Here is a 144,179-nt window from a genome sequence, read left to right as displayed (position 1 = left end):
GTCAGTGATCTTCATGTCGGAGCTCTAGAAAGAGGCCTGAGATAAGAGGGCACAGGAGAGGAAGGCAGACGTTTTACGTGTCCCCAAACGATTGTGGTTTTTTTCTGTTTATTTGCGTTGTTGTAACTTGTTTTTTTGCTTATTTTGTATATAATGTTGCCGCTACCATCTCTTTTGACCGAAAATAACTTCTAGGCATCAGGACTGCTCACCACGGACTAGCAAAATCCTTTTTTTCCTTTCACGACTCTGACGAGCCCGGCACGAAGGATATACTGCTTTCTCTGGAACAGGCCCAGATCCCTGTGATTTGCATGAAGAGGAGGCGGAGATAAAGGGGCCAGAGGGCGGGCTGCCTTCTGAGAATTTGTAGGCGATCGAATAAACCCCCACTTCCCTCCATTCTGCTAGCAATATTTGGAGAATAAAATCGACGAGCTAAGCGGATGATTAAACAACCAACTGGACATTAAAAACTGTAACATCTTATGCTTCACGGAGTCGTGGCTGAACAACGACACTATCAACGTAGAGCTGGCTGATTACACGCTATACCGGCAGGATAGAACAGCGGCGTCTGGAAAGACAAGGGGCGGCGGACAATGTATTTTTGTAAATAACAGCTGGTGCACGGTATCTAAGGAAGTCTCGAGCTATTGCTCGCCTGAGGTAGAGTATCTCATGATAAGCTGTAGACCACACCATCTACCTAGAGAGTTTTCATCTGTATTTTTCGTTGCTGTTTACATACACCCAGAGTCAGAGGCTGGCACTGAGCCAGCATTGAATGAGCTGTATTCCGTCTTAAGCAAACAAGAAAATGCCCAACCAGAGGTGGCGCTCCTAATAGCCGGGGACTTTAATGCAAACTTAAATCCGTTTTACCAAATTTCTATCAGCATGGTAAATGTGCAACCAGCGGGGAAAAAAACTCTAGCCCACCTTTACTCCACACACAGAGATGTATACAACGCTCTCCCTCGCCCCCCACTTGGCAAATCTGACCATAATTCTATCCTCCTGATTCCTGCTAACAAGCAGGAAGCACCAGTGACTACATCAATAAAAAAGTGGTCAGATGAAGCCAATGTATTCAGATGCTAAGTTACGGGACTGTTTTGCTAGCACAGACTAAACTATGTTCCGAGATTCCTCCGATGGCATTGAGGATTACACCACATCAGGCATTGGCTTCATCAATAAGGGCATTGATGATGTTGTCCCCACAGTGACCGTACATACATACCCCAACCAGAAGCCATGGATTACAGGCAGCATCCGCACTGAGCTAAAGGCTAGAGCTGCCGCTTTCAATGAGCGGGACTCTAACCCGGAAGCTTATAAGAAATCCCGCTATGCCCTCTGACGAGCCATCAAACAGGCAAAGCATCATTACAGAAGTCTAGGTCCAAGATGCTTCAAAACAGCTTCTACCCCCAAGCCAGAAGACTCATGAACATCTAATCAAATGGCTACCCAGACTATTTGCATTGCCCCCCAACCCCCCTCTTTACACCGTGGCTACTCTGTTGTTGTCATCTATGCATAGTCACTTCAATAACTCTACCTACAGTACATACTACCTCAACTAACCGGTGCCCCTGCACATTGATTCTTTACTGATACACCCCTGTATATAGTCTTGCTATTGCTGTTTTACTGCTGTTCTTTAATTACTTGTTACTTTTATCTCTTATTCTTGTCCGTATTTTTTGAAAATGCATTGTTGGTTGGGGGCTTGTAAGTAAGCATTTCACAGTAAGTATTCGGCGCATGTGACTAATACAATTTGATTTGCAGTTGATTCCTTCAAACCACTCATTGTTAAATTTGTGATTTCCAACTTGTTGTGTAATGTTCTTGTCCAATTGCCAATGAGCACCAATACGTTTTTATCTATAATTTCTCTTCATTATTTCTCTTCATATGAAAAGGATTGAAAAGCTTTTGCCAGGTAGATGATGACTGCTAGCTTGCTAGCTAAGATTTTGAATGTATTATGTTGACATGATCAGTCCAATCAAATCTACGGTAGATATAACGATATGTGACACATACTAATGTCAAACATGTGTAACTGTGTAACGTGTAACATGTGGAATGTGTAACATGCAAAACAGGCAACAGGTGGGGCTCAAAAAAGTATTATTATTATTATTATTTTTTAACTCAACAGGTCGAGCTCAGACATTCCTGCAGTCAGCATGCGAATTGCACACTCCCTCAACTTGAGACATCTGTGGCATTGTATTGTGTGACAAAACGTAACATTTTAGAGTGGTCTTTTATTGTCCCCAGCACAAGGTGCACCTGTGTAATGGCATGCTTTTTAATCAGCTTCTTGATATGACACACCTGTAAGGTGGATGGAATATCTTGGCAAAGAATAAATGCTCAAAAACAGGGATGTAAACAAATGTGTTCACAACATTTGAGAGAAATAAGCTTCTTGTGCTTATGGAACATTTCTGTGGTATTTTATTTCAGCTTTATTTCAGCTTGGCACCAACACTTTACAGGTTGCATTTATATTTTTGTTCAGTGCATATTTTGTTCAGAACATAAATTATGTGAAGAATTGTATAAACTGCAGACACATAAGTTCACTCCTGATTCAGTCTTTGTTTGTGCCCAGGACTGTTATTAAGATGCACGTTTGATATGAAGATCGGTGTTTCCCTTTAAGAACCAACGTAGCATTACGCATCTGCTTTCAACAATGCACTTGTCTTTCCGTGCGGCTCTCAAACGCAACTCAGGCATTCCGGTCATCCAGCGCCCGAGCAGAGGCACATCGAGTCCTTACCGGAGACGGGAATCGCGGGGTAATCAAGAAGGCAGGCGGTAAATAACGATGGAACCGTAAAAATAAATACGGAAGGGGGAACAGGTAAACCTCATTCTTTTTCGATTCAAGTCGTTGTAGCCTAATGCCATTTGGCTTTGCTGGCATTTTACTAAGGATGCTCCGGTGTAGGGCACATCAATGACTGTGAATAAGTATGAATAGAGTATCTGAGAAATGGAGACATGCAGAGAGAGCTGCAAGATGTTGCCAAGCCGAAAATAATATTGTTTATTAAAGAGCAGAGTTACGCACGCACTTATAGCATAGGCCTAATGTTATAATGGTTGGTTGGTTGTTTGTGTCGCTGTCCAGCAGCGAGCCTGCTGCTGCTAGGATGCAGCGCAGATGTGTGTTTACCTTGTCATCCTGCGCTATACGTTGGTAGTAGCGGTACTAGGCTATTCTCAGGCCAGGTGATCGCAACCCTTGCAGATTACGCGTCGGTCATTTGAGAATTGGCGTTATACATTATAGATGCAATCTATTTGGAAAGCTTTTGATAGAGATGGTTCATATAAATGGCAGGTTCAGTAAGCGTTGGGAAAAAGCACAGTAATCTCAAGCCAAACACCTGCCATTTTAGTAGCCTACTAAAGTCGTGACTGGTCTCCTGGCATGCAATTTGACCTTGCAGTAGTTTTCGATTTTCAGTAAAATAGGAAATCTCACGGAAATATAAACATCTGGCTTGTGAAAGGGCTCTGGACTTTGTGTTTGTTGGTGGGGACATTCTAGATTGTAGGTCAGGTTACTCACACTCTCTCCAAATGTCCTCTAGAAATATATGTTGTTTTCCCAGGAGTCTGCAGTGACTCAGCTTTGCATTGTGGTTGTTGGTGCATATGTTGATGACCTTAGGGGTAAAGGGCCCAGTTGTTGAGAGCACCACACATACACCCTGCATGCACCCCACATACAACCTGCATTCACCCTGCATACACCACGCATGTACCCCACATACAACCTGCATTCACCCTGCATACACCACGCATGCTCCACACATACACCCCGCATGTACCCCACATACAACCTGCATTCACCCTGCATACACCACGCATGCACCCCACATACAACCTGCATTCACCCTGCATACACCCCACATGCTCCACACATACACCCCGCATGCTCCACACATACACCCCGCATGCACCACACATACACCCCGCATGCTCCACACATACATCCCGCATGCTCCACACATACACCCCCCGCATGCTCCACACATACACCCTGCATGCACCCCACATACACCCCGCATGCTCCACACATACACCCCGCATGCTCCACACATACACCCCGCATGCTCCACACATACACCCCGCATGCTCCACACATCCACCACACATGCACCCCACATACAACCTGCATTCACCCTGCATTCCCCCCACATATAACCTCTGCCTGGTTCCAAAACAACCTCTGCTTGTTTCCAAAACAACCATAGCCTGGTCCTTTCCTGTCTAACAACATCCTCTTTAGTGTTTGCAGATTGGAGAGGACTGTCACCGGACTGATCACATCAAATCACATTTTATTTGTCACGTGTCATAAACAACAGGTGTAGACAAACAGTCAAATGCTTACTTACACGGTCATTTTTCAACAATGCAGAGACACAATATAAAAATATATATATAAAAATGTAAATAGTGACCCAATTAATAAATACACAGTGAATAATGAATAACAATGACAAGTAAAAATAACATGGCTATATACAGGAAGTAGAAAATAACATGGCTATATACAGGAAGTACCAGTAGCGAGTCGATGTGCAGGGGTACGGGGTAATTGGGCTAGATATATACATATAGGTAGGGTTAAAGTGACTAGGCAACAGGATAGATAATAGACAGTAGCAGCCATTTGATTAGCTATTTAGCAGTCTTGTTTAGCAGTCTTATGGCTTGGGGGTAGAAGCTGTCCAGTTATTGTGCCACCACCTATAGCCTTCAATGGACTCAGTGAGCCTCTGTCTTATTGCAACACTGATGCTTTCCCTTCAGATCTGAAAACACTGAAGGTGTAAGGGCTAGAGGTTGGACCAGGCCTGCAGGGTCAGGCAATTTTCTGCTGTCCAATCCCAGTGAACGAATGACCAATCCACTGCCAGTATCATATTCGCTAGCTACACACATCCTGATATTAAAAACACACCCTTGATGCAGTCTGTTACTGGGCATTGGGCAGCTCACCTTTTGGATAAGTGGCGGAATGACTGTCTCCATGGTAGCTTGGCCATCACTGTCATAGCATGCTGTTTCCTGTCAGTCTCCATTGTACATATCTCTCTCTCCAACTCCTCCTGAGGTAGAGTACCTCATGATAAGCTGTAGACCACACTATCTACCAAGTGAGTTCTCATCTATATTATTCATAGCCGTCTATTTCCCACCACAAACCAATGCTGGCACTAAGACCGCACTCAATGAGCTATATAAGTGATTCATCCAATGGCATTGAGGAGTATACCACCTCAGTCACCGGCTTCATCAATAAGTGCATTGACGATGTCATGCCCACAGTGACCTTAAGTACATATCCCAACCAGAAGCCATGGATTACAGGCAACAGCCGTACCGAGCTAAAGGCTAGAGCTGCTGCTTTCAAGTAGCGGGACACTAAACCGGACACTTATAAGAAATCCCACTATGACCTCAGATGAACCATCAAACAAGCAAAGCATCAATACAGAACTAAGATTGAATCCTACTATACAGGCTCTGATGCTCGTCAGATGTGGCAGGGCTTGCAAACTATTACGGACTACAAAGGGAAACCCAGTCGCAAGCTGCCCAGTGACACGAGCCTACCAGATGAGCTAAATGCCTTTTATGCTCGCTTTGAGGCAAGCGACACTGAAGCATGCATGAGAGCACAAGTTGTTAAGGACGACTGTGTGATCACACTCTCCGTAATCGATGTGAGCAAGACCTTTAAACAGGTCAACATTCACAAGGCCACACGGCCAGACGGATTACCAGAGCATGTACTCAGTGCATGCGCGCACCAACTGACAAGTGTCTTCACTGACATTTTCAACCCCTCCCTGACCGAGTCTGTGATACCCCTATGTTTCAATCAGACCATCATAGTCCCTGTGCCCAAGAATACTAAGGTAACCTGCTTAAATGACTACCCCCCCATATCACTCACAGTAGCCATGAAGTGTTTTGAAAGGTTGGTCATGGTTTATATCCACACCATCATCCCGGAAACCCTAGACCCACTCCAATTTGCATACCGCCCCAACAAATTCACGGATGACCAAATCACAATCGCAATCCACACTGCCCTTTCCCACCCGGACAAACTCCATTGTTCAACACCATAGTGCCCACAAAGCTCATCACTAAGCTAAGGACCCTGAGACTAAACACCTTCCTCTGCAACTGAATCCTGGACTTCCTGACGGGCCGCCCCCCAAGTGGTAAGGGTAGGAAATAACACATATACCACACTGATCCTCAACACCGGGGCCCCTCAGGGATGTGTGCTTACTCCCTGTTCACCCATGACTGCGGGGCCAAGCATGACTCCAACACCATCATTAAGTTTGCTGACGACACAACAGTGTTGGCCTGATCACCGACAACAGTGAGACAGCCTATAGGGAGGAGATCAGACACTGCCAGGACAACAACCTCTCCCTCAATGTGAGCAAGACACAGGAGCTGATCGTGGACTACAGGAAAAGGAGGGCCGAACAGGCCCCCATTAACATTGACAGGGCTGTAGTGGAGCGGGTTGAGAGTTCCAAGTTCCTTGGTGTCCACATCACAAACAAACTATCATGGTCCAAACACACCAAGACAGTTGTGAAGAGGGCATGACAACACCTTTTTCCCCTCGGGAGACTGAAAAGATTTGGCATGGGTCCTCAGATCCTCAAAAGGTTCTACAACTGCACCATCGAGAGCATCTTGTCCGGTTGCATACGACCCAATATTTCACTGGGGCCAAGCTTCCTGACATCCAGGACTATTTACTAGGTGGTGTCAGAGGAAGGCAGCAGGTAGCCTAGTGGTTCGAGTGTTGGGCCAATAATCGAAAGGTTGCAAGATCAAATCGCAGAGCTGACAAGGTAAAAATCTGTCGTTCTGCCCCTGACCAAGGCAGTTAACCCACTTTTTCCTAGGCCGTCATCAAAAATAAGAATTTGTTCTTAACTGCCTAGTTAAAAAAATGTACAAAAATGGTCAAAAACTCCAGTCACCCAAATCATAGACTGTTCTCTCTGCTACCGCACGGCAAGCGGTACCGGAGCGCCAAGTCTAGGACCAAAAGTCTCCTTAACAGCTTCTATAAGACTGCTGAACAATTAATAAAATGGCCACCCAGACTATTTACATTGACCCCCGTTTTGTTTTAAAGCTGCTGATACTTGCTGTTTATTATCTATGCATCTATGCCACTTTACCCCTACCTACATCTACATTACCTTGACTAACCTGTACCCCCTGTATATAGCCTCGTTATTGCTATGTCATTTTATTCTGTTACTTTTTATTACATTTTTTACTATAATGTATTTAGTAAATATTTTGTTAACTCCATTTCTGGAACTGCATTGTTGTTTAAGGGCTTGTAAGTAAACATTTCACGGTAAGGTCTGCACCTATTGTATTCGCTTTGATTTAATTGTGATTGACTTCTCCTCCTAGACCCACAAGCAGCTTTGTTAGTCCATTAAGCAGTTGTCTTTTCACCGGCTTTATGGTCTCAATGTGCTCCAAGCTTTCACCCGGACACTGCTCACTATATAAGTAAAGCATGTAGCACAATTAGTGCAGTGACTCCAGGCAAGGGAATTGCATTTCATGCTAAATGAAAGCAGTCCGAATGACTGATGGATAGATGGGTTGATTTAATTTGCATTATCTGACTGATTCTTTGTTCTTTGTTTCATTGGGGATTTGCATGCAGTGATATCCAACTATAACACCATCTTGTTGAAGGGCAACAGGAATGTAATCTGAGCCAGTGACCCTCTCCTATAGCACTCTAACCACTGAACCCACAGTATCTTACTCTCTGGATGTCTGCATCTATCTTTTCTCTGTTATTATATGCTGAAGGGCTACCAAAGTTCTAGTTAGAGGAGCCTTCCTCTTCAAAGCTTCTTTCTTCCTGGAAAAACCTTTTCATGTCATTATTCCTGTGAGCCGATCGCTCTCCACAGAACAAATGCTGAACTCTGGAATTCCAAGCATCTGTCAATAGTGCTGAAACAGAGATCGCCATATTACCGCTTATTCAGGGTATTCTTTTTTTTTCAACAGCGGACCTTTTTACACTTGACAAAGTCACCATAGTCCTCCAGTTTAGTTCATTTTGACAGGTTCATTTCCTGTGAACTTGTCTCTTTGGAACATCTTTTTCAATTTGTCCCAGTTTTGCATGTTTTCCCAACAAGCTACTTTTGGTTTCTTCTTTGTTAATAATGTGATGTCCCTGTACACGATGCCATCTTCATCCTGAAGGCAGTCTAATCGAAAGATTGAATGTAGAAAACATGTATTCCTGTTCCACCATGTCCCTACACTGATCATGGCTCAGAGAGAAATATTGTGCTTAGTGAGATTACGAATCCACATGTACTTCATATTTTTGTTGTTGTTGCTTTCTTGGCAATGGAGGTGAATCACGGTGGACAATGTCCTGAGCCAAGCCTGTAAATAACACTCCTAACAGCAGTATGGAGCTAACAGGGAGCGCTAATGGCCATTGGGCACATGTACAGTACACTCGCACAGTCTCTGGTTCAACAGGGTTTCTAGAGGTCCTGATAACATCACAGATAGACTGCTCAGCAAGAGGGGTCTCTGGTAGGGGCAGGATGCTGCAACGGGATGTCAGGATCTTTCTGGAGAGCGCTCAAATTGAAAAACTAACGCTGTGTTCAAATACTCATACTAACCTTACTAACCGTACTATTTGTGATGTAATTTGAGTATGTAGTATGCTTATTGGTCATAGTATGGATATAGTTAGTATGCCAAATGTTACCGGATGTCGTACTACAACGGCGAAAATACAAAGTATACAAGCGGTGGACACTATTTCCGTGCTTTTAGGGCCCATAATGCAATTCTTCAGAAAATGGGTGTGGCTTCACATCGTTTTCAGATTTGAAGAAAATGGAGGAAAATATCCAATGAGAGTGGATACATATTCATTGCTTTAACTAATTATGACAAATGTTTAGAAAATGTTCGGCAATGTAATAATGTTATGACTTTTCAAATAAGTTATGTTGGCTGAAAATGTGTTAGCTATGCTGTCCTTACGAACCACATCATTACAGCAGTATGTACTGGTATGTTAGCTAGCTACCTAATGTTAGTTGCCTACTAATACATCAAACCTGCCAGTATATTAACTATATGCTATCTAACTACCAAACGTTTATTGACATGATGAATCCTGTCATTCTTAGCTTAGCGAAGTGGTATAGTCATTGTGCGTTCTCAATGGACATTCTGGTGCTTTCATAAATTCGCTCTGGTTATCTACTCCGTTTTCAGAGCACTCTCATCTGAGTGTACCAGAGCGCAGAGTAACTGATGAATTTATGAACGTACCAGAGCGCAGAGTAACTGATGAATTTACTAACGTACCAGAGCGCAGAGTAACTGATGAATTTACTAACGTACCAGAGCGCAGAGTAACTGATGAATTTACGAACGTACCAGAGCACAGAGTAACTGATGAATTTACTAACGTACCAGAGCGCAGAGTAACTGATGAATTTACTAACGTACCAGAGCGCAGAGTAACTGATGAATTTACTAACGTACCAGAGCACAGAGTAACTGATGAATTTACTAACGTACCAGAGCACAGAGTAACTGATGAATTTTACGAACGCTGAACACTCGTTGAATATGGCTGGAGCAAAAAGAGCATAATTACATTGTTGAAAGCTGCACAGTTACAGTCACCAACGCTCTGATAACTTGAAAACTACCTAACCAGCTCTGCTAGGGCGAGTAAAAATGTCATAGTGACGTGTTCTCTAATTTGTTTCTGGAAGTAGCTAGCAAGCTAGCCTACGTTAGTACGCTCGTGTCAACCCTAATCCTCGGCCAGAGCGTTCCAGTGTGGAAACAAACGCTCCAAACGGCGAGAGCGCACGCTGAGCACCCTCTGGTACTCCAGATTGTATTTAAGAACACACACACAAAGTCGTAAAATGTCTAGCTAGTCATTTGTTATGCTAAGAAGCTAGTAAGAGGTTGCATAGCAACAGCATCAACTTCCGGTCGACAGCCGAAGAGCTAGTACGCTCAACTGAAAGGATACTGTTTGTTTACAGTGTACTAAAATTAACTAATAGTATATACTCATTAAGTATGGAGTATACAGTATATTAGTATGGGTATTCAAACACATCTTAACTCCGGACCCAACAGATTAGAGCAAATCATGGTTAGCAATACAAATGTTGGCTGTGACTCATCTGCTTAGGATCTCCACTGTCCAATGGTTGGAATTTCCCTCTCCGTACCAAAGTTATTTGAGTGGTTTCAAAACACAACGTCTGGAGAGAAAAGCAACATGGTTGTAACATAGGCACTTACAGTAGTTGTATGTGTAGTAGCGATGGTGGAAAAATCCATGCAGTTACATATCGGGATATTATATTCTACGATTAATTGCAATATTATATTTGACATTATTGCAATGTTATATTTGACATTATTGCAATATTATATTTGACATTATTGCAATATTATATTTGACATTATTGCAATATTATTTTTTTGTGCTAGTCAGATGTACCTGCACCAAAACGCTGGTATTTTTCCTCCTAAAGCTTGTTCTCTATCTACTTAAAAACAAAACAAATCTGTACTTTTATTTCCCATACTGATCAAAACTCGTTTCCTAATGGATGTCTTTTGTGCCTCTGTACCATATGGTGAGCAATGTCTGGCACAGCAAATCACAGTATCGAATCGCAATACATATAGGATCGTAAGAATCGTGAGAATTACCATACATATCGTATCAGCACCTAAGTATGGTGATAATATCGTATTGTGAGGTCCCTGGGGGCAATTCCCAGTCCTAATATGTATACGTTGTTTATATATCAGGCCTGCTTGCTTAAACCACAATTCCAGGGCGAGGAGAGGTTCGTGAATATGTTAACAAAGATGGCAACACACATAAACATTGGATGTGGCAACATTTGTTATGATAATCTTTGTCACTTTAGTGGAGGGTGCTCTTGCTGTTTCTCAGAAGGGGACCGGTGCTGGCTCCTGACCTGTTATATCCAGATGTCAGCCCAACATGGCGCCCCTCTCCACCTCGCTTCTCCTCCCCCTCGCTTCCCTCTCCCGCTCTCCTTGCCCTCTCTTCCCTCACCCCTCTTCTCCACCCCCTCTTCTCCCCTTTCCACCTCGCTTCTCCTCCTCCCCCTCTCTTCCCTCTCCCTCCCTCCCCTCTCTTCCCTCACCCCTCTTCTCCACCCCCTCTTCTCCCCCTCTCTTCCCTCACTCCTCTCCCCCTCCCTCTCCTGCTTTCCTCCCCCTCCCCTCTCGTAGCATTTTCGTGGATGGGTGTACAGAGCTCTGCTGCTGTAAGCTGCTCTGCAGTGCAGTGACTAAGCAGGATTTTTTTGAGATTCTTCGTAATGAAATGTGTTGTCCTGCCGAGTGCCGCTAGCTACTTTCCACTTGGCCTCAGAGATAACACTGTCCCTTTGGACATACAGGAGAAGCCTACCTGAAACCAGTTAGAGTTAGACTACTGCACTGGAGCTGTGTCCTGTCAGAGCTGAACCATGTTTTTAGGGTTGTAGCTGGGAGTCCTACTTAGCTGGGAGTCCTATTTAGCTGGGAGTCCTACTTAGCTGGGAGTCCTACTTAGCTGGGAGTCCTACTTAGCTGGGAGTCCTACTTAGCAGGGAGTTCTACTTAGCTGGGAGTCCTACTTAGCAGGGAGTTCTACTTAGCTGGGAGTCCTACTTAGCTGGGAGTCCTACTTAGCTGGGAGTCCTACTTAGCTGGGAGTCCTACTTAGCAGGGAGTCCTACTTAGCAGGGAGTTCTACTTAGCTGGGAGTCCTACTTAGCAGGGAGTTCTACTTAGCTGGGAGTCCTACTTAGCTGGGAGTCCTACTTAGCTGGGAGTCCTACTTAGCTGGGAGTCCTACTTAGCTGGGAGTCCTACTTAGCAGGGAGTCCTACTTAGCAGGGAGTCCTACATAGCAGGGAGTCCTACTTAGCAGGGAGTCCTACTTAGCAGGGAGTCCTACTTAGCAGAGAGTCCTACTTAGCTGGGAGTCCTACTTAACGTTGTTTGATCTTTTGGTTGTGACTGGGAGTGTACTCTCCACTCATACATTTTGTCAGTGTGATGATGTTAATATGTGTGGCATTAGGAGCTGTTCTGGGCTGGTGTTGTGAGCGGGGACAAACTCCACTATCGGCTGGCTGTGCCGGCCGTCCTGATAAGAGCGTGTGAGTTATCATCATCCAGGGAGGAGAAGTGCAGCGCTGAAAACAAACATAGATCTATTATGCTTTAGAAAAACTGTCAGATCAACCATTGGGCCTAAAGCAAATGTATGTAATTTATTCTATAGCAGCTGTTCCACCACAACTGCTCAGATATCAGATATTCAGAAACCAGCTACCAGGTTCGTAAATACTAGAGTGATGAGTGTGGGTATAGACAGACAGACAGACAGACAGACAGACAGAGACACAGAGACACAGAGACACAGAGACACAGAGACACAGAGACACAGAGAGAGAGAGAGAGAGAGAGAGAGAGGATGCTAGGTTAGGTTTCTGGTGTGACTGCTACTTTTTCTGTTATAAAAACATTACAATACATTCATTACAGAATTCACAACACTAGGTGTGTGTCCTCAGGCCCATACTGTGTGTGTGTGTGTGTGTGTGTGTGTGTGTGTGTGTGTGTGTGTGTGTGTGTGTGTGTGTGTGTGTGTGTGTGTGTGTGTGTGTGTGTGTGTGTGTGTGTGTGCGTGTGCCCAGGGACAGTGATAGAGCTGCTATGAGTCACTCTGTCTCTCTATCCAATCCGTAGGGTGTACTGTACATTGTGAGTCAGAAGCCACAGAGTTTCACTAGTCTACTGAAACACAGAAGAGGGAAATATTAACCTGCGTTGTTTCAACGTGGCACCGTCATAGGATGCCACCTTTCCAACAAGTCAATTCGTAAAATTTCTGCCCTGCTAGAGCTACCCCGGGCACCTGCAAGTGCTGTTATTGTGAAGTGGGAACGTCTAGGAGCAACAATGGCTCAGCCGCAAAGTGGTAGGCCGCACAAGTTCACAGAACGGGACCGCCGAGTGATGAAGTGCGTAGCGCATAAAAATCATCTGTCCTCGGCTGCAACACTTACTGCCGAGTTCCAAACTGCCTCTGGAAGCAAGGTCAGCACAAGAACTGTTCGTCGGGAGCTTCATGAAATGGGTTTCCATGGCCGAGCGGCCGCATACAAGCCTAAGATCACCATGCGCAATGCCAAGCGTCGGCTGGAGTGGTGTAAAGTTCACCGCCACTCGACTCTGGAGCAGTGGAGACGCATTCTCTGGAGTGATGAATCACGCTTCACCATCTGACAGTCTGATGGATGAGTCTGGGTTTGGAGGATGCCAGGAGAACGCTACCTGCCCGACTGCATAGTGCCAACTGTAAAGTTTGGTGGAGGAGGAATAATGATCTAGGGCTGTTTTTCATGGTTCAAGCTAGGCCCCTTAGTTCCAGTGAGGGGAAATCTTAACACATACAATGACATGCTAGATGATTCTCTGCTTCCAACATTGTGGCAACAGTTTGGGGAAGGCTCTTTCCTGTTTCGGCATGCAAAGCCCCCGTGCACAAAGCGAGGTCCATACAGAAATGGTTTGTTGAAATCGGTGTGGAAGAACTTCACTGGCCTGCACAGAGCCCTGGTCTAAACCCCATCGAACACCTTCGGGATGAATTGGAACGCCGACCTCGAGCCAGGCCTAATCGCCCAACATCAGTGCCCAAACTCACAAATGCTCTTGTGGCTGTGTTCCAACATCAGCAATGTTCCAACATCTAGTGGAAAGCATTCCCAGAAGAGTGGAGGCTGTTATAGCAGCAAAGGGGGGACCAACTCCATATTAATGCTCATGATTTTGGAATGAGATGTTCAACGAGCAGGTGCCATCATACTTTTGTACATCTCTGTATGTACAGCAGCACGTATATCACACGTGTCAGACTCCCACTACATGTTCATCACACGTATACTTGTGAGTGACAGGAAAAACACCCTTTCTCTTTTCCATCTCTCTCTCCCTCTCTCTTTGTCTCTTTTCCCATCTCTCTCTCTCTCTCTTCCCATCTTGCTCTCTCTTCCCATCTCTCTCTCTTCCCATCTCTCTCTCTTCCCATCTCTCTCTCTCTTCCCATCTCTCTCTCTCTCTTCCCATCTCTCTCTCTCTCTTCCCATCTCTCTCTCTCCCCCCATCTCTCTCTCTCTCTTCCCATCTCTCTCTCTCTTCCCATCTCTCCCTCTCTTCCCATCTCTCCCTCTCTTCCCATCTCTCTCTCTCTCTTCCCATCTCTCTCTCTCTCCCCATCTCTCTCTCTCTCTTCCCATCTCTCTCTCTCTTCCCATCTCTCTCTCTTCCCATCTCTCCCTCTCTTCCCATCTCTCCCTCTCTTCCCATCTCTCTCTCTCTCTTCCCATCTCTCCCTCTCTTCCCATCTCTCCCTCTCTTCCCATCTCTCTCCTTCTCTTCCCATCTCTCTCCTTCTCTTCCCATCTCTCTCCCTCTCTTCCCATCTCTCTCCCTCTCTTCCCATCTCTCTCTCTCTCTCCATCTCTTCCCATCTCTCTCTCTCTCTTCCCATCTCTCTCTCTCTCTTCCCATCTCTCTCTCTCTCTTCCCATCTCTCTCTCTCTCTTCCCATCTCTCTCTCTCTCTTCCCATCTCTCCCTCTCTTCCCATCTCTCTCCTTCTCTTCCCATCTCTCTCCTTCTCTTCCCATCTCTCCCTCTCTTCCCATCTCTCTCCCTCTCTTCCCATCTCTCTCCCTCTCTTCCCATCTCTCTCTCTCTCTTCCCATCTCTCTCTCTTCCCATCTCTCCCTCTCTTCCCATCTCTCCCTCTCTTCCCATCTCTCTCTCTCTCTTCCCATCTCTCTCTCTCTCCCCATCTCTCTCTCTCTCTTCCCATCTCTCTCTCTCTTCCCATCTCTCTCTCTCTTCCCATCTCTCTCTCTTCCCATCTCTCCCTCTCTTCCCATCTCTCCCTCTCTTCCCATCTCTCCCTCTCTTCCCATCTCTCCCTCTCTTCCCATCTCTCTCCTTCTCTTCCCATCTCTCTCCTTCTCTTCCCATCTCTCTCCCTCTCTTCCCATCTCTCTCCCTCTCTTCCCATCTCTCTCCCTCTCTTCCCATCTCTCTCCTTCTCTTCCCATCTCTCTCTCTCTTCCCATCTCTCTCTCTCTCTTCCCACCTCTCTCTCTTTCTTCCATCTCTCTCTCTCTCTTCCCATCTCTCTCTCTCTCTCCCTCTCTCTCCCTCTCTTCCCATCTCTCCCTCTCTTCCCATCTCTCTCCTCTCTTCCCATCTCTCTCCCTCTCTTCCCATCTCTCTCCCTCTCTTCCCATCTCTCTCCTCTTCCCATCTCTCTCTCTCTTCCCATCTCTCTCCCTCTCTTCCCATCTCTCTCTCTCTCTTCCCACCTCTCTCTCTTTCTTCCATCTCTCTCTCTCTCTTCCCATCTCTCTCTCTCTTCCCACCTCTCTCTCTCTTCCCACCTCTCTCTCTTTCTTCCCATCTCTCTCTCTCTCTTCCCACCTCTCTCTCTTTCTTCCCATCTCTCTCTCTCTCTTCCCACCTCTCTCTCTTTCTTCCCATCTCTCTCTCTCTCTTCCCACCTCTCTCTCTTTCTTCCCATCTCTCTCTCTTTCTTCCCATCTCTCTCTCTTTCTTCCCATCTCTCTCTCTTTCTTCCCATCTCTCTCTCTTTCTTCCCATCTCTCTCTCTTTCTTCCCATCTCTCTTTCTTCCCATCTCTCTCTCTTTCTTCCCATCTCTCTCTCTCTCTTCCCACCTCTCTCTCTTTCTTCCCATCTCTCTCTCTCTCTTCCCACCTCTCTCTCTCTCTTCCCATCTCTCTCTCTCTTCCCACCTCTCTCTCTTTCTTCCCATCTCTCTCTCTCTCTTCCCACCTCTCTCTCTTTCTTCCCATCTCTCTCCCTCTCTTCCCATCTCTCTCTCTCTCTTCCCATCTCTCTCTCTCTCTTCCCATCTCTCTCTCTCTCTTTCTTCCCATCTCTCTCTCTCTCTTCCCACCTCTCTCTCTCTCTTCCCATCTCTCTCTCTCTTCCCATCTCTCTCTCTTTCTTCCCATCTCTCTCTCTCTTTCCCACCTCTCTCTCTTTCTTCCCATCTCTCTCCCTCTCTTCCCATCTCTCTCCCTCTCTTCCCATCTCTCTCTCTCTCTTCCCACCTCTCTCTCTTTCTTCCATCTCTCTCTCTCTCTTCCCATCTCTCTCTCTCTTCCCACCTCTCTCTCTCTCTTCCCATCTCTCTCCCTCTCTTCCCATCTCTCTCCCTCTCTTCCCATCTCTCTCTCTCTCTTCCCACCTCTCTCTCTTTCTTCCCATCTCTCTCTCTCTCTTCCCACCTCTCTCTCTTTCTTCCATCTCTCTCTCTCTCTTCCCACCTCTCTCCCTCTCTTCCCATCTCTCTCTCTTTCTTCCATCTCTCTCTCTCTTCCCATCTCTCTCTCTCTCTCCCTCTCTCTTTGTCTCTTTTCCCATCTCTCTCTCCCTCTATCTATTATCTTTCTTCCTCAAACACATGCGCGCTGCAGCGTCCTGTACAGGAAGTTATTGGTTGTGTATGAGATTAGTCGAGGTCACCTTTCCCCGGGAGAACATGAACATTCTCTCTATTTCTTTCTCTCTCTAATATATGAAGACTCTCCATCGATCTCTGGCCTCCTTCCCTCTCTTCTCTCTCTGTCCACATGTCTCTGTCATCAGCGTTGAAGCTTCTTGCATGCTGCTGGACCTTTCTGATGCTACCAGTGGTTCTGGCTGGGGATGCTGTTACATAAGAGAGCTTAATAAATCCTGTATGAATGCCTTATGATGTAAGTAGTAGGAAATAATGCCTGCCTGCTCCTGTCAACCAGGGATATTGGTGCTGTAGGCTGGAGCAGAGAAGAAGAGGATCGGAAAGTCTAGTGCTGAGTGATTAACACAGATGTCGTTTTTTTCCCGCTTATTAAACAACTAATTGTCCGATGTCGGTTCAATTACTTGAATTCCATTTCTGTTTTTTTTTTTGTGTGAGCCCAACGCAGCAATAATCTAGAGAGAAATCAAATCATTCACGAGAGAAATTAAATCAAGAATGATGTTTGACACTGGGCTTAAGGGAGTTGTAGTTTTCATTAAGCAAATATACATTCTAGTTCAGCGCAGAAACGTGGTAATTAACTACGCTGACCATAATCCATTGAGGCTGACGAATGCACTTTTACGCACAGATCGCATGAGAGAGGAATGTAGGCTACACAACACAACAATGAGAGGGATAGAGAGTGACAGTTCGTGAAACTATGCCATATCTACTTTGAAGAACTAGTCAAATGATTTCGTCAGACAGCTGTGCGGCATACTTTGGCAGCCTAGATAAATATGATGACTACAGACGGTACAGTATGGGGAGCACAGAGATAACGTTGTCTAGCTGGCTGCTACTGTCTGAGCAGAGATGATGACTTTGAGAAGAGACAAATAATAAAGTAATCAAATAAAAACTATGTAATATATACATATTTTATTATTTCATAGTCATTTATTATTTTTATATCGATGTCTACCCAATGTAGAGCTGACAGAGACAATGGAATATTTTCTATGTTTTGGCAATTGAATGTCCACTATTTTTGGCTTTGGAATTTCCATTAAAAAGATCTACAATTATTTTAATGCCATTATTTCATAATGCATTTAACGTGTCAAAAAAATTATTGTAACCAATATTTTAAAACATTATTTTTTAATAATCGAACCTAAACAAAACTGACCTCAAAAAGCACTAATTGCTCAGCACGACAGGAAACATCCCAGAGAGTTCAGCTCCTATCGATCTGATCTTCTTTACTCTGTTTACTACTACTTTATGGGAGTGTGTGTGTGTGTGTGTGCGTGTGTGTGTGCGTGTAAGAGGGATTGTTTATTTTTGTATTTAATCATGTTACACTTTTTTCCGAATCAAAAGGCTTTGATTGGTGCAGAGGATTTGACGTTGCTAAGTGACAGCCAATAACAGGAAAGCCATCATGGCTTCCTCCTCCTAGCTCATGCCCTGTGGCTGTAGAGATCCCGGAGGGCGTTATGAGTGATGAGATAAGGTGACAACCAGCTGGGTCTCTCTGTCAAAGGGTGATTCAGCACAGTTACTCTACACTGCAGGGTTGGAACAAACAGTACATTACTGCTCAATCCTGCCAGGCAAGGAAAGTGGAACAACATAAACTACAGTGTAGCATTGTCTTTGAGAGTCTAATGGACTGGCTGTGTTCACATAAGAGTAGGGCCCTTTCATGATCAAAAACACTGTATAGATATATATATATATAATTTAGGAGACACTCTAATCTAGTAGTGAGTGCATACATTTTCAAATTGGCCCCCCGTGGGAATCTAACCCACAACCCTGGCTTTGCATGTACCATGCTCTTCCAACTTAGCCACACGGGACCACAGATGGATGGATGGATGGATAGAGTAGACCCCACATCCACATTAGATCCCGCCTACTAGCCAAACTATGGTTCCACATACAACACATAACTGATAACAGAGGGAAGGAAGATGGACAAGAAAGGAATAACTATATTGGAGAGTATTTTCAGAAGACGGGAGGAGAGGAAGAGAGGGGATGAGGTGGAGGAGAGGGGATGAGGAGGAGAGGAGGAGGTCAAGACCAGTCGTGAGAGAGTAAGGAGGGTTGGGAGACTGAGAAGGCCTCTTGAAGTCAGAACAGGGAGCAAAAGGAGGCCATCTCTAGCTCTGAGCCCACACAGACAGAAGGGTGGGTGGGTTTATGGAGAAGCCTGAGGGAGGTTTAGGGCGCATCCTTAGGGTGGACACTTGGCTCCTGAGCTCACTAAATCCTGTGTTCTATTATTGATGGGTTTAATCCCCTCTTTCCCTGCATGTACTCTCCCCCCTCTCTCTCCTCTCATTATGCCTGCTGATCACTCTATCGCTCCCCTCTCTCTCTCCTCTCTCTCCCCCTCTCTCCCCCTCTCTCCCCTCTCTCTCCTCTCATTATGCCTGCTGATCGCTCTATCGCTCCCTTCTCTCCTCTCTCTCCCCCTCCCTCCTCTCTCTCCCCCTCTCTCTCTCTCTCCTCTCATTATGCCTGCTGATCACTACCTATCCCCCTCTCTCTCTCTCTCTCCTCTCATTATGCCTGCTGATCACTCTACCTCTCCCCCTCATCTCTCTCCCCTCTCCTCTCATTATGCCTGCTGATCGCTCTATCGCTCCCCTCTCTCCTCTCTCTCCCTCTCTCCCCCTCTCTCCTCTCTCTCCCCCTCTCTCTCTCTCTCCTCTCATTATGCCTGCTGATCACTCTACCTCTCCCCCTCTCCCCCATCTCTCTCCCCTCTCTCTCCTCTCATTATGCCTGCTGATCGCTCTATCGCTCCCCTCTCTCCTCTCTCTCCCCCTCTCTCCTCTCTCTCCCCCTCTCTCTCTCCCTCTCTCCTCTCATTATGCCTGCTGATCACTACCTCTCCCCCTCTCTCTCCTCTTTCTCTCCTCTCATTATGCCACTGCTGATCACTCTACCTCTCCCCCTCTCTCTCCTCATTATGCCTGCTGATCACCCTACCTCTCCCCCTCTCTCTCTCTCCTCTCATTATGCCTGCTGATCACTCTACCTCTCCCCCTCTCTCTCCTCTCATTATGCCTGCTGATCACTCTACCTCTCCCCCTCTCTCTCTCTCTCTCTCTCCCCTCTCTCTCTCTCTCTCTCCTCTCTCTCTCCTCTCATTATGCCTGCTGATCACTCTACCTCTCCCCCTCTCTCTCTCCTCTCTCTCTCCCCTCTCTCTCCCCCCTCTCTCCCCTCTCTCTCCTCTCATTATGCCTGCTGATCGCTCTATCGCTCCCTTCTCTCCTCTCTCTCCCCCTCTCTCCTCTCTCTCCCCCTCTCTCTCTCTCTCTCCTCTCATTATGCCTGCTGATCACTACCTATCCCCCTCTCTCTCTCTCTCCTCTCATTATGCCTGCTGATCACTCTACCTCTCCCCCTCTCTCCCCATCTCTCTCCCCTCTCTCTCCTCTCATTATGCCTGCTGATCGCTCTATCGCTCCCCTCTCTCCTCTCTCTCCCCCTCTCTCCTCTCTCTCCCCCTCTCTCTCTCTCTCTCTCTCTCCTCTCATTATGCCTGCTGATCACTCTACCTCTCCCCCTCTCCCCCCATCTCTCTCCCCTCTCTCTCCTCTCATTATGCCTGCTGATCGCTCTATCGCTCCCCTCTCTCCTCTCTCTCCCCCTCTCTCCTCTCTCTCCCCCTCTCTCTCTCTCTCCTCTCTCCTCTCATTATGCCTGCTGATCACTACCTCTCCCCCTCTCTCTCTCTCCTCTTTCTCTCCTCTCATTATGCCTGCTGATCACTCTACCTCTCCCCCTCTCTCTCCTCTCATTATGCCTGCTGATCACTCTACCTCTCCCCCTCTCTCTCTCTCTCTCTCTCTCCTCTCTCTCTCTCCCTCTCTCTCCTCTCTCTCTCCTCTCATTATGCCTGCTGATCACCCTACCTCTCCCCCTCTCTCTCCTCCCCTCTCTCTCCCTCTCTCTCTCTCTCTCATTATGCCTGCTGATCACTCTACCTCTCCCCCTCTCTCCCCCTCTCCCTCTCTCTCTCCCTCTCTCTCCCCTCTCTCTCTCTCCCTCTCTCTCTCCTCTCATTATGCCTGCTGATCAATCTATCTCTCCCTTTCTACCTCCCCAATCAGGTCTGTCTCTCTCAATCCATCACTGATTGTCTCCCCAGACTGTGTACCTTGATCACTAGACAGACTGTATACCTTGATCACTAGACAGACTGTGTACCTTGATCACTAGACAGACTGTGTACCTTGATCACTAGACAGACTGTGTACCTTGATCACTAGACAGACTGTGTACCTTGATCACTAGACAGACTGTGTACCTTCAGACCCATATCTTATAATTGGCCTTCACCCAACATTGCGATGAATTTCAACCTGAGCTTTGACAGCATGTTTATTAGGTCGTATTGAAAGATCAAAACAACTGTCAGACTTTATTTATATTTTGTTTATTATCACTAAATCAAATACAGAATTGTTTTCTGTTGAAGCACAAACACTGTCAGACGAATGAGTGGTGATTGGCTGCTTCTCCCTGATGTTCTGTCTGGCTGGGCTGATCCCAGATCTGTGCCATCCCTGGCTCCTGCCATCTTGTGTTAGCTCTCAGCACAATGCTGAGACATCCATAGTTCTCACCAACGAAGCCTGCGCGCGCGCGTGTGTGTGTGACCTCACTGTCTTCTTCGTACTTGAATATAATAGCTTGTTTTGTTGGTTTAAAACAGTATGTGATGTCATGTCCTGCCTCGTCCACAGAGTCAGTACCTGTTTGTGTGTCGTTTGTTTTCCTCTCAGGCTGGCTGTCACTGCAGAGTGATAGAGAGACACGGAGAAAGACGAGGAGAGAGGAGTCTGCCTCCATGTCTGCTCCTGTCCCTTCCAGTCGGAGATCTGCGTCTGGCTCACGCAGGTACAGCACTGCAGACACACCTACCTACCTATCTAAAACTCATACTCTCTCTGTCTGTCGTCATTTCTCTAAATCTTCCGCAATCTTTCTCCTTTCACTTTCTTTTTAGATTAACTTAACTCTTATGTAGTCAACCTCTCAGTCAACATTCCTCAATCAACCCCCTCAGTCAACCTCTCAGTCAACCCCCTAGGTCAACCCCTGTCAACCTTTCTCAGTCAACATCTTAGTCAATCTATTAGTCAACCTTCCTCAGTCAACCTCTCAGTTAACCTCTCAGTCAACCTCTTTGTCAACCTCTTAGTCAACCTCTTAGTCAACCTCTTAGTCAACCTCTTAGTCAACCTCTTTGTCAACCCCTTAGTCAACCCCTTAGTCAACCTCTTAGTCAACCTCTTAGTCAACGTCTTAGTCAACCTCTTAGTCAACCTCTTTGCCAACCTCTTAGTCAACCTCTTAGTTAACTTCTCAGTCAAACTCTTTTCCAAACCCTTAGTTAACCTCTTAGTCAACCTCTTAGTCAACCTCTTAGTTAACCTTTTAGTCAACCTCTTAGTCAACCTCTTAATCTGCGTCTGGCTCACGCAGGTACAGCACTGCAGACACACCTACCTACCTATCTAAAACTCATACTCTCTCTGTCTGTCGTCATTTCTCTAAATCTTCCGCAATCTTTCTCCTTTCACTTTCTTTTTAGATTAACTTAACTCTTATGTAGTCAACCTCTCAGTCAACATTCCTCAATCAACCCCCTCAGTCAACCTCTCAGTCAACCCCCTAGGTCAACCTCTGTCAACCTTTCTCAGTCAACATCTTAGTCAATCTATTAGTCAACCTTCCTCAGTCAACCTCTTAGTCAACCCCCTCAGTCAACCACCTCAGTCAACCCTTCTCAGTCAACCTCTTAGTCAATTCCCTCAGTCAACCTTCCTTAGTCAACCTCTCAGTCAACCTCTCAGTCAACCTCTCAGTCAACCTCTCAGTTAACCTCTCAGTCAACCTCTTTGCCAACCTCTTAGTCAACCTCTTAGTCAACCTCTTAGTTAACCTCTTAGTCAACCTCTTAGTCAACCTCTTTGTCAACTCCTTAGTCAACCCCTTAGTCAACCTCTTAGTCAACATCTTAGTCAACCTCTTTGTCAACCCCTTAGTCAACCCCTTAGTCAACCCCTTAGTCAACCTCTTAGTCAACGTCTTAGTCAACCTCTTAGTCAACCTCTTTGCCAACCTCTTAGTCAACCTCTTTTCCAAACCCTTAAACTCTCAGTCAAACTCTTTTCCAAACCCTTAGTTAACCTCTTAGTTAACCTTTTAGTCAACCTCTTAGTCAACCTCTTAGTCAACCTCTTAGTTAACCCCTCTCTCTCTTGCATCTCTCTGTTGTTCTCCATACCTCCTATTTTGTCATCTTATTATCACCCACAAGAAATAGTCAGTGGTGAAGATAATGGTTCTGTCCCACCCAGGGACCATTTCTAATGATGGGGAGTCTCCTTGAATAGGAAATGTTGTGTGTGAACTAGAGGTCGACCGATTATGATTTTCCAACGCCGATACCGATTCTTGGAGGACCAAAAAGCCTCAGCCAATTTTTTTTGTTTTGTTTGTTTTTAATAATGACAATTACAACAATACTGAATTAACCCTTATTTTAACTTAATATAAAACATCAATAAAATCAATTTAGCCTCAAATAAATAATGAAGCATGTTCAATTTGGTTTAAATAATGTAAAAACAAAGTGTTGGAGAAGAAAGTAATATATGCCATGTAAAAAAGCTAACGTTTAAGTTCCTTGCTCAGAACATGAGAACATATGAAAGCTGGTGGTTCCTTTTAACATGAGACTTCAATATTCCCAGGTAAGAGGTTTTAGGTTGTAGTTATTATAGTAAAAGCCGCAGCCCTTGCAGCGCAAGGGGAATAACTACTCCAAATCTAAAAGCGAGTGACGCTTGAAACAGTATTAGCGCACACCAAGCTAACTAGCTAGCCATTTCACATCGGTTACACCAGCCATTAGGCTGATAGGCTTGAAGTCATAAACAGCGCTGTGCTTGCAAAGAACTGCTGGCAAAACGCACGAAAGTGCTGTTTGAATGAATGATTACGGGCCTGCTGCTGCTCAGTCAGACTGCTCTATCAAATCAGACTTAATTATAACATAATAACACACAGAAATACGAGCCTTTGGTCATTAATATGGTCGAATCCGGAAACTATCATTTCGAAAACAAAACGTTTATTATTTCAGTGAAATACGGAACCGTTATGTATTTTATCTAACGGAGGCATCCATAAGTCTAAATATTACTGTTACATTGCGCAACCTTCAATGTTATGTCATAATTACATAAAATTCTGGCAAATTAGTTATCAATGAGCCAGGCGGCCCAAACTGTTGCATATACCCTGACTCTGCGTGCAATGAACGCAAGAGAAATGACACAATTTCACCTGGTTAATATTGCCTGCTAAACTGGATCAGTAGTTGTAACTAGTGATTATGATTGATTGTTTTTTATAAGATAAGTTTAATGCTAGCTAGCAATTTACCTTGGCTTCTACTACATTCGCGTAACAGGCAGGCTACTCGTGGAGTGCAATGGTGAGAGCCTTGGACTAGTTAACTGTGCGGTTGCAAGATTGGAACCCCTGCGCTGACAAGGTGAAAATCTGTCGTTCTGCCCCTGAACGAGGCAGTTAACCCACAGTTCCTAGACAGTCATTGAAAATAAGAATGTGTTCTTAACTGACTTTCCTAGTTAAATAAATAAATAATCGGAAATCGGCGCCCAAAAATACCGATTTCCGATTGTTATGTAAACTTGAATTCGGCCCTAATTAATCGGCCATTCCGATTAATCGGTCGACCTCTAGTGTGAACGTGTGTTTGTCTATACTGCTACAGTACAGGGGCTCATAATCTCCTGAGAGAGCTGAGGCTCAGCGTTTGCTTCTGTCCCATCAGCTGCTGAGCTCCATAAATGGTTACAGGCCAATGCTTCTCTCTCTCTCTTCTGTTCCCTCCCTCTCTCTCACTCTCTCTCTTTTTCTCACTATCTCTCTCTCTCACTGTCTATCTCTCTCTGTCTATCTCTCTCTCCCTCTCTCTCTCTGTCCCTCTCTGTTTCTCTCTCACTGTCTCTGTCCCTCTCTCTCTCTCTCTCTCTCTGTCTGTCTGTCTGTCTGTCTGTCTGTCTGTCTGTCTGTCTGTCTGTCTGTCTGTCTGTCTGTCTGTCTGTCTGTCTGTCTGTCTGTCTGTCTGTCTGTCTGTCTGTCTGTCTGTCTGTCTGTCTGTCTGTCTGTCTGTCTGTCTGTCTGTCTGTCTGTCTGTCTGTCTGTCTGTCTGTCTGTCTGTCTCTCTCTCTCTCTCTCTCTCTCTCTCTCTCTCTCTCTCTCTCTCTCTCTCTCTCTCTCTCTCTCTCCCTCTGTCTGTCTCTCTCTCTCCCTCTCTCTGTCTCTCTCTCTCTCTCCCTCTGTCTCTCTCTCTCTCTCTCCCTCTGTCTGTCTCTCTCTCTGTCCCTCTCTGTCTCTCTCTCCCTCTCTCATTTCTCTCTCTCTCTCTGTGTCTCTCTCTCTCTCTCTCGGTCCCTCCCTCCCTCTGCAGTCATGATTGTGTCAGCACTTGAGAGATTTGCTTTTATTTGCTTTTCTCTCTTTTTATCTGACAGTGATTGGACCATGAATTTGTTTTGTTAGCTAAAGTGAATGTGGTGGTGTGTAGAGTTTCTATAAATGGAGTGAATATCTGGTCAGTAGTTAATTTATTCAACATAAGTGTTACTGTACTGTCACCTTGCACTCCATGCCTTTATGTCTTTACATTGATCTTTCACCTAAATGAATAACTAATGTGCAATGTCCTAGCTACAGAGCAGCGGTAGCATGAAATCTGTCTCTCGTCTCTCTTCCCAGATTCAACCCTCTGAATCCTCTGCAGCCCAAACGCCGCTTGCAGCAAACGCTGTCGTCGTCCTCCTCGCCCGTACCCGTACCCCTACCCACGCGCCCTGCGTGAGACACAATTCTGTTATACTGTCCCAGAGAGCATGCTCTGTAGCTGTAGCTGCAGAACCACTAGAATGTACTGTACACGGAGAGGAGGAGATGTGCTGTAGTCATAGCTGGACAGACAGACAGAGATCAATGGATCTCTGATATTCACTGATAAACCCTCAGATGCACCAAACAGATTGGGTGGTACACTGACATCGCCAATATTATATTGTCTTATACCACCCGGCCTTCTCTTATACCACCCGGCCTTGTCTTATACCATCCAGCCTTCTCTTATACCACCCGGCCTTCTCTTATACCACACAGCCTTCTCTTATACCACACAGCCTTCTCTTATACCACCCAGCCTTCTCTTATACCACACAGCCTTCTCTTATACCACACGGCCTTCTCTTATACCACACAGCCTTCTCTTATACCACACAGCCTTCTCTTATACCACACGGCCTTCTCTTATACCACCCGGCCTTTATACCACACGGCCTTCTACTTATACCACACGGCCTTCTCTTATACCACACGGCCTTCTCTTATACCACACGGCCTTCTCTTATACCACACGGCCTTATCTTATACCTTATACACGGCCTTCTCTTATACCACACGGCCTTCTCTTATACCACCGGCCTTCTCTTATACCACCCGGCCTTCTCTTATACCACACGGCCTTCTCTTATACCACACGGCCTTCTCTTATACCACCCGGCCTTCTCTTATACCACCCGGCCTTCTCTTATATACCACCCGGCCTTCTCTTATACCACACGGCCTTCTCTTATACCACACAGCCTTCTCTTATACCACACGGCCTTCTCTTATACCACACGGCCTTCTCTTATACCACACAGGCCTTCTCTTATACCACACGGCCTTCTCTTATACCACACAGCCTTCTCTTATACCACACAGCCTTCTCTTATACCACACGGCCTTCTCTTATACCACACGGCCTTCTCTTATACCACCCGGCCTTCTCTTATACCACCCGGCCTTCTCTTATACCACACAGCCTTCTCTTATACCACACAGCCTTCTCTTATACCACACAGCCTTCTCTTATACCACCCGGCCTTCTCTTATACCACACGGCCTTCTCTTATACCACACGGCCTTCTCTTATACCACACGGCCTTCTCTTATACCACCCGGCCTTCTCTTATACCACCCGGCCTTCTCTTATACCACCCGGCCTTCTCTTATACCACCCGGCCTTCTCTTATACCACCCGGCCTTCTCTTATACCACCCGGCCTTCTCTTATACCACCCGGCCTTCTTATACCACCGGCCTCTTATACCACACGGCCTTCTCTTATACCACCCGGCCTTCTCTTATACCACCCGGCCTTCTCTTATACCACACGGCCTTCTCTTATACCACACGGCCTTCTCTTATACCACACGGCCTTCTCTTATACCACCCGGCCTTCTCTTATACCACCGGCCTTCTCTATACCACCCGGCCTTCTCTTATACCACCCGGCCTTCTCTTATACCACCCGGCCTTCTCTTATACCACCCGGCCTTCTCTTATACCACACGGCCTTCTCTTATACCACACGGCCTTCTCTTATACCACCCGGCCTTCTCTTATACCACCCGGCCTTCTCTTATACCACACGGCCTTCTCTTATACCACACAGCCTTCTCTTATACCACACGGCCTTCTCTTATACCACCCAGCCTTCTCTTATACCACACGGCCTTCTCTTATACCACACGGCCTTCTCTTATACCACACGGCCTTCTCTTATACCACACGGCCTTCTCTTATACCACCCTTCTCTTCTCTTATACCACACGGCCTTCTCTTATACCACACGGCCTTCTCTTATACCACCCGGCCTTATCTTATACCACACGGCCTTCTCTTATACCACCCGGCCTTCTCTTATACCACCCGGCCTTCTCTTATACCACACAGCCTTCTCTTATACCACCCGGCCTTCCTACACATAATAACACCAGCCTTCCTCACACCACTTACCTACCAGGGTCCATCTCAAAGGAGAAGAGATGTAATCAATCAAATGTATTTATAAAGCCATTTTCATATCAGCAGATGTCACAAAATGCTATAAACATAGCTGGACATGTGATGGTGGACTCCAGTTGTGCCAAACCCTTATTTAGTCTATATATTTGACATGTTCTACCTTTCTTTCCAGGCTTGCTTCCACTGCTCTCCTCAGCTTGACCGTGTTTTCTGTTTGTATGCTGTTGGCCTTCGTCATAACCTGTCATACCCTATCCTGACCCTTCCTACAATCCCCAGGCTGCTATATCTGTCATATCTGTTTTTCTTATCTCCTCCCACCCAGTCTGGAAGCCAGTGATTGGGCAAAACCCCTGTCCTCCTAGATAACAGACAGCCTTTGATTGCTTTGTTTAATTGGCTGTCATTAGTAAAGCAACCAATTGGTCAACAGTGACAGATGAATACGGTACAGGAGTTGACCATCACAGTGCCCCTTCCCCTCACTAATAGCATTGGAAAATGACATGTAACTGCCAAAATAAAGGAAACACTTGAGTAAATGAGGGAAACAAAGTATATTTAAAGCAGGTGCTTCCAAGCAGGTGTGGTGGCTGAGTTAATAAAGCCATAAGCATCTCATCATGCTTACAAATGCTGGGCAGGCCATTATTTTGGCAATGCCCCCATCCACAGGGCACGAGTGGTCGCTGAATGGTTTGATGAAAACGATGTAAACCATATGCCGTGGCCGTCTCAGTCACCAGATCTCAACCCAATTGAACACTTATGGAAGATTCTGGAACGGCGACCGAGACGGTGTTTTCCACCACCATCAACAAAACACCAAATTATGGGAATTTCTCCTGGAAGTATGGTGTCTCATCTCTCCAATAGAGATCCAGACACTTGTAGAATCTATGCCGAGGTGCATTGAAGCTGTTCTGGCTGGTGGTGACCCAACGACCCCATTAAGACACTATGTTGGTGTTTCCTTTATTTTGGCAGTTACCTGTACATGAATATAATTTCAACAGAAGTTGATACTTCAAATGTTTTGGGGAGATTTTATTTATTTAATTTTTTAAAATTCTGATGACTTTTTAGTTCGTTGTTTTTGCTGTGTGTGTTTTTTTTCTTCTTACGGGTAAGAATTTCCCCAGATATTACAAGCATATTTTTGGTGTGACTTTGGGATGAGAATAATGCAGCCTAGGGATATTTTCAGCTCTGATGCAACTGCAGAAATAAAAGGCTCTCCTTTCGTGCTGAGAGAGGGACAGGTAGGAACAGAGTGAGAAGTGGACCAGACATATGTTTGTCATGTCAGCATGTCTTAATCATGGTTTGATTACCATTAATCATGGTTTAATCATGTCTTCGTTAAGGAGAATAATGTTGAGGTGAAGTCCTCTTCAGATGCCCTGTTGGCCTATAGCAGACCTCGACTGGGCAAGTTCATCGTTAGTAGTTGTTTCTCTGCCTTCGATCTTTCTCATAAAATAACAAAGCAGATGTATGTACACTTAACCAGAGTGAAGGTATCTCCCAGGCCTAAAGAATACATTATAATGAGCCAGTTTTAAAGGAGCGGTAATACTTGAATCCACTATTAGCCAGTGCTTCTGCTCTGAACAACCCAGGCCACAGTCTTTAATGACTTTAAAGATTCTCCCTATCAGACTAGAGGTGTTCCCTTTACTTATACCATGATGACCATGGTCAACATGTTTGGCCAACACAGGGTATAAGTCCTAAGTACTATTGATGTTGGTCACTTGGTTCTAGCCTGCATCTCAGTCTCACAGACACCACTATCAACACCACCTCACCGTATCAGCCTGTTGTCTTTGGTCAGGTTTGACTACTGCAGGTTTATAGAGCTAGACTACATTCCAATGGAGACAGGCTTTATGGTTTCAATGCGCCCAACGGATCGAGGATATCTCACTACCAAGTCTCCGGAGCGGCACTGTCGGTCAGCACAACTCTTCCTCTCTCTCTCTATATATATATACACCTCTCTCTATCTCTCTCTCTCTCTCTATATATATATATATACACCTCTCTCTATCTCTCTCTATATATATACACCTCTCTCTATCTCTCTCTCTCTATATATATATATATATATATATACCTCTCTCTCTATATATATACACCTCTCTCTCTCTCTATATATATATATATATATATATACACCTCTCTCTCTATATATACACCTCTCTCTATCTCTCTCTCTATATATATATATATATATATATACCTCTCTCTCTCTATATATATATATATATATATCTCTCTCTCTCTCTCTCTCTCTATATATATATATATATATATACCTCTCTCTATCTCTCTCTCTCTCTATATATATATATACCTCTCTCTCTCTATATATATATATATATATATATATACCTCTCTCTCTATATATATACACCTCTCTCTCTCTCTATATATATATATATCTCTCTCTCTATATATACTCTCTCTCTATATATATATATACCTCTCTCTATATATATATATATATATATACACTCTTTCTCTATATATATATACACTCTCTATATCTATATATATATATATACACCTCTCTCTCTCTATATATATATACATCTCTCTCTATATATACACCTCTCTCTCTATATATATACACCTCTCTCTCTATATATATATATATACACCTCTCTCTCTATATATATATATATATATATATATACACCTCTCTCTCTATATATATACCTCTCGCTCTCTCTATATATATATACACCTCTCTCTCTCTATATATATATATATATATACACCTCTCTTTCTCTCTCTATATATATATACCTCTATATATATACACCTCTCTATATATATATATACACCTCTCTCTCTCTATATATATATATATATATACACCTCTCTCTCTCTATATATATATATATACACCTCTCTCTCTATATATATATATATACCTCTCTCTCTATATATATATACTCTCTCTCTATATATATATATATATATACCTCTCTCGCTCTCTCTATATATATATATACACCTCTCTCTCTCTATATATATATATATACCTCTCTCTCTCTCTCTATATATATATATACTCTCTATATATATATATACACCTCTCTCTCTATATATATATATACACCTCTCTCTCTATATATATATATACCTCTCTCTTTCTCTATCTCTATATATATATACACCTCTCTCTCTATATATATATATATATATATACACCTACTCTCTCTCTATTCTATATCCCTCTCTCTATATATATATATACACCTCTCTCTTTCTCTATATATATATATACACCTCTCTCTCTTTCTATCCCTCTCTATATATATATATATACACCTCTTTTCTATATATCATATACACCTCTCTCTTTTCTCTCTATATATATATATACCTACACTCTCTCTCTATATATATATATACCTCTCTCTCTATATATATATATACACCTCTCTCTCTCTCTATATATATATACACCTCTCTCTCTACATATATATATATAATACTCTCTCTTTCTCTATCCCTTTCTCTCTATATATACACCTCTCTCTCTTTCTCTATCCCTCTCTCTCTCTATATATATATATACCTCTCTCTTTCTCTATCCCTCACTCTCTTTCTCTATCCCTCTCTATATATATACACCTCTCTCTCTATATATATATATATATATATATACCTCTCTCTCTTTCTCTATCCCTCTCTCTATATATACACCTCTCTCTCTTTCTCTATCCCTCTCTCTCTCTATATATACACCTCTCTCTTTCTCTATCCCTCTCTCTATATATACACCTCTCTCTATATATATATATATATACCTCTCTCTTTCTCTATCCCTCTCTCTCTATATATACACCTCTCTCTCTCTACATATATATATATATATATATACTCTCTCTTTCTCTATCCCTCTCTCTCTATATATACACCTCTCTCTTTCTCTATCCCTCTCTCTATATATACACCTCTCTCTCTCTATATATATATATACTTCTCTCTCTCTTTCTCTATCCCTCTATATATATATATATATATATATATATATACCCTCTCTCTCTCTTTCTCTATCCCTCTCTCTCTATATACACCTCTCTCTATATATATATATACCTCTCTCTTTCTCTATCCCTCTCTCTCTATATATATACACCTCTCTCTCTTTCTCTATCCCTCTCTCTCTATATATACACCTCTCTCTTTCTTTGTCTCCCTCCCTCTCGCTCTCTCTCTCTCACTCTCTCCATATGCCTTTCTCTCCCTTTCTCTCTATCCCTCTCTCCATATGCCTTTCTATCCCTCTCTCTAGCCCTCTCTCTAGCCCTCTCTTTCTAGCCCTCTCTCTCTAGCCCTCTCTCTCTATCCTTCTCTCTCTATCCTTCTCTCTCTAGCCCTCTCTCTCTAGCCCTCTCTCTAGCCCTCTCTCTATATCCCTCTCCCTCTCTCTCTAGCCCTCTCTCTCTCTATCCTTCTCTCTATCCTTCTCTCTCTACCCCTCTCTCTCTAGCCCTCTCTCTAGCCCTCTCTCTAGCCCTCTCCCCTCTCTCTCTAGCCCTCTCCTCTCTCCCTCTCTCTCTAGCCCTCTCTCTCTCTCTCTCTCTCTCTCCCTCTCTCTCTCCCTCTCTCTCTAGCCCTCTCTCTAGCCCTCTCTCTCTACCCCTCTCTCTCTCTAGCCCTCTCTCTACCCCTCTCTCTCTAGCCCTCTCTCTCTAGCCCTCTCTCTACCCCTCTCTCTCTAGCCCTCTCTCTCTAGCCCTCTCTCTACCCCTCTCTCTCTAGCCCTCTCTCTCTACCCCTCTCTCTCTAGCCCTCTCTCTCTAGCCCTCTCTCTCTACCCCTCTCTCTCTAGCCCTCTCTCTCTGGCCCTCTCTCTCTACCCCTCTCTCTCTACCCCTCTCTCTCTACCCTCTCTCTCTAGCCCTCTCTCTCTAGCCCTCTCTCTACCCTCTCTCTCTAGCCCTCTCTCTCTCTAGCCCTCTCTCTCTAGCCCTCTCTCTACCCCTCTCTCTCTACCCCTCTCTCTCTACCCCTCTCTCTCTACCCCTCTCTCTCTACCCCTCTCTCTCTCTACCCTCTCTCTCTCTAGCCCTCTCTCTCTAGCCCTCTCTCTCTACCCTCTCTCTAGCCCTCTCTCTACCCCTCTCTCTCTAGCCCTCTCTCTAGCCCTCTCTCTAGCCCTCTCTCTCTCTCTAGCCCCTCTCTCTCTACCCCTCTCTCTCTAGCCCTCTCTCTCTAGCCCTCTCTCTCTCTCTATCCCACTCTCTCTCTCCCTCTCTCTCTAGCCCTCTCTCTACCCCTCTCTCTCTACCCCTCTCTCTCTAGCCCTCTCTCTATATGCCTTTCTCTCTCTATCACTCCCTCTATCCCTCCTCTCTCATTGTCTCTTTGTTATCGCTCTCTGTTCCCTAGGCGTGGATTTGGTCTTAATGCCAAGATGCTTTGTTGTTGAATATACATTTTTTCAATATTAATTGGAACTTCTGATTTACTTAAAAAAATATATATATAATTGAATATCACTAGACATGTTAGTATGTTAGAACAACGGAACATTATGCTACGAAGTCCATGGCATGTAGGTTGAATCCAGGTATTTTCTAAAACCATCACACGCAAGCTGATCTGTTGTTGGCTGGATGACAACCTTTCACCTTTCTTATTTGTTATCGATGACATTGTTGACGTCCTGCTTTGTTTTTGCTTTCATCCATTCAGAAAGTCAAATTTAATGGTCTGTGTTACAGAACATAATTTACAGTTGAAGTCCGAGGTTATCATACACTTATGTTGGAGTCATTAAAACTAGGTTTTCAACCACTGCACAAATTTCTTGTTAACAAACTATAGTTTTGGCAAGTCGGCTAGGACTTCTACTTTGTGCATGGCACAAGTAGTTTTTCCAACAATTGTTTACAGGCAGATTATTTCACTTATAATTCACTGTATCACAATTCCAGTGGGTCAGAAGTTTACATACACAAAGTTGACTGTGCCTTTTAAACAGCTTGGAAAATTCCAGAAAATTATGTTGAAGCTTCTGATAGCCTAATTGACATCATTTGAGTCAATTGGAGGTGTACCTGTGGATGTATTTCAAGGCCTACCATCAAATTCAGTGCCTCTTTGCTTGACATCATGGGAAAATCAAAAGAAATCAGCCAAGACCTCAGAAAAAACATTGTAGACCTCCACAAGTCTGGTTCATCCTTGGGAGCAATTTCAAACGCCTGAAGGTACCACGTTTATCTGTACAAACAATAGTACGCAAGTATAAACACCATGGAACCACGCAGCCGTCATACCGCGCAGGAAGGAAACGCGTCCTATATCGACATAAACCTGAAACCGCTCAGCAAGGAAGAAGCCACTGCTCCAAAACCCCATAAAAAAGCCAGACTACGGTTTGCAACTGCACACGGGGACAAAGATTGTACTTTTTGGAGAAATGTCCTCTGGTCTGATGAAACAAAAATAGAACTGTTTGGTCATAATGACCATCGTTATGTTTGGAGGAAAAAGGGTGAAGCTTGCAAGCTGAAGAACACCATCCCAACCGTGAAGCACGGGGGTGGCAGCATCATGTTGTGGGGGTGCTTTTCTGCAGGAGGGACTGATGCACTTCACAAAATGAATGGCATCATGAAGGAGGAAAATTATGTGGATATATTGAAGCAACATCTCAAGACATCAGTCAGGAAGTGAAAGCTTGGTCGCAAATGGGTGTTCCAAATGGACAATGACCCCAAGCATACTTCCAAAGTTGTGGCAAAATGGTTTAAGGACAACTAAGCCAATGTACTGGATTGGCAATCACAAAGCCCCAACCTCAATCCTATAGAAAATTTGTGGGCAGAACTGAAAAAGTGTGTGCGAGCAAGGAGGCCTACAAACCTGACTCAGTTACACCAGCTCTGTCAGGAGGAATGGGCCAAAATTCACCCAACTTATTATTATTATTGGAAGCTTGTGGAAGGCTACCTAAAACGATTGACCCAAGTTAAACAATTTAAAGGCAATGCTACCAAATACTAATTGAGTGTATGTAAACTTCTGACCCACTGGGAATGTGATGAAAGAAATAAAAGCTGAAATACATCATTCTCTCTACTATTATTCTGACATTTCACATTCTTAAAATAATGTGGTGATCCTAAATGACCTAAGACAGGGATTTTTTATTAGGATTAAATGTCAGGAATTGTGACAAACTTGAGTTTAAATGTATTTGGCTAAGTTGTATGTAAACTTCTGACTTCAACTGTATGTCTTCCTCCATAATGGCCTTTTATGTCTTGGCAAGTTCTGTCTCGTGTTTTTTTTGTGGGCATGATTACGTTTTGGCCGTGATTACTGTTGGTTTAAGCGGATCATTGGTGTCTGTGTTGTATGATGTAGTAACTATGTCCCTCTCATTCTGGAACAGACGGACAGCTGCCCCAGTCAGCAACAGAGATCCCCATGGCAATGCCTCTCTCAGCAGCAGCAGCACTAACTCTGGCTCCTGCAAGGGCAGTGACTGCAGCCCCACCAAGGGGTAAGATTCAAAATGGCCTCCGCATCAATCTTTAAGACAGGGCTCGATGCCCGTGATAGGTCAGCGTTATAACGACATACAGTGGGGCAAAAAAGTATTTAGTCAGCCACCAATTGTGCAAGTTCTCCCACTTAAAAAGATGAGAGAGGCCTGTAATTTTCATCATAGGTACACTTCAACTATGACAGACAAAATTTGAAAAAAAATCCAGAAAATCACATTGTAGGATTTTTTTATGAATTTATTTGCAAATTATGGTGGAAAATAAGTATTTGGTCACCTACAAACTAGCAAGATTTCTGGCTCTCACAGACCTGTAACTAGATCGAATCCCCGAGCTGACAAGGTAAAAATCTGCCGTTCTGCTCCTGAACAAGGCAGTTAACCCACTGTTCCTAGGCCGTCATTGTAAATAAGAATTTGTTCTTAACTGACTTGCCTAGTTAAATAAAAAATAAAAAAATGTGTAATAATAAAATGTGCTGTACAGCGAATCTTCAGTGATACGTATTGAATGGAGCCCTAAGCCAAAGACGTTATGCCTCATGTTGGTATCGTGCTTCTACATGGGAGAATGAGTGCCTAGTGAAAAGTAGCCTATGATCATGTTGTATTTTGAACGATGAGGACATGTTATTCTAAGGCCTTATAACTTGTTATAAGAATGTATTGACCTTTAAAAGCTCTAATCCTTGGTGAAACGTCCGTTTTGGGATGTCACAACAACAAAGACGTGACAACTCTCCCCGCTGACATCATCACAGGCATCATAAAACAGCAGAATGTGTACTGCCCTTTTTCATGGATTTACCCAACGCTGCCTGCAGGCTTACAGGAGGTAATGGGTTCTATACCTGTCCTCTGTTTCCTCTCTCTCTCTCTCTCTCCAAGGCGTCATATGAAGGCATACACCTCGTGTAAAGATAACCATGGCATCCGCCCCCCTCCCCCAGAGCAGTACCTCACACCCCTGCAGCAGAAAGAGGTGTGTATCAGACACCTGCGGGCCCGCCTCAAGGAAACTGTCGACAGGCTGCAGGACAGGTGAGACGCAGGGACACACACTGATAATACATCTCAAGACAAATAGACATTTTCCCAGAGTAACAATGGGCTCATTAAACTGGTTCTCTTTCTGAACGCACATTATGTAAATTACATTTAGATTTTAGCATTTTATGTTTTGGAAATGTTATGGTCTTTGAAGTTGTAATCAGTAAGAATTTGTGTCAACTGCTACCCCATTTCCATCAAATGACCATAATAATTATTTAATTTTGTAATTTTGTTGATATATAAATGTTTCAACATTTTTGCCAAATACATTAATTTGACAATTGCCCCCCCATCTCTCTCTGTCTCTCTCTCTGTCTCTCTGTCTCTCTCTCTCTCTCTCTGTGTCTCTGTGTCTCTCTGTCTCTCTCTCTCTCTCTGTGTCTCTGTGTCTCTCTGTCTCTCTGTCTCTCTGTGTCTCTGTGTCTCTGTGCCTCTGTGTCTCTCTCTCTCTCTCTGTGTCTCTGTGTCTCTGTGTCTCTGTGTCTCTGTCTCTCTCTCTCTCTCTCTCTCTCTCTCTCTCACACACAACCATCCTTGTTTACTCTCTGCATGTCTGTCTCAGGGACTCTGAGATCGATGAGTTGAGGACCCAGTTGTCTCGTATGCAGGAGGACTGGGTTGAAGAGGAGTGTCACCGCGTGGAGGCCCAGCTGGCTCTGAAGGAAGCACGCAGGGAGATCCAGCAGCTCAAGGAAGTGGTGGACGTGGTGCGCACCAACCTCAGCTCCAGCGACTCCACCGACACCGGCGTCCAGAAATACTTCCAGGACATCAACGTCCAGAACCACAAGCTGGAGACCCTGCTGCTCAGCATGGAGCTGGCTCAGAACGGGGTGGCCAAGGAGCAGGAGGCTGCTGCTGCAGCACGAGGAGCGGCAGGGTGGGCTGGGAGGCCTGGGACTGCTGGGTCATGGCCTGGAAGTAGTCCCGCTGCATCAGGGACTGGATGGGGTGGTTCCAAGAGTCTGTGTGGGTCTTGTGACGGCTCCCCCGCCCGCTCTCTGCCCCGTAGCTTCACCTACACCAAGCTGAGCGACCATGCGCTGGCGGATAAGAACGGGAACAGCGTTTTAGGGGAGGAGAACCATGACAGTGGCTTTGTGTGCTGTGGGGAGAGTCGCAGTGCAGCCGGCAGTCATAGTCACAGTCGCAGTGCAGCCAGCAGTCACAGGGCAGATCTGCTTCTGGAGGCAGCCTTCCTGTCTGAGGAGACAGCCTCTCTGCTCAGCACCTACTCCCTCCTGCCACACTTCTCCAACTACGACAAGCTGTGCCCCGGGAAGGACAGGGTGGCGCCCCTTCGCTGTGCCATGGGTGAGGCGGGCAGCGCCAGCCACCCCTGTCTGTCCCACCATCTTTACCTGCACCACCCCAGGGAGCAGGCCGTCCAGACAGAGAGCTGCCCTGTCCCCGGGGGGGTGGGCTACGCCTCTGACCTGGACACCATTGCAGAGCGCACATTCCGCTCTCAGGCCTGCAGCCCCACCTCCACCTGGGTCTCAGACGAGGGAGACGACCTGGATTCGGTTACCCCAACAACCCTCACAGCTACAACAGAGCCCGGTCCTGGCCCTCCGTTACCCAGCTCTTCCTGCCTCTCAGTTGATATGCCCTCCCTCTCAGTGGAGGAGGATGGGGAGGCGGTGGGGGAGTTGGAGAGGCAGACAGCGGTAGTGGGGGAGAGTGCCGGGGTGATGGTAGAGGCAGGCAAGCAGGAGGAGGATGGGCGATTGGTACAATTGTGTGAGCATGAGGAGGTAAAGAGCCTGGGGTTGCTGGGAGAAGGAAAGCAGGAGGAGGTAAAGGGCCTGGGGTTGCTGGGGGAAGGAAAGCAGGAGGAGGTAAAGGGCATGGGGTTGCTGGGGGAAGGAAAGCAGGAGGAGGTAAAGGGCCTGGGGTTGCTGGGGGAAGGAAAGCAGGAGGAGGTAAAGGGCCTGGGGTTGCTGGGAGAAGGAAAGCAGGAGGAGGTAAAAGGCCTGGGGTTGCTGGGGGAAGGAAAGCAGGAGGAGGTAAAGGGCCTGGGGTTGCTAGGAGAAGGAAAGCAGGAGGAGGTAAAAGGCCTGGGGTTGCTGGGGGAAGGAAAGCAGGAGGAGGTAAAGGGCCTGGGGTTGCTGGGAGAAGGAAAGCAGGAGGAGGTAAAGGGCCTGGGGTTGCTGGGGGAAGGAAAGCAGGAGGAGGTAAAGGGCCTGGGGTTGCTGGGGGAAGGAAAGCAGGAGGAGGTAAAGGAGTTAGATGTAGATAGTCAGAGGGAGGAAGTGGAGGTGAGGAATCAGGGAGAGTTGGAGGAGGTGTGGTCAGTGGAGGAGGTGTGGTTGGTGGAGGAGGTGAGGTCAGGGGAGGTGAGGTCAGTGGAGGTGGAGGAGGTGAGGTCAGTAGAGGTGGAGGAGGTGAGGTCAGTGAAGGAGGTGAGGTCAGTGGAGGAGGTGAGGTCAGTGGAGGGGGAGGAGGTGAGGTCAGTAGAGGTGGAGGAGGTGAGGTCAGTGGAGGAGGTGAGGTCAGTGGAGGAGGTGAGGTCAGTGGAGGGGGAGGAGGTGAGCTCAGTAGAGATGGAGGAGGTGAGGTCAATGGAGGAACGGCCCCACACCTCCCAGCCCAGGAGAAGTTTGTTACAACAGGAGGAGATCGCTGGGGTGACGGTGGTAGAGGTTGATGATGATGATGATGATGATGAAGATCAGGCTCAGGGAGCAGTAGGGGGAGAAGAGGAGTCTACCTCGTCTGGGTCTGGACCAGCAGTGAAGAGCTACTGGAGCCGCCACTTCCTGGTTGACCTGCTGGCGGTGGCGGTACCCGTGGTGCCCACGGTGGCATGGCTGTGCCGGGGGCCGCGGGGCGATGCCCTGCCCATTTACCACTTCGGCTCCCTGCTACGTGGCTGCTGCACCGTGGCCCTCAGCTCCCTGCGCAGGGCCGGAGGCGTTAGGCACTACCCCGCAGGCACAGGTGGGGGAGCCATGGGAGGCACAGAGATCTGAGACAGGCCCCATGACACCCTGGGAGCTGCACACACACAACCCTGCCCTCTCTGGTCCTGGGTCGTCCTCCACCTGATGTACTGGGTAAAGGAATGAGTGGAGGAATGATTCTGAAGACAGGACAGCCTCCTAGCAAACCGTATAACTCTCTCCTTTGAGCCTTGCTCCTGGTGACCTCTTCCACCTCCTCTGCTGGACTGAGAAGAGACACCAGGATGTGTTGAACTGAATGGTAGAACTGAATGATTGAATGGACACTGAATGACCTGAGGGTGTGATTGATGCTGATTGTAACTCCTCTCTCTAGTGTGCAGGGAGACTGAACGGTCTGTCAGTCTCTGTGAGTCTCTTCATTTGGTCCAGTTCAATTTTGACTCGTGGTGTGTAAGTATATGTGCACACAAGGTGTGTGTGAGTGTGTTGCGTGTGTGTTCTTCTCTGTTGTGTCGATGTGTAGCCAAAGCACCTGGATGTCTGAAGGCAATCACAGCTATAGCTGTGCAGTAGTTGGTCTGCTCATTTTGGAGTGAATAATGGGACATATGGCCTTTCCCGCCTAAAGGTACCAGGCAAGCTGCTGCTGTACATTTCTGCTTCCTGTCACCGGTGTCCTAGATTAACAATCACTCTTGTAGCATTCAGTCCATGTCCACGGTCCAAGAGTTAAGTCATTCCAGACCCATGAACCGGAAACATCTCAAGAAGGAATCATTTATAGAGATAAAAGAATTCAAAACAAAGTTTATTGTTCTGTTAAAAATGGGGGGGGTATTATGGACTTGGTGTGATGATTGTCACGGTAATCTGTTGTTATTTGAATGTTTGCATTGAAATCAAATTATGACTGAGTTGGCAGGATTTTAGTGTCTTGTTATTTTGGGCTGTAATGAATGTAAAGTCATTGAGATGTAAAATAATTGAAAGGCTGAGCAAGCAGGCGCTGTACTGTAATGTTTTGGTATTAGTCTTTGCTAGGGACTAATGAGCTAACTGATGTCCTATAAGATTGTGATGCAACCAGCAAGAACAGTCCTTTGAGTTGAAGTTTATTGAGTAGTTCAGAGAGGAAACAGGAACAAATGTTGTCATTTCTTTAGTCATCCATTCGCCATTTTGTTCTGCACTATTATTCACTTTATGAAGTTAAGCAATTCCCTTTTCCCCAATTGCTTGAAGTCAAGTTTGTGTTTCCAAAGTCTAATACGTCTACGGTTTCCATGGTATCCAAATTGGTAGTTACAGTCTTGTCTCATCGCTGCAACTCCCGTACGGACTCAGAAGAGGCGAAGGTTGAGAGCCGTGTGTCCTCGGAAACACAACCCAACCGAGCCGCACTGCTTCTTGACACAATGCCCACTTAAACCGGACTTAAACCAAATGGGTCAGCGTGCGCTGCACCCGACCCACCACAGGAGTCGCTAGTGCGCGATGGGACAAGGACATCCCTGCCGGCCAAACCCTCACCTAACCCAGACCAATTGTAAGCCACCCCGTGGGTCTCCCGGGTCGCGAACCCAGAATCTCTAGCCTTAGACACCTTATGTCTGCAGTTTTCCATCAGAGTTTTTTGTTGTTGTTGTGTGCAATATCATTTTGATATTCCATAACTATTCAATACCTTTATTATGGGATACGTTTCCAAAGCTAAAGTGAAATAATCAACTGTAACCAAGAAACAGTGAATTTGAATTTAGATTGTAGCATAGTTGAAGATCCTGACCATTACAGGCCATTTACCTTTGAATGCTGAAAAACATTTGCCTTCCATGACTTTCTTTCTTGTACACAATAGTGTTTTACTGCTTTCTGTAAGGTGTGCTGGATGTGCGTTTATGTTGTTGCTCTGTAATTCCTGTTCATTTTCTTCTGCTTGACAATCCCTCCTCTGCGTGGTTTTGCTTATTGAACCTCTTCGCTATGACTTCTGGCACCTATATGAGTAGTAAAATCACAAACAGCAATGACACAATAGATTGGCTGATGAATGGATGAACTGCTTGAAGGCCTCTTTACACACGTTTCACTGTTGTCGTGTGCTTTTACAGCAGGTATGTACAACTTCCACAGCCCTGTTGGGATTTAGAGTATCACTCGATATTCTGCATTTGCTATAATTTCTCCCCCTTCATGTATCATCATCATCATCATTACCTATGAATCCCCCCCGCCCCTACGTCATTTGTGAGGCCTGCTTGGTAAGGCCTCTAAATGTTTCAGTAAAAGCCATAGGTGTTTGAGAATATCTCTAGCAGAATCCCAATCATGAAAGTATAGTGTGAGTGATAATCATATCGATATGCATTTTATAGACTGACTCAGCTGAAGTCTCCCCTGACAGAACATGACGTGCAGGGCCAACCTCACTCAGGCTGGGAGTTATTGATCCATCGCGAGTTCCTGCCCGACCTAGACTAGGATGCGCTGGCGTTGCGTGCCACTTCATCACACTGTGCAGTCTTGGCATCAGATTGCTACATCATATGATGTGGTTAGCTGATATTATGTTATAGACGTATCCAGACATTGTATGATCTGGTATGATCTGCAATGTAGTCGGGCGGGAACTCAATTATTTTGTACATTTCTTGAGCAATTCACTGGTGTTTTTAAAGGGAAAAAATCCCCTCGTAACTGTATATTTTGTTATTTGTTTTCATTAGTCCACTGTTGATACGGTCCCAAAATGTTTTACATGTCAGCAGTCAAGTTTACAAGATATTGGACTTTCAAGAAGCAATGTGTCACAGTAATGTCTCTCAGTAATGTGGCATGTGACACATTGCTTCTTGAAAGTCCAATATCTTGTAAACTTGACTGCTGACATGTAAAACATGTTGGGACCGTATCAACAGTGGACTAATAAAATATATACATTTGAGGGGATTTTTTCTCTCTCCCTTTTAACAGTGAAACACCAGCCCTGCACAAAATAAGCTTAATGAACTGTATTGTTTGTGTGTAGGGTGTTCCGTTAATTAAAAGGCTTTTACAGGTAGTGCTTATGTTAGAATCACAGTCTGCTAATTGCTTGTTATTACCCAACAGCTTTGTATTTTTCTGGGTTTTGAAGCATCGTGTGATTTCTGATGTTCTGGCGTTGCCAGCGTAGCACTTTAACGAGCCCAGTTCGTTCCATGTACACTGTTCCACCCGCTGCTCTGAAGCATCATTTCATTTGGTAATGCACTGCTATGATGTTAAGTGTTATCTGTCCTGTGACTTCTTTTTATTTGGGAATAATTCCCAGTCTCCAGTGTACCTGTTTTTGTGTGAAAAGCTTTTAGCATCAACATAGACGATCAGGCTTATATTGGTGGCTCGAAAATAACGACCCAAATCACATTTAGAGTCATCGGAGCTTGCATTAGTACATAGTTCATGTAGTGTCATCGCTATATATAGCACTAAACACTGTCAAAATGTTTTAGGATTTTTTTTTTTTTTTCAATTGTTGTGACATTGCTAAAGGGGTAGACTAGTCTTTTGCACTGGAAACTAAAGAAAATTGTCTTTTTAACAGGTTTTCCTACTCTGTTACTGTATCCTACATCCATTTCACTCATCTTATTTCACAATAGGATTGAAAGATATATTACCTCAGAAATTGTCTGTGTCACATACGTTCACTCCAAGTAGACCTGGTGCACTTTACTGTTAAGTCTCAGACTGGCTGGGTCATTAGCATTGGAAGAGTGAGGCTATAGTCAGATCTGAGATTGTGTGTTTCTCTGAGATATACAGTACAATCTTTGGGGGAAATCATTTGAAGTTCTCCTTATGAGCTATTGTATTGAATGTGCACTCTTTTTTGTTTGTTTTTCCTTTAATTGTCCAATTATTTGTTCGACGTGTTATGGGATCTATACCCAAGATGGTTGAGTTCTATAATATCTGTACCTGAAAGGTATTTTCCCTCTTAAATGCCTTGTATGGGGATAAAACAGCAATCAATATTAATAGCTGTAGCTAGTTAGATCAATTATCTTTAATGGCAATAGTAGCGACATCACTGTTCTTCAGTAAAGATCCATTTTCACTCCCACCATACTGAATAAAAACCAAATGACTCTATGTTAAAACAGCATGGAGAACAACTGACAGTCGTCTCTTTTTCATCCCTTTCTCTGTTCAGTTACACACCCAGTTTTCACCTAAATGGAGGTCATTTAAAATAGCTGTGGAAAGGGAATGTAATCAAGTTTTGTTGTGGGATTCAAGTTTCAGTTTTTTGGGGGGCTTCCTCCCTTCCTGTGTTCTGTGGAGGAAGTCTATTAAATGATAACGTCACCTGTTTGATAAAGTATGAAATTGGATGTGCCGAAATGTGGCCTCCGAGTCCAGCCCTGCTTTAGAGCAATACCAGCCATAGTGCTTAGCTGATCAAGACTGTCTTTGTACATTTTATTGAATCATTTTTTGATGAATTATTCCCTCCAGTTGGGAGACCCATGAAGTGGCGCACAATTGGCCCAGCGTCGTTCAGGTTAGGGGTGGATTTGGCCGGCTGGGATGTCCTTGTCGTCCAGGTTAGGGGAGGATTTGGCCGGCTGGGATGTCCTTGTCGTCCAGGTTAGGGGAGGATTTGGCCGGCTGGGATGTCCTTGTCGTCCAGGTTAGGGAGGATTTGGCCGGCTGGGATGTCCTTGTCGTCCAGGTTAGGGGAGGATTTGGCCGGCTGGGATGTCCTTGTCGTCCAGGTTAGAAGAGGATTTGGCCGTCTGGGATGTCCTTGTCATCCATCGCGCTCTAGCAACTCCTTGTGGTGGGCCAGGTGCACGCTGACTTCTGTCGACCAGCTGTACAGTGTTTCCTCAGACACATTGGTGCAGCTGGCTTCTGTCGACCAGCTGTACGGTGTTTCCTCAGACACATTGGTGCAGCTGGCTTCTGTCGACCAGCTGTACGGTGTTTCCTCAGACACATTGGTGCAGCTGGCTTCTGTCGACCAGCTGTACGGTGTTTCCTCAGACACATTGGTGCAGCTGGCTTCTGTCGACCAGCTGTACGGTGTTTCCTCAGACACATTGGTGGAAGCAGTGCGGCTTGGCGGGATTGTGTTTCAGAGGACGCATGGCTCTCGACCCCCGTCCCGTCCCGTCTGGGAGTTGTGGCGATTGGACAAGACAATAACTACCAATTGAGAAGAACAGTAATAGAATCCAAAGTGTCTAGCTACTTCCTCCTCCAGGCAGGAAATGGGTGTTCTAAACTAGGGTACACATGTCGAAGGATATATCTTCTGTGAACAAAGGGGAGGGGACACTGATATAGCAGAATTTAAAATATGAACAAAATGATTATTTATTTGTTTTTACATTAATTACAAAGGGGTTGTGTTAAATGCGTTCAGTTGTACAACTGACTAGGTGTCTCCCTTCCCCCTTTACATTCGTATAGAAACATTTAGATTCTAGCATTTACAGAATGATGGCTGTGTGTTGTTTATTAAAGATGATATAAAAATGCAATACAAAACACGCTTCCAAACAAGAACAACATTCTAATATTAAAAAGAAACTCACCGATCAGGGCCCAGATTCACAAAACCTTAAGAAGAAATTTCTTCTTAACTGACATTTTTTTCTTCCCTTAACTATAGACTTATGAAGAAATTTAATGCAAATTTGCAATTCCTCAAAAAGGTTACTGGAAATGTTAATGCTTTTGTTTCTTAAGTTTTTGCGTGAGAAATGTTTTGCGATTCTGAGCCCAGGTCACGTTTTCTGTCTTCCCGTGCACATCAATCAACAAGTAGAGGGAATGATTGATTGAACCCCTAGATAACGTACATATTAATAACTTCAGTTTCTTGATTACTTTGTGCAAACAAATCCATTCCCAGTTAATTTTGACTCGACTTGGATCAATAAAAAAAACATTTTAATGGTTACAGGAAAGTGCACTTAGTGGGTCCGCCCAGCGTAATGTCCCAGCTGCATAGGGGAACAGGCTTATGATCAACAACCATGGAGATCATTGGCTTTTACAGCATTTTGACACAAAAGGTGAAAGGTCACGAGCCAATTAACCATTTCCTTGCTCTTTATGAGGAAGCTCTAGACTCATGATAGTGCGCATGGCTTTAAAACAAAAAGGTGTACTCAATGCAATGCCACAAACATAATTATAAGTAAACAATACTGGACTACAAGAGTTATGTAAAAATAGACAAAAGGGATAGAAGTAGAAACGGAACTACATCGAATAACAATATTTGAGCCATCGGAGAAAAAAAAGGTATATTTAGATTATGCTACGATGAAAGAAGAAGGCGGTGACTGTGATACAAGAAGTTTTTCAGTACAGAGAGCGAGTTGACCCTATTGGCTGTTTGGGGGTCCAATGGGAACTCTGGAGATTGTAGACATCCTGTAGGAGACGTGGTCACGTTCCGGCCTTCACACCTCTGGCACAGAGTGGTCCATGGCTGACCGCAGCAGACCACTGGACATCCTAAAAAGACAAACACATTCTATTAATCCAAATGATCATAAGTGTTCCACCAACTGTACCAACCTGAGACCTTATAATGCGATTCCTTAAAACTCCTAACTGCTTACCTCTTGACCATGTGTTCGTAGATGAACTTGGGCATGATGGTGATGGTCATGGCTGTAGGAGAGGTGGTCAGGATGTCCTTGATCTGAGCATCCTGCACATCAACAAACAGTATTAACATATACTGAGTGGCCAGTTTATTAGGTACACCACTCTGTTCACGAAACTGGATCACTTCTACAGACAGTGAGTCACGTGGCCGGGGCTTGCTATAAAAAGCAGGCAGACAGGCATCCAGTTAGTGTTGGATTGAACGTTAGAATGGACAAAACTAGTGACATGATCGTCGGTGCCAGGCTCGCCGGATACAGTATCTCAGAAACGGCCGGCCTCCTGGGCTTTTCACGTACGACAGTGTCTAGGGCATGAGAATTCAACTCTGACCTTACAAGGTCCGGAGCCTGCTGGTTTTCTGATAATTCATTGCACACACCTGGTGTCCCAGGTCTAAAATCAGTCCCTGTTTAGGGAAGGGAACAATGAAAATACAGTGGAACTGTATAACTTCGAGGTCCAGAGTTGAGTTTGCGGGGTCGAGGTTTTATAGAGAATGGTGCAACAAAACAAACCAGTCAGCGGCAGTCCTGTGGGCGGAAACAGCTCGATAATGAGAGAGGTCGAAAGAAAATGGCAAGAAATGTGCAAGCTAACAGGCGGGCCACAAATCCCGGCACACACACACACACACACAACTCGTCGATCCTCGTCACGGATTGGCTATTGCAGCATATATCCACACCGGGTTCCACTCCTATCAGCTAAAACAAGAAGCAGCTCCAGTGGGAATGCTTTCACCAACACTGGACAACTGAGGAGTGGAAACACTGCCTGGTCCAACGAATCACAGTTCCTGTCGCGTCATGCTGAGTCAGAATTTGGTGTGAGCAGCGTGAGTCCATGGACCCATCCTGCCTGGTGTCAACGGTACAGGCTGGTGTTTGTGGTGTACTGGTGTGGGGAATGTTTTCCTGGCACACGTCGATACCAATCGAGCAACGATTGAACGCCACAGTGAATCTGAACGTTGTTGCCGACCAAACCCAATAAGAGAGTCTTTGGGATGAGATGGAATGGGCTGTTGGCAGCATGAATGTGCCACCGTCCAATCTACAGCAACTGCATGATGCCATTGCGTCAGCATGGACCAAGATCCCTGTGGAACGTTTAAGACACCTTGAAGAATCCATGCCCTGAAGAATTCAGGCTGTTCTGGAGTCAAAGCGGGGGTCAGACCCGGTAATAGACTTAATAAACTGGCCACTGAGTGTAGATTCAACTTTGGGAGACTGATTCATCGTCAGGGAGAAGTCACCATCAACACTTGAAGTCAAAGCTCACCTTGAGGCCGATAACATTCTGTCCGTTGATCTCACAGATGTAGTGGGACGTCAGCAGGCCGTTGCGAGCGGCCGAACCATCCTTGACCAGCGAGGTGATGTTGCCCGACTTGAAGATGAACCCAACGTGGCCTGAGCTGTCTTTGTGCATGGTGACAGTACGCTGGAACGGCCTGAAGTCAGAACACAAACACAAAAGACTCATGAGGTAGTTAATACTCAAGACGACCACTTAGTAGTAGTACAGTCCAAATCCTCCATTGTTTTTCATTGTGTCCTTTGCCTTTTCTCAAAATATCATACTGACCAATCAAACAACCTCTGATTAATAGTAAAACAGTGTTGTGATATGACCAGCAGGAGGAGCCAGAGCTGTAGTGTTTGTCAGGTTCACAGAGCAACTAAGAACATTTTTTTACACTCCACTTACTCAAACATTCCCTCTTAATGGCCAGACATATTGATGAACATCAACACCTCATGACATAATCCAAGGAACTACACCAAACTGATCAGACTGGACTACACTGCGGCCCTGCGTCGTCAGGGGTAGGGGAGGGTTTGGCCGGTGTAGGGGAAGGTTTGGCCGGGGTAGGGATGTCATTGTAAAATAAGAATTTGTTCTTACACTGACTTGCCTTGTTAAAAAAAAGGTTAAAAAAATAAAATTGTATCTGCATGAAATAACGGTGGTCGTCACCTCCTTACCTGTCCCGGACAATGAGCTCGATGCGGGTCTCCGCAGCAACCTTCAGGGCTTTATGGGCCTTGTCCAGGCTCCAGCCAGCACAGTTCTGCCCGTTGATCTGGAGGACCTGGTCCCCGAAGCGCAGGCCCCCCAGGGCGGCCGGGGAGTTGGCCTGAACCAGCTGGATAAACACGCCCTGAGGAGACGGATGGATAACTGTAATCTGTAGTCTGGTTTGAGGACAGATGTATAATTGTAATCTGTAGTCTGGTTTTAGGACAGATTGAGAACTGTAATCTGTAGTCTGGTTTGAGGACAGATGTAGAACTGTAATCTGTAGTCTGGTTTGAGGACAGATGGATAACCGTAATCTGTAGTCTGGTTTGAGGACCGATGGATAACTGTAATCTGTAGTCTGGTTTGAGGACAGATGATTAACCGTAATCTGTAGTCTGGTTTGAGGACAAATGGATAACTGTAATCTGTAGTCTGGTTTGAGGACAGATACAGATAGATAACCGTAATCTGAGGACAGATAGCCTAATTTACAACCAGACTACGGATTAGGGATATGATAATGACTCACATTGTCGATGGCTCTTAGCCTCAGGCCGACCTTCCTATCCTGGTCCTTACAGAGGATGATCTCACGCAGGCCGGGACGGATCTCTGCCCTCTTGATGCCCACGTCTGACCCAGTCACGGGACACACCATGCCACTGATTCCCATGCCAGACGACACCGCCACTTGCTGTGGAGAGAGGGAGGTGACATTAAGATAAGAGGGCGGAGATTGGAAAATAGATGTGGAACGTTTCCATCAATAAGCAGTTGGTAGTGGAACGTTTCCATCAATAAACAGTTGGTAGTGGAACGTTTCCATCAATAAGCAGTTGGAGATGAAACGTTTCCATCAATAAGCAGTTGGAGATGGAACGTTTCCCATCAATAAGCAGTTGGAGATGGAACGTTTCCATCAATAAGCAGTTGGAGATGGAGAGGAGCAGAGACCTCCCAGACACTCCCACTAGCCTACACACTAAAGAGGAACAGAGACCTCCCAGACACTCCCACTAGCCTACACACTAAAGAGGAACAGAGACCTCCCAGACACTCCAGGCTGTTGAAGAGTCCGTCAGTGCTGCTCTGGGAACACAGTGCTATGCTACACTGTACTCTAGTTTCTTTTTTTCTTTCTTTTTCCATGGTATCCAAATTGGTAGTTACAGTCTTGTCTCATCGCTGCAACTCCCGTACGGACTCAGGAGAGGCAAAGGTCGAGAGCCATGCGTCCTCCAAAACACAACCCAACCAAGCCGCACTGCTTCTTGACACAATGTCCGATTAACCCGGAAGCCAGCCACACCAATGTGTCAGAGGAAACACTGTACACCTGGCGACCGTGTCAATGTGCACTGCGCCATGCCCGCCACAGGAGTCGCTAGTGACTGATGGGACAAGAACATCAATGCCAGCCAAACCCTCCCCTAACCCGGACGACGCTGGGCTAATTGTGCTCTGCCCCATGGGTCTCCCGGTCGCGGCTGGTTGCGACAGAGCCTGGACTTGGGACCCAGGATCTCTAGTGGCACAGCTAGCACTGTGATGCAGTGCCTTAGACCACGGCACCACTCGGGAGGCCTGTATTCCAATTTTTAAAGAGCCTGCTAGGAGTCCGTAGGACCGGGACGACACCAGTATCGCAACACGAGTTAGTATCGTGGCAAGGAAACAAAACACAAAGCAGATTTAACTTCTTTAAGAACACAACCCTAATGTTGGAAACAAACATGTTGTCATCCAGAGTCACATGTATTTATTTCACAGGTTATAGAACACAACATTTGACATACAGCAGGTTTTTAAAAGGACCAAAGAGTTTGGTTAGCTTTGTGTTTTCATTTTTGCCATGAAGAAAAAAAAAATTGCAATAGAGATACTGGTATCGTCCCGACACTATGAGTCCACTACTGAGAGCTCATCCAAAACCACTGTCCCTCCTGCCTCACCCTAAAACCTAGGCTACATGTCTCATTCATGTACAACTCTGACAAACCAAATCAAGCTCAAGTATCTCTTGTTGAACCCTGTGGTTTGAATGTAATCTCTCTTGTTGAACCCTGTGGTTTGAATGTAATCTCTCTCGTTGAACCCTGTGGTTTGAATGTATATTTACTAACTACAGTCTGAGTCGCAGAATGTTTTTGTGAAGCAGAGAGAACTTTATCCAGGGCCGTGCGGTCTTCTCCAGAGACCTACAGGATGTGTTGTGTACTGGTGTTAGCTGGCCTGATGGCACTGGGGTCTGCTCTGCTGACGTCTGAGCATCACACAGAGGAAATATCACCCAGTAAAAATAGACCTTACATAATATGACATTCAGGCATCTTATCCCTCACTCAGCCAATGAGGAGGAAGTACCGCTGAAATGAGGTCACAACTGACATCCTTCATTACAGACACATAGGGACACCATCTGACATACATCAGCAACAAGAAGTAGGCCTAAATCCTCCACATGCACAACTTACATTGTCTGCCATGGGCACCGAGGCCATGTTCCTCTGCACCTCATCACTGTCGAGGCTCAGGCCCATGTACTCTCCCAGCTCCTCCAGGTTAGGGTACAGGGCTAGGAGATAACAACACACAGTTAATATATTTTTTAAAAATCACATGATATTTGTCACACGCACCTAGTACAAAGCAGGTGTAGACCTTACAGTGAAATGTTTACTTCCAAGCCCTTAACCAACAAGGGGGAAAAAAAGTGTTAAGAAAGTATTTACTAAAATAAACTGAAGTTTAAAAAAATCATAATTAAAGAGCAATAACAGTAAAAAGGCTTCATACAGGGGGTACCGGTACAGAGTCAACGTGCAGGGGCACCGGTTAGTCGAGGTAATATGTACATGTAGGTAGAGGTAAAGTGACGATGGATGGGTAACAAACAGAGAAGCAACAGTGTAAAACTGGGGGTGGGGGCAATGCAAATAGTCCAGGTGGCCATTTGATTAGCTGTTCAGGAGTCTTATGGCTTGGGGATAGAAGCTGTTTAGAAGCTTTTTGGACTAGTACCGCCTTCCGTGTGGTAGCAGAGAGAACAGTCTATGACTAGGGTGGCTGGAGTCTCAACTTTTTGGGGCCTTCCTCTGACACCGCCTGGTATAGAGGTGCTGGACGGCAGGAAGCTTGGCCCCAGAGATGTACTGGGCCGTACGAACTACCCTCTGTACTGCCTTGCGGTCGGAGGCCGAGCAGTTGCCAAACTAGGTGGTGATGAAACCAGTCAGGATGCTCTCGATGGTGCAGCAGTGTAACTTGAGGATCTGAGGACCCATGCCAAATCTTCTCCTGAAGGGGAATAGGCTTTGTTGTGCCCTCTTCACAATTGTCATAGTGTGTTTGGACCATGAAAGTTTGTTGGACACCAAGGAACTTGAGGCTCTCAACCTGCTCCACTACAGCCCCTTAATGATGGTGTCGGAGTCGTGCTTGGCTATGCAGTCATGGGTGAACAGGGAGCACAGGAGGGGACTGAGCATGCATCCCTGAGGGGCCCCCGTGATGAAGATCAGCGTGGCAGATGTGGTATTACCTACCCTTACCACCTGGGGGCGGCCCGTCAGGAAGTCCAGGATCCAGTTGCAGAGGGAGGCGTTTAGTCCCAGGGTCCTTAGCTCATCACTAAGCTAAGGACCCTGTAGTTCACGGTCCTCTGTAGCTCAGTTGGTAGAGCACGCACGGTCCTCTGTAGCCCAGTTGGTAGAGCATGGTCCTCTGTAGTTCAGTTACTCAGTACCTTGTTGAAGCACCTTTGGCAGCGAATACAGCCTTGAGTCTTCTTGGGTATGATGCTACAAACTTGGCACACCTGTATTTTGGGAGTTGCTCACATTCTTCTCTGCAGATCCTCTCAAGCTCTGTCAGGTTGGATGGGGAGTGTTGCTGCACAGCTATTCTCAGGTCTCTCCAGATATGTTCGATCTGGTTCAAGTCCAGGTTCTGGCTGGAACACTCAAGGACATTCAGAGACTTGTCCCGAAGCCACTTCTCCGTTGTCTTGGCTTTGTGCTTAAGAGTCGTTTCTTCTGCTGGAAGGTGAACCTTTGCCTCAGTCGGAGGTCCTGAGCGGTCTGGAGCAGGGTTTTCATCAAAGATCTCTGTACTTTGCTCCATTCATCTTTACCTGGATCCTGACTAGTCTCCCAGTCTCCCTGCCGCTGAACAACATCCCCACAGCATGATGCTGCCGCCACCATGCTTCACTAGTCTCCCAGTCTTCACAGCTTCACTGTAGGGATGGTGCCAGGTTTCCTCCAGACGTGACGCTTGGCATTCAGGCCAAAGAGTTCAATCTTGGTTTCATCAGACCAGAGAATCTTGTTTCTCATGGTCTGAGAGTACTTTAGTTGCCTTTTGGCAAACTCCAAGCGGGCTGTCATGTGCCTTTTACTGAGGAGTAGCTTCGGCCTGGCAACTCTACCATAAAGGCCTGATTGGTGGAGTGCTGCAGAGATGGTTGTCCTTCTGGAAGGTTCTCCCATCTCCAAAGAGGAACTCTGGAGCTTTTCAGAATGACCATTGGGTTCTTAGTCACCTCCCTGACCAAGGCCCTTCTCCCCCGATTGTTCAGTTTGGCAGGGCGGCCAGCTCTAAGAGTCTTGGTGGTTCCAAACTTCTTCCTTTTAAGAATGATGGCGTCCACTGTCTTTGGGGACCTTCAATGCTGCAGACATTTTTTGTTGTTCTGTGCCTCGACACAAACCTGTCTCGGAGGTCTACGGACAACTCCTTCAACCTCATGGCTTGGTTTTTGCTCCGACATGCAACCTTTCCAAATCATGTCTAATCAATTGAATTTACCACAGGTGTACCCCAATCAAGTTGTAGAAACATCTAGAATGATCAATGGAAACAGGATGCACCTGAGCTCAATTTCGAGTCTCATAGCAAAGGGTCAGAATACTTACGTAAATAAAATATTTATGTTTTTTATTTTTAATAAAAATGTTTTTTGCTTTGTCATTATAGATTGAAGACATTTTTTTGAGGAAAAAGGGAATATGTCTGAATACTTTCCAAATCCACTGTAAATCCCAAGTCTTTTACTGTGTCTTTGATATTTCACATGGACGACATTAAAGGTTAACAGTCGACGTCGACTTTACTAACGGTTTACGGGCGACTTTACTAACGGTTTACGGGCGACTTTACTAAAGGTTTACGGTCGACTTTACTAAAGGTTTACGGTCGACTTTACTAACGGTTTACGGTCGACTTTACTAACGGTTTACGGGCGACTTTACAAAAGGTTCACGGTCGACTTTACTAACGGTTTACGGGCGACTTTACTAACGGTTCACGGGCGACTTCACTAAAGGTTCACGGTCGACTTCACTAAAGGTTTACGGTCGACTTTACTAAAGGTTTACGGTCGACTTTACTAAAGGTTTACGGGCGACTTTACTAAAGGTTTATGTGCGCCTTTACTAACGGTTCACGGGCGACTTTACTAGCGGTTCACGGGCGACTTCACTAACGGTTCACGGGCGACTTTACTAACGGTTTACGTTACTAACGGTTTACGGTCGACTTTACGAAAGGTTTACGGTCGACTTTACGAAAGGTTTACGGTCTCCTTTACAAAAGGTTTACGGTCGACTTTACTAACGGTTTACGGGCGACTTTACTAACGGTTTACGGGCGACTTTACTAACGGTTTACGGGCGACTTTACTAACGGTTTACGGGCGACTTTACTAACGGTTTACGGGCGACTTTACTAACGGTTTACGGGCGACTTTACTAACGGTTTACGGGCGACTTTACTAACGGTTTACGGGCGACTTTACTAACGGTTTACGGGCGACTTTACTAACGGTTTACGGGCGACTTTACTAACGGTTTACGGGCGACTTTACTAACGGTTTACGGGCGACTTTACTAACGGTTTACGGTCAACATTACTAACGGTTTACGGTCAACATTACTAACGGTTTACGGTCAACATTACTAACGGTTTACGGTCAACATTACTAACGGTTTACGGTCAACATTACTAACGGTTTACGGTCGACTTTACTAACGGTTTACGGTCGACTTTACTAACGGTTTACGGTCGACTCTATTAACGGTTTACGGTAGACATTACTAAAGGTTTACGGTCGACAGTAACATCTGGAAGACAAGGTGCATTATGAACACTTTTTTTTTTTACAAATCAAAACAGAATATTAAAAAAAAAGAAATAATACCGACTATTACATCTGTAAATTATGTAATTATGAACTCAAATATATTGATGTGAATGTTTAATTGTATTCATGTGAACTATTTATGATCGTAAAATGTGAAAAACAATAAATATATGTTTATAGGAATAAAGTTTGGGTGGAAAGTTAAAGTACACGTGTATACCAAGGCATGTGGGAGATTGACACGATCAGCCAGACAGTCACACAGCACCCCCACAATAAACATTAAAAGGCATAGGCTATAGGACACTATTTTTGGTTCAAACTAAGGAATACACATGATTGACACAGAACATCCACCCACACGGTCCACAGATGCTGCATGGGAGACGAATTTGCTGTCAGTGATTCAACTAACCACCGCCTACACGCATCATTAGAGGATCTCTTCCTATTGGACAGGAAAACTATATATAAAAAAGACCAAGCACTGCTCAGTCTATGCATTGGTTTGGTTAACACACATACTCATTTAATAATTTAACTATTGGCCTCTCTTCTCACACACACACAACTACCACTCAGCTAATACAGGATATGAACTGACCTTGGCCTGGTGTAATCTGCAATACCATTACCTCACAGAGTTGCAGTGATCTGTAAACCCCAGGGATTAAATGATGTCTCAGTGTTAGTTTTACTCTTTCATCTAACCTCACCCCTGGCCCCTACGGAGCACCGGGGCTGAGCCTGACCTCACACCTGGCCCCTACGGATCACCGGGGCTGAGCCTGACGACAACACTGGCCCCTACGGATCACCGGGGCTGAGCCTGACGACAACACTGGCCCCTACGGATCACCGGGGCTGAGCCTGACGACAACACTGGCCCCTACGGATCACCGGGGCTGAGCCTGACGACAACACTGGCCCCTACTGATCACCGGGGCTGAGCCTGACGACAACACTGGCCCCTACGGATCACCGGGGCTGAGCCTGACGACAATACTGGCCTCTACGGATCACAGCATGGGGACATTTGCCGAGAGGAAGAATTAAGAAAAAAAAATGTTTAAGGAGAAAATTAAAATATATGAAAGATCAGTAACAGAACAGAGGAGGTGGTGATGTGTAATGACAGAACAGCGGAGGGGGTGTGTAATGACAGAACAGAGGAGGGGGTGTGTAATGACAGAACAGAGGAGGTGATGTGTAATGACAGAACAGAGGTGGTGGTGATGTGTAATGACAGAACAGAGGTGGTGGTGATGTGTAATGACAGAACAGAGGTGGTGGTGATGTGTAATGACAGAACAGAGGAGGGGGTGTGTAATGACAGAACAGTGGTGGTGATGTGTAATGACAGAACAGAGGAGGGGGTGTGTAATGACAGAACAGTGGTGGTGATGTGTAATGACAGAACAGAGGTGGTGATGTGTAATGACAGAACAGTGGTGGTGATGTGTAATGACAGAACAGTGGTGGTGATGTGTAATGACAGAACAGTGGTGGTGATGTGTAATGACAGAACAGAGGTGGTGGTGATGTGTAATGACAGAACAGTGGTGGTGATGTGTAATGACAGAACAGTGGTGGTGGTGATGTGTAATGACAGAACAGTGGTGGTGGTGGTGTGTAATGACAGAACAGTGGTGGTGATGTGTAATGACAGAACAGTGGTGGTGGTGGTGTGTAATGACAGAACAGAGGTGGTGGTGGTGTGTAATGACAGAACAGTGGTGGTGGTGATGTGTAATGACAGAACAGAGGTGGTGGTGATGTGTAATGACAGAACAGAGGTGGTGGTGGTGTGTAATGACAGAACAGAGGTGGTGATGTGTAATGACAGAACAGAGGTGGTGGTGATGTGTAATGACAGAACAGAGGTGGTGGTGATGTGTAATGACAGAACAGTGGTGGTGATGTGTAATGACAGAACAGTGGTGGTGGTGATGTGTAATGACAGAACAGTGGTGGTGATGTGTAATGACAGAACAGAGGAGGTGGTGATGTGTAATGACAGAACAGTGGAGGTGGTGATGTGTAATGACAGAACAGTGGTGGTGGTGATGTGTAATGACAGAACAGAGGAGGTGGTGATGTGTAATGACAGAACAGAGGAGGTGGTGATGTGTAATGACAGAACAGTGGTGTGTGTAATGACAGAACAGAGGAGGTGGTGATGTGTAATGACAGAACAGAGGAGGTGGTGATGTGTAATGACAGAACAGAGGTGGTGGTGATGTGTAATGACAGAACAGAGGTGGTGGTGATGTGTAATAACAGAATAGAGGAGGAGGAGATGTGTAATAACAGAACAGTGGTGGTGATGTGTAATGACAGAACAGTGGTGGTGATGTGTAATGACAGAACAGTGGTGGTGATGTGTAATGACAGAACAGTGGTGGTGATGTGTAATGACAGAACAGAGGAGGTGGTGATGTGTAATGACAGAACAGTGGAGGTGGTGATGTGTAATGACAGAACAGTGGTGGTGGTGATGTGTAATGACAGAACAGAGGAGGTGGTGATGTGTAATGACAGAACAGAGGAGGTGGTGATGTGTAATGACAGAACAGTGGTGGTGGTGTGTAATGACAGAACAGAGGAGGTGGTGATGTGTAATGACAGAACAGAGGAGGTGGTGATGTGTAATGACAGAACAGAGGAGGTGGTGATGTGTAATGACAGAACAGAGGTGGTGGTGATGTGTAATGACAGAACAGAGGTGGTGGTGATGTGTAATAACAGAATAGAGGAGGAGGAGATGTGTAATAACAGAACAGTGGTGGTGGTGTGTGAGGGAATGAAGGGAGAGCAATGAGAGGGGATGCAGAGATAAGACATGATTGGAGGAAATGAGGAAGTGGACAGCAGTGAGAGCTGTGGTTGGGCTGAGGTCCAGTGGTGATGTCATGCAGGGCCATTTCCTTCACCACCTTTCCTGTCTGTCCCCTTCAGGCCTGAGGAAGAAAACTCCCCTCCCAGTGCTGCTACCAGGCCTGCCGTCTCCATGTCAACCATTAGCTAGCTCCACTGGGAGAAAACCAAAGCCCAGAGCACATCCCATACTGAGAAAGAGAGAATGAGAGAGTGGAAGAGGGGAACAAGTGAAAAAGAGCAGAAAACCACATTTTTTCCCCTCCCTGTGTGGGCCCTGCCCACCTTCCTTTTATCTGGTAGTCCTCCCTCCCTCTCCCTATTGGAATCCCTACTCACTGTGGTCTCCCTGCCCATTTCACCCTCACTCAATGAAAGACACAGACTGAGCGGAGACCGATCCACAGAGTAGGAGCTGAGCTAAAGAACATTCCATAAGACCCCATACCCTCCAACTGCCTCTAATCCTCAGCGTGTCTTTATCTCCTCTCAACACCACACAACAGAGCCGAAAGGCCTTTCACCACTAACAACAGCCTGATTCAGAGAAGAGCCCCAAAACAGACACAAAGATGGAAAGGGAAACCAAGAGACGAAAGGGGGAGTAGAAAGAAAGTGAGAGACCAGGGACTGTATTCAAAAAGTGTTGCTCTAGGATCAGTGTTTCCTTTCAGATCATAATGAATAAGATTACATGGACACGGAAGGACCTGATCCAAAGAGCAGCAATCCTACTCTTGAGAAGTTTTGTAAATAGGAACACCCTGGTCTGGAGGAGGGCAAACCAACAGGGAAACTACAGAATATGGTCTGTGATACTCAACGTATCTCTGCGTGCAGTTTGAAGGAAGTTGCACAGTAACTTTAGTGCAATGACTGGAAGACATAACAAAATGGTATCCACGTGTTCATACGACACTGTGGAAGTCCAGAGGTATCCCTTTAACATGTGGTATAGGCCTCACAGAAGCAGGTGGACTCCCCTGATGATGGCATCCCCAGCACAGCAGCCTGCGGCTGGTAGGTCCCCTCAGCGATGGCTGGGGTAGCAGTGGTATGGGCAAATTGGGTCTGAGCCTAGGAGAAAGACAGTAAAGATGTTTATTAAGTCGCCACACAAACTAAATATATATATTTTTTTCCCACATTTATTCAACCAGGTAGGCCAAGTTGAGAACAAGTTCTCATTTACAACTGTGACCTGGCCAAGATGAAGCAAAGCAGTGCGACACAAACAACAGAGTTACACATGGGATAAACAAACGTGCAGACGATAACACAATTGAAAAATCTATGTCAATTTGATGGGCTTATGTCTGTTAAATTGTCTGTCTTGAATGGTGTGCCCCAAGGTTCTGTACTTGGTCCTCTCTTATTCACTATTTATATAAACGATTTAGACAAAAATTTCCAAAATACACAACTTCATTTTTATGCTGAATATACTGTTATTTACTGTTGTGCCTCGTCTCTTACAAAAGCTTTCCAGAACTTGCAAATTGCTTTTTATACTGTTCAACATACCTTGTGTCAATTGAAGCTTATCCTCAATACTGACAAAACTAAACTAATGGTGTTTTCTAATGCAAGAAATAGACCTCTGAACCTTTCACCCATTACTACCTGTCAGGGCAAGGAGATTGAGGTTGTAACCTCATAAATATCTTGCAATTTTAATTGATGACGGCCTCTCTTTTAAATTGCATATTCAACAACTTACAAAAAAATTGAAGCTGAAATTGGGATCTGTTTTTCTTTTGAAGCCAGAAGGAGGCTAGTATGAGCTACATTTATGCCTTTACTAGACTTTGGGGATATGTTATATATGAATGCTTCCGCTCAGTGTTTGAGATCATGGCACTTTGAGATTTATTTTAAACTGCAAAACCCTTATGCACCACTGCACATTGTATACCAGGGTTGGCTGGCCTTCTCTAGTCACTCGTAGGCTCAGGCACTGGTATATCAAATCAAATTTTATTTGTCACATACACATGGTTAGCAGATGTTAATGCGAGTGTAGCGAAATGCTTGTGCTTCTAGTTCCGACAATGCAGTAATAACCAACAAGTAATCTAGCTAACAATTCCAAAACTACTACCTTATAGACACAAGTGTAAGGGTATAAAGAATATGTACATAAAGATATATGAATGAGGTCAGGACCTCTACTTTTATTTACAAAGCCATTTTGGGTTTACTAACTTTTTATTTGTGCATTTTAAATTTTTAATTGTTCAGAAATGTGGTGGGTTCTCTCTTCGTTCGCTGGACTTTATCCTGCTAACTGTTCCAAATGTCCGAACTGAATTTGGTAAAAGGGCTTTTATGTACTCTGCGCCATCGTCTTGGAACACCTTACAAAATACTTTTAAACTGGAAGAACTTGTCCCGATTGGTGTTTTTAAATCACTGATGAAGGATTTTGAGGCTGATTCCCTGACCTGTCAATGTTTTTAATTTGCTGTTTTATACTCTTGTGAATTCAATGGTTTTTACTAGATTACTTGTAGTTTTTCATGTTGTCTGTCTGTCATTTTTTTGTAATGATTTGGTGCTGCCCATCTTGGCCAGGGCGCTCTTGAAAAAGAGATTTTAATCTCAATGAGCCCTTCCTGGTTAAATAAAGGTTAAATAAAAACATGTACAGGGTATTTTAAGATTAGATAGGGAAGGCAATAAATAGGCCATAGTGGTGAAATAATTCCAATGTAGCATTAACACTGGAGTGAAAGATGTGCAGATGATGAATGTGCAAGTAGAGATACTGGGAGCAAAAAGAGCAACAACAACAAAAAATAACATGGGGATGAGGTAGTTGGGTGGGCTATTTACAGATGGGCTGTATACAGGTGCAGTGATCTGTAAGCTGCTCTGACAGCTGATGCTTATAGTTAGTGGGGGGAGATAAGTCTCCAGCTTCAGTGATTTTTACAATTCGTTCCAGTCATTGGCAGAGAACTGGAAGTAAAGGTGGCCAAAGGAGGAGTTGGCTTTGAGGATGCCCAGTGAAATATACCTGCTGGGTAGCATGCTACGGGTGGGTGTTGCTATGGTGACCAGTTAGCTGAGATAAGGCGGGGCTTTGCCTAGCAAAAACTTATAGATGACCTGGAGCCAGTGGGTTTGGCGACGAATATGTAGCGAGGGCCATCCAACGATAATACAGGTCGCAGTGGTGGGTAGTATATGGGGCTTTGGTGACAAAACGGATGGCACTGTGATAGACTGCATCCAATATGCTGAGTAGAGTGTTGGAAGCTATTTTGTAAATGACATCGCCGAAGTCAAGGATCGGTAAGGATAGTCAGTTTTACAAGGGTATGTTAGGCAGCATGAGTGAAGGAGGCTTTGTTGCAAAATAGGAAGTCGATTCAAGATTTAATTTTGGATTGGAGATGCTTAATATGAGTCTGGAAGGAGAGTTAAATGTCTAACCAGACACCTAGGTATTTGTAGTTGTCCACATATTCTAAATCAAAACCGTCCAGAGTAGTGATGCTAGCTGGGGGGCGGGTGCGGGCAGCAATCAGTTGAAGAGCATGCATTTGGTTTTACTAGCATTTAAGAGCAGTTGGAGGCCACGGAAGGAGAGTTGTATGGCATTGAAGCTCGTTTGGAGGTTTGTTAACACAGTGTCTAAAGAAGGGCCAGATGTTTACAGAATGGTGTCGTCTGCGTAGAGGTGAATCAGAGACTCACCAGCAGCAAGAGCGACATCATTGATATATGGAGTCGGCCTGAGAATTGAACCCTGTGGCACCCCCCATAGAGTCTGCTAGAGGTCCGGAAAACAGGCCGTCCGATTTGACACACTGAACCCTGTCTGAGAAGTAGTTGGTGAACCAGGCAAGGCAGTCATTTGAGAAGCCAAGGCTTTTGAGTCTGCCGATAAGAATGCTGTGATTGACAGAGTCGAAAGCCTGGGCCAGGTCGATGAAGACGGCAGCACAGTACTGTCTTTTATCGATGCCGGTTATGATATTGTTTAGGACCTTAAGCATGGCTGAGGTGCACCCATGACCAGCTCGGAAACCAGATTGCATTGTGGAGAAAGTACAGTGGGATTCGAAATGTTCGGTAATCTGTTTGTTAACTTGGCTTTCGAAGACCTTAGAAAGGCAGGATAGGATAGATATAGGTCTGTAACAGTTTGGGTCTAGAGTGTCTCCCCCTTTGAAGAGGTGGATAACCGCAGCAGCTCTCCAATCTTTAGGGATATCAGATGGTACGAAAGAGGTTGAACAGGCTAGTAACAGGTAATGGGGGTTGCAACAACTTCGGAAGAACATTTTAGAAAGAAAGGGTCCAGATTGTCTAGCCCGGCTGATTTGTAGGGGTCCAGATTGTCTAGCCCGGCTGATTTGTAGGGGTCCAGATTGTCTAGCCCGGCTGATTTGTAGGGGATTGTCCTGATTTTGCAGCACTTTCAGAACATGGGTGAAAGAGAAGTGGGGGTGAAAGAGGGGGGGAGGGGCAAGTTGCTGTGGGGGGTGCAGAGCTGTTGACTGGGGTAGTGGGAGCCAGGTGGAAAGCATGGCCAGCTGTAAAAAAAAAAAAATGTTTTTCCATGGACTTTACAGTCTCCCAGAACTTTTTGGAATTAGTGCACAGTCCTAACTCACTGTGTATACAACTCTTACAGTATGATGGTACCCCCACACACTGAAACTCAATACAACTCTTACAGTATGATGGTACCCCCACACACTGAAACTCAATACAACTCTTACAGTGGACCTAGAGGGACACCCACACCCCCTAGACAGAGTAACGGACACTGAAACTCAATACAACTCTGGAGCCTACAGTATGATGGTACCCCACCTGGACACACTGAAACTCAATACAACTCTTACAGTAACGACACTAGAACACCTGGTACCCACTAGAACACCTGGAGCCTAACACCTGAACACCTGCCTAGACAGAGTAACGGACACTAGAACACCTGGAGCCTAGAACACCTGAGCCTAGACAGAGTAACGGACACTAAACACCTGGAGCCTACAGAGTAACGAACACACCTGCAGCCTAGACAGAGTAACAGACACTAGAACACCTGGAGCCTAGACAGAGTAACGGACACTAGAACACCTGGAGCCTAGACAGAGTAACGGACACTAGAACACCTGGAGCCTAGACAGAGTAACGGACACTAGAACACCTGGCCTAGCCTAGACAGAGTAACGGACACTAGAACACCTGGAGCCTAGACAGAGGAACGGACACTAGAACACCTGGAGCCTAGCCTAGACAGAGCCTAACGGACACTAGAACACCTGGAGCCTAGACAGAGTAACGGACACTAGAACACCTGGAGCCTAGACAGAGTAACGGACACTAGAACACCTGGAGCCTAGACAGTAACGGACACTAGAACACCTGGAGCCTAGACAGTAACGGACACCAGAACACTGACATTTGGAAAATAAAATGTCACTAAACATTACATTCTAGTCATTTAGCAGACGGTCTTATCCAGAGCAACTTACAGGAGCAATTAGGGTTAAGAGCCTTGCTTAACTTCTTGGATATAGGGGGCGCTCTTTTAATTTATGGATAAAAAAACGTGCCCGTTTTAAGTGCAATATTTTGTCACGAAAAGATGCTCGACTATGCATATAATTGACAGCTTTGGAAAGAAAACACTGACGTTTCCAAAACTGCAAAGATATTATCTGTGAGTGCCACAGAACTCATGCTACAGGCGAAACCAAGATGAAACTTCAAACAGGAAATTAGCAGAATTTTTGAGGCTCTGTTTTCCATTGTCTCCTTATATGGCTGTGAATGCGCCAGGAATGAGCCTGCCCTTTCTGTCGTTTCTCCAAGGTGTCTGCAGCATTGTGACATATTTGTAGGCATATCATTGGAAGATTGGCCATAAGAGACTACATTTACCAGGGGTCCGCCCGGTGTCCTTTGTCTAAATTGGTGCGTAATCTTCAACTGGAGGCATTTTCCCATGAGATTCAGAAGAGAACACACACTTCCACGAACGATATATCATTGAAGAGATATGTGAAAAACACCTTGAGGATTGATTCTAAACAACGTTTACCATGTTTCAGTCGATATTATGGAGTTAATTTGGAAAAAGGTTTGGCGTTTTGAAGACTGAATTTTCGGGTTTTTTTGGTAGCCAAACGTGACGCACCAAATGGAGCGATTTCTCCGAAACAAATAATCTTTCAGGAAAAACTGAACATTTGCTATCTAACTGAGAGTCTCCTCATTGAAAACATCCGAAGTTCTTCAAAGGTAAATTATTTTATTTGAATGATTTTCTGTTTTTTGTGAAAATGTTGCCTGCTGATGCTAACGCTAAATGCTACGCTAGCTATCAATACTGTTACACATATGCTTGTTTTGCTATGGTTGAGAAGCGTATTTAGAAAATCTGAGATGACAGTGTTGTTAACAAAAGGCTAAGCTTGAGAGCTAGCATATTAATTTCATTTCATTTGCGATTTTCATGAATAGTTAACGTTGTGTTATGCTAATGAGCTGCGGGGATAATTACACTCCTGGATACAGGTTTTTTTCGTAGCTAAACGTGATGAACAAAACAGAGCGATTTGTCCTAAACAAATCATCTTTTTGGAAAAACTGAACATTTGCTATCTAACTGAGAGTCTCCTCATTGAAAACATCTGAAGTTCTTCAAAGGTAAATTATTTTATTTGAATGCTTTTCTGGTTTTTGTGAAAATGTTGCCTGCTGATGCTAACGCTAAATGGTACGCTAGCTATCAATACTGTTACACAAATGCTTGTTTTGCTATGGTTGAAAAGCATATTTTGAAAATCTGAGATGAGAGTGTTGTTAACAAAAGGCTAAGCTTGAGAGCTAGCATATTAATTTCATTTCATTTGCGATTTTCATGAATAGTTAACGTTGCGTTATGGTAATGAGCTTGAGGCTGTATTCACGATCCCGGATCCGGGATGGCTAGAATCAAGAGGTTAAGGGCACAGACAGATTTTTCACTCTAGTCGGCTCGGGGATTCGAACCAGCAACCTTTTGGTTTCTGGCCCAGTGCTCTTAACCGCTAGGCTACCTGCTGCCTAGAGAAAATATAATGGACACTAGAACACTTTGGCTGAAGCTTTGTATTTTTCTTCCTCTCTTTAACAAAGAACAATGTCGATTTTCATTTGGTTTTAGCCACCCGGGAGGAGGTCAGAGTAGCCTACTTTTAAAAAAGTCCAGTATTCTGTCCGATACTGGGTTTTCCTTACCTTCATGACCTTGTCCACCTTAAGATCCTCGAGGGATGGATACAGCGACATTCTGTGGGAAGAACACAAAGGAAACTGTCAATGTTGGCATGAGAAGAGTAAATACCACAATACAAAGGAGAGATAATCTCACCCATAAACTGCTAACCTTTGATGGCAGATCACTAGCTGAGAATAATGTGGCAGAAGACAGGATCAGAGAGGGGGGGGGCTATGGACCACACAGAGAGAGGGTTGGAGAACAGAGCGGTCTGTCTGTCTGTCCATAGACCCGTGCCCATACACAGCTCTGAAAGAGTGACACACATGGCATGGGGACTCCCAGGCCATAAAGCTCATAATGAAATTCCTGTTTTTCAATTGAGGCTTAAGTTTTTCACCACTAATCCACCATGATCCATTTCTGCACTTCCAGACCTCTTCCCATCATCACTCATCCTTTCATTATTGTGAGACGGTAAAGAGAGAGAAGGGTAGCTAACTGCAACAAAGATGTGATGTAAGCTGAGAAGTGGGTGTGGTCAGAACACCCTATAAAAGACCTAACTAACAAGCAAACAAGTCAGAGATACCCTTCTTATCCACATACTGTAGGCTGGGCGAGTTCTAGAACAAACAATGTAGGCTAGAAACTGACTGTAGTAAGTTAAGGTGGTTTTGATAAGAAAAATGTGATAAAGAAGAATGTTCCTACCCTTAAAAATGCCGAAAGCTCATATTTAATGTTAAAACCTTTTTAAAAAATGGCCTCATCTGACTACTGCGTGCCTCCATCTTGATAACGTGTCATCAATGACATCACTTGAATGGTTCGTCTGACAAGCAGCCCAGATTAGATTGCATGTTTGTAGCCTCATTGAGAATGTTTGAAATTTTGACAATACAAAAATTATGAAAATGAGTGCCTTTATAGAAGGCTATCCTGTTAATTAAGAGACTAGCCAGGTAACATGGTATGAATGATAAATTGAGAAAAAAATATATATACACACACACTGTGCAAGGTGGGCTAGCTAGCCAACTAGTCCGAAACCACGGCAAGCTCAGCTACCATTGATATTTTGCTAGGTAGCCTAGCGACATTGGCAGCATCATTTGGTAACCGAAGAAGGCTGTTCTGCTCCCACTATTCCTAGGCCTTCATTGAAATTAAGAATTTGTTCATAACTGACTAGCCTATTTAAATAAAAAGGTCAAAAATAAAGTCTCACAACTACCTGCAATTGATTTAATAAAAGTGGACACTGTTAGCAACACTACATGTCTGGAGCGAACTCTTTCAGAACAGACACCTAGCTATCTAGAAGGAGGCTCCCGAGTGGCGCAGCAGTCTAAGGCACTGCATCTCAGTGCAAGAGGTGACACTACAGACCCTGATTTGATTCCAGGCTGTAACACAACCGGCCGTGATTATCAGCCGCCCTATGGGGACTCCCAGTAGTCCCAGCGTTGTACGGGGTAGGCCGTCATTGTAAATAAGTATTTGTTCTTAACTGACTTGCAAAGTTAAATAAAATAGCATTGACTGAATACTTGTTTTTCTAGCCAGGTCTTTCTAGCTCAGCTAGCTAGCTTCTCCTAGGTTTGGCACATCTGAAATCCCTCACTGCAAACCATATTGGATAAAGTTTTATGCCTAGTGTACACGATCTGCCTGCAAAAGTGACTTATTGTCGGCATTACCATGCAGTTAGCATACTAACCTTGATGTTGTTAACTATCTAGCTAACATATGCTAACACAGTATGAGCCAATGCCCATGTCAAAACTACTGTAATGTTTAACACAGCTAAACCTTGCTCGCTGAATGAACAAAAACATGTGCAAGTGGGTTGACTGGACTATACAGGGTAATTCTATGCTAGCTACCGGCAGTGTTATTGTGGACATCATGCATTCAGCTAGCTTGCTAATGTTGAGTAACAGTTGATATGATGCCACTGTCCATGTGAAAAACCACTAATGTAGCCTATAGCTGAATGAGCTCAAAAACGTTTGCAAGTGGTTTATTTTATATTTTTTTACCCCTTTTTTGTGATAGCCAATTGGTAGTTACTGTCTTGTCCTATCAATGCAATTCCCGTACGGACTCGGGAGAGGCGAAGGTCGAGAGCCATGCGTCCTCTGAAACACGACCCCACCAAGCCGCACTGCTTCTTGACACACTGCTAGCTTAACCCGGAAGCCAGCCACACCAGTGTGTCGGAGGAAACCCTGTACAGCTGGCGACCAAAGTCAGCGTGCCTGCACCCGGCCTGCCACAAGTAGTCGCTACAGCGCGATGGGACAAGGACATCCGGGCCGGCCAAACCCGGACGACGCTGGGCCAATTGTGCACCGCCTCATGCTTCTCCTGGTCGCAGCCGGCTGCGACACAGCCTGCGATCAAACACGGGTCTGTAGTGACACCGGGTCTGTAGTGTGGAAACGTCTTTCTATCCTGAGCTAGGCGCCGAGGCCACATCTTTCTATCCTGAGCTAGGCACAGAGGCCACATCTTTCTATCCTGAGCTAGGTGCTCAAAAAAATATTTTATTATGTTCTAAAAGCATTTTCATAACATCAAGGTTACCGAACCTCGACATGTAAAACAATGTAGGTTGATTTGAGCATTTCAGTTTGTAACAGTCAAAACATACAACAGGCAGAATGTGTCATTGTTCACACACAGCAATCCCCCAGGGCACGTCATCAGTTAAAAAACATGTTATGTAAGCCTCAACCTGCAGCCCGTTTGTACTGCTGCCTTGTCCCCAGTCACTGAACGAGCAACACAGCAAAACATACCTCAAGGAGCTGGGCTTTTGATCTCCGGATGTCTACTATCAAGAAGAAAACATTGACGTCATAAAGATTGTCAAGGAACATAGAAACTATTTTATCAACTAAAAACAAGAAAGTACATTACACATATTAACACTGAAACCTATTGAGGAAGCTTGTGGTGGTTTCTACCTGGTACAAGGCCTTCAGAAAGTATTCACACCCCCTAGACTTTTTCCACATTTTGTTATGTTATTGCTTGAATTTTTTTTATTTTAAATTGGTCACTGGCCTACCCACAATACCCCATAATGTCAAAATGGAATTGTGTTTTTTGAGATAAAAAAAACAAACAATTATATATGAAATGTCTTGAGTCAATAAGTATTCAGCCCCTTTGTTATGGCGAGCATAAAGTTTTTATTTTTTTATTTATTCTTTTATTGCTTAACAAGTCATTGCATGGACTCACTGTGTGCAATATTGGTGTTTAACGTGATTTCTGAACGACTACCTCTGTACCCCACACATACGATTATCTGTAAGGTCCCTCAACTGAGCAGTGGTTTTCAAACAAAGATTCAACCAGAAAAGACTAGGAAGTTTTTCCAATGCCTCGCAAAGAAGGGCACCTATTGGTAGATGGATATTTTTTTTTAAGCTGACATTGAATAGCTCTTTGAGCATGAAGTTATTCATTACACGTTGGATGGTCTATCAATACACCCAGTCACTACAAAAATACAGGCATCCTTTTCAACTCAGTTGCCGGAGAGGAAGGAAATTTCACCGTGAGGGATTTCACCATGAGGCCAATGGTGACTTAAAAACAGTTAGAGTTTAATGGCTGTGATGGGAAAAACATCAACATTGTAGTTACTCCAAATTACAATACTAACATACAGTTGAAGTCGGAAGTTTACATACACCTTAGCCAAATACATTTAAACTCGAATAAAAACTCCCTATCTTCGGTCAGTTAGGTTCACCACTTTATTTTAAGAATGTGAAATTTCAATAATAGGAGAGAATAATAATTGATTTAATATTTTATGTTTACATACACTCAATTAGTATTTGGTAGCAGTGCCTTTAAATTGCTTACCTTGGGTCAAACGTTTCAGGTAGCCTTCCACAAGCTTTCCACAATAATTTGGGTGAATTTGGCCCATTCCTCCTGACAGAGCTGGTGTAACTGAGTCAGGTTTGTAGGATCCTTGCTCGTTCTGTACACAAATGTTCTATAGGTTTGAGGTCAGTGCTTTGTGATGGCCACTCCAATACCTTGACTTTGTTGTCCTTAATTAAGCCATTTTGCCACAACTTTGTAAGTATGCTTGGGGTCATTGTCCATTTCGAAAAAACGATTTGCGACCAAGCTTTAACTTCCTGACTGATGTCTTGAGATGTTGCTTCAATACATCCACACAAGTTTCCTTTCTCTTGATGCCATCTATTTTGTGAAGTGCACCAGTCCCTCCTGCAGCAAGGCACCCCCACAACATGATGCTGCCACCCGTGCTTCACGGTTGGGATGGTCTTCTTCGGCTTGCAAGGCTCCCCTTTTTTCCTCCAAACATAACGATGGTCATTATGGCCAAACAGTTCTATTTTTGTTTCATCAGACCAGAGGACATTTCTCCAAAAAGTACGATCTTTGTCACTATGTGCAGTTGCAAACCGTAGTTTGGCTATTTTATGGCGGTTTTGGAGCAGTGGCTTCTTCCTTGTTGAGCAGCCTTTCAGGTTGTTGATATAGGACTCGTTTTTACTGTGGATATAGATACTTTTGTACCGGTTTCCACCAGCATCTTTACAAGGTCCTTTGCTGTTGTTCTGGGATTGAGTTGCACTTTTCGCACCAACGTACATTCATCTCTAGGAGACAGAACGCGTCTCCTTCCTGAGCAGTATGACGGCTGTGTGGTCCCATGGTGTTTATACTTGCGCAATATTGTTTGTACAGATGAACGTGGTACCTTCAGGCGTTTGGATATTGCTCCAAAGACGAACCAGACTTGTGGAGGTCTATAAAAAAAAAATCTGGAGTCTTGGCTGATTTCTTTTGATTTTCTAATGATGTCAAGCAAAGAGGCACTGAGTTTGAAGACAGGCCTTGAAATATATCCACAGGTACACCTCCAATTCAGTCTAATGATGTCAATTAGCCTATCAGAAGCTTCTAAAGCAATTACCTTTTGTCCTGAATACAAAGTGTCCAATACAACACATTTCTGAGTACCACTCTCCATATTTTCAAGCATAGTGGTGGCTGCATCATGTTATGGGTATGTTTGTCATCGTTAAGGACGGGGAAATTTTTCCAAGAATAAAAAAGAAATGGAACGGAGCTAAGCACAGGCAGAATTCAAGAGGAAAATCTGGTTCAGTCTACTTTCCACCAGAGACTGGGAGATAAAGTCACCTTTCAGCAGGACAATAACCAAAAACACAAGGCCAAATCTACACCGGAGTTGTTTACCAAGAAGACAGTGAATGTTCCTGCGTGGCAGATTTACTGTTTTGATTTGACAATCTATGGCAAGACATGAAAATGTTCAACCAACTTGACAGAGCTTGAAGATTTTTTTAAATAATAAATGGGCAAAGGTGTGGAAAGCTCTTAGAGACTTAGCCAGAAAGACTCACAGCTCTAATCGCTGCCAAAAGTGCTTCTACAAAGTATTGACTCAGGGGTGTGAATAATTATGTAAATTAGATATTTATGTCATTTCATTTTCAATACATTTGCAAAAATGTTTTTACTTTGTCATTATGGGGTATTGTGTGTAGAGAAAAGTATATTTAATCCATTTTGAATTCAGGCTGTAACACAATAAAATGTGGAATAAGTCATTGGGTATGAATACTTTCTGAAGGCAATGTACAGTATGTACTGGGGCTGATATGGTCTGTGTTTTGGTACTGAGCCTTCGCTCTCTCAAAGCTGGTAAACAAATACACACAAGTTATCATGGAAAACTAGCATAATTACAGGACTGAGGGTGGAGCAAGACTAATGGATCTAGGCCTAATGGAATAGCAAGAGACAAACAGGATGAGAGAGCAGTTTCCCTTTTACTGGAAGAGATAGGCCTACAGCCAGAGTTAATAAGAAACTAAAAGCTCACTTACAACCACTAGAAAGAGAGAGGGAGGGAATGAGAGGGAGGGAATGAGAGGGAGGGAATGAGAGGGAGGGAATGAGAGGGAGGGAATGAGAGGGAGGGAATGAGAGGGAGGGAATGAGAGGGAGGGAATGAGAGGGAGGGAATGAGAGGGAGGGAATGAGAGGGAGGGAATGAGAGGGAGGGAATGAGAGGGAGGGAATGAAGGGGGGAGGGAGGGAATGGGAGGGAGGGAATGGGAGGGAGGGAGGGAGGGAGGGAGGGAGGGAGGGAGGGAGGGAGGGAGGGAGGGAGGGAGGGAGGGAGGGAGGGAGGGAGGGAGGGAGGGAATGGTTAGGGAATGGGAGGGAATGAGAGAGAATGAGAGAGAGGGAGGGAAGGAGCGAATGAGAGAGGGAGGGAGCGAATGAGAGAATGAGAGAGCGAATGAGAGAGCGAATGAGAGAGCGAATGAGAGAGCGAATGAGAGAGCGAATGAGAGAGCGAATGAGAGAGCGAATGAGAGAGCGAATGAGAGAGCGAGCGAGGGAGGGAACGAGCGAGGGAGGGAGGGAGGGAACGAGCGAGGGAGGGAACGAGAGAGGGGGAATGAGAGAGGGAGGGAATGACAAGAGTGCATCACATGACAGAGTACACACTTCCAGTACAGAGTAAATAGAGATCAGCTGTACTAGGGTGTGGCAGGTGAAACTGTCCCAGAGTCTACAGTAGACACCTACCATGCCGAGGTATAAGAGCCCAGTCACTTATGAATGACTAATCATCATCCTCAACTACTCAAACATACAAGCCTTGCCTTTAAGGACCAGGCCTTTGGCTATGGTGTCCTTCTGATCAAATTGTTTCCGTAGGCCTATGCGTACATTCGTTAAGATGTCACCTGAGCCATACGGGTCATTCCAGGAAGAAGAGAAGACATGAACTGGTCTGGTCGCATTTCCGGTACGACATCAGAATCACTGTGAATGATGGTTTGTTTATAAGTTGGTGTCTCCATTGTGTTGTTGAGAATGGTGTTGAAAAGGAAAAGTACAAGAGAGATGTTCATGTCACATGCTGTTCCTTTTTATATTATACACTGTGGCATCCCACTTTGTGAATAAATCACAAGATAAGCCATGAACAGGAAACAGGAACTTTGAGGTAGTCAAAGATACACTGACTGTGGTCGACATGGTAGCAGTGTCAATGTCCAAGTTCTCTCCCACACACACACACACACACACACACACAAACACACAGCGAACTTAGAAGAAAAAAGAAAAATCCCCCACTCCTACACGTGTTCCCACAACATTGATGCAAATGATACTCACTCCTACACGTGTAGCACTGTCAAACCACACACCATGAAAATAGCCAAATCCTTGTTCCTCTACAAGAACAACATACAACACAATGGACAACACACAATTCTGAAAAGACATAACCCTACTAACAGGTGGTTGACACTACTACAAAGTTTTAAAAACAAGTGATAAAAATAAGCACATCATGTGAACATTTAACACAATCACTGAGCCAAGCTATACATGCCCAACAATCACATTAAAGTCAAGACTACTGTACACTACACATCCAATTCACAGACCAGAGAGAGAGAGAGACACTCCATTATGTCTCCCCACCCCACCACCACCACCACCACCACCACCACCACCCAGAGAAGGGGGGGGGTAGGTAGAGACTATGACAATGATTACAAAGTCCTCTACAGTAACTTACACATCTCCATAGTGTGACAGACATTTGTGTAACATGAGTCAAGAATACACATGATGTCATGGGTCAGAGGTCTCAAAAACATTGAGATTTACTTAACATTTGTAAACAAATATAGTTTAAACATTAGTTAGGTATGTAGCTGAATATGTAGTTTGCTAGCCAGTTAACTGTACTTACCTGGCCAGGCTAATAGCCTCACTGTGACACCATATGATAAAAGACAACCACATGGAAAGCACAGTGCATCTCGCTATAGCTAACTTGGCTAGTTAGCTATATAAATGCTAGCTACAGATTTTCATCAGCTAACTAACAAGAAGTTGTGGCTAAACGATGAGATACCTAGGTTAACTGGTTACCTAGTTAGCTAAATGTATCAAGACAAGATGTTACTCTTTTCTTTATTCCTCCAATCTCGGCTAACACGTCGCTGGTGAATAACTTTACTCACTTAAATTCAATCACCACCTTTGTTTCGATACATTTGCTAGCAAGCTAACAGTATTTAGCTAACCGGGAGAGCTACGCTAGCTAACGGGAAATGTTATTGGACATATGTAAACTCACCTTAAAAGTTTTTGATGGTGAATATCTCAGGGGGGAACTCCGACTTTTAGTTACTATAGTCCTTTTTCTGCTTCGTACTTGGGACGAAAGCACCGCTGTTGAGAAGTGATATTTTGAGTCACCGCTAATGTCCTGGTCGAGAAAACCCAAGTCAATCAGAGGCGGTGACACAACCAATGACCGCCCATCAGCTGTTGCCGTCTCAGGGCATACATACATAATGCATACATGCATACATACATAATGCATACATGCATACATACATAATGCATACATGCATACATACATAATGCATACATGCATACATACATAATGCATACATGCATACATACATAATGCATACATGCATACATACATAATGCATACATGCATACATACATAATGCATACATGCATACATACATAATGCATACATACATAATGCATGCAGCTATGGACAGGAATATCTTATTTTCAAGATTTTTTGCAAGTACTTGAAATTGTGCGATATGAGGTGGTTAAAGACAATCTGTGAATTTTGTTAGTTCAGTAACTGTTCATCAGTGGAAAATGGGGCATAGTGCTACTACTACTACTGTGGAGCAATTTTGCCACTCTTCTACGTCTTGCTGTGGGTGATGGCTCATATATATTCTAATCTCTATGAATATGAACGATGATCCATAAAACCCTATTCCAATCCCGAGATACCACTTCGGTTTCTATAGCAAAGCAGACACTAATTGAACACCTTGATACTTAAAAAGGTGCCACTACACCTAGAATGTCTCAGCATGTCTCCCCTATGTTGAAGCTAGGTGAATTGCAACAGCACTAAGTAGGCTGTATTAACAACACATCTCCCCCTCACCCGCAACATGGCAGAGACACGGGCTTGGCGCCTCGTATCATGTGGATATGTAAGCAACAAAAAGTTAAACATTCTCCTTCTGCTACCATTTATGTAAGCCGTATAGACATACAGTTTGATTCATACTTTCGATAAGTTCCATTTGAAATGAATGTACAGTACTTCTGGTGTACCAACATTCAAAACACTCGGTGTGATCGAGGCGTGAGCCTTTTTAGTTTCGGTTTTGGTTCACCGGTTTCAAAACAGCTGTAAAAACAAAAATGTTTTGCTATGGAAAAATACATTTCACAGGGATTTAGATGGTACAAGGATCCCCTACACGATTATTCAGTGCTTGTTTTTGAGCGAACAGTGTATTATTTTAGCAACCACGAAAATAGCCATTTCCACTAGATAACACAGGCACAAAGTTAAAGCAGCGTCTTTCGCGGCGGCCGCTCCGAGAGGAGAAAGCAACAGGCGAATATCACAGCCAATCACAATACTGGCGGGTAAATAACACTACGAAACGCTATCATTCTACTATTACTGCAGATATAATATGTCAATCTTCTAAAATTACAACGCAACATTTCAACAAAAAAAAACATTATTTAATAACCCCAACCTCATTAATGTCAGATATCCCGGTAATTTAAGAAGAAAAAAATGGACTTTCCACAAAGCAGGTAGAGAGCACTTTATTGCAACTGCAAAAACATTTATTGGTTGTGCCTGCGTATTGTAACTCAGCACACAAATACACAGTACATAGGACTGCATTTGTGCCATGCGCCTAGACAGCTGTAACATCAAGAGCAATGATGGCCAGCGTCTGAACATGTTCTATATGCATTAGATTTAACTCTATTTCAACAGACTTCGAAATGTGCCACAAAACATGGATGTCTCCATCACCTGACTACCACAGCACAGCATTTTGATTTAGGCAGTGTGGTGTCAGTCTAATGACGCTGACAAAAAAAATATTTACCATTCAATTACAGGTCAAAGTAGAAGTCATTCTTAGTTATCAAGTCAAATTGTATTGGTCGCATACACATATGTTAGAAAGATGGCATCTGAAAAATATATCATGTCAAGTTGTGAGACAAAATAAGGTGGGTGAGGTCACAATTGAATCGATTCCTCAAACCCCCCTTTTCAAAATCATCACTACTCCAATTAATGTGAGTATACGATATGGTTCCCATCACTGTTAATAACACATGTATGGCTTTCAACAGGGTTAAAGATTTGACTTGGAAAGAAACATAAGCAACAACAACAAAAATATTAAAATGCAAAGCTTTGACACGTATAGATCAGGATATCATTATGTAGGACATGCAGAACTGGCTAATTGGTTGCTCGTATGTCTCGTAATGAGAGACACGCAATATGATACCACAATTCTCTTCTGTACTGGTTTCTCTGTGCAGAATGCTCACTAGCGCCTAATAAAGTTAATCAAAATGAAAGAAAACATCACTATTTAGTCTGGGTAAATACAACATATCAAAACAATGTTCCTGTTTTATACCATTAAGACATCCCATGACTCAATATTTTACTACACTTATGCCTCTCAACATTACACTAAGCCCTACAACTCTAAAAAAAAATCTATTCATATTTGTTCTACTTTCAGCTGGGAGAGATATGGATGCAAAACATGTACTTTTCATATTCTCTTAGTTTTGTTCCTCAGGTAGGCTTCACGTCAAGCACCAGCCCTCTATGTTGTTGATAGGTTCTCTTGAAAAGAGATGAATGTCGCTGCTAATATTTCATTGGTATTTTGCATTACTCATATAACATTGCACAACCAATAATTTCACGAAACAAAGTAAAGCACAATTTAAAAATTCAAGATTTAAAAACATCAAAGGTTTGTAAGGTTTTAAGGTTATGGCCCATAGGTTTTTAAAGAAAAACAAAATAACCAAGTCATTGATAACGCAGATTTTGTATATATGGATAAAATAATGACCAAAGTGGTGGAATTATAGACTCAGGTCTCTTATAGAATCAAGTGCAGACTTTCTTAGCCTTTCTATATGTTTCCTAGGTAGAAAGCAGCCTGCAAAGACAGAGGAGGAAGAGGAGAAAGGGATTAGATTGAATCCATAGACTTGTAGATGCATTTGTGCTATTATTTAAACGACGGATAATAACAACAACAAAAGTACTTACAAAAAAAATATATTTAAAAAAATTCTTCATTCAAGGCTCAGTAGCTCAACATCAAAGATGAGGGTGGCGTTGGGTGGAATGATCCCCGGGTGGCCCTTTGCTCCGTAGGCAAAGTCAGGCGAGCAGGTCAGCTTGGCTCTCTGACCGACACTCATCTGCAAGGAAGTGAGGGGGACATAGGTTAAGTGCAGCCTCCAGTATTTATGCTGCAGTAGTTTATGTGTCGGGGGGCTGGGGTCAGTTTGTTATATCTGGAGTACTTCTCCTGTCCTATTCGGTGTCCTGTGTGAATCTAAGTGTGCGTTCTCTAATTCTCTCCTTCTCTCTTTCTTTCTCTCTCTCGGAGGACCTGAGCCCTAGGACCATGCCCCAGGACTACCTGACATGATGACTCCTTGCTGTCCCCAGTCCACCTGGCCATGCTGCTGTTCCAGTTTCAACTGACCTGAGCCCTAGGACCATGCCCCAGGACTACCTGACATGATGACTCCTTGCTGTCCCCAGTCCACCTGGCCATGCTGCTGCTCCAGTTTCAACTACCACCTGACTGTGCTGCTGCTCCAGTTTCAACTGTTCTGCCTTATTATTATTCGACCATGCTGGTCATTTATGAACATTTGAACATCTTGGCCATGTTCTGTTATAATCTCCACCCGGCACAGCCAGAAGAGGACTGGCCACCCCACATAGCCTGGTTCCTCTCTAGGTTTCTTCCTAGGTTTTGGCCTTTCTAGGGAGTTTTTCCTAGCCACCGTGCTTCTACACCTGCATTGCTTGCTGTTTGGGGTTTTAGGCTGGGTTTCTGTACAGCACTTTGAGATATCAGCTGATGTACGAAGGGCTATATAAATAAATTTGATTTGATTTGATTTAAGCACAGCCACACTGAGATAAAGCTATAGAGGAACCTCTATGCTTTATTTCAGAAAGAAGCATTTATTTTATGATACTGTTGACAACTTTTTTTTTGTTCAAATTGTGTTCATTTATGCATCACTTTTTGGTTGTACATAAAGCAGCAATCGACCCCAGACCAGACGCTTAGTGTGTGTTTGTGTAATTGGGGGAGCGGTTTGTCATGCTATAAGTGTGGAGCCTCTGATGAAAACGCTGAGGGCTCTTGTGGAGAACTGCCATTGGCTGGGAGAATGCCTCGCCAACACAACAAAGACTAATACGGGCACGTCTCTTCACCGCATCTGTCGCCCTTGATAAGAATATTATGTAATCAACCTCCTGGCAAAAGCCCAGCGAACTGCTTTGAAGTACAACACAATGCCTCACTCTCTCTCCTGTTGCACACATTTCCCTTTCAATCTGCTGCAGCTACACATCACAGAGCTGTACAACAAACAGACCGGACTGTGTGTACTGCCCTAGTAACAGTGAAACAGATGTAAAGGTTTATGCAAATACTTCAAACCGTCTTGTATAGCCCACACAAAGCATGTCATATGTTCAGAGAAATACTATGTATGAAGGTGATAGAGACGGTGGTACCTGGAACAGTTCAATTCATCGAGTAATAGAAATGTTTTTGCTCTGGATAATCTTGACCGAGGGCTCATGCACAGCAAAGAAATACACCGATGGGACAGTCTGTGCTTTGGCAAAAATGGCAACCTCTCCGTTACAAGGACATGGTAATTTCATTGTAAAAACCCTTCTCCTGTACTTCCTAGAAGTAGGGGCAGACAGACACCAGAAATGTCTGCACAGTACACCTACCTGCACGACTCCCTCTTCCCAGCCACGGATCACTTCCTGTTTTCCTATTTTAAACCTGAAGGGCTTGTCCCTGTCACGGGAGGAGTCAAACTTGCGTCCATCAGTCAGAGAGCCTGAGGAGGAGGAAATGAGAGGCAGAGAGGATTTATTTTGACAATCTGTAACAGAGATGGTGGCATGTCTTGTTACGGTTCAACGTGATCATTTCAGAACTGGACTGGGGGTGCAATTCCTGTACTAAAACCCAAACTAACTTGAGTTCCAGCAGGCAGACGAACACTTAAGGTGAAAGACGTACATCCTGTGGCTCTTGTCGGTCTACTTCCATGTCTACTGTTATGCAACACAACAAGGGACAAAACCGACAGTTAACAAAGCATTAACAATATATCTTCTGAGCTAGTGTAAAACTATATCCCTGAATGCAAATGAAGGGATTCCACCGATAGCAGAAATAGCCCCTGCAGCTGTCTCTGGTGGGCAGCAAAGTGACAGGAAAATATGGCCATAACTGGGCGTCTGCACTCGGCAATCCATCCCGAGGAGGCGTTCATTGTGTACTGTTGTTGTTACCACCAATCAGGCCAGGAGGGGACTAATCTCTGGCTGTGGGGCACATCAGGGGGCAAGATATAGATAGTAATCCCAGACGTGGCGGGGTTGGGTGGCCAGATTTTTTTTATTTTCTCTCTCTCCCTCTCTCTGCGTTGGCCAATATAATGATCTATTAGGGATGGAATTTATAATGCAAAAACTTTTTCAGTTGTAATTTCTTTGACGTCGAACATTATCGTTGTTGACAGTCTCAAAAATATCCCGTCAGGGAGCAGATTTATGCAAATAGGAGACTGATTTATCATGAGGGCAGAGGAGTGTAATCATTGATGCCAATGGAAGCCAGGCTTCCCCCAAATATTTGACCAATAAAAAAAGAAAAATGGTATAAAATAATAATAAAAATAATTTAATCTTTCATCTCTCTGTGTTTTCATACTTTCCCTTAAAATTGGCAAATGGCTGAATCTCACTGGAGAAATCATCAGAGCGAGGGAAACAGCGCCCCTCTGTGTTACTATTTGTAGCCCATGTATCTGATGCTGTCTGGACAAAAAGAGTATGACATGTTGCCGCCACAGCATTTGATTGATTGATGCCAGCAAGCATTTCACCTCTGTTAATTTAAAAAAAAGCTGAGCTCAACTGTCGGTTGTCCTGGCACATGCAAAATGTCCCCCAAAAAAGGAGGCCAGTTTGGATTTGGCTTTACACCAATCAAATCGCATCCAAAGCAAAACGGTGTCAGAAAAACTTGTCCGTCCCTGGTCTGCTTGTGTCGTTGTCCTGCAGTAGCTAGCTTGCTAAATCAGCCCTTTCCTAAACCATGGATGGAGATTTGGACTCCATGATTATGATGGTGATTCTGATCTAACCATAAATTCATATATTGAGCCACGGGCCTGAGATGATTGAAATGCAATATGTAGTCTAGTAGTCTCACGTTAACTAGCTAGTTAACTTAGCTGGTTCATTGTTGCCCATGCAAGGAAGTTAGGCTAGCAAGCATTTTAGCTAGGTAGCCTATGACAACAAAAACTAAAAGTTTACTGTATGACAAAGCCATATAATGTTTTACCAACATGAAAGAGAGGAGAATGACGTTGTCATTCAACTAGTCTACAAGTATGGCGAGTCAACTTTTTTTAAACTTGCATGCACACACACACACACACACACACAGCGAGAGAGAGAGAAAGCTGTACCATGTACAGTCACATGATAAATTAGCAACATTGATTGGACTAAATTGTCTTTGGTATCTTTCCGTTTGTTTTCACTGTATTATAGCCTAGTTGATTTGACGACGTTTTAATGTTGAAGTGTAAATGGTGCAGGAATAAGGGAGGCAGTTGCTCCCGTTGTCTTCGTGCTGACTTGCGGTAACTACGTGGATCTAAACCCAGCAGTTGTTTGGTAAACTGTAGAAAACATTCACTTGATGGACCATGCTGAAGGTCATTTAACTATTTGTTACATGCAATATTTGTTTTTGTGGACACCGGGACATGTGTTGCTTTCTGGTATTGTGATGAAACAAGTATATGTGTAGTCTAATTTATTCCACCCCTGTGACTGTTGTCTTTTTTGTTGTCTCGGCCATATTGCATATCAGAGTGGTGTATGAACTAAGGGCTATAGAGCAAACAACACAATTATCACAGGTTGTAAATATGGATTTTTTTACTGGCTTGGCTTCCACAGTGATTTAACTCAAGCACCAGCTATTGCATGGGGGTACAGTTCACACATGAATAACAGGAAAATATCATTTTCTGGCAGGAAATCAAAAAGTGGAGAAAAACAAAAACTACTGTTGCTATAGCAAACGGAGTAAAACATGTAGAATATTGCCAGTGGTGTAAATATTTTGTGTATGCATGAATCCGAGTATAATAGAAGTTACATGATAATCCAATAAGGGTGTTAGGACTACAATAGCAGCTATCCTACAACTAGATAGCTGACAATTGAATAGTCTAAATCGTATGGAGAAAATTCTAAAATATAACAACCCCTGCAACTATTACAATAACACACTAACTCATTAGTAAACAATTACAACGAAAGGGGGGGGTCCATAAAAAGACATCAGACAGCAATACTCAGTTCTATCCGACGTCACCAATCCCCTCAACTTCAACAAAGGCAGGGTATCAGACTGCGTTTAAATCCCTCGCTGTCTCGTCTGTCTCGACCTCGGATTGAACCCTGCAGCTGCCGACGTCTGAACCCTCAACACAGACACCTACCTGCATGTTATATTACCCTACTGTAATCACCTATGAAGTGTCCTGTGGCTACATTGTAACAAAGTAGTCTCGACTTCGCACGCGATGTTACAATGTTGCTCAATTTATACAATGTAGTAATAACCGCATTCCAATACGAAGAAGCCACCTGCCTCCCTTGTACAGAAAGACGTAACGCAACACACTGTTGGGTGGCCAGAGCTAAAGATGTATTTGCAATTGCATCCAAATGAAATTCCCCTGAATGAAAATATTACTATTGAAACAAAAAAATGCACTCAATCGCCAAGGTTGTGGCCTGAGATTTAAGGGAATTTGCGTTGGTGCTTGCATTCAGACAGACACTGGAAATGAATCTCCCAAACTCACCAACATAATGCACCACGCACGTCTGTCCTTTTTTAGGGAAGGTCCTTCCTGTGGGAGAAAAAGCCGTAGAAAAACAGTATAACGGGCATGAAAAGACGACGAGACGCTAAAACAGTATAACGGGCATGAAAAGACGATGCGACGCTAAAACAGTATAACGGGCATGAGAAGACTAAGATAAGCTGCATTTTTTGTGTGGAAATTAAAATGAATGTACGGAAATCCATCAGAAATCTTGAGCTAAAGATATGCATAAAAATATTTTACCATCGCCCGGGGTTATTGTCTCAATTTCTACTCCCATTTCCTTCGTTAATATCCCTCCACCCTACCAAGAGACTATCTTCCTTCAATCTGCTATTTCAGCGGCTGTTGTCGTCTGTCTCCGTGCAGCGGCGTCTACCACGTGATGTGAATGTAGCGGTTAAACCGGGAAAAGTGGGAGTGTTCGTCACATTTTGAGCGCGATTTTTTTTTTCTTTTCTGTTCATAAATAATAACAATGTAATAACAATGCACGCACCATTAAACGATCCCGTGGTGTTTTTTCTTCTTCTGTTGGATGTTAGATTTACCTTCCCCATGTATTTATTTGAATATATTTGATCTGTAATGAAGCATCAGCATCCCAGACTAGAGTAGAATTTAGGCCTACTGTATACTAGGTTAAAATACTTCAAATAAAATGTCGATCTTGATCCCTTTGAATATAAGTGGTTTATTACAAACATATTACTCTGAGGTCCTTGCATCCAGTGAACAGTACTGGACACCAGTGGTTCCCAACCAGAGCTACTAAGACCCCTGGTGGTACCTGCCCTATCCACAGGGGGTACCTGGTCTACCTACAGGGGGTACGTGAGAAGATCCATAAGACCATAGGCTTACTGGTAAAACGCACATGAGGGGGTACGTCAGGGGTACTCTGGGCAGAGAAAAATTCAGTTGGTGGTACATTAACAGAGAAAGGTTGGGAACCACTGTTGTACACAAAAGTGATTGCAATGGTTGGATAAGAACACACACACACATGCAAAGATACAATACACAGGCTGAGTCACGTGTCTGTGTTTCGGCCTGTGACCATGACAATCGTCTTCAGTGAAATAGGAAGCAGTGTCCTAGCATGGTGTCAGATGAGGTGTGAACAGTCATGCACCATGTCAGACAAAAGACACTGACAGATGGAAGTTTCCAGCTAGACAGGCTGGCTGTGTCTGAGCGGAGTCTACAATCCCACTGCCTCCATTTCTTGGTTTCCATCCACTTTCCTGTAAAGAACAAAATGGCTTTGCAAGTGAAACAATGTCATAGAATTATCAGGAAAGCTTACATGTCTTCCTAAAATAATAATAATAATAATAATTAATTATATTTTTTATAAAATCATACTGTAGATTCTATTATGTACATTATTTTCATATTACTATTTGTATTACTTTTTTTTAATCTACTTTTATTTACTACTTGTTATTTTGGTACTCTTGTATTTGTCATTGCTGAGGAGCATTAGCAAGTAAGCAAATGGCTGTACCATGTGCACGTGCCCAATAAACTTTTATTTGATTTGCGAGAAAAACAAAAACTAGACAGCTACAGTGATCTACCACTAGATGTCAGTCTAGCATACAATCAGTTCAACCAATTAATCCAAGTAATGTAGATCCACTGTAGGGTATTGGGACTATCAACAGGATGGAAACTCACTCTGCTTTCTGTAGTTCCTGTTGGATCTGGCCGCGCCGCTCCTCATTGATGGGGTAGAAATAAAACAGCCCCAGACCAATGAGGAGGAGGACGACAGGCACAGGGGCGAACAGGACCCGCAACGCTGTGATCACAGCTGGGTTCTGCCTGCAGGCCCCAGGCTTATACCCTGCAAAGCTGAAGGTGGGGAGAGGAGGGTTACACTCGGTAGACAAGCAATTACCGAAGAGGGGAAACGCTTCTGAAAGTCCCACCGCACTACAGATAGAATCCAAGCATTGGTATAAATATAGATTTTTTAAAATATTTTTTAAATCTTTATTTAACCAGGCAAGTCAGTTAAGAACACATTCTTATTTTCAATGACGGCCTGGGAACAGTGGGTTAATTGCCTGTTCAGGGGCAGAACGACATGTCAGCTCGGGGGTTTGAACTCGCAACCTTCCGGTTACTAGTCCAACGCTCTAACCACTAGGCAAATAGAATTTGAATCATGTATGGAATTATTTTACATCAACATGACTCTTCATTTGGGTGCTGTTTAGAGACATGACAACGGTCTAAACAGCACCCAAATGAAGAGTCATGTTGATGTAAAATAAATCCATACATGATTCAAATTCTATTTGTACCAATACTTAGGATTGTAGTCTCCAATCCCTGCAGGTGGAACTCACTGTAATGCCAGAGTGGAGATGCCCACAGACATCCCCCCTCCAAACTTGTTGAAGAAAACATAGCAGGAGTAAAACATGGGCTCTAGGTCTGTACTGGTGGGATTCTTCACCTTGAAGTCATCAACTACATCCGGCAACATAGACCTGCACACAGACAGGATGACAAGGTACTGTGTGAGAATACATTGTAGACTATTTCACTAAATAAATAACACATTTATTACTGTCCACTTCTTCTTCCTTCCTTCCTTCCTTCCTTTAGTAGATGATTTAATAGTTGTAGTAAAACACAGATGTTTCTCAGCTCAGAGAGCACTGCAGACCATTTCTTAACTTTCCTCATGACTCAAGTCTTTAAGAGTGTGGTCTCCAATAGCTGTGGAACAATAAGAATCTCAGAGTGTGTGGGAGGGAAGCCCCAGTCCAGAGTGTGTGGGAGGGAAGTGCCCCAGTCCAGAGTGTGTGGGAGGGAAGTGCCCCAGTCCAGAGTGTGTGGGAGAGAAGTGCCCCAGTCCAGAGTGTGTGGGAGGGAAGCCCCAGTCCAGGGAGGAAGTGCCCCAGTCCAGAGTGTGTGGGAGAGAAGTGCCCCAGTCCAGAGTGTGTGGGAGAGAAGTGCCCCAGTCCAGAGTGTGCCCCAGTCCAGAGTGTGTGGGAGGGAAGCCCCAGTCCAGAGTGTGTGGGAGGGAAGTGCCCCAGTCCAGAGTGTGTGGGAGGGAAGTGCCCCAGTCCAGAGTGTGTGGGAGAGAAGTGCCCCAGTCCAGAGTGTGTGGGAGAGAAGTGCCCCAGTCCAGAGTGTGTGGGAGGGAAGCCCCAGTCCAGAGTGTGTGGGAGGGAAGCCCCAGTCCAGAGTGTGTGGGAGGGAAGCCCCAGTCCAGAGTGTGTGGGAGGGAAGCCCCAGTCCAGAGTGTGTGGGAGGGAAGCCCCAGTCCAGAGTGTGTGGTAGGGAAGCCCCAGTCCAGAGAGTGTGGGAGGGATGCCCCAGTCCAGAGTGTGTGGGAGGGAAGCCCCAGTCCAGAGTGTGTGGGAGGGATGCCCCAGTCCAGAGTGTGTGGGAGGGAAGCCCCAGTCCAGCCCCAGTCCAGAGTGTGGGAGGGAAGCCCCAGTCCAGAGTGTGTGGGAGGGATGCCCCAGTCCAGAGTGTGTGGGAGGGAAGCCCCAGTCCAGAGTGTGTGGGAGGGATGCCCCAGTCCAGAGTGTGTGGGAGGGAAGCCCCAGTCCAGTTACCAGGGAGACAGGGCCATTATGATAGGCTATACTGACCTAACTGTTTATATAGTGGCTTTCAAGATACTCTAGAGCACTGTTTCCTGAACTCAGTCCTCGGGACCCCTAGGGGTGCACATTTTGGTTTCTGCCCTGACACTACACCACTGTTTCAAATCAACAAAGGTTAATGATGATTTGAATCAGTTGTGTAGTGCTAGGGCAGTCCTGGGCAGCTCCAGTCCTCGGGGGCCTGACTGGTGTCACAGTTTTGCCCCATCCCCAAGCTAACACACCTTACTCCAATAATCACCCAATTATGATCTTCAGTTAAAAATACAATTAGTTTTACATCAGCTGTGTTTGCTAGGGATGGGGGTAAAAGTGTGACACCAATCAGGCCCTAGGGATGGGGGTAAAAGTGTGACGCCAAATCAGGTCAAAAACCAAAACATGAACCCCTTGGAACTGAGGTAGTAGACCCTGCTCTAGAAGTTGCCTATCATTGTGATGAAATCAAGAGGTCAGAACATAGTTCTGAGGACAAATGCAAGTTGTGGCTCCTTAATGAGACAGAGAAAGTCAAAACAGTATCGTGCATATTCATATAACATGACATTATTATGGGTGAAACAGTAGGAGGGTGTTTTACTCATTTCTGGCACCAACATAATGAGGGTGGGGGGGGCGAGCCGCCAGGGTTAGTGCTATGAGTAATCAGGTGTGACCGTGTGGTGTGGTTGGAGGCCTGGACTAGTTACAGTATGCTACAACATGTCGGTGTGTTTTATTTAACCTTTATTTAACTAGGCAAGTTAGTTAAGAACTAGTTATTATTTTTTTATAGTATTTTATTTACATTTTTTTTACATTTACCCATTTTTCTCCCCAATTTTGTGGTTACAGTTATGACTCATCGCTGCAACTCCCGTACGGACTCGGGAGAGGCAAATGTCGAGAGCCATGCATCCTCCAAAACACAACCAAACCAAGCTTCTGCTTCTTGACACAATGCCCGCTTAACCCGGAAGCCAGACACACCAATGCGTCGGAGGAAACACTGTGCACCTGGCGACCGTGCCAACTTGCATTGCGCCCGGCCCGCCACAGGAGTCGCTAGGGCGCGATGAGACAAGGACATCCCTGCCGGCCAAACCCTCCCCTAACCCAGGCGACGCTGGGCCAAATGGGTCTCCGGGTCGCGGCCGGCTGCTACAGAGCTACTGGACTAGTGGCAAAGCTAGCGATGCAGTGCCTTAGACCACTGCGCCACTCGGGAGGCACCAACAAATTCTTATTTGCAATGACGGCCTTCCCCGGCCAAACCCTATGGGACTCCCAATCACGGCCGGTTGTGAAACAGCCTGGAATCGAACCAGGGTCTGTAGTAACCCCTCTAGCACAGAGATGTAGTGCCTTAGACCGCTGCACCACTCGGGAGCCCTACACCATTGAACATGTATTGGTACTGTACCTCTAATGCTTGTTAATACTATCATCACTTTAGTCATCACATTTATTGTGTTTTGACCTACATTGCATCTGGAAAGTATTCAGACCCCTTGACAAGGTTGTAGCGTCATACCCAAGAAAATTCAAGGCTGTAAATTGTTGCCAAAGGTGCTTCAACAAAGTACTGAGTAAAGGGTCTGAATACTTATGTAAATGTGATATTTCAGTTTGACATTTTTCGTAAATTTGCAAATATTTCTAAAAACCTGTTTTTGCTTTGTCATTATGGTGTATTGTGTGTAGACTGATGAGGGAAAGAGAAAAAACAAACAATTTAATCAATTTTAGAATAAGGCTGTAACGTAACAAAATGTGGAAAAAGTCAAGGGGTCTGAATACTGTCAGAAGGCATTGTATGTGTACAAACACAAACTCTCACCAGGGCAGCAGGTAGAGTGCCGATAGACTAGACCCAGATATGATGGACATAATGATGAAGACAGGCAGGTTGCTCTGTATGGACGCAATGATCACAAGGGCTGGTGCATACATCTGAAAAAAAGGAGAAACAACAGACAGAGTGATGAAGGAAGTTCAGAAATGTTAAGGATCAGGTGAAACATATACATAACCACGTTCTTGTAAAAGGGAACTTACACAGAGTCCTATGTACAGCGTCGTCTTCTTCCCCAGTCTCAAAAGCAATGTCTGCCACAGAGGGATGGACAATGTGGCAGCTGTCTAGACAAGGACACACATACAACAAAAAAAGACACTCTTGTTACCTAAATCAATGCATGAACCTGCTCTGAATGAGTGTCAAGCGTGGTTACTTTACTCACTAGCAGGATAAGGACGAGGTGTTGGAAGTAGGCCCCCAGACCTGCAGCATGGGTACAGAAAAGGGCAAAGTTTCCTTGAGCCATCTGGGTAATGTCGCCGCGACAGGAAAGAAAGAGAATAATTTAAAAGTCATTAACATCTCCATGATCATCATCATCATCATCATACACACAAAACACACAGTCCAGACCCTAGGGCGACCCTCACCTGGAAGGCAAGCGAGGCAAAGAGAAACCCGAATACGAGTTTCACGTAAGGGGTGTGTCCCACCACCATCTTCATACCTGCCAGGTAGGGCATACGGATACGGTCCAGGGTACTGAGAGGAGCTGGGGTGGAAAGTGAAACAAATCATCAATAAATAGCCTGATGTCTCTCGTACCCCAGTCAAAAAATAATAATTAATCTACATACAACAGAAGCACCTAAGAAACCATACTCACCCAACTGCTCCTTCACACCCAGGAAGAGCACAACACAACACAGGAAATAGATTCCTCCCAAAACTAAAGCAGCAAGCACGTAAGCTCTCCTCTGAAGCCAAGACAGAAAAATAACTAAATGAATATTAAATCAGCGTATCTGTACTAAGACACACAACAACAAGCTCAGGGGAAAACGTCAAAAAAATACTTGTCAGTTCAGACAAGACAAGATTATACTTCCTGTAATGACCACAAATAGGGAAGAACCTATAACTGCAATGCTATTGCTGAATTTCTACAGTACAGGCAAATTCTAGTTCACACATTTGACATATTGCAGAGAGGAAGTGATGCAAAGTTGTCTTCTCGGTTACAGAAGAGTGTGATAGTGGTTATTGTAAGAGCGAGAAGAGAAAGACGGTGGGGGTTATGGATATGATGGACCAAACCGTGTTCTGAAGGGTATCAGTGAGGGGCGAGGAGACGTTACGGAGGGAGGCCTCGCTGTAGTTCAGCTGGCTGCAGACTTGTGCACTCTTAGCATGGTACACCCCCACAATCTGACCCTGAATGGTTGCACCCGCCAGTGTTGCAAACACCTCCATCCCCATTCCTGAGGGAAAAGAACTATTGAAGAGGATGGAGACATATACAATGAAAATATTGACATGGAATTAACCAACCAGGGGTACTAGGAACCCTTGGAGTACCTGGCCTATCCACAGGGGGTACTTGAGAAGACTCATGAGACCATAGGTTAACTGGTAAAAGGCACATGAAGGGGGTACCTCAAGGGTACTCTGGGCAGAGCAAAATGTACTTGGTGGTACAGTAACAGAGAAAAGTTTGGGAAACACTGACATGGAGAACAGTGAAGAGGAAATGGAGATGAAAAACATTTGACCTCAGGTGTTTTGGGGGTTAAAACCAAAGATGCTCTTTTTAAAAACAATATTACTGTATGAGGCAACTCCACCACTTCTTTACCTATAGCACAATACCAGTGTCAACATATGTGAAAACGGTCCATTTCTACATTTTGTAGAAGAAAAAGTATATAGTTCTACCTGATAACATCAAAAGTTTAAACGTTTTAAAAACAGTGATTTTCAAATACTATTATCCCTTTCATACTGTAATGAAACAGCAGGGAGCAGGTCTCGAACCCTCGACCTTGGAGCCCGAGGTCCGGCGTGCTATCGACTGTGCCGCAAAAAGAATCCTCGTGCGACAGGGTCGATTTCCGCTTATAAACCCAGGGTCGTTACAATACTAAAACGTTTTTCCCACCAACTTCACCATACCGTCAACTATTATCCAGCATCTTCCTTATATCTGAAAGGTATTACCGGTATCAATGTCAAAACATTTATTTCTGCATAACTAATCATTTCGATAAACTTTGGCCTAAGGCTTAGCATAACATTTTGCCGCAATGCTGAGGCAGCAATCGTTGTAAAGGTATTCCCTTGTGTGGTCAAGAACATTTATGCAGCGTTTTTATTAGGACAGCGCCAGCATGCTGCTTTGAGACATTTCTGTGGGGTCTCATCCTGATAAATCAATCAACATTTTCACCGAATCTCCGTTTGTATATTGGTTAGGCTACAATTAGGCTGGGGAAATGTTAGCTAAATTGAGGTGAGTGCTGCTCATGATCATCTCGTCTAGTTGGCTCATTTATTACAACATTTTACCAGCATGTTATGTAGTTTAACAAGTGGATTATTTCGCAGTCCCTTAATAGCCTTAGCTTACTCCCGACCAAAAGCCTTCGACTTCACTGACTGTGATTTTGTTTCACCGAATCTCCGTCTGTATAGAGAGGATTTGGTTAATTGATTTCTTTCCCCAAAGCACACACATCCCTGGGTCGCTCCTCTTTTCAGTTCGCTGCAGCTAGCGACTGGAACGAGCTGCAAAAAAAAAAACAATCCAACTGGACAGTTTTATCTCCATCTCTTCATTCAGAGACTCAGTCATGAACACTCTTACTGACAGTTGTGGCTGTTTCGCGTGATGTATTGTTGTCTCTACCTCCTAGCATTTTGTGCTGTTGTCTGCGCCCCAATAATGTTTATTACATGTTTTGTGCTGCTACCATGTTGTTTTGCTACCATGTTGTGCTGCTGCCATGATGTGTTGCTACCATGCTATGTTGTTGTCTTAGGTCTCTCTTTATGTAGTGTCTCTTGTCGTGATGTGTGTTTTGTCCTATCATTTTATATCCCTGCCCCGGTCCCCGCAGGAGGCCTTTTGCCTTCTGGTAGGCCTTCATTGTAAATAAGAATTTGTTCTGAACTGACTTGCCTAGTTAAAATAAAGGTTAAATAAATCAAATTAAAGTCGCTCTAGTTTATGTATTTGCTCATCTATCACTAATCAGAAACAATTAGCATGCAATAACGCCAGTCTAAAATATGCCAGCCTAAAATGTGTAGGCATATTATTTTTGCTCGACTTCGTAAAGGCAAAAGCACGTGGTTACTAGTCCCAACGCTCGAACCACTAGGCTACCTGCCGCTCTGCCTCACAAACACACACGATCGTCCTCCCTCAAGCGTCTTAGACGATCGTGCCACCTCAAAAGCTAGCTAATGAGGTGAAGCAAGCACGAAACTTCAGGCTAAGGAGTTTCACACATCCCTATGTGCTCCATCCACCCCTCAAACATAGTCAACAGCGACCCCAGTGAGCTCAACTGTAGATCCGGGTCACGGTACCACAGCTTGACATCCTTTTATTTATTTAGTTATTATTATTATTTTAAGTAGAACCTTTCATTTAACTAGGCAAGTCAGTTAAGAACAAATTCTTATTTACAATGACGGTCTACCCCTGCCAAACCCAGATGATGCTGGGATGATTGTGCGTCGTCCTATGGGACTCCTAATCACAGCCGGATTTAATGCAGCCTGGATTTTAACCAGGTACTGTTGTGACACTGAGATGCAGTGCATTAGACCGATGCGCCACTCGGTGACATCTGCAGTCCTTGTGCCTCCTTGCAGCATGCCTAAGGCACATTCAAACAGATGAGCAGGAACCCTGGGCATCTTTCTTTTGGTGTTTTTCAGAGTCAATAGAAAGGCCTCTTTAGTGTCCGAAATCTTCATAACTTTGACCTTAATTGCCTACCGTCTGTAAGCTGTTAGTGGCTTAAAAATTTAAACCCTTTACAATGAAGATCTGTGAAGTTTTCTGGATATGTATGAATTATCGTTGAAAGACAGGGTCCTGAAAAAGGGACGTTTCTTTTTTTGCTGAATTTAGAAACACTGCTGTTTTCAGACACTGGTTTGGTGCTGGAGATAATGAATATGAGGTTGAAAAGTGGCAGAATTGCCATTCAAGGCATACTGTCCATAGACTGAAACCAAGCCAGTATTTATATTATCTCTAATGCACACAACACTTCTTAAATTAGGCATCTTTTCTTTTGTTTACACTGAAGTTCAGGAAATGTGTCTGTGTCTCTGATCCTTGACCTGTTAACTTTAGCTTGCTTTCAGCCAACACCCCATCCACAGCAAACAGAGTCAGTCACTGCCAGGAAACCAAACCCTCAACAGTCAGGCATGAAACTGACATCCTGTCTGGCCTGCCTACGTCTCTATACAAATAATAATAATAGTGATAACCACTACATAGGCTACATCACAAAAACGGAGAACATTAAGAGTTTCAGTGATGGTTGTACCATCATCATTATCATAAGAATGTGTTTACTAATAATTTAATCCGGGAAGTTCTGCTAAAATTAAATGAAATCATAGTTTCCAAGGGAAACCTGAAACAATATCTGATGAGTGATTTAACTCCAGAGGATGCCTTACTGTAGCCGGTGGCAGAGTCTCTGTCCTTCTGGTCACCCCCCAGGAACATGTTGAGTGAAGAGTAGGGGACATGATAGCACTGGAGAGGGAAGAGATGGACATTAACCACAGGAACATGTTGAGTGAAGAGTAGGGGACATGATAGCACTGGAGAGGGAAGAGATGGACTTTAACCACAGGAACATGTTGAGTGAAGAGTAGGGGACATGATAGCACTGGAGAGGGAAGAGATGGACTTTAACCACAGGAACATGTTGAGTGAAGAGTAGGGGACATGATAGCACTGGAGAGGGAAGAGATGGACTTTAACCACAGGAACATGTTGAGTGAAGAGTAGGGGACATGATAGCACTGGAGAGGGAAGAGATGGACTTTAACCACAGGAACAATGCACAAAGAACAGTAGAGTATTTGGCTGTAATCACCGCTTGTTATGGAAACTGCTTGGCACCCGACACTACAAGCTTGGCACACCTGTATTTGAGGAGTTTCACCCATTCTTCTCTGCAGATCCTCTCAAGCTCAGTCAGGTTGGTTGGGGAGTGTTGCACAGCTATTTTCAGGTCTCTCCAGAGATGTTCTATTGGGCTCAAGTCCGGGCTCTGGATGTGCCACTCAAGGACATTCAGAAACTTGTTCCGAAGCCACTCCTGCATCGTCTTGGCTGTGTGCTTCGGGTCATTTTCCTGTTGGAAGGTGAACTTTGGCCCCAGTCGGAGGTTCTGAGCAGGTTTTCATCAAGAATCGCTCTGTACATTGCTCCGTTCATCTTTGCCTCAATCCTGACTAGTCTTTCAGTCCCTGTAGCTGAAAAACATCCCCACAGCATGATGCTGCCACCACCATGCTTCACTGTAGGGAGGTGCCAGGTTTCCACCAGATGTGACACTTGGCATTCAGGCCAAAGAGTTCAATCTTGGTTTCATCAGACCAGAGAATCTTGTTTCCCATGGTCTGAGAGTCTTTAGGTGCCTTTTGGCAAACTCCAAGTGGGCTGTCATGTACCTTTCACTGAGGAGTGGCTTCCGTCTGGCCACTCTACTATAAAGGCTTGATTGGTGGAGTGCTCCAGAGATTGTTGTCCTTCTAGAAGGTTCTCCCATCTCCACAGAGGAACTGTAGAGCTCTGTCAGAGGGACCATCGGATTCTTGGTCACCTCCCTGACCAAGGCCCTTCTCCCCCGACTGCTTATTTAGGCCGGACAGCCAGCTCTAGGAAGAGTTTTGGAGGTTCCAAACTAATTCCATTTAAGAATAATGGAGGCCACCATGTTCTTGGGGCGCTTCAATGCTGCAGAAATGTTTGGTAACCTTCCCTAGATCTGTGCCTCGACACAATCCTGTCTCAGAGGTCTACGGACAATACCGTCGACCTCATGGCTTGGTTTTTGCTCCGACATGCACTGTCAACTGTGGGACCTTACAGCGCCTTGCAAAAGTTTTAATCACCTCTTGGCGTTTCTCCTATTTTGTTACATTACAATCTGTAATTTAAATGGATTTTTATTTGGATTTCAGGTAATGGACATACACAAAATAGTCCAAATTGGTGAAGTGAAAAAAATAACTTGGTCAGGGTCAGGGACAAAGTTGTGGAGTAGTACAGATCAGGGTTGGGTTATAAAAAAAATATCAGAAATTTTGAACATCCCACGGAGCACCATTAAATCCATTATTTAAAAAATAGAAAGAATATGGCACCACAACAAACCTGCCAAGAGAGGCCGTCCACCAATTCTCACGGACCAGGCAAGGAGAGCATTAATCAGAGAGGCAACAAAGAGACCAAAGATAACCCTGAAGGAGCTGCAAAGCTCAACAGCAGAGATTGGAGTATCTGTCCATAGGACCACTTTAAGCCATACACTCCACAGAGCTGGGCTTTACGGAAGTGTCCAGAAAAAAGCCATTGCTTAAAGAAAAAAATAAGCAAACACGTTTGGTGTTCGCCAAAAGGCATCTGGGAGAGTCCCCAAACATATGGAAGAAGGTACTCTGGTCAGAGGAGACTAAAATGTAGCTTTTTGGCCATCAAGGAAAACACAATGTCAGGTGCAAAACAAACACCTCTCATCACCCCAAGAACACCATCCCCACAGTAAAGCATGGCGGTGGCAGCTTCATGTTGTGGGGATGTTTTTCCATCGGCAGGGAAACTGGTCAGAATTGAAGGAATGATGGTTAGTGATAAATAAAGGGAAATTCTTGAAGGAAACCTGGTTCAGTCTTCCAGAGATTTGAGACTGGGACGGACCTTCCAGCAGGACAATGACCCTACGCATACTGCAAAAGCAATACTTGAGTGGTTTAAGGGGAAACATTTAAATGTCTTTAGAATGGCCTTGTCAAAGCCCAGACCTCAATTTAATTGAAAATATGTGGTATGACTTAAAGATTGCTGTACACCAGTGGAACCCATCCAACTTGAAGGAGCTGGACCAGTTTTGCCTTGAAGAATGGGCAAAAATCCCAGTGGCTAGATGTGCCAAGCTTATAGAGACATACCCCAAGAGACTTGCAGCTGTAATTGCTGTAAAAGGTGGCTCTACAAAGTATTGACTTTGGTGGGGGTGAATAGTTATGCAAGCTCAAGTTCTGTTTTTTTGTCTTACTTCTTGTTTGTTTCAAAATATAAAAAATATTTAGCATCTTCGAAGTGGTAGGCATGTTGTGTAAATTAAATGATACTAACCCCCCCAAAAAATCTATTTTAATTCCAGGTTGTAAGGCAACAAAATAGGAAAAATGCCAAGGGGGTGAATACTTTGCAAGCCACTGTATATAGACAGGTGTGTGCCTTTCCAAATCATGTCCAATCAAATTGAATTTACCACAAGTGGACTCCAAGTGGACTTCTCAAGGATGATCAATGGAAACAGGGTGCACCTGAGCTCATTTTCGAGTGTCATTGCAAAGGGTCTGAACACTTATGTAAATAATTTTTTTCAGTTGTTACATATAACATTTGCAAAAATCTCAAAATCTGTTTTCACTTGGTCATTATGGGGTATTTTGTGTAGATTGTAGAGGATTTTTACATTTTATTTAATCCATTTTAGAATAAGGCTATAACGTAACAAAATGTGGAAAAAGTCCAGCGGGTCTAAATACTTTCCAAATGCACTTTATATGTACATATCTACCTCAATGACCTTATACCCCTGCACATCAACTCAGTACTGGTACCCCTGCACATCAACTCAGTACTGGTACCCCTGCACATCAACTCAGTACTGGTACCCCTGCACATCAACTCAGTACTGGTACCCCTGCACATCAACTCAGTACTGGTACCCTGTGTATGTAGCTAAGTTATTGTTCCTCATTGTGTATTTATTTCTTGTGTTATATTTTTAAAAAAGTTCTATTATTTCTTTTTTTTACTCCTTTGCATCGTTGGGAAGGGCCCGTAAGTAGGCATTTCACTTAGTCTACACCTGTTGTTTACGAAGCATGTGACAAAATAACATTTCATTTGATTTGAGCTTACAGTCATGAAGGCATCAAAGAGGCAGCTCCAGATGAAGAACCAGAAGAAACTGGAGGAGGGAGACATGGACTCCTGAGGTGTGAACCACATCATGATGTAGGCCAGGACGCCCAGAGGCATGGAGAATACGATCCTGAGGGGTGGAAGGGAGGGAATATTGCACATTACTTGAATGGTGAAATCATGGGCAGTTTTATCGTGTTTTATCATCAGAATGTATCCTAAATCAGTGATGTGGTGTGCAGAGAAAGAAAGGTTACCTAGTCAGTTGTACAACTGAATGCATTCAACTGAAATGTGTCTTCCGCATTTAACACAACACCTCTGAATAAGAGGTGCGGGGGGCTGCAGATATTAAGGGCGTTGCTCTTCTGAAGTCACTAACCAGGGAATGAGTTTGCCGATGCGTGTCCTACCACTCTTGATGACCATATATCCCACCAGAGGGTCAGTGATGGCATCCCATGCCCGGCCAAGGAAGAGGATGAGAGATGCATAGAAGGCCCCCATCTAGAGGTGCAGTATAAAGAATCATTACTGGGTAGTGGTGGAGGTGGTGGGGTTGTTAAGAAATGAGCCTCTGCCTGGTGTTAATAGAACTCACTAACTAAAGTAATAGAGTTGACAGTGTTGTTAAATTACAGAGGGTGGCTGCTCTGTTGCATCATGGGATGAGGGCTGAGTGCAATACCACACCAATAAATATATATAACAAAAGCAGAATCTAAAATACACACTATGCTATTACCATCATATACGGTGCTGTTTGGTTGGTATAGTCGGCCTAAAGTAGTAGAATCTTACATTGAATTTCTAGGAGGTACTAATGAGGGGTTTATAGCCAAGGCCACACATAATGGGGAAGTTACGAAATAACTTTTGTTAAACAACTCAACAAAGTGCATTTGATGCCAATAACTAAACTTCAGCCATGATGTTCGAGGCAGAATTAGTTGATCATTTTCTGCATTATAAAAACAACTTTCTTTGGAGAAGGGATGAGAGTTACAGTAATAATACAAATATTTACATTCCCACCACACACATGTACAACTCCACCACACACATGTAAAACTCCACCACACACATGCTACAGGCATTACAAAACATGCTATAAGAATTGAACTGAGGACACTATTCCAGTCAACTTGGAATAGTCTTCAGAAGAAAAAAAAACATCAATATATTACTACCATCCTTATTGATTATACTGACATTATAATCCTCATTATTAATATGGGTGGGCGGGGGAAGTAGATATTTTCTACAAAATTCCATCTCAGATCAATAGTTGAGGTTAAACGGCAGTGTCTTCCAGGCAGACCTCATCCGACCCCCAGCACTGACCTGTACAACATCCAGCAGGAAAATCTGCAAGAAGAATCCCTTTGCGTTGGCCGTCATCTGATAGGGCATGCCACCAACTGCATAACTTATCTTCCTGGAGAAAGGAATGCCTCTGGTTTTCTGCAAGAATATTACATGGTTTATTTAGCCTGCTCAATTCACATTAGTCCGAAGTTCGGTGGATACAAATTGAGAAAGGTTACAAAATAACGGGCAAAATAATATTACCCGTGTTGCGTTTCCATCCTTCGTTGTAGCCAACTCATTTTTGTCCTCATAGGGTGACCCATCACTGATACCCGTGGTATGTGCCATTCTCTCGTTCACAACTTAAAAATAACTATAATTTTACGTGGTATGGTATTATTAGTAAGCGATTTGAACTTCAATAGAGTGAGTGGCGAATGCTCGCATCGGTTTAAAGCCGGTTCGCATTTTGCGGTGATATTCAACACAGGGTATTGATGCTTTGTCTTTCGGAATATTGTGAAACCACCAGTAACCACTCCTTGTTGAGATGACAACACCACCAGAAGGTTCCGATTACTATGGCTGGAGTACAAAAGTTGCATACAACTAAAATTAAAATAATAAACGTTTTAATGGGCTTACCCTACAGAAATAGCACTATAATGTACTGATAGACAAACATCATTCCATATTTAAGTGGCCCATATCTATTAGAAATAGAGCCCCAAAGTGGTGATGTCATAATACCCACAAAACCTAGCGGTCAAAACAGGGAAATGGTACCAATTGTTTTTTCATCATTCGTTCCAGTTTCAACTGACCTGAGCCCTAGGACCATGCCCCAGGACTACCTGACATGATGACTCCTTGCTGTCCCCAGTCCACCTGGCCATGCTGCTGCTCCAGTTTCAACTTCCACCTGACTGTGCTGCTGCTCCAGTTTCAACTGTTCTGCCTTATTATTATTCGACCATGCTGGTCATTTATGAACATTTGAACATCTTGGCCATGTTCTGTTATAATCTCCACCCGGCACAGCCAGAAGAGGACTGGCCACCCCACATAGCCTGGTTCCTCTCTAGATTTCTTCCTAGGTTTTGGCCTTTCTAGGGAGTTTTTCCTAGCCACCGTGCTTCTAATCAAATCAAATCAAATCAAATTTTATTTGTCACATACACATGGTTAGCAGATGTTAATGCGAGTGTAGCGAAATGCTTGTGCTTCTAGTTCCGACAATGCAGTAATAACGAGCAAGTAATCTAACTAACAATTCCAAAAAAAAACTACTGTCATACACAGTGTAAGGGGATAAAGAATATGTACATAAGGATATATGAATGAGTGATGGTACAGAGCAGCATAGGCAAGATACAGTAGATGATATCGAGTACAGTATATACATATGAGATAAGTATGTAAACCAAGTGGCATAGTTAAAGTGGCTAGTGATACATGTATTACATAAGGATGCAGTCGATGATATAGAGTACAGTATCAACGTATGCATATGAGATGAACAATGTAGGGTAAGTAACATTATATAAGGTAGCATTGTTTAAAGTGGCTTGTGATATATTTACATCATTTCCCATCGATTCCCATGATTAAAGTGGCTGGAGTAGAGTCAGTGTCATTGACAGTGTGTTGGCAGTAGCCACTCAATGTTAGTGGTGGCTGTTTAACAGTCTGATGGCCTTGAGATAGAAGCTGTTTTTCAGTCTCTCGGTCCCAGCTTTGATGCACCTGTACTGACCTCGCCTTCTGGATGGCAGCGGGGTGAACAGGCAGTGGCTCGGGTGGTTGATGTCCTTGATGATCTTTATGGCCTTCCTGTAGCATCGGGTGGTGTAGGTGTCCTGGAGGGCAGGTAGTTTGCCCCCGGTGATGCGTTGTGCAGACCTCACTACCCTCTGGAGAGCCTTACGGTTGAGGGCGGTGCAGTTGCCATACCAGGCGGTGATACAGCCCGCCAGGATGCTCTCGATTGTGCATCTGTAGAAGTTTGTGAGTGCTTTTGGTGACAAGCCGAATTTCTTCAGCCTCCTGAGGTTGAAGAGGCGCTGCTGCGCCTTCCTCACGATGCTGTCTGTGTGAGTGGACCAATTCAGTTTGTCTGTGATGTGTATGCCGAGGAACTTAAAACTTGCTACCCTCTCCACTACTGTTCCATCGATGTGGATGGGGGTGTTCCCTCTGCTGTTTCCTGAAGTCCACAATCATCTCCTTAGTTTTGTTGACGTTGAGTGTGAGGTTATTTTCCTGACACCACACTCCGAGGGCCCTCACCTCCTCCCTGTAGGCCGTCTCGTCGTTGTTGGTAATCAAGCCTACCACTGTTGTGTCGTCCGCAAACTTGATGATTGAGTTGGAGGCGTGCATGGCCACGCAGTCGTGGGTGAACAGGGAGTACAGGAGAGGGCTCAGAACGCACCCTTGTGGGGCCCCAGTGTTGAGGATCAGCGGGGAGGAGATGTTGTTGCCTACCCTCACCACCTGGGGGCGGCCTGTAGACCCTGCCACATACCTCTTGTGTCTGAGCCGTTGAATTGAGATTCTACTTTGTCTCTGTACTGGCGCTTAGCTTGTTTGATAGCCTTGCGGAGGGAATAGCTGCACTGTTTGTATTCAGCCATGTTACCAGACACCTTGCCCTGATTAAAAGCAGTGGTTCGTGCCTTCAGTTTCACACGAATGCTGCCATCAATCCACGGTTTCTGGTTAGGGAATGTTTTAATCGTTGCTATGGGAACGACATCTTCAACGCACGTTCTAATGAACTCGCACACCGTATCAGCGTATTCGTCAATGTTGTTGTCTGACGCAATACGAAACATCTCCCAGTCCACGTGATGGAAGCAGTCTTGGAGTGTGGAGTCAGCTTGGTCGGACCAGCGTTGGACAGACCTCAGCGTGGGAGCTTCTTGTTTTAGTTTCTGTCTGTAGGCAGGGATCAACAAAATGGAGTCGTGGTCAGCTTTTCCGAAAGGGGGCGGGGCAGGGCCTTATATGCGTCGCGGAAGTTAGAGTAACAATGATCCAAGGTCTTTCCACCCCTGGTTGCGCAATCGATATGCTGATAAAATTTAGGGAGTCTTGTTTTCAGATTAGCCTTGTTAAAATCCCCAGCTACAATGAATGCAGCCTCCGGATAAATCGTTTCCAGTTTGCAGAGAGTTAAATAAAGTTCGTTCAGAGCCATCGATGTGTCTGCTTGGGGGATATATACGGCTGTGATTATAATCGAAGAGAATTCTCTTGGTAGATAATGCGGTCTACATTTGATTGTGAGGAATTCTAAATCAGGTGAACAGAAGGATTTGAGTTCCTGTATGTTTCTTTCATCACACCATGTCACGTTGGCCATAAGACATACGCCCCGCCCCTCTTCTTACCAGAAAGATGTTTGTTTCTGTCGGCGCGATGCGTGGAGAAACCCACTGGCTGCACCGCTTCGGATTGCGTCTCTCCAGTGAGCCATGTTTCCGTGAAGCAGAGAACGTTACAGGCTCTGATGTCCCTCTGGAATGCTACCCTTGCTCGGATTTCATCAACCTTGTTGTCAAGAGACTGGACATTGGCAAGAAGAATGCTAGGGAGTGGTGCACGATGTGCCCGTCTCCGGAGTCTGACCAGAAGACCGCTTCGTTTCCCTCTTTTTCTGAGTCGTTTTTTTTTTGGTCGCTGCATGTGATCCACTCGGTTACACTGGTTGTAAGGCAGAACACAGGATCCGCGTCGCGAAAAACATATTCTTGGTCGTACTGATGGTGAGTTGACGCTGATCTTATATTCAGTAGTTCTTGTCGGCTGTATGTAAAGAAACCTAAGATGACCTGGGGTACTAGTGTAAGAAATAACACGTAAAAAAAAACAAAAAACTGCATAGTTTCCTAGGAACGCTCTCTGCCGGCGCCGGAAGTATATGCTTGCTTGCTGTTTGGGGTTTTAGGCTGGGTTTCTGTACAGCACTTTGAGATATCAGCTGATGTACGAAGGGCTATATAAATACATTTGATTTGATTTGATTTGATTTGAAATTCAGCCAACTTGTGAATTACTACATTTAGTTAACATTAGATAGATCTATCCAGATATTATTACCTTTGCTTCAATTCGTCAGCCTCGTCCAGATCTTCATGGCATTTGTAGTTCTGTATGATAGCCACATTAGCAGCTAATTAGCATGTTGGGGGGGTAAATACAGGCGAATATATTGATAAAAGTCACCTTGTCCTAGAGAGATTGACACGGTAATCGAAATGTCACACCAGGGTAAACCTACACTGAACGCAGCCCTTATTTGACATGTTTCCAAAATCCCTTATAGGAAAAATTAATGGTGGAAAAATAATTGGAACCATTTCCCTGTTTGGCCGCTAGGTTTTATGGGTATTATGACTCATACTGTGGTAATCTATAATCAGCTAAATCATACAGAATGTTCCTTGACTCTTCATAATAGGAAAAAACAAGACTAGGAATTCTGTATTACACCAAACAATAATGTAGTGAATTTGTTTTCCAGAGGTGGGCAGGTAGCCAAATCCCTGAGCTGATTGGTGAAAAATATGTTGAGCAAGGCACTTAACCCTAATTGTTCTGGATAAGAGCATCTACTAAATAACTCAAATGTAAATGTGCCCAATCGTTCCAACTGCTCCGTTCTTCTGTCCAAGACTGCGTAGTAGTGTGAGACCAACCTGCCACTAAAACCCAGTGTCTAAGAGTACAAAAGTGAGTTTTTGTTCAATCATTGGTTTGATAGGAAAACAATCTAGCTTTTAAAGGTATACAACTTTTGGATTTTTGGCAATGAATGCCCTGTATCCACTTCACCTGAGTCAGATGAACTGGTGGATACAATTGTTGTCTCTCCGTGCAGTATGAAGAAAGTTGGACAAGCGAAGGATGCATCGGGGAAAAAAATACTGAGTTTGAAGTTCTGGCCTTTTCTACACTTTGCATCCAGTATGAAGGAAGTTAAGAGGTTTGCTTTGTGAGCCAATGCTAACTAGAATTAAAGGAATGACTGGACATCTATGGTATATACTATTAGACATCTATGGTAACTGCTAGCATGCTAGTAAATACCACAGACTTCCAGTAATTGCGCTAACACTAGTTAGCATTGGCCTGCGAAGCTACCTCTTAACTTCCTTCATAGTGGATGCAAAGTGTAGAAAAGGCCAGATTTTTTAGATTTAGTATTTTTCCCATGCACCCCTAGTTTGTCCCTTTAGATAGAATGTCCGACAGCTCATCAGTCAACCACCCCTAACTTTCTATCCAGTCAGAGACATTCTCTTTAGCATACTCGTTGTAAATCCCGCCTCCAGCCAGTGAGTTTTGGTGAAGGGAGAGTTGTTTGATATCGTTAAAACTTGTTTTGCTATTGCAGAAGTGTGGTAAGAGGTTAGTGGGAAATGGCGACGATTAGTGCGGACGAAATTGAGAAAAAGTTTGTGAAGCAACAGCTGTGCTGGAATGCAAACAATATGGGTGTCACTTCTGATGGTATGGAGCGGGAGGATGAGGGTCAAGGGCTGGAATGGCCGGTAGTGGAAAGACACAGGAAGAAGAGAGATCATGATAGAGACACAGGAAGAAGAGAGATCACGATAGAGACACAGGAAGAAGAGAGATCACGATAGAGACACAGGAAGAAGAGAGATCACGATAGAGACACAGGAAGAAGAGAGATCACGATAGAGACACAGGAAGAAGAGAGATCACGATAGAGACACAGGAAGAAGAGAGATCACGATAGAGACACAGGAAGAAGAGAGATCACGATAGAGACACAGGAAGAAGAGAGATCACGATAGAGACACAGGAAGAAGAGAGATCACGATAGAGACACAGGAAGAAGAGAGAGACACAGGAAGAAGAGAGATCACGATAGAGACACAGGAAGAAGAGAGATCACGATAGAGACACAGAAAGAAGAGAGATCACGATAGAGACACAGGAAGAAGAGAGATCACGATAGAGACACAGGAAGAAGAGAGATCACGATAGAGACACAGGAAGAAGAGAGATCACGATAGAGACACAGGAAGAAGAGAGATCACGATAGAGACACAGGAAGAAGAGAGATCACGATAGAGACACAGGAAGAAGAGAGATCACGATAGAGACACAGGAAGAAGAGAGATCACGATAGAGACACAGGAAGAAGAGAGATCACGATAGAGACACAGGAAGAAGAGAGATCACGATAGAGACACAGGAAGAAGAGAGATACAGTCAAAGAGGTGAAAGGTTATCAGTGATGCTGAGGTTTGAGAACGTCTTGCTGGGAAAAGTACAGATAGGATTCCTTAGTTTCAATGTTATGTAGTATCAATGTTAGAGAGGCTCAGAGATAAAGGATCAGTCATGATGTATCATACTCAGAGGCCATAAAACAGATTGGTAGAACTACAGTGCAGACTGATGGAGCTGACATGGATGTATCTGTAGTAAGTGGCCCTGCTGTCTGACTGATGGAGCTGACATGGATGTATCTGTAGTAAGTGGACCTACTGTCTGACTGATGGAGCTGACATGGATGTACCTGTAGTAAGTGGACCTACTGTCTGACTGATGGAGCTGACATGGATGTACCTGTAGTAAGTGGACCTACTGTCTGACTGATGGAGCTGACATGTATGTACCTGTAGTAAGTGGCCCTGCTGTCAGACTGATGGAGCTGACATGGATGTATCTGTAGTAAGTGGCCCTGCTGTCTGACTGATGGAGCTGACATGGATGTATCTGTAGTAAGTGGCCCTGCTGTCAGACTGATGGAGCTGACATGGATGTATCTGTAGTAAGTGGCCCTGCTGTCTGACTGATGGAGCTGACATGGATGTATCTGTAGTAAGTGGCCCTGCTGTCTGACTGATGAAGCTGACATGGATGTATCTGTAGTAAGTGGCCCTGCTGTCTGACTGATGGAGCTGACATGGATGTATCTGTAGTAAGTGGCCCTGCTGTCAGACTGATGGAGCTGACATGGATGTATCTGTAGTAAGTAGACCTACTGTCAGACTGATGGAGCTGACATGGATGTATCTGTAGTAAGTGGACCTACTGTCAGACTGATGGAGCTGACATGGATGTATCTGTAGTAAGTGGACCTACTGTCAGACTGATGGAGCTGACATGGATGTATCTGTAGTAAGTGGACCTACTGTCAGACTGATGGAGCTGACATGGATGTATCTGTAGTAAGTGAACCTACTGTCAGACTGATGGAGCTGACATGGATGTATCTGTAGTAAGTGGCCCTGCTGTCTGACTGATGGAGCTGACATGGATGTATCTGTAGTAAGTGGCCCTGCTGTCTGACTGATGAAGCTGACATGGATGTATCTGTAGTAAGTGGCCCTGCTGTCTGACTGATGGAGCTGACATGGATGTATCTGTAGTAAGTGGCCCTGCTGTCTGACTGATGAAGCTGACATGGATGTATCTGTAGTAAGTGGACCTACTGTCAGACTGATGGAGCTGACATGGATGTACCTGTAGTAAGTGGCCCTGCTGTCTGACTGATGGAGCTGACATGGATGTATCTGTAGTAAGTGGACCTACTGTCAGACTGATGGAGCTGACATGTATGTACCTGTAGTAAGTGGCCCTGCTGTCAGACTGATGGAGCTGACATGGATGTATCTGTAGTAAGTGGCCCTGCTGTCTGACTGATGGAGCTGACATGGATGTATCTGTAGTAAGTGGCCCTGCTGTCAGACTGATGGAGCTGACATGGATGTATCTGTAGTAAGTGGCCCTGCTGTCTGACTGATGGAGCTGACATGGATGTATCTGTAGTAAGTGGCCCTGCTGTCTGACTGATGAAGCTGACATGGATGTATCTGTAGTAAGTGGCCCTGCTGTCTGACTGATGGAGCTGACATGGATGTATCTGTAGTAAGTGGCCCTGCTGTCTGACTGATGGAGCTGACATGGATGTATCTGTAGTAAGTGGCCCTGTCAGACTGATGGAGCTGACATGGATGTATCTGTAGTAAGTGGACCTACTGTCAGACTGATGGAGCTGACATGGATGTATCTGTAGTAAGTGGACCTACTGTCAGACTGATGGAGCTGACATGGATGTATCTGTAGTAAGTGGCCCTGCTGTCTGACTGATGGAGCTGACATGGATGTATCTGTAGTAAGTGGCCCTGCTGTCTGACTGATGGAGCTGACATGGATGAATCTGTAGTAAGTGGACCTACTGTCAGACTGATGGAGCTGACATGTATGTACCTGCAGTAAGTGGACCTGCTGTCAGACTGATGTACCTGTAGTAAGTGGACCTGCTGTCAGACTGATGGAGCTGATATGGATGTACCTGCAGTAAGTGGACCTGCTGTCAGACTGATGGAGCTGATATGGATGTACCTGCAGTAAGTGGACCTGCTGTCAAACTGATGAACCTGCAGTAAGTGGAGCTGCTGTCAGACTGATAAACCCGCAGTAAGTGGAGCTGCTGTCAGACTGATGAACCTGCAGTAAGTGGAGCTGCTGTCAGACTGATAAACCCGCAGTAAGTGGAGCTGCTGTCAGACTGATGAACCTGCAGTAAGTGGAGCTGCTGTCAGACTGATGAACCTGCAGTAAGTGGAGCTGCTGTCAGACTGATGAACCTGCAGTAAGTGGACCTGCTGTCGGGGCTGATGGAGCTGTAGTAAGTGGACCTGCTGTCGGGGCTGATGTACCTGCAGTAAGTGGACCTGCTGTCGGGGCTGATGCTTCTGATGGTCCTGTCATGGTTTCAAGGCCTGTTCAGAAATCTTGTTCATGAATGTGTGGTGTCAAAGAACACTTTAATAATGAATAAAGTTGACATCATAGCTTTTATTAGTAAGATTATCGATACGATTCGGGTTGTGGAAAGCATAAATACCAGGTTGAAGGTTATTGTGGAGATGGCAAAAGAGATATTGGGGTTAACAGATGTTACTGTTGAAATGGTTGTTGACATGCTGAACAATCCTAAGGGTGGAGTGTTTATGCAAAATATACAGTACCAGTCAAAAGTTTGGACACCTACTCATTCAAGGGTTTTATCTTTATTGTAGAATAATAGTGAAGACATCAAAACTATGAAATAACATTTGGAATCATGTAGTAACAGAAAGTGTTAAACAAATCAAGATATTTAAAAAAATATATAAAATAACTTGCAACAATTTCAAAGATTTTACTGAGTTTTCCCCCTCAGACGATCCTGCAGGTCAAGAAGCCAGATGTGGAGGTCCTGGGATGGCGTGGTTACACATGGTCTGTGGCTGTAATGCCGGTTGGACGTACTACCAAATTTTCTAAAACAACATTGTAGCCTGCTTATGGTAGTGAAATTAACATTCAATTCTCTGGCAACAGCTCTGGTGGACATTCCTGCATTCAGCGTTCCAATTGTGCGCTCCCTCAAAGCTTGAGACATCTGTGATGTTGTGTGACAAAACTGTGTCCCCAGTTTCAGCTCATGAAACCAACACTTAACATGTTGTATTTATATTTTTGTTCAGTGCAGAAGGAAAGCCACTGAGGATGGCAGCTGACTCTATAGCCATTCCTCACATCTGTCATATCTTTCATCTGAGCCTAGAGGAAAGTCTTTGTCCTCAGGCCTGGAGGGAAGCCAAAGTCATTCCGCTACCCAAGAGTGGTAAAGTGGCCTTTACTGGTTCTAACAGCAGACCTATCAGCTTGCTGCCATCTCTTAGCAAACTGTTGGAAACAATTGCGTTTGACAATTGCATTCGGAAACATAATGTTAACTTTCACTGCTATGCGGATGACACACAGCTGTACATTTCGATGAAACATGGTGAAGTCCCAAAATCGCCCTCCCTGGAAGCCTGTATTTCAGACATAAGGAAGTGGATGGCTGCAAATGTTCTACTTTTAAACTCGGACAAAACAGAGATGCTTGTTCTAGGTCCCAAGAAACAAAGAGATCTTCTGTTGAATCTGACAATTAATCTTGATGGTTGTACAGTCGTCTCAAATAAAACTGTGAAGGACCTCGGCGTAACTCTGGACCCTGATCTTTCTTTTGACAAACATATCATGACTGTTTCAAGGACAGCTTTTTTCCATCTACGTAACATTGCAAAAATTATGCAGAAAAATGTATCCATGCTTTTGTTACTTCTAGGTGAGACTACTGCAATGCTCTACTTTCCGGCTACCCGGATGAAGCACTAAATAAACTTCAGTTGGTGCTAAACACGGCTGCTAGAATCTTGACTGGAGCCAAAAAAATGTGATCATATTACTCAAGTGCTAGCCTCTCTACACTGGCTTCCTGTTAAAGGCAAGGGCTGATTTCAAGGTTTTACTGCTAACCTACAAAGCATTACATGGGCTTGTTCCTACCTATCCTTCCGATTTGGTCCTGCTGTACATACCTATACGTACGCTACGGTCACAAGACGCAGGCCTCCTTAATGTCCCTAGAATTTCTAAGCAAACAGCTGGAGGCAGGGCTTTCTCCTATAGAGCTCCATTTCTATGGAATAGTCTGCCTACCCATGTGAGAGACGCAGACTCGGTCTCAACTTTTAAGTCTTTATTGAAGACTAATCTCTTCAGTAGGTCCTATGATTGAGTGTATTCTGGCCCAGGAGTGTGAAGGTGAACGGAAAGGCTCTGGAGCAATGAACCGCCCTTGCTGTCTCTGCCTGTCCGGTTCCCCTTTCTCCACTGGGATTCTCTGTCTCTAACCCTATTACAGGGGCTGAGTCACTGGCTTACTGGTGCTCATTTATGCCATCCCTAGGAGGGGTGCGTCACTTGAGTGGGTTGAGTCACTGACGTGATCTTCCTGTCCGGGTTGGCACCCTCCCTTGGGTTGTGCTGTGGTGATCTTTGTGGGCTATACTCGGCTTTGTCTCAGGATGGTAAGTTGGTGGTTGAAGATATCACTCTAGTGGTGTGGGGGTTGTGCTTTGGCAAAGTGGGTGGGGTTATATCCTGCCTGTTTGGCCCTGTCCGGGGGTATTGTCGGTTGGGGCCACGGTGTCTCCCGACCCCTCCTGTCTCAGCCTCCAGTATTTATGCTGCAGTCGTTTATGTGTCGGGGGGCTGGGGTCAGTCTGTTATATCTGGAGTGTTTATCCTGTCTATCTGGTGCCCTGTGTGAATTTAAGTATGCTCTCTCTAATTCTCTTTCTTTCTCTCGGAGGACCTGAGCTCTAGGACCATGCTTCAGGACTACCTGGCTTGATGACTCCTTGCTGTCCCAGGTCCACCTGGCCGTGCTGGTGCTCCAGTTTCAACCTGTTCACCAGACGTGATACATGTCCTAGACCTGCTGTTTTCAACTCTCTAGAGACAGCAGTTGAATAATCGGCTATGAAAAGCCAACTGACATTTACTCCTGAGGTGCTGACCTGTTGCACCCTCAACAACTACTGTGATTATTATTATTTGACCCTGCTGGTCATCTCTGAACATTTGAACATCTTGGCCATGTTCTGTTCTAATCTCCACCCAGCTTAGCCAGAAAAGGACTGGCCACCCCTCATAGCTTGGTTCCTCTCAAGGATTCTTCCTAGGTTCTGGCCTTTCTAGGGAGTTTTTCCTAGCCACCGTGCTTCTACACCTGCATTGCTTGCTGTTTGGGGTTTTAGGCTGGGTTTCTGTACAGCACTATGTGACATCAGCTGATGTAAGAAGGGCTTTATAAATTAATTTGACCAATACAATGCTTCTTCTCTGTAATCAAATTAACAGCAGGCTTTCAGCATGCTTATAGAGAAGGGGACTCAATATGTACTGCACTGACACAAATGACTGATGATTGTGGGAGTTGTACTGTTAGATTTCAGTGCAGCCTTGATATTATTGACCATAACCTGTTGTTGAGAAAACTTATGTGTTCAAGCTTTTCAACCATATCGTGGATTAAGAGATATCTAATATAACATAGGGTTTTCTTTAATGGAAGCTTCTCTAATGTCAAACATGTAAATTGTGCTGTACCGCAAGGCAGCTCTCTAGGTCCTATACTTATTTCTATTTTTACCAATGACATGCCACTGGCATTAAACAAAGCATGTGTGCCCATGTATCCTGATTATTCATCGATATACGCATCAGTTGCAGTCTGTTTTAGAATGGGTGGCCAGTAATAAACTGGTCTTAAACAGCTCTAAAACTAAGAGCATTGTTGCTTCCACTTCTTTGACTGCATCTCTCTTCTTCCTGTGTATTTCTCTATCGTGATCTCTCTTCTTCCTGTGTCTTTATCATGATCTCTCTTCTTCCTGTGTCTTTATCGTGATCTCTCTTCTTCCTGTGTCTTTATCGTGATCTCTCTTCTTCCTGTGTATTTCTCTATCGTGATCTCTCTTTCGTTCTAGACCTCAGCTGAATCTGGTAATGAATGGACTGGCTGTTGAACAAGTTGAGAAAAAATTAACTTAGTTACCTTCGATTGTAAAAGGTCATGGTCAAAACATATAAATTAAATGGTTGTAAAGATGGAGGAGAGTTCTGTCCGTAATAAAGAGATGCTCTGGAAAGACTGATTGCGTCACTTCTTGTTTTTATAAGAAGCATTGTGTTGGAAAGTCAACTTACACAAAGCACTGACACACACTTCTTTTTTGTCTCCAGGTCCAGAACAAATTCAAGGAAACGTACAGTATTATACAGAGCTATGAGAGCATGGAACTCCCATCTTACATAGCACAAGTGAACAGCAAACCTGGTTTCAAAAAAGCAAATAAAGCAACACCTCACAGCACAACGCCTCTCCCCAAATGTGACCCACTTGTGTTTATGTACTGACATGTACAGTATGTGTAACTGATAGATGCACACACACATTACATGTTTATGTTTTTAAATGTATGTCAATTGTGATGTCTTTCGTCTGTCTTTTTCGTTATGTCTCGGACCCCAGTAAGACTAGCTGTCACCATTACCGTATCAAACGAGTTGTAGTAGTAGGGGCACCGGTTTGTGTCAAGAACTCTAACGCTGCAGGGTTTTTCACGCTCAACAGTTTCCCCGTGTGTATCAAGAAAGGTCCGCCACCCAAAGGACATCCAGCCAACTTGACACAACAGTAGGAAGTATTGAAGTCAACATGGGCCATCATTCCTGTGGAACGAGGAAATGAGGCTGTTCTGTTCTCAAATTAAGATCCTACATTCGGGCTCCTGAATGGTGCAGCGGTCTAAGGCACTGCATCTCAGTGCTAGAGGCATCACTACAGACCCTGGTTCAGCGGTCTAAGGCACTGCATCTCAGTGCTAGAGGCATCACTACAGACCCTGGTTCATGCATCTCAGTGCTAGTGGCATCACTACAGACCCTGGTTCAGCGGCCTAAGGCACTGCATCTCAGTGCTAGAGGCATCACTACAGACCCTGGTTCAGCGGTCTAAGGCACTGCATCTCAGTGCTAGATGCATCACTACAGACCCTGGTTCAGGCACTGCATCTCAGTGCTAGAGGCATCACTACAGACCCTCTCACTGCATCTCAGTGCTAGAGGCATCACTACAGACCCTGGTTCAGCGGTCTAAGGCACTGCATCTCAGTGCTAGATGCATCACTACAGACCCTGGTTCAGCGGTCTAAGGCACTGCATCTCAGTGCTAGAGGCATCACTACAGACCCTGGTTCAGCGGCCTAAGGCACTGCATCTCAGTGCTAGTGGCATCACTACAGACCCTGGTTCAGCGGTCTAAGGCACTGCATCTCAGTGCTAGATGCATCACTACAGACCCTGGTTCAGCGGTCTAAGGCACTGCATCTCAGTGCTAGAGGCATCACTACAGACCCTGGTTCAGCGGTCTAAGGCACTGCATCTCAGTGCTAGAGGCATCACTACAGACCCTGGTTCGATTCTAGGCTGTATCACAACCGGTTGTGATTGGGAGTCCCATAGGGCGGCGCACAATTGGCCCAGCATCGTCCAGGTTTGGGTTTGGCTGGGGTAGGCCGTCATTGTAAATAATATATTTTTTAAAATAAATAAATTAAAAAGTCCATTCCTCTATGATTTGAGGCTGTCCTGAGGGCAAAGGGGGGTTGCAACTCAATATTAGGAAGGTGTCCTTAATGTGTTATACACCCAGTTTATATTGGTAAAAGAAAGTCTCAATAAAACCATTCTGTCTTTTGTTGTTGATGGTTTGTTGTGAATTGATGGGAGCAGGCTATTGGTGTACGTCAGGGATGCAGGGGTACATTTTCAGTTGGGATGATGGAAACTTGTGTGGAAAAAGCAGGCAAGAGTTGAGCCAAAGAAGAGATGATTGGAAGATGAACAAAACAAAAAATGACAGTATTATAAACATCTAAAGCAATCTCTGAAACTGTTAAGAAAGATTTATTGTTACTGTGCATGTTCAACTGCTACTTTCTAAACAGGTTTTACCACCAGATCTGTCTTTCATCAAAAGCCTTATCCGCTCCCCACGTCCCCTCGCAAACAGCCAAAGAGGGAAAATGTATCATCACTATAGAAAGAAAAAAAAGTCCATAAGTCCATGGTGTCTCATTCCTCCAGGGGGTAAAAGAGCTGTGAACCAGCTTGGCAACCAGGGGGCTCCATCACTTTAGTCGCTGCACAATGACTGCGTTGAGCAGGTTGGCATCCTGCAGCGACTGGCTCTCGTCAGTAAGCTCCTTGTTGGGGAAGGTTGTCATGAGCACAAACTCTGTCGCCGCCATCAAAGGGCGAGCTCCCACCACAAACTGACGCACGTCTGACACCCTGAGGATGGGAAGAGAAATGACGAGGAGAAAGTAGGTAATATGGTGTTGGACATGCCCTTCATTGAGGGGGTGATGTAGAGCTTCATGGCTTCATCACTGACCTGTGAGTGTGGTTGAACTTCTGTACCAGTCTCCCCCCGTCGGCCAGTCTGATCTGGATGTTGGTCACAGGCTGGGAGGCGTCCAGGTTCACAGAGGCGATGGCCTGGGTCTCACTGGCTACCGGATCCTGGTCCCCCATACACGGAGCAGACACCAGCTCAGGGGTGGCACTGAATGGACGGGTGGGAAAGAGACATTTATTGTGATTATACTGTATTTTAAATAAACTTGAAAATATTATACGTGCACATTTTCCCAGAAGATAATATCAAGTTTTGAAAAAATCTAAATTGTAACCCAGCAATTTAACTTCAAAAGTCCATCAAATACAATATCACTTTGTGCCAAAATAGCCCTTACTGCCACCTTGTGGTAATAAGGTGTAACAGCCACCTTATTAAAGCATTGTGCTGAAAAGGGGGGACCATTTCATTCCTTTCCTCTGTGTTGAATTCTATTAAAATAGAACTCACCCACCTGCCCAGTTTCTGTCCTTCCCCACCGAATGCCTTGAAGGCAACCTTGGGTTTGGAGAAGTCCTCATCCCGATTGTCCTCCATATCCAAGTTGACCTGACCCCCTCGGGAACGCTGCCTCAACTCCAAAGGAATCTCGCTGAAAGGATGAAGGACTTCTGTTATTACAATGCTCCAGCAATAAGAAAACAGACTTCAGAGAGGGACATGTAGCCTCCAGCTGTCCAGTGCCATAAATCCATTTATAACTCATTAAATGGATTGAGAAAAATGGTGATGTGTGACATGAGCTGTCGTCATATAAATAGTATGACAAGGATACGGTACAAACAGTGTACTCACCCCCTGCGGATGGACTCCAGGAAGATGGCGTTTCCAGGGTCGCTGTAGTTTCTGAGTTCACCGTCATCCAGGCTGAAACCTGTCTTCCACAGCTTCAGGACTATATGCACCTTCAGCACGTAGTAAAGAAAATACATAAGTAAGTAAAGAAGTAAACTGAAGTAAATGTATTTTTCTGAGATCTAATGTATACTAGCAATACAAAAAAAAAAATTCACTGTCAAACACACATCCTGCTGGCTGTTAGCTGCTCTTCTCTCCCCAGCCACGTAAACAGGCTCCTCCTCAGGCGCTGCACCAAGCCGGTAGCCACCACCAATAAAGGGCTAGAGGGAAAGAGGAGAGATAAGAGTTTGAAAAACATGACAACTAACATCTTACACCATTGGATCCATCAATCCCAAAACACAGGGCTAATAACACATACATATGATCAGTAAATTAAAAATGAATGATCCTGGTGCAGAACGTATCACTGAGAAGCCTTTCATACCCTGGCTCGACTAGGCTCTCCTGGGCCCCTCCCAGCCTTCTCCACGGGTACAGCCCCATGCTCCTTAGCCCCCTTGAAGAGGTCCTCCACCACCTCATTAGAGCTCTTCTTTTTGGGGGGTCCCACTATCTGCTGCCCACTGCGTTCAGAGCCCCCAGCAAAGAACCTGGTGGAAAGCCGAGGGAGGATGTGGCCATTGAAGAGGGGAAACAACACAACCAGGATTTTGGATCCAGTCCAAGCTTCTGGTTTGCAGCACTGGTGTTGTATTGTGTGGACGATGAAAACAATAACACAGGGACCCACCCCCACCCAGAAGAATCTGTTGATGCAGCAGAAAGCAATAACAGCCTACAGAGAACCGAATACAGAAACATTCTGGAGGCTCACTAGCCTGGGTACCAGTAGGTTTCTGTGTTTCTGCTCTCTTGCCAACTCCTCATGGAATTGTCATGCTGTTTGGCTTGACAATGACACTGGAGTAGGCAGAAACAGATCTGGGACCTAGAGCCTCACTACACTACTGTCCAAAATGCACATAGACTACTACAATTCATTTTCAAATTAATTGAAAATACCCCAAAGTCACAGAAGTATAGTCAAACCTACCTTTGCCCTTCCTCCTCATCACTGTCATCTACTTCCTCATGCATCATATCTCTGAAGGAGGTCACCCTATTTTCACTCCTTTACACAACAGAAACACACACAAAAATAACCATCAACATCTATCATGTAACATGAAATGCTTCATAGGATTTTATTTTATTTTAAGTTTGACAAGAGAAACACTGAAATGACTTAGATATTGCCTATCCTAAATTATACAGAGACTAACAGAGTAACAACAGATTTACGGAGGTCAGTTAGTTAGCTATGTACCTGGGCCCCGTAGGACGAGGCACAGAGGATCCACCACTCTCTGGCTGAGGAAGTGTCACGATGTCATCCTCAGGACCATCTTCAAAGAAACTGGCCAGGGCAAGCTAAGGAAACAGACCAAAACGCCATGTCATCCAAACATCAAGATGTCAGTGTCTAGTCACAGTCTAAACTTGATCGCCAACTACTTTGCTAGAGCTTAATTGTGAACTTGCCAAATTTTTAAAAGGGTAGCTAACTAAAAATTCTGTTATTAAACTTGAAATTAGATAGGATGCGAAAATCTGATAAATTAGCTATCATCTCAGTCACTGGATGAAGATTAATGTTAGCTAGTTATGATTATGAACTAGGTTAACTGGAGTGGCAGGTAGCCTAGTGGTTAGAGAGTTGGACTAGTAACCAAAAGGTTGCCAGATCGAATCCCAGAGCTGACAAAATCTATCATTCTGCCCCTGAACAAGGCCGTCATTGTAAATATGAATGTGTTATTAGATGACTGTGTTGAGAGAGAAGAGACATTATTAAAATACTTGCCTAGTTAAATACAAATATTTTAAAAATAAATGTTCAGCAGTTTATCTGCAAGTTAGCTAACGTTAGCCAAGCTAACTATTAAACAGTGGTAGTAAACTGATTGGTAGATATAGGTCCTAGACAACAATGGTCATTCAAGCTTTTGTTGTGAGAAAGAGTGACTTGCACAAATTGTTACAAACTAGCTTCGTTAGTTAACTAGTACCGGCTAGCAGTGGTGGTCTGGCAGCTAGCTAACTACTGTCATTCGTATATCGTTGTGAGTTCAAATCAAATATCCCATTTAGTACAACTTGTACGTACCTGCAAATCCCAGCCTGCAGACTCCAAGAAAAAACGGGCCCTCTCCTCATCAACATCTGTAACAGCAACGAACTCCCTCACCGAGACTTCTTGGTCCGCCATTTTGATTTGCCCATTCAATGAAAGCACCGACCTCAACTGGGGAAACAACTACCAACTTGGTTCCTATCCGAGCAAACTGTGGTTCCTATCTGCGAGAAATGTTTTTTAATGAAATGTTGTATTTGGCACAAAGTAAATACATTTTATTTGAAGGAATAATATTTCACATATATTTGACATTTATATCTAACATTTTTTTCTTATTTTGTATTACCATAACAAATACACCTATATTTTCTGCCTAAGCAAAAGGGGTAATCTGGGATTTGCAAAATAACAATTCAGACAACACCACTTGTTTTTGTTAACAGCTGAGGGATTGGAGTGGAGAAGTGTAACCACTCTCAAATTCATAGACAGAGCTATGATGCAAGGACTGACAATACATGGGATCAACAACTATGTTTTGAAGCTATATTGATGTTTATTTACAATTAAAACAAGCTTATATTTGGGGTTCTGATGGGTTACAATAGTTATACTGAGCCTATTTGGGCATTTATAAGTGATATTCTTCAAGACTCTTTGGGAAATTTGTATTTAAATGTTTTCATTGTTTCTAATAACGTGGACATTTAAACACTAACTCATCCAGTATAAAGATTGGTAGGATAAAGAATGGACCCTAGTGCTCGCCCCGTGAGGACTTAAGAAACACTACTGTTCCTGTTTTTTTCTACACATGTTTTAAAACACCTGAGCCAGGCTAGGCATATAGCGTAGTAGTGATATGCATTACACAAATCCTAAACACAATTTATGACTGATAGCCTACAGGAATCATGTTTGTCTCAATTATAGGAATATTTTCACCATCGTTGTAAAGCCCTAGTTATTTGCTTTAACAAAGTCGTTTCAGAAAACTATTATTTATTTGATGTGATTCATTTAAATTAGTCCCCCAGGTTTAAAGGTCAGCTCTGTAACTGATAACTAATTTTAAAATTGGAAAACTATTCCTTTTTAAATATTATTTTTCAAAATAAACATTTAACATCTAACAGTCAACTGAGCGGGTGGAGCATAACATGTCAACCCTGTTGCCCAAGTAGAACAATAAATAATTCATTAAAGCACTTAACCCTAATTGCTCCGGTAAGTCGCTGTGGATAAGAGCTCTGCTAAATGACTCAAATGTACTACGGAGTGGCATTTTTATATTGACAACAGTTTTACATAGCCTTAGATTTTCATTGATTTTTCATTTTAATCTGTATTTATGATTTGGCTTTATAACTAGATATGAGAAGATGTACCCTTTGGACTCATGATGCAGCAGTTTTTTTTAATTTTGATTAGGCGCCTGTGATAATAGTAAAGTATTAAGCATCTTAGTCTATTTTGCTTCTTGTTCTTGTTGAAAATGTAAACAAACAATATCTAATATATCCCTGCAACTAATGTTTTGGGGTTGTAATGATGAGATAAGAGTACTGCTAAATAATTTAAAATATTTAGGCTATGTATCATATCTTTCAAAAACCATGAGAAAAGATGTTATTATCAATAACAATATCAAGTTACACCATGTTTTCTGATGCACCTTTAGTGTAATGTGTTTAGTACTTTCATATTCGTACTATATAAGAGAGCGGAAAAATAGATCATTTCATAAAGACTTTGGCTACCATGAGAGAGAAGAGACATTTTGAAAATCTATGACCTTATAATGCCTATTTACTCTATTCCATCTGACTGCGCAAACCATTGTCTCATCAGCCCAGCCTGGCAAATTACAAACTTGTTCTCCACTATAAAAAGGTATCTAGACATTATCTCACAATTCTTTTAGACTAACAGTTAGTTTTCAACAGCAGAGATTTGTATAAATCTTATTGTCTGTCTCTCTGACATTTGCAACATTGTTTCAATATTCAAATTGTCCCATAGTAATGTATGTGTAGGTGTCGGGACGAGACAGACAGGCAACGTTTATCAGCCAGTCGAAATCATTAATCAGCTGGTATCATTTTTATGGATACATACAAAGAAATGTCAGTTGAAAAAAAAGGTACAACGAAATTAAGTGCAGCTAGTTTATAGTCTTTACAACTTCATCTAAAAGTTGTATATAAGTGATAATGCCCGATAAGCTGGTGTTTGGAGGAAATATTGGCACGTTTTGCAACACCTGTGCAAATATATCCTCCAAACATCAGCTTATAGGGCATTATCATGCTTAAATAAAACTTTTTACAACATATTAAAATAAAATAACAATGAATGACATGTTTTCATTAAAACGTTATTCTGACAAGTCAAACTTCTTCCACCAGAAGATATAGTCCGGACAAAATTCAGGTTGTTGGTTCTTTTGGTCATGTTGCTACAGACGTGACCCAGTCATTAATTCATTTTGCATAGTTGCAATGCAAAAGGCCTGGTCTTCCGTTCTAAACAAAATGTTTGCTATGCAAAAGGCCTGGTCGTCCGTTCTAAACAAAATGGTTGCTATGCAAAAGGCCTGGTCGTCCGTTCTAAACAAAATGGTTGCTATGCAAAAGGCCTGGTCTTCCGTTCTAAACAAAATGGTTGCTATGCAAAAGGCCTGGTCTTCCGTTCTAAACAAAATGGTTGCTATGCAAAAGGCCTGGTCTTCCGTTCTAAACAAAATGTTTGCTATGCAAAAGGCCTGGTCTTCCGTTCTAAACAAAATGGTTGCTATGCAAAAGGCCTGGTCGTCCGTTCTAAACAAAATGGTTGCTATGCAAAAGGCCTGGTCGTCCGTTCTAAACAAAATGGTTGCTATGCAAAAGGCCTGGTCGTCCGTTCTAAACAAAATGGTTGCTATGCAAAAGGCCTGGTCGTCCGTTCTAAACAAAATGGTTGCTATGCAGGCCGGATAACGTTATTGTCACTTGCTAGATAGCTAGCCAACTTCAGCTAACTCAGTCACGTCAAACATTGAACCTAGAATTACAGTACACTTTTTAAAAATATATTTGTATCTACTTGGATATGTCCATGATAACGATGTTGATGCGTGATTTCGACTGGCTCAGAAAAAGTTGTCTCGTCTCGTCTGGGCACCACCGAGGTAAAAACAGTTTCACGTTGGATATTCAACGGATATTCGCCTGTAGTTTTCCTTACGTCCACCGCAGTTAGGGACCGTCAACATAGTGACAAATCAAAAGTTGTCCAATTTCAATAGCTCTTTAACCATTACTCCTAACACTTTCAAAACTGGTTGTATCTAACCCGATGGCATAGACATACATTGTGGACCCTTTAGTTTGTCCATTTTCATCTCACATGGTTTTACATGAATTTGTCAAAATGTAGAATTTCAATAGCTCCTTGGTCATGTGACCTAATGTCCGCTGACGACCCTTCTATATTGCACACTCTTGTTTGTGTACTGTAAAATCATGAGGTGAAACGTACATTTTTCATAGTTTCAAATTTGCAGTAGCTCCATGGTCATGTCAATTACACACCTAAGAAGCATGCAGTGGATGTACACCCATGTTGCTTAACCTCTAGTCATGTGTCTTCTGTGTTGTTGTACATGAATATTAGTTTGACAATTAGGGGGTTCAGTCCAGTGTTGTGTTTACCCTTTTCTTTAATATTTATCTACAATAATCGGTAGTTCTAAGCACTTATTTTCCCTGTTTTTAATTTTTCCACAGTATTTAACAGTGGTACACAATAGGAGAGAGACAGATAATATCTCCTTTCGTCGTTAATATCAACCATAAAGGAAAAGGGCAAAGCATGAGAGTCATGCCATTAATTATCCAAAGCAGGGATGGAGAGTGAGCTTGTGAGGTAGGCTGCAGTGGGTTTACTGGTCAATACACTATACTGAACATGTAACCACAGTCATGGTGGCCAGTAAATCAATGAATAAAAATGTAATATTGACAAATTAAACAGAAATTGTAGACCTTTAATCTTTTCCAACATGTCAACAGACACTGAACTTCAATTAAGCATGAAACATTTCACAATGTTAACTTTCTCTTTAACCCTGGTTGATGTACATGTCAGAGCCTCTTCAGTGTGGATGGGGTATAGCATACATTATCCCTGGTTGATGTACATGTCAGAGCCTCTTCAGTGTGGATGGGGTATAGCATACATTAACCCTGGTTGATGTACATGTCAGAGCCTCTTCAGTGTGGATGGGGTATAGCAGACATTAACCCTGGTTGATGTACATGTCAGAGCCTCTTCAGTGTGGATGGGGTATAGCATACATTATCCCTGGTTGATGTACATGTCAGAGCCTCTTCAGTGTGGATGGGGTATAGCATACATTATCCCTGGTTGATGTACATGTCAGAGCCTCTTCAGTGTGGATGGGGTATAGCAGACATTATCCCTGGTTGATGTACATGTCAGAGCCTCTTCAGTGTGGATGGGGTATAGCATACATTAACCCTGGTTGATGTACATGTCAGAGCCTCTTCAGTGTGGATGGGGTATAGCATACATTATCCCTGGTTGATGTACATGTCAGAGCCTCTTCAGTGTGGATGGGGTATAGCATACATTAACCCTGGTTGATGTACATGTCAGAGCCTCTTCAGTGTGGATGGGGTATAGCAGACATTAACCCTGGTTGATGTACATGTCAGAGCCTCTTCAGTGTGGATGGGGTATAGCATACATTATCCCTGGTTGATGTACATGTCAGAGCCTCTTCAGTGTGGATGGGGTATAGCAGACATTAACCCTGGTTGATGTACATGTCAGAGCCTCTTCAGTGTGGATGGGGAATAGCATACATTAACCCTGGTTGATGTACATGTCAGAGCCTCTTCAGTGTGGATGGGGTATAGCAGACATTAACCCTGGTTGATGTACATGTCAGAGCCTCTTCAGTGTGGATGGGGTATAGCAGACATTAACCCTGGTTGATGTACATGTCAGAGCCTCTTCAGTGTGGATGGGGTATAGCAGACATTAACCCTGGTTGATGTACATGTCAGAGCCTCTTCAGTGTGGATGGGGTATAGCAGACATTATCCCTGGTTGATGTACATGTCAGAGCCTCTTCAGTGTGGATGGGGTAGCAGACATTATCCCTGGTTGATGTACATGTCAGAGCCTCTTGTGGATGGGGTAGAGCAGACATTAACCCTGGTTGATGTACATGTCAGAGCCTCTTCAGTGTGGATGGGGTATAGCATACATTAACCCTGGTTGATGTACATGTCAGAGCCTCTTCAGTGTGGATGGGGTAGAGCAGACATTAACCCTGGTTGATGTACATGTCAGAGCCTCTTCAGTGTGGATGGGGTATAGCATACATTATCCCTGGTTGATGTACATGTCAGAGCCTCTTCAGTGTGGATGGGGTAGAGCATACATTAACCCTGGTTGATGTACATGTCAGAGCCTCTTCAGTGTGGATGGTTTATAGCATACATTAACCCTGGTTGATGTACATGTCAGAGCCTCTTCAGTGTGGATGGGGTATAGCATACATTAACCCTGGTTGATGTACATGTCAGAGCCTCTTCAGTGTGGATGGGGTATAGCAGACATTAACCCTGGTTGATGTACATGTCAGAGCCTCTTCAGTGTGGATGGGGTATAGCATACATTATCCCTGGTTGATGTACATGTCAGAGCCTCTTCAGTGTGGATGGGGTATAGCATACATTATCCCTGGTTGATGTACATGTCAGAGCCTCTTCAGTGTGGATGGGGTATAGCAGACATTATCCCTGGTTGATGTCAGAGCCTCTTCAGTGCATCTTCAGTGTGGATGGGGTATAGCATACATTAACCCTGGTTGATGTACATGTCAGGGCCTCTTCAGTGTGGATGGGGTATAGCATCCATTATCCCTGGTTGATGTACATGTCAGAGCCTCTTCAGTGTGGATGGGGTATAGCATACATTATCCCTGGTTGATGTACATGTCAGAGCCTCTTCAGTGTGGATGGGGTATAGCATACATTAACCCTGGTTGATGTACATGTCAGAGCCTCTTCAGTGTGGATGGGGTAGAGCATACATTAACCCTGGTTGATGTACATGTCAGAGCCTCTTCAGTGTGGATGGGGTATAGCAGACATTATCCCTGGTTGATGTACATGTCAGAGCCTCTTCAGTGTGGATGGGGTAGAGCAGACATTAACCCTGGTTGATGTACATGTCAGAGCCTCTTCAGTGTGGATGGGGTAGAGCAGACATTAACCCTGGTTGATGTACATGTCAGAGCCTCTTCAGTGTGGATGGGGTATAGCAGACATTAACCCTGGTTGATGTACATGTCAGAGCCTCTTCAGTGTGGATGGGGTAGAGCATACATTAACCCTGGTTGATGTACATGTCAGAGCCTCTTCAGTGTGGATGGTTTATAGCATACATTAACCCTGGTTGATGTACATGTCAGAGCCTCTTCAGTGTGGATGGGGTATAGCAGACATTATCCCTGGTTGATGTACATGTCAGAGCCTCTTCAGTGTGGATGGGGTATAGCAGACATTAACCCTGGTTGATGTACATGTCAGAGCCTCTTCAGTGTGGATGGGGTAGAGCAGACATTAACCCTGGTTGATGTACATGTCAGAGCCTCTTCAGTGTGGATGGGGTATAGCATACATTAACCCTGGTTGATGTACATGTCAGAGCCTCTTCAGTGTGGATGGGGTATAGCATACATTATCCCTGGTTGATGTACATGTCAGAGCCTCTTCAGTGTGGATGGGGTATAGCATACATTAACCCTGGTTGATGTACATGTCAGGCCTCTTCAGTGTGGATGGGGTATAGCATACATTAACCCTGGTTGATGTACATGTCAGAGCCTCTTCAGTGTGGATGGGGTATAGCATACATTAACCCTGGTTGATGTACATGTCAGAGCCTCTTCAGTGTGGATGGTTTATAGCATACATTAACCCTGGTTGATGTACATGTCAGAGCCTCTTCAGTGTGGATGGGGTATAGCATACATTAACCCTGGTTGATGTACATGTCAGAGCCTCTTCAGTGTGGATGGGGTATAGCATACATTAACCCTGGTTGATGCACATGTCAGAGCCTCTTCAGTGTGGATGGGGTAGAGCATACATTAACCCTGGTTGATGTACATGTCAGAGCCTCTTCAGTGTGGATGGGGTAGAGCATACATTAACCCTGGTTGATGTACATGTCAGAGCCTCTTCAGTGTGGATGGGGTAGAGCATACATTAACCCTGGTTGATGTACATGTCAGAGCCTCTTCAGTGTGGATGGGGTATAGCATACATTAACCCTGGTTGATGTACATGTCAGAGCCTCTTCAGTGTGGATGGGGTAGAGCATACATTAACCCTGGTTGATGTACATGTCAGAGCCTCTTCAGTGTGGATGGGGTATAGCATACATTAACCCTGGTTGATGCACATGTCAGAGCCTCTTCAGTGTGGATGGGGTAGAGCATACATTAACCCTGGTTGATGTACATGTCAGAGCCTCTTCAGTGTGGATGGGGTATAGCATACATTATTCCTGGTTGATGTACATGTCAGAGCCTCTTCAGTGTGGATGGGGTATAGCATACATTTTCAACAACAAAGACTCTTTTGTCTTCATTCCTAGGCACAGCACATGGAACCACCGTTGGCATGCAAAACATCCAATCAAAACAAAACCAAGCATAACACATTATAAATAAATCAGATATCAATGCAGTATGACAAATGACGAATTAGCCGTCCATTGTGTTATATCATAAATTGTCTTACATGCCGTCACTGTTGTCAAAAGATTATAAACATGTTAAATAAAGTTACTAACCCAGTCAGTCTTTGGGCCACATCCAGGTTCTTTATCAGTGGCACACATGAAGCAGTTGTTGGCTTTGTTGAACTCTGAAATCATAGGCATGAACTGAACATATGGCTGTCCCACACAACTACATAAACATAAAGAATTTACATTTACTTTGAATTAAATGTCATTACATACCAGACATGTTTAGTATATCCTCAGACATTTCTTTTCGCAGTTGCTCCATGTGTTTTTGAAGGTTCCATATCAATTTGGGAGGGGATGGTGGGGAAGTTCTGTGCAACTTCCTTGGCCATCTATACCAAAAAAAATCAAATAGAGTTTTTGACCTAATTGTCACATAACAGCTAACCATTCATTATTGAAAATCTAGAGTCTAGAGTGTCTAGAGTCTAGAGTGTCTCCCCTTTGAATAGGGGGATGACCGCAGCAGCTTTCCAATCTTTGGGGATCTCAGACGATACGAAAGAGAGGTTGAACAGGCTAGTAATAGGGGTTGCAACAATTGCGGCGGATAATTTTAGAAAGAGAGGGTCCAGATTGTCTAGCCCAGCTGATTTGTAGGGGTCCAGATTGTGCAGCTCTTTCAGAACATCAGCTATCTGGATTTGGGTGAAGGAGAAGTGGGGGAGGCTTGGGCAAGTTGCTGTGGAGGGTGCAGAGCTGTTGACCGGGGTAGGGGTAGCCAGGTGGAAAGCAAGGCCAGCCGTAGAAAAATGCTTTTTGAAATTCTCAACAATCGTAGATTTATCGGTGGTGACAGTGTTTCCTAGCCTCAGTGCAGTGAGGAGGTGGGTGCTCTTATTCTGAGGAGGAGGTGCTCTTATTCTCCATGGACTTTACAGTGTCCCAGATCTTTTTGGAGTTTGTGCTACAGGATGCAAATTTCTGTTTGAAAAAGCTAGCCTTTGCTTTCCTAACTGCCTGTGTATATTGGTTCCTAACTTCCCTGAAAAGTTGCATATCGCGGGGGCTATTCGATGCTAATGTAGTACGCCACAGGATGTTATAGTGCTGGTCAAGGGCAGTCAGGTCTGGAGTGAACCTAGGGCTATATCTGTTCCTGGTTCTACATTTTTTGAATGGGGCATGCTTATTTAAGATGGTGAGGAAAGCACTTTTAAAGAATAACCAGGCATCCTCTACTGACGGAATGAGGTCAATATCTTTCCAGGATACCTGGGCCAGGTCAATTAAAAAGGCCTGCTCGCTGAAGTGTTTTAGAGAGCGTTAAACTGTGATGAGGGGTGGTCGTTTGAACGCAGACCCATTACGGACGCAGGCAATGAGGCAGTGATCGCTGAGATCCTGGTTGAAGACAGCAGGTGTATTTAGAGGACAGGTTGGTCAGGATGATATCTATGAGGGTGCCCGAGTTTACAGATTTGGGGTTGTACCTGGTAGGTTCCATGATAATTTGGGTGAGATTGAGGCCATCTAGCTTAGATTGTAGGATGGCTGGGGTGTTAAGCATATCCCAGTTTAGGTCACCTAACAGTTCAAACTCTGAAGATAAATGGGGGGCAATTAATTCACATATGGTGTCCAGGGCGCAGCTGGGGGCTGAGGGGGTCTGTAGTAACAAGCGACAACAGTAAGAGACTTATTATTTCTGGAAAGGTGGATTTTTAAAAGTAGAAGCTTGAACTGTTTGGGCACAGACCTGGATAGCATGACAGAACTCTGCAGGCTGTCTCTGCAGCAGATTGCAACTCCACTCCCTTTGGCAGTTCTATCTTGGTGGAAAATGTTATATTTAGGGATGGAAATTTCAGGGGTTTTGGTGGTATGATACTACAGAGATCGATGTCGGACAAGCAGACAGCTAGACTTATATTAACCCCCGCTGTACCAAACTAAATGCTAGGCTTATATTAACCCCCGCTGTACCAAACTAAATGCTAGGCTTATATTAACCCCGCTGTACCAAACTAAATGCTAGGCTTATATTAGCCCGTTGTACCAAACTAAATGCTAGGCTTATATTAGCCCATTGTACCAAACTAAATGCTAGGCTTATATTAACCCCCGCTGTACCAAACTAAATGCTAGGCTTATATTAGCCCATTGTACCAAACTAAATGCTAGGCTTATATTAACCCCGCTGTACCAAACTAAATGCTAGGCTTATATTAACCCCGCTGTACCAAACTAAATGCTAGGCTTATATTAACCCCGCTGTACCAAACTAAATGCTAGGCTTATATTAGCCCGTTGTACCAAACTAAATGCTAGGCTTATATTAACCCCGCTGTACCAAACTAAATGCTAGGTTTATATTAGCCCGCTGTACCAAACTAAATGCTAGGCTTATATTAACCCCGCTGTACCAAACTAAATGCTAGGCTTATATTAACCCAGCTGTACCAAACTAAATGCTAGGCTTATATTAGCCCGCTGTACCAAACTAAATGCCAGGCTGGAAGCAAGGGAAACTAATGTGCAAGTTGAGATAAATACAAGATATTATGTTTTTGGCCTTTCTAGGGAGTTCTTCCAAGCCACCGTGCTTCTACACCTGCATTGCTTGCTGTTTGGGGTTTTAGGCTAGGTTTCTATACAGCACTTTGAGATATCAGGTGATCTAAGAAGAGCTATATAAATACATTTGATTTCATTATTCGGATAGGAACATGAACATGGTATTCATATCGAGGCGAAGTGATACATTTCAGATGGAGCTGTTGCAAGTCATAGGTGTGTCTTTGACAGCCAATACAGCACGGGTTGGAACGCTGCTCGTCCTATCAGCATCCAGGATCCAAACAACCCGTTTTATAAAACAAAATACATTTTGAACTAATGTTGGTGTATTGACTACGAAACAAACTGTCATTTTCTAGACTGTACATATTCACATTTGTTCTAATTTGACAGTTTTGGTACTTTTCCAACAAAACTGTTTGTACCATTTCTACAAACCCACACAGAATCCATCACCTTAGTTATTACATCATCTCTTCTAGATTGACCAATCAGGAGTGACAATAATAACAGCATCAAACCTCCTCTCTCCCCTGGTGTTCCTGGGTCTCTTGGCTCTCTCTCACCTGGATGGAGTGTTCACCTGTCACCCAGGGACCCCAAAATAATGTAATTCTCTTCTCTTTGTGCCTGGCTACAAAGTAGCTAGGGAGGGCTATGATGTGGTGACACTGCAGAGCAAAGGGGCCTATGTGCTTGATGTTTATAACTACTTATTAACCTTTATTTAACTAGGCAAGTCAGTTAAGAACAAATTCTTATTTACATTGACGGCCTAGCAAACCCTAACCAGTACGACGCTGGGCCAATTGTGCGCCGCCCTATGGGACTCCCAATCACGACCGGTGTGATACAGCCTGGAATCAAACCAGGGTCTGTAGATGCCGTGCCTTAGACCGCTGCGCCACTCGGGAGCCCAACTACCAACTCATGCACTGTATGTAATAAGCCATTTATGGGAAGTCAGCTGCAGAAACTCCCATTCTACATGGTGGCCTGGCAATCCCAAAACAACTGTAGGAAGGACATTCATTGCTCCTCATTTACACCTGTCCGCTCTCTTGTACAGAGCTCCACCTCTATAATACAGAATTACTGGAAGGTGGGGCTCAACCTGAAGGATGTAGGGTTGCATCTGGTGGGCAGCAAAGTGTTGCATCCTCGTACTTCAAGACAGACAAGTCCTCCTTCACCTTCCACCAGTTTGCCTGCTCTCACTACAGGTCAGTCAGGTCATGTCTGAATGATCAGTTTGTGATCAGTGTAACTCATGCACATAAACTGTTTGACAAGATTATTTAAGAATGGAATGTAAATTAACAGTACATGACGAGGCCTACCAGTGCAATATAATTCACATTTCTTCATAGCTAACAAAAACAACAAACCCTGTCAACAACACCCACATTCACATTAACCTGTCAATACCACCCACATTCACATTAACCTGTCAATACCACCCACATTCACATTAACCTGTCAACACCACCTACCCTCACAGTACCCTGTCAACAACACCCACCTTTCACAGTACCCTGTCAACACCCCCCACCCTCACAGTACCCTGTCAACACCATCCACCTTCACAGTACCCTGTCAACACCCCCACCCTCACAGTACCCTGTCAACAACACCCACCTTTCACAGTACCCTGTCAACACCCCCCCCCCTCACAGTACCCTGTCAACAACACCCACCTTTCACAGTACCCTGTCAACACCCCCACCCTCACAGTACCCTGTCAACAACACCCACCTTTCACAGTACACTGCAACACCACCCACCCTCACATTAACCTGTCAACACCACCCACCCTCACATTACCCTGTCAACATCACCCACCCTCACATTAACCTGTCAACACCACCCACCCTCACAGTACCCTGTCAACACCACCTACCCTCACAGTACCGTGTCAACACCACCCACCCTCACAGTACCCTTGCTCTTTCCATCTCCTAGATTCAGGGCCTCCAGTAGAGGCCCAGCGGGACATAGCTTCTCTCCCAAAGGAGGTCAACATAGCTTCTCTCCCAAAGGAGTACATGTCCAACATCAGTGACCCGTACCAGCAGTTCAACATAGCTTCTCTCCCAAAGGAGTACACGTCCAACATCAGTGACCTGTACCAGCAGTTCAACATAGCTTCTCTCCCAAAGGAGTATACGTTCAACATCAGTGACCCGTACCAGCAGTTCATTGACACTTATGGAGCCCACTACATTCACCTGGTGGACCTTGGGGGGAGGATGAAGAGGGTAACTGGAATCCGCACCTGCTTGACCACCCTGAACCAGGTGTCTGTGTCCCAGGTGCAGACATGTCTTAGTATGGGGTTGTCTGATGGCATGGGGTTGTTAAATGTGTTGAGTGGGCAGGGTTCAAAGGTCTTTAATAATGAAGACAGTATTACAGGTTATGACAAGGGTTTCCTGAGTCACAGCACTGAGGTGACAGGTGGGGATGGCTGGATGGGTGAGGTTTCCATGACCAAACCAGACTCTGAAGGCTTCAAAACATGTCTGAATAGTCTAGAAAGGATCCCAGACGTTCTGTCCTTCACTGGTCTCCCTCTGCGTGACTTGGTTCATGACACCAAGGTGAGGGATAATCTACAAGCAGCTATTGGTCAGAATGTGACAGACAATGGGATTAAGAAAAACAAGACAGAACAGACACCTTGTGGGGTGAGTTCTCCCAACCTGTCTCCTGATCCCTGCCCTCTGTTGGTAGCGAGAGGCAGACTGACTGTCTTTGTGGACCGTGGGTTCAGTATAAGGGGTGATGGGTGCACCATGGGTATGGTCTGAGGGGTAATGGGTGGGCCTGAAACAGAGGGTTACGTCAAATTGTGGCATGGAAATCCATACAGACCCATTGGTATACTACCCATGATCCACTTTGGCAATGTAAATACCCACCATTGTTTAAGTTCTAATTTAAATTAAGACTAGCCCCTTCCAAAACCTTCAGTTATCCTCCAGTTCACCTAAAATCAACCGGATGTGCTGCACTTAGTTGGAATACTGCATTGTCATGCTGCACCACTAGGTGGCAATATAATATAACAATTTTGTTTAGACCGAGAGCGTCCGCTACCTCACATTGGAAATACAGCTAGCAGCTTTAATAGCTGGTCTTGGGGGAAAAGTAATTTAAGTCTCCTTACTTAGAAAGAAGGGAAATAACTCTTCACAAAGCTCACAAGCTTGACACCGGTCCTGACCATGGTACATTTCCTCCAGAAACCCATACGTTGACTCTGGACTGAGATCCTTCTGTGTACATGTTTCTTGAAACACCTTGCTCTTGGTAAAGATTTTTAGAACAAAGATAATCCATCACTGTTCTAAACCTGTGATCACAGATCTTTGTTCCTGAAAACAAAGATAATCCATCACTGTTCTAAACCTGTGATCACAGATCTTTGTTCCTGAAAACAAAGATAATCTGCTACATCACAGACTCCTCACTGGGAGCCAGACGGCATGGTTGTACAGACATCACATAGTCTTAATTGTTTCTGTTTGATCTTCAAGGCTAATTAAGTTAATAAAATGATTGTTGTCACCAGGTACCTCTCAGTCCCCATCCGTCCACATACTGTATACGCATGCACACACGCACACACGCGCGCATACACGTACAGGCACACACACATAACAACACACACACACACACACACACACACAGAGACTAAGTTGTTATGTATACAGAATTTAAAAAACGTAACATTTCAGAAGGGTGATGACATTTTTTTTGTTTTCCCCTCAGTTTTTCTTCAAGCCCAGGGTCTGAACGATGAGGCAACAGTACATAGATACAGAGCAAGAGAGAGAGAAAGAGAGAGAGAGAGAGAGAGAGAGAGAGAGAGGGAGAGAGGGAGAGAGAGAGAGAGAAAGAGAGAGAGAGAGAGAGAGAGTGAGAAAGAGAGAAGAGAGAGGGAGAGAGAGAGAGAGAGGGAGAGAGAGAAAGAGAGAGAGAGAGTACACCCTGTGACTGTGCTTTACACTGAACACCAGCCCCCTCAGACATGAAGATTCATAGACCTGTCACTCAAGAAAAAATACAATAATGTGCACTGTGGAATGAACCATCCTCTAGGACACCCCAAGGACTGAGATTTGATCTTGTTTGAGACTACCTTTGGGATCTGTGAGCGATGTTGACTTCCCTAAAGCGTTACTATCATTATGTGGTTAGTGGTAGGACAAATAGGGGACAGTACATGTCGGCCCACACATTTTTAAAAATTCAAATAAGAGGAAAGACAAATGTATTTTAAAACACTAAAGAAAATACCTTTTTTTTTTATTTTAATAGGAAGATACATTTGTTTCTATAGAAGATCACTTTGAGAGAAGAGAGCTTAAGATGGCTGAGACTGTAGCAAAGGCAGACAAGGAAGCAAACACAATTATTGTTTGTTGGGATAACATGTTTGATTTACAGTAAGGCCATAAGATTTTGTAGTATAAGGTAAGTAACATAAAACAACCGCAATCAAATGTGTAGCTTGTGGGAGTTGATAAGGTCATCTTCCAAGCATCCATAAACCACAGAAGAGAGAGAGAGAGAGAGAGAGAGAGAGAGAGAGAGAGAGAGAGAGAGAGAGAGAGAGAGAGAGAGAGAGAGAGAGAGAGAGAGAGAGAGAGAGAGAGAGAGAGAGAGAGAGAGAGAGAGAGAGAGAGAGAGAGAGAGAGAGAGAGAGAGAGAGAGAGAGAGAGAGAGAGACAGCACTCACAAAGAGAGTAGTGGTGAAATTACCCTGCTCTCAATTCCCACCTCAGGCAATAGCACCATGTTGTAAAATAACCTTGCATCCTTTATGACTCCTGACAGCCTTTATGACTCCTTAAAGACTTCTTTATGACTCCTCCCTCTCACAGCATACTTTCTGACCTAACATAATTGTTAACTTTATTTAACTAGGCAAGTCAGTTAAGAACAAATTCTTATTGACAATGACGGCCTACCCCGGCCAAACCTGGACGACGCTGGGCCAATTGTACGCCGCCCTATGGGACTCCCAATCCCGGCTGGATGTGATTCAACCTTGATTCAAACCAGGGACTGTAGTGACACCTCTTGCGCTGAGATGCAGTGCCTTAGACCGGCCGGGAGCATTGTACTATCTGCCCAGAACAATTTCTCGCAGTGGTTGAATTTGTGCTTCATCATCTCTCATTCTCAATCCCTCTGTATCCTTGTTGTCCATCCCCCCATGTGCTGATAGAGTCATCATATATCTCCCTCAAGTCCCCTCCTGGGTGGAACAGTAGATGAATGGCTTAGAGATGCTGCTGGGGTCACGGCTCCATAGCTTGTTAATGTAACTCCCACCTAAAGGGTCAGCTGAGAAACAAGGCTTGAATGCCATGCTGTTGTTTGAGGAGAGTGCACAATTATGAAACAATTAGGCACATTTGGGCAGTCTTGATACAACATGTTGAATAGATAGGTAAGATTTCACTGGATTTCACTGGATTTCACTAGTTCTAAAACGTTGCACCTACAGTGCTGCCGTTTAGTGGACAATGTCTAAATTGTGCCTGGGCTAGAATAATTCATTATGCCCTTTCTCTTGCGTTTCAAAGATGATTTATTTTTAAACGGTTGTTTTTTTCTTTGTTTTATCTTTTACCAGATCTAATGTGTTATGTTCTCCTACATTCCTTTCACATTTCCTCAAACTTCAAAGTGTTTATTTACAAATGGAATCAAGAATATGCATATCCTTGCTTCAGGTCCTGAGCTACAGGCAGTTAGATTTGGGTATGTAATTTTTGGTGAAATAAAAACAATAAAAAAGGTTTGGATCCTTAAGAGGAGAGATAAAAAAGTATAATCCTCTGAAATTAATGTGATGTATATCTACAACCGTAGTTACCTAAATACGGATGGGCTATTCCCCAAAGGCATTCCCTGGGTTTTAACATGGTATTGTGAGGTTGCATATGCTCAGATATAGAGATGGTGTGGTATCAACAGGAAGGAGACAACTAAGAGACTGGAGACACAGGAGATGAACTGGAGACAAGAGATGGACTGGAGACACAGGAGATGGACTGGAGACAAGAGATGGACTGGAGACAAGAGATGGACTGGAGACAAGAGATGGACTGGAGACACAGGAGATGGACTGGAAACACGGGAGATGGACTGAAGACACAGTAGATGGACTGGAGACACAGTAGATGGACTGGAGACAAGAGATGGACTGGAGACATGGGAGATGGACTGGAGACATGGGAAGAACTTGCCGCCGAGTAGGTAAACCACCAGAACCCTCCGTATTATTGGCCAACTTGCCAATAATAATCATTGGAAAATAAACTGGACAATATACGTTTAAGACTATCCAACCAACAGGACATTAACTGTAATATCTTATGTTTCACCGAGACGTGGCTGAACAACGGCTTGGATAAGCTGGCTGGGTTTTCCATGCATCGGCAGGACAGAGCAGCTACGTCTGCTAAGACGAGGGACGGGGTGTGCGTGTCTATTTGTAAATAACGGGTGGTGCGCGATGTCCAATATTAAAGAAGTCTCAAGGTATTGCTCGCCTGAGGTAGAGTACCTTATGATAAGCTCTAGACCACACTATCAACTATTCGTAGCCGTCTATTTACCACCACAAACCGATACTGCACTAAGACCGCACTCAACAAGCTTTATAAGGCCATAAGCATGTCACGCCTGCTCCCGCTCCCCATCTCTGGCGCCAGGCGGCCCATCATCAGGCACATCTGTCACCATCATTACGTGCATCTGCGCAATATTGGACTCAACTGGACTCCATTACTTTGTTGATTGCCCCTCTATATCTGTGTGCTCCACAGTTTGTTCCCAGGAAGTTTTTTGTTTTTGTTGGTGAAGTCGGGTCCGGGTGCCGCTGCCGGAGCGGAGGAACCGGGGGTGCCTCAGCTGGCTCGTCTTCCAAGCCTTAGCTGGCTCGAGAGGTTACTTTGCCTTGGTTGGCTCAGCAGGCTCCCATCCCACGTCATGCCTCAGCTGGCTCATCGGGCTCCCACACCTCAGCCGGCTCAACAGACTCCCATCACACGTCATGCCACAACCGGCTCGCCAGTCTCCCATGCCTCAGCTGGCTCGTCCGGCTCCCACGCCTCGGCCGGCCCGTCAGGCTCGCCCAGGTGGGACATCGGGTGGCGCCCCTAGAAGGGGGGGCACTCATGCCTGCTCCCACTCCACCTCTCTGGCGCTCGTCACCATCATTACGTGCATCTGATTGCCCCTCTATATCTGTGTGCTCCTCAGTTTGTTCCCCGTGTCAGCATTGATGTCGTTATGTTTTCCCCTGACCAGACGCAGTCCTTGTTTGTTTCTTGTCTGTTATCCATTAATGTTCACTCCCTGTACTTGCTTCTCATTTTCAAGTGTCCTTACAAAGCGAACAACAAAATGCTCACCCAGAAGCGATGCTCCTAGTGGCCGGGGACTTTAATGCAGGCAAACTTAAATCCGTTTAACCTCAACTCTACCAGCATGTCACATGTGCAACCAGAGGGGGAAAAAACTCTACTCCACCTTTACTCCATACACAGAGACGCATACAAAGCTCTCCCTCACCCTCCATTTGGCAAATCTGACTATAATTATATCCTGCTGATTCCTACTTACAAGCAAAAACCAAATAGGAAGTACCAGTGACTCGCTCAATACGGAAGTGGTCAGATTAATTGGATGCTACGCTACAGGATTGTTTTGCTAGCACAGACTGGAATATGTTCTGGGATTCATCCAATGGCATTGAGGAGAATACTACCTCAGTCACCAGCTTCATCAATAAGTGCATCGGTGACATCATCCCCATAGTGACCGTACGTACATATCCCAACCAGAAGCCATGGATTACAGGCAACATCCACACAGAGCTAAAGGCTAGAGATGCCACTTTCAAGGAGTGGGAGAATAATCTGGATGCTTATAAGAAATCCCGCTATGCCCTCAGATCATCAATCAGGCTAAGTGCCAATATAGGACAAAGATTGAATCCTACTACCTTTTATGCTCGCTGAGGCAAGCAACACTGAAGCATGCATGAGAGCACCAGCTGTCCGGACGACTGTGTGATCACGCTCTCCGTAGCCGATGTCAGCAAGACCTTTAAACACATCAACATTCACAAAGCAGCGGGGCAAGTCGGATTACCAGGACATGTACTCAAAACATGCGCGGACCAACTTGCAAGTGTCTTCACTGACATTTTCAACCTCTCCCTGACAAGTCTGTAATACCTATATGTTTCAAACAGACCACCATAGTCCCTGTGCCCAAGAAACCATAGCTAACCTGACTAAAAGATTACCGCCCATAGCACTCACGTCAGTTTCCATGTAAGTGCATTGAAAGGCTGGTCATGGTTCACATCAACAAGCAATCTCAATCGCACTCCACACTACCCTTTCCTACCTGGACAAAAGGAACACCTATGTGAGAATGCTGTTCATTGACTACAGCTCAGCGTTCAACACCATAGTTCCCACAATGCTCATCACTAAGCTAAGGACCCTGGGACTAGAGACCTCCCTCTGCAACTGGATCCTGGACTTCCTGACGGGCCGCCCCCAGGTGGTATGGGTAGGCAACAACACATCTGCTGATCCTCAACACTGGGGCCCCTCGGGGGTGTGTGCTGTACCTCCTGTATTCTCTGTTCACACACAACTGTGTGGCCAAGCACGACTCCCACACCATCATTAAGTTTGCTGACGACACAACAGAGGTCGGTTTGATCACCGACATGATGAGACTGCCTATAGGGAGGAGGTCAGAGACCTGGCAGTGTTGTGCCAGGACAACAACCTCTCCCTCAAGACAAAGGAGCTGATTGTGGACTATAAGAAAAGGAGGGCCAACACGCCCCCATTGACATTGACGGGGCTGTAGGGGAGCGGGTCGAGAGTTTCAAGTTCCTTGGTGTCCACATCACCAACAAACTGTCCTGGTCCAAACACATCAAGACAGTTGTGAAGAGGTCACAACAACACCTTTTCCCCCTCCGGAGACTGAAAAGATTTGGCATGGGTCCCCAGATCCTCAAAAATGTCTACAGCTGCACCATCGAGAGCATCCTGACCGATTGCATCACTGCCTGGTATGGCAACTGCTCAGCATTTTACCATAAGGCACAACAGAGGGCAATGCGAACGGCCCAGTACATCACTGCGGAAAGCTTCCTGCCATCCAGGACATTTATACTAGACGGTGTCAGAGGAAAGAACAAAACATTGTCAAAGACTCCAGTCAACCAAGTCATAGACTGTTCTCTCTGCTACCACACGGCAAGCTGTACTGAAGCGCCAAGTCTAGGTCCAAAAGGCTCCTTAACAGCTTCTACCCCCAAGCCATAAGACTGCTGAACAATGAATCAAACTATTTACATTGAGTAGAAACTGCATGCAATGGTACCCCGTCATCCACATGCAATCGCTTCCTTTAAATCTTCCTCACTCCCTTCCTCCCTTCCTCACTCCCTTCCTCCCTTCCTCCCTCTCTCTCTCTATCCGCCTACTTACCCACGGAACTACCTAACTAACCTTCCCGTCCATTGTATTTCCATCTGTCCAAACGTCCCCACCTCTCTCGGAGAGCAGGGATGCACAACATAACATCACCAAAACAATCTCACACCTGTTCTATTCTCCATGGCAACTGGAAATAAAATGTCCTCCTGGTTATAGAATGACTGGTTATAGAATGACTGGTTATAGAATGGCTGGTTATAGAATGACTGGTTATAGAATGACTGGTTATAGAATGACTGGTTATAGAATGACTGGTTATAGAATGACTAGTAACAGAATGGCTGGTTATAGAATGACTAGTAACAGAATGGCTGGTTATAGAATGACTGGTTATAGAATGACTGGTTATAGAATGACTAGTAACAGAATGACTGGTTATAGAATGACTGGTTATAGAATGACTAGTAACAGAATGGCTGGTTATAGAATGACTGGTTATAGAATGGCTGGTTATAGAATGACTGGTTATAGAATGACTGGTTATAGAATGACTGGTTATAGAATGACTGGTTATAGAATGACTAGTAACAGAATGGCTGGTTATAGAATGACTGGTTATAGAATGACTGGTTATAGAATGACTAGTTATAGAATGACTAGTAACAGAATGACTGGTTATAGAATGACTAGTAACAGAATGACTGGTTATAGAATGACTGGTTATAGAATGACTAGTAACAGAATGACTGGTTATAGAATGACTAGTAACAGAATGACAAGTAACAGAATGACTGGTTATAGAATGACTAGTAACAGAATGACTGGTTATAGAATGACTGGTTATAGAATGACTAGTAACAGAATGGCTGGTTATAGAATGACTGGTTATAGAATGGCTGGTTATAGAATGACCGGTTATAGAATGACTGGTTATAGAATGACTAGTAACAGAATGACTGGTTATAGAATGGCTGGTTATAGAATGACTAGTAACAGAATGACTGGTTATAGAATGACTGGATATAGAATGGCTGGTTATAGAATGACTGGTTATAGAATGACTGGTTATAGAATGACTAGAAACAGAATGACTGGTTATAGAATAACTGGTTATAGAATGACTAGTAACAGAATGACTGGTAATAGAATGACTAGTTATAGAATGACTAGTAACAGAATGACTGGTTATAGAATGACTGGTTATAGAATGACTAGTAACAGAATGACTGGTTATAGAATGACTAGTAACAGAATGACTGGTTATAGAATGGCTAGTAACAGAATGACTGGTTAGAGAATGACTAGCAACAGAATGACTAGTAATGGAATTACTGGTTATAGAATGAATAGTAACAGAATGACTGGTTATAGAATGACTGGTTATAAAATGACTGGTTATAGAATGACTAGTAACAGAATGACTAGTAATAGAATGGCTGGTTATAGAATGGCTGGTTATATAATGGCTAGGTATAGATGACTAGTAACATAATGATTGGTTACATAATGACTGGTTATAGAATGACTAGTAACAGAATGGCTGGTTATAGAATGACTGGTTATAGAATGACTAGTAACAGAATGGCTGGTTATAGAATGACTGGTTATAGAATGACTGGTTATAGAATGACTGGTTATAGAATGACTGGTTATAGAATGACTGGTTATAGAATGGCTGGTTATAGAATGGCTGGTTATAGAATGGCTGGTTATAGAATGACTGGTTATAGAATGACTGGTTATAGAATGGCTGGTTATAGAATGTCTGGTTGCAGAATGACTGGTTATAGAATGACTGGTTATAGAATGGCTGGTTATAGAATGACTGGTTATAGAATGGCTGGTTATAGAATGGCTGGTTATAGAATGACTGGTTATAGAATGGCTGGTTATAGAATGGCTGGTTATAGAATGTCTGGTTGCAGAATGACTGGTTATAGAATGGCTGGTTATAGAATGACTGGTTATAGAATGACTGGTTATAGAATGACTGGTTATAGAATGACTGGTTATAGAATGTCTGGTTATAGAATGTCTGGTTATAGAATGTCTGGTTACAGAATGACTGGTTATAGAATGGCTGGTTATAGAATGACTGGTTATAGAATGGCTCTTTAAAGAGATTCCTACCATGTAACCATATTATTTCTTGTTATCAGGTTGCAGGTCCATAAGGCCGAGCTGCCCCTTGGCTCCAGCTAGTTCTCTGTCTCTTTGTGATTTGATTGACAACAAATGAGAAACAGCAGATCCAGGCCCTCTGGGCGTTTTCAGATGTTTGAGGAAAAAGAGGATCCCATTCCAGTCTCTTAACAAGGTTTCAGACAACCATAAATCTGTGCCTCTCAGCCAAGATTTACTACAAGTAACTGTGTTTATTTCAAATTCTTCTCCCTCCTACAGCAGGGAAGGTCTAGCACTTAGCACACGCCATTGTTCCTCGAGGTCACACTGACCTTCCATCGCTGCTCCACAAAGTTCATTTAAAGATGTTGATTTACGGTGATCAAGACGGCACAGAACAGCAATTACAGTGCCTTGCGAAAGTATTTTGTGCAATATACGACTGATTGTTGTCCTATGGACAGAGTCTCCCACCTCAGCTGTAGATCTCTGCAGTTCATCCAGAGTGATCATGGGCCTCTTGGCTGCATCTCTGATCAGTCTTCTCCTTGTATGAGCTGAAAGTTTAGAGGGACGGCCAGGTCTTGGTAGATTTGCAGTGGTCTGATACTCCTTCCATTTTAATATTATCGCTTGAACAGTGCTCCTTGGGATGTTTAAAGCTTGGGAAATCTTTTTGTATCCAAATCCGGCTTTAAACTTCTTCACAACAGTATCTCGGACCTGCCTGGTGTGTTCCTTGTTCTTCATGATGCTCTCTGCGCTTTTAACGGACCTCTGAGACTATCACAGTGCAGGTGCATTTATACGGAGACTTGATTACACACAGGTGGATTGTATTTATCATCATTAGTCATTTAGGTCAACATTGGATCATTCAGAGATCCTCACTGAACTTCTGGAGAGAGTTTGCTGCACTGAAAGTAAAGGGGCTGAATAATTTTGCACGGCCAATTTTTCAGTTTTTGATTTGTTAAAAAAGTTTGAAATATCCAATAAATGTCATTCCACTTCATGATTGTGTCCCACTTGTTGTTGAATCTTCACAAAAAAATACAGTTTTATATATTTATGTTTGAAGCCTGAAATGTGGCAAAAGGTCGCAAAGTTCAAGGGGGCCGAATACTTTCGCAAGGCACTGTATATGTCGGACACATAAAAACAATCTATGTTGTTCAGAAAAAACATATTAACGTAAAATGTTATTTCATTTGAATTATTACGATCACGTTGAGCATTTTCTGTACAGAATCAGAAAAGCGAATGAAAATGGTAGTTGATTGAACTGTGTTACTGGACCAGTTATGTTGTTGAAAGAGCCGTTTACATGTAGAGTACTGCCCTTTATTGAGTCGTGTGCATTTCTGGTTGAATTGCTTTGTTTTTTCAAATTCATTAGGGTTTACATTCCCCCAAAATAATACATAAGGGAAAACATCTGTGAGTGTATGCACATGTCGACAGGTGCCTAATATACACATAATACACAATAATATACACATAATACACAATAATATACACATAATATACAATAATATACACATAATATTCAATAATATACACATAATACACAATAGTATACAGATAATACACAATAATATACAGATAATACATAATAATATACACATAATACACAATAATATACACATAATATACAATAATATACACATAATAAACAATAATATACACATAATATACAATAATATACACATAATACACAATAATATACACATAATACACAATAATATACAATAATATACACATAATACACAATAATATACAATAATATACACATAATACACAATAATATACAATAATATACACATAATACACAATAATATACACATAATACACAATAATATACACATAATACACAATAATATACACATAATATACAATAATATACACATAATACACAATAATATACACATAATACACAATAATATACAATAATATACACATAATACACAATAATATACAATAATATACACATAATACACAATAATATACAATAATATACACATAATACACAATAATATACACATAATACACAATAATATACAATAATATACACATAATATACACCGTATACATATAATATTGTCACGGCTTTCTTCTGTTGAAGGAGAGGCGGACCAAAACGCAGTGTGGTTATTTTGATACATCTTTAATGAAGATGAAAAATTAACAATATACAAAAACAAGAAACGTGAAAAAATGAAAACAGCCCTCTCTGGTGTAACAAACACAAATACAGGAACAATCACCCACAAAACCCAACACAAAACAGGCTACCTAAATATGGCTGGCTCCCAATCGGAGACAATGACTAACACCTGCCTCTGATTGAGAACCATATCAGGCCAAACACAGAAACAAACAAACTAGACATCCAACAGAATGCCCACTCAGATCACACCCTGACCAAACAAAACATAGAACATACAAAGCAAACTAGGGTCAGGGTGTGACAAATATACATTAATATACACATAATATACACATAATATACAATAATATACACACAATATACAATAACCTAAACATAATATACAACAATATACACAAAATATACAATAACCTAAACATAATATACAATAACCTACACATAATGATATACAATAATCATATATCATATATAATAATATACACAAAATATACAATAATACACAATAATATACACATAATATACACATCTGAATTCATGGCTTACAGAATTATAGACTTATTTAGTCATTTTCAGAAACAAAGGAAGTCAATCTGCTTCTGTAATTAACGGTGCTACAAAGCCTTGGGAACTCACTTGGTTGGTGTGAATGCACAATAAAAACCCAAGTCAAACAAGCATAAAAACAGCCCACTCTCAGTGCATGTTTCATCTCAGGACCCCCCCCCCCTGCTCCCCACTCCAGGGGGAATTCTTTCCTCTTCATGCCTTTTTAGTGGGGTCACCATGGTAACCACATGCTCCACTGGAGGACCTCATCTGGCCAAATGGGCATTTGGGACGTGCCTGCAAGCCAATGCCCCAGATCTCAGCTGACATTTGGCAGTCTTTAGTGTCTGTCTGGCTGTGTATATGTGTGTGTTTATGTATGTGCTGATGTGCATGTGGGGGGAGGGGCTCTGTCTGGCAGAGTGTTCATCTGGGCCATATAGAAATTACTTCTGTCTGGCGGCAAAAAGACACAACTGAGCTGATCTAAAGAATACAGAGGAGTGCTGATGTGGCCCAAGGCTCAGCTGTGTCTGTGTCCTCGCTGATATCTGTGTTATGGGATCATTTATTTTTGGGATCGATATCTGAGAAACAGATTTGGTCCTGTTGTGTTGTTACCACTGGAAATATGGAGACGTGTTAAATATGGACATGTGTTAAACATTTATGTCCCGACTTGAAACTGGTCCCTTGAAATACCATAGTATACTGTATATGGTTGATGTTCTTTAAAGGGATATTTCGTGATTTTGGCAAAATAGGCTTATAGAGTTATTTATTTTTTTACCTTCAAAGCATACGTAGACACATAAAAATGGTATCCATCAGTTCATCTGAGTCTGTGGAAATAGATAAAGAGCCTCATCTGACTCTGGGTCAGTAGATAAAGAGCCTCATCTGACTCTTGGTCAGTAGATAAAGAGCCTCATCTGACTCTGGGTCAGGAGATAAAGAGCCTCATTACCAAAATCCAGAAGTATCCCTTTAAAGATTCAGGCATGGCTCTTCCTCTTTCATCTTTTATCTCTCTCTCTCTCTCTCTCTCTCTCTGTCTCTTGCTCTCTCTCTCTGTCTCTCGCTCTCTCTCTCTCTCGCTCTCTCTCTCTGTCTCTCGCTCTCTCTCTCTCTCGCTCTCTCTCTCTCTCTCTCTCTCTGTCTCTCGCTCTCTCTCTCTCTCGCTCTCTCTCTCTGTCTCTCGCTCTCTCTCGCTCTCTCTCTGTCTCTCTCTGTCTCTCGCTCTCTCTCGCTCTCTCTCTCTCTCTCTCTCTCTCTCTCTCTCTCTCGCTCTCTCTCTCTCTCTCTCTCTCTCTCTCTCTCTCTCTCTCTCTCTCTCTCTCTCTCTCTCTCTCGCCTCTCTTTCTTTGTCACACTGTATCAAGTGAATAAATAACTATATAATTGGTGAAAATGTGTGTCTGTTGGTTATGTTGAGGGAAGTCAAAGGGGTGAGGAACTGTTTCATTTCTTAGGGAGGGAACAGAGAGAAGAGATTTTTTAAAAAGGAGCAGAACAGCAGACAGGTGAAAGAATGCGTTGCTTATCCCATCACTGTCACCCAGATCAACGAGTCACCACATTAATATAAACCCTGATCAATACATCAGCAGGGTTTTGTTCACATGAGGCTTGGTGAGATCCACCCTCTGCACACAGCATGCAGTGTAAGGTACTCCCCATGTCAAAGGGATAACATTCTCAGTCTTTGAGGTAGCACATCCAAATCACATGCAGATGAAAAGGATTTTGGAGGCAGGGTTGTGGTCCCGGCTCGGTCCCATGAGGCCACCCCTTCTCGTCAGCTTCTGATTGTCTTCCAGACAAAACAAGGCCTTGGATCAAACGCTATCCTTACTAAACCATCTCTGTCTTTCTGTCTTGTACCGGCCTTTTTTTTCTCTCAATCAGCCTGCCTTTATCCTCTCTATCTCTCCCATCCCTCTCTTCCTCCCTGTGACTGATTGGGCACATCCTTGGCAGGTTCTGTCTCAAGGCTCTCCTGACCTAATTCAACAACAGGAAATACATATTTTGATGTAATTTAATCAATTCCCTAACGTGGCGTCTTCTACTACTTCTACTTCTTCTTAGCCTCCGTTTCCTTTCCATTTCCCTTCCGTTTCTGCTATTGCTCTAACAAGTTTAATTATCTCTCTCTTAGAAATCTCCTTTTCTCTTTCTCGACCAGTCAGTCGCTGTTTTTTTTTCTCCTTCCTTCCTTCCTTCCTTCCTTCCTTCCTTCCTTCCTTCCTTCCTTCCTTCCTTCCTTCCTTCCTTCCTTCCTTCTTCCTTCCTTCCTTCTTCCTTCCTTCCTTCCTTTCTCTCTTCCTTTCTCCTTTCCTCGGTCCCTTGTTATCTCTTGTCTCTCTTCCTTTCCTATGCCTTCCTAAATCTGTCTCGGTCCTCTCCTCTGGTGGGGGTTTCCTCCAAGCTCTCGTGGCTCTAGTTCTCTCTGTTATCAAACAGGAAGTGGCTGAAAATGTCATCCTGTTCCACATACACAGGGCATGATAATACCCCAAAAATTGCCACCACTATTTATGAAATATTCAGCCGAGAGCTCACTGCGACACTGCCAGGAGCTCACTCTATCACGGCTTCTATATTTCATTGTGTGTCATTGAATGTTCTGTAGACTTTTGATATTATCATGACATGTTATCAAACTCCATGACAAATCAAATCAAATGTTATTTGTCACATGTGCCCAAATACAACAGGTGTTACAGTGAAATTTAAGCAAAATAAGTGGTAAGTAAAAAAAAAGATAAGTAAAAAATGTAAATAACAAATAGTTAAAGAACAGCAGTAAAATAACAGTAGCGAGGCTAAATGCAAGGCGTACCAGTAATATGTACATGTAGGTAGAGTTAAAGTGGCTATGCATAGATAATAACCAGAGAGTAGCAGCAGTGTAAAAGAGGGGGTGAGGGGGGGGCAAATAGTCTTGGTAGCCATTTGATTAGATGGTCAGGAGTCTTTGGGGGTTTGGGGGTAGAAGCTGTTAAGAAGCCTTTTGGACCTAGACTTGGCGCTCCGGTAATACTTGCCGTGCGGTAGCAGAGAGAACAGTCTATGATTACGGTGGCTGGAGACTTTGAAAATCTTTAGGGCCTTCCTCTGCCACCGCCTGGTAAAGAGGTCCTGGCTGGCAGGAAGCTTAGCCCCAGTGATGTACTGGGCCGTTCGCACTACCCTCTGTAGTGCCTTGCGGTTGGAGGCCGAGCAGTTGCCATACCAGGCAGTGATGCAACCAGTCAGGATGCTCTCGATGGTGCAGCTGTATAACTTTTTGAGGATCTGAGGGCCCATGCCAAATCTTTTCAGTCTCCTGAGGGGGAAAAGGTGTTATCGTGACCTCTTCATGACTGTCTTGGTGTGTTTGGACCATGATAGTTTGCTGGTGATGTGGACACCAAGGAACTTGAAGCTCTCAACCTGCTCCACTACAGCCCCGTCAATGAGAATGGGGGCGTGCTCAGTACTCCTTTTCCTGTAGTCCACAATCATCTCCTTTGTCTTGATCATATGTTGAGGGAGAGGTTATTAACCTGGCACCACACTGCCAGGTCTCTGACCTCCTCCCTATAGGCTGTCTCATCATTGTCAGTGATCAGGCCTAACACTGTATTGTCTTCTGCAAACTTAATGATGGTGCTGGAGTCGTGCCTGGCCATGCAGTCGTAGGTGAACAGGGAGTACAGGAGGGGACTGAGAACGCATCCCTGAGGGGCCCACGTGTTAAGGATCAGCGTGGTAGATATGTTGTTGCCCACCCTTACCACCTGGGGGCGGCCTGTCAGGAACTCCAGGATCCAGTTGCAGAGAGAGGTGTTTAGTCCCAGGGTCCTTTGAGGGCACTATGGTGTTGAACGATGAGCTGTATCAGCCTCATATTCAACACAGAAAGCATGACTGTATGGGAGAAATGTGGAATGACCAGAGAACTGATCTCTGTGCTGCTGTGTGAACTCAAACGTAGCATTCAACAGGAGGTCATTACTTTGCCCGTTATGAACTCCATCTCTTCTCCCATAAGCATGTACTGTATCTGGCAAACACTGGGACCACACAGGCAAGCCAGCTATGTTTCACGCACAGACCAGCTACATGCTGAATCAAGCCCTTTCAACAGACCACTTACAGGCTGGATCAAGCTTTCAAAAGGAGCCTGGCAGAGAGGAATATAGAGTGAGGAAATACAGAGACAGACAGAGAGACAAACAAGACAGAAATAGAGACAAATAAGAAAGGAGAAAAGACAGACAGAGACAAACAAGACAGACAGAGAGACAAACAAGACAGACAGAGAGACAAACAAGACAGAAATAGAGACAAATAAGAAAGGAGAAAAGACAGACAGAGAGAAACAAGACAGACAGAGAGACAAACAAGACAGAAATAGAGACAAATAAGAAAGGAGAAAAGACAGACAGAGAGAAACAAGACAGACAGAGAGACAAACAAGACAGAAATAGAGACAAATAAGAAAGGAGAAAAGACAGACAGAGAGAAACAAGACAGACAGAGAGACAAACAAGACAGAAAGAGAGACAAACAAAACAGAAATGAGGAAAGTGTAAGTGGAGTACACCTTGTGTACCCTAGTAAGAATAGCAGGGACTCACAGCTAATGCCGACTCAAATAAACAAAACTAAACCTAAAGAAAAGTACAAAGACAGAAACTAGGGACATTCTGAAAAGCATATTGCTGATTCAACATGCATGTTTTTTCCCAATGGTCTGATAGGAGAGCAGAAAGTAAAGAGGGGTGCTGTGGGAGGAGGGCTGGGAGGAGGGCTGGGAGGATGGCTGGGAGAAGGTCCAGGAGGAGGGCTGGGAGAAGGTCCAGGAGGAGGGCTGGGAGAAGGTCCAGGAGGAAGGGTTGGAACAGACACAGAGAATGTCCAGAAACCATACCTGGTTGCGAGTAGGAGGCAGAGGGCAAGTCCAGCCAAGAAATGAACAAAACAAAGTCAGCCCACATGTTACGCAATCTGGGTTCGTCTTTCCCTTTCAGCTAGCCAACAAGTGAGTCAGGTGACTCACACACACCGACTGAGAAATTGCTACAGAGGATGAGATTACGCATTTTTCTTGTGCCGTTCCTGAATATATATTCTGAAATACTGCTGGGCCTCTGCTATTTCAAACTGCGCCAGCGGCTAAATTAGCAATGGAAATGGTTACATGAATTAGAGATACACATCCGTTCTGCCTCATTGATTTATACATCACAAGCAATCAGACAGAGAGTTTTGGGGCGAAGGTCATTGTATTACAAATACAGATAAAAAGAGGAAAACAACGAGACTCTTGAGTGGCGCAGCGTCATCCGGGTTAGGGGAGGGTTTGGCGTGGGGGGGGGGGGCTTTATTTGGCACATCGCGCTCTAGCGACTCCTTGTGGCAGGCCGGGAACCTGCAAGCTGACTTCGGTTGTCAGTTGAACGGTGTTTCCTCCAACACATTGGTGTGGCTGACTACCAGGTTAAACGGGTGGGTGTTAAGCAGCGCGGTTTGGCAGGTCATGTTTTTGGGGACGCATGAGTCCTCCTTCGCCTCACCCGAGCCCGGTGCAGCGATGAGACAAGAACATAAATGAAATTGTGAGGAAAAGGGGGTAAAATACTAAAAACATATATATTTTAAAGAAACAAAAAGAGGAAAAATCACAATGATTCAGCTATCATATTAAAATGAGCCTTTGTGAAAATCCCTGTTAGTGAATCACTGGAGAGTTGTACACTATGTCCCTGTTAGTGAATCACTGGAGAGTTGTACACTATGTCCCTGTTAGTGAATCACTGGAGAGTTGTACACTATGTCCCTGTTAGTGAATCACTGGAGAGTTATACACTATGTCCCTGTTAGTGAATCACTGGAGAGTTATACACTATGTCCCTGTTAGTGAATCACTGGAGAGTTATACACTATGTCCCTGTTAGTGAATCACTGGAGAGTTGTACACTATGTCCCTGTTAGTGAATCACTGGAGAGTTGTACACTATGTCCCTGTTAGTGAATCACTGGAGAGTTGTACACTATGTCCCTCCTCATAGACAATAGTCACATGGTCAGTCACATGACCTATCCAAACCAGAAGTGCTCCAGATGCATTTCACCAGAGCTGACTAACTGGTATGGCGTCTCTGGAGGGGATTCATGCTCCAGTCATGGTTGTTGTGGGTTGCTGTGTGTCCCGGGGTGGATTAGATTGGGTTGGGCAGGTAAGAGGATTGGCACAGCGGGTCGGGGTCAGCACCCCGCATTAGCCAGCAGGTCAAACAGGCAGCTGCACAGTCAACCATAATCTTGCCTTCGCCTCTCTTCTCCCAGATCCACCAGTAATCTCAGCCGTACTCCCACATGAGAACCCCATCTCACACTCAGAACCACAGGATTCCAGGTCACCTGACCTGGTTCTATCACGTCGGCCAGCCAGACGTATGCAGAGG

The 144,179-nt window shown here is 44.1% G+C and overlaps 6 protein-coding genes across 7 annotated transcripts; 2 read left to right on the top strand and 4 right to left on the bottom strand.

Moving 5' to 3' along the window:
- The first annotated feature begins 2,717 nt into the window (after positions 1-2,717).
- Positions 2,718-38,711, top strand: LOC112221349 (syntaphilin-like). Its single transcript, XM_042303586.1, has 7 exons — positions 2,718-2,890; positions 21,539-21,653; positions 25,572-25,670; positions 35,094-35,204; positions 36,096-36,248; positions 36,823-38,647; positions 38,694-38,711. The coding sequence occupies exons 2-7, from the start codon at positions 21,604-21,606 to the stop codon at positions 38,709-38,711; spliced, it is 2,256 nt and encodes a 751-aa protein (XP_042159520.1). The 5' UTR covers positions 2,718-2,890; positions 21,539-21,603.
- Positions 38,712-38,744: 33 nt separating this feature from the next.
- LOC121840468 (syntaphilin-like) lies at positions 38,745-41,926 on the top strand. Its single transcript, XM_042304181.1, has one exon. It carries the CDS (start codon positions 38,807-38,809, stop codon positions 39,233-39,235), a length of 429 nt encoding a protein of 142 aa, XP_042160115.1. The 5' UTR covers positions 38,745-38,806; the 3' UTR covers positions 39,236-41,926.
- Positions 41,927-44,503: 2,577 nt separating this feature from the next.
- On the bottom strand, positions 44,504-72,488 carry sdcbp2 (syndecan binding protein (syntenin) 2). The gene is made up of 9 exons (XM_024385170.2): positions 72,323-72,488; positions 64,140-64,191; positions 57,860-57,971; positions 50,350-50,450; positions 48,405-48,569; positions 47,839-48,014; positions 47,132-47,303; positions 45,796-45,887; positions 44,504-45,688 (listed from the first exon to the last, which is right to left on the bottom strand). Exons 2-9 carry the CDS (start codon positions 64,188-64,190, stop codon positions 45,634-45,636), a joined length of 924 nt encoding a protein of 307 aa, XP_024240938.1. The 5' UTR covers position 64,191; positions 72,323-72,488; the 3' UTR covers positions 44,504-45,633.
- A 1,351-nt stretch (positions 72,489-73,839) lies between these two features.
- LOC112222381 (peptidyl-prolyl cis-trans isomerase FKBP1A) lies at positions 73,840-80,670 on the bottom strand. Its single transcript, XM_024385169.2, has 5 exons — positions 80,521-80,670; positions 80,254-80,301; positions 77,078-77,190; positions 75,350-75,504; positions 73,840-75,236 (listed from the first exon to the last, which is right to left on the bottom strand). Exons 1-4 carry the CDS (start codon positions 80,555-80,557, stop codon positions 75,376-75,378), a joined length of 327 nt encoding a protein of 108 aa, XP_024240937.1. The 5' UTR covers positions 80,558-80,670; the 3' UTR covers positions 73,840-75,236; positions 75,350-75,375.
- Positions 80,671-80,951: 281 nt separating this feature from the next.
- LOC112222380 (sodium-dependent lysophosphatidylcholine symporter 1) lies at positions 80,952-95,729 on the bottom strand. Its single transcript, XM_024385168.2, has 14 exons — positions 95,462-95,729; positions 95,234-95,353; positions 94,272-94,396; positions 93,887-94,019; positions 90,397-90,475; positions 87,010-87,173; positions 86,579-86,669; positions 86,343-86,464; positions 86,135-86,218; positions 85,950-86,033; positions 85,732-85,844; positions 82,638-82,781; positions 81,961-82,137; positions 80,952-81,524 (listed from the first exon to the last, which is right to left on the bottom strand). Exons 1-14 carry the CDS (start codon positions 95,546-95,548, stop codon positions 81,482-81,484), a joined length of 1,566 nt encoding a protein of 521 aa, XP_024240936.1. The 5' UTR covers positions 95,549-95,729; the 3' UTR covers positions 80,952-81,481.
- Positions 95,730-109,527: 13,798 nt separating this feature from the next.
- Positions 109,528-113,219, bottom strand: LOC112222378 (NSFL1 cofactor p47). Of its 2 annotated transcripts, none has more exons than XM_024385166.2 (9): positions 113,068-113,219; positions 112,228-112,331; positions 111,955-112,032; positions 111,346-111,511; positions 111,083-111,178; positions 110,853-110,965; positions 110,512-110,649; positions 110,034-110,204; positions 109,528-109,930 (listed from the first exon to the last, which is right to left on the bottom strand). In XM_024385166.2, exons 1-9 carry the CDS (start codon positions 113,167-113,169, stop codon positions 109,768-109,770), a joined length of 1,131 nt encoding a protein of 376 aa, XP_024240934.1. In that variant the 5' UTR covers positions 113,170-113,219; the 3' UTR covers positions 109,528-109,767. The 2 variants fall into 2 exon arrangements, with proteins under 2 accessions (XP_024240934.1, XP_024240935.1); XM_024385167.2 differs by having other exon boundaries at positions 110,853-110,962.
- Between the last annotated feature and the right edge of the window lie 30,960 nt (positions 113,220-144,179).

Source organism: Oncorhynchus tshawytscha, linkage group LG22, assembly GCF_018296145.1.
Source record: "Oncorhynchus tshawytscha isolate Ot180627B linkage group LG22, Otsh_v2.0, whole genome shotgun sequence".
Classification (NCBI taxonomy): Eukaryota; Metazoa; Chordata; class Actinopteri; order Salmoniformes; family Salmonidae; genus Oncorhynchus; species Oncorhynchus tshawytscha.
The sequence above is the reverse complement of the archived record's forward strand: the minus strand, read 5'-3'. Positions and strand labels throughout refer to the sequence as shown.

Excerpts from the sequence above, each read along its gene's own strand:
- LOC112221349 (XM_042303586.1), top strand. The coding sequence starts at position 21,604 with ATGTCTGCTCCTGTCCCTTCCAGTCGGAGATCTGCGTCTGGCTCACGC. Across the intron at positions 21,654-25,571 it reads TCTGCGTCTGGCTCACGCAG|ATTCAACCCTCTGAATCCTC; the intron begins GTACAGCACTGC and ends CTCTCTTCCCAG. Across the intron at positions 36,249-36,822 it reads GTCGACAGGCTGCAGGACAG|GGACTCTGAGATCGATGAGT; the intron begins GTGAGACGCAGG and ends TGTCTGTCTCAG.
- LOC121840468 (XM_042304181.1), top strand. The coding sequence starts at position 38,807 with ATGGAGGAGGTGAGGTCAATGGAGGAACGGCCCCACACCTCCCAGCCC.
- sdcbp2 (XM_024385170.2), bottom strand. The coding sequence starts at position 64,190 with ATGTCGCTGTATCCATCCCTCGAGGATCTTAAGGTGGACAAGGTCATG. Across the intron at positions 57,972-64,139 it reads AGGTGGACAAGGTCATGAAG|GCTCAGACCCAATTTGCCCA; the intron begins GTAAGGAAAACC and ends TCTTTCTCCTAG. Across the intron at positions 48,015-48,404 it reads GGCTAAGAGCCATCGACAAT|GGCGTGTTTATCCAGCTGGT; the intron begins GTGAGTCATTAT and ends CCGTCTCCTCAG.
- LOC112222381 (XM_024385169.2), bottom strand. The coding sequence starts at position 80,557 with ATGGGAGTAGAAATTGAGACAATAACCCCGGGCGATG. Across the intron at positions 77,191-80,253 it reads GTGCGTGGTGCATTATGTTG|GCTCTCTGACTGATGGACGC; the intron begins GTGAGTTTGGGA and ends CCTCCTCCTCAG. Across the intron at positions 75,505-77,077 it reads GGGAAGAGGGAGTCGTGCAG|ATGAGTGTCGGTCAGAGAGC; the intron begins GTAGGTGTACTG and ends ACTTCCTTGCAG.
- LOC112222380 (XM_024385168.2), bottom strand. The coding sequence starts at position 95,548 with ATGGCACATACCACGGGTATCAGTGATGGGTCACCCTATGAGGACAAA. Across the intron at positions 82,138-82,637 it reads ATCTCCACTCTGGCATTACA|CTTTGCAGGGTATAAGCCTG; the intron begins GTGAGTTCCACC and ends CCCCACCTTCAG. Across the intron at positions 81,525-81,960 it reads CAGGAACTACAGAAAGCAGA|GAAAGTGGATGGAAACCAAG; the intron begins GTGAGTTTCCAT and ends TGTTCTTTACAG.
- LOC112222378 (XM_024385166.2), bottom strand. The coding sequence starts at position 113,169 with ATGGCGGACCAAGAAGTCTCGGTGAGGGAGTTCGTTGCTGTTACAGAT. Across the intron at positions 110,650-110,852 it reads CTGGAGTCCATCCGCAGGGG|CGAGATTCCTTTGGAGTTGA; the intron begins GTGAGTACACTG and ends TCATCCTTTCAG. Across the intron at positions 110,205-110,511 it reads GAAGGACAGAAACTGGGCAG|TGCCACCCCTGAGCTGGTGT; the intron begins GTGGGTGAGTTC and ends CCGTCCATTCAG.